Source organism: Dysidea avara, chromosome 8, assembly GCF_963678975.1.
Source record: "Dysidea avara chromosome 8, odDysAvar1.4, whole genome shotgun sequence".
In the NCBI taxonomy this organism is placed as follows: domain Eukaryota; kingdom Metazoa; phylum Porifera; class Demospongiae; order Dictyoceratida; family Dysideidae; genus Dysidea; species Dysidea avara.
Genome location: NC_089279.1, coordinates 24,434,025 through 24,564,616, shown reverse-complemented (window position 1 = coordinate 24,564,616; position 130,592 = coordinate 24,434,025). Strand labels below are relative to the sequence as shown.

At 37.5% G+C, this 130,592-nt stretch overlaps 4 protein-coding genes across 6 annotated transcripts; all 4 read left to right on the top strand.

Annotated features, from left to right (window-relative positions):
• Positions 1–11,164: 11,164 nt before the first annotated feature.
• On the top strand, positions 11,165–41,949 carry LOC136264384 (probable serine/threonine-protein kinase DDB_G0271682). Its single transcript, XM_066059115.1, has 4 exons — positions 11,165–11,232; positions 11,302–11,745; positions 39,085–39,673; positions 40,708–41,949. The coding sequence occupies exons 2-4, from the start codon at positions 11,386–11,388 to the stop codon at positions 41,814–41,816; spliced, it is 2,058 nt and encodes a 685-aa protein (XP_065915187.1). The 5' UTR covers positions 11,165–11,232; positions 11,302–11,385; the 3' UTR covers positions 41,817–41,949.
• Positions 41,950–46,081: 4,132 nt separating this feature from the next.
• On the top strand, positions 46,082–67,250 carry LOC136263834 (uncharacterized). 2 transcript variants are annotated; one of them, XM_066058459.1, is made up of 8 exons: positions 46,082–46,262; positions 46,317–46,386; positions 58,286–58,750; positions 59,639–59,818; positions 59,945–60,281; positions 60,335–60,498; positions 64,188–64,329; positions 65,954–67,250. In XM_066058459.1, exons 3-8 carry the CDS (start codon positions 58,292–58,294, stop codon positions 67,087–67,089), a joined length of 2,418 nt encoding a protein of 805 aa, XP_065914531.1. In that variant the 5' UTR covers positions 46,082–46,262; positions 46,317–46,386; positions 58,286–58,291; the 3' UTR covers positions 67,090–67,250. The 2 variants fall into 2 exon arrangements, with proteins under 2 accessions (XP_065914531.1, XP_065914532.1); XM_066058460.1 differs by lacking the exon at positions 46,317–46,386.
• Positions 49,308–51,276, top strand: LOC136263544 (ATP-dependent DNA helicase RecQ-like). Its single transcript, XM_066058143.1, has 2 exons — positions 49,308–49,669; positions 49,789–51,276. The coding sequence occupies exons 1-2, from the start codon at positions 49,428–49,430 to the stop codon at positions 50,600–50,602; spliced, it is 1,056 nt and encodes a 351-aa protein (XP_065914215.1). The 5' UTR covers positions 49,308–49,427; the 3' UTR covers positions 50,603–51,276.
• A 1,591-nt stretch (positions 67,251–68,841) lies between the features above and the next one.
• LOC136263246 (uncharacterized) lies at positions 68,842–128,367 on the top strand. Of its 2 annotated transcripts, none has more exons than XM_066057754.1 (7): positions 68,842–69,409; positions 89,834–90,290; positions 91,170–91,319; positions 99,725–100,022; positions 100,078–100,217; positions 112,206–112,341; positions 127,034–128,367. In XM_066057754.1, the coding sequence occupies exons 2-7, from the start codon at positions 89,841–89,843 to the stop codon at positions 128,236–128,238; spliced, it is 2,379 nt and encodes a 792-aa protein (XP_065913826.1). In that variant the 5' UTR covers positions 68,842–69,409; positions 89,834–89,840; the 3' UTR covers positions 128,239–128,367. The 2 variants fall into 2 exon arrangements, with proteins under 2 accessions (XP_065913826.1, XP_065913827.1); XM_066057755.1 differs by lacking the exon at positions 68,842–69,409 and adding an exon at positions 82,254–82,428.
• Positions 128,368–130,592: the final 2,225 nt, after the last annotated feature.

Below are 130,592 nucleotides of genomic sequence, written 5' to 3'. Positions count from 1 at the left end.
AAAGATGGAAAGAGCAAGGGGAATACTAATCGTATCCAAGAATTACTAAAAGGGGTTCAAAATTATATTTCTGGAGTAAGTCTTACCTTAGAAGTTGCTAAATCCGAAATACTCTAATAGAACAATCAACTACTCTAATAGAACATCCAACATTAAAACTATAATTTTCAAGAAGTTACAAGAGTGTAAACTGAAATTAAACCTATTCTTCTAGACCTGTGCACTGCTACCCTAACCATTGTACCAAACATCCTGCCATATACTGATCATTTCAGGTAAAAGATTTATACCTTTAATGTACTATAAATTGTATAAAACATCATTAATTGAAAATCAATTCTGAAAATAACCTTTTCTGTCAAATAGTTTAAGTTTTTTTAGGCTCTGCTACAAACTTGATTCTTGGGTTGAAATATTTCTCTTGCAAGTAAAACAGTAGTCTTATATAATAGTGAATTTCTTAGCTTTTATAAAGTTCACAAGTTTGCAACATCTGAGAACTGTTCGTTTTTGTTTCCCTTACTTCCCATGCTACATTTGTATAAATCTAGCAGCAGCTTTGGAGTTTGCATTATCAAATCCCTTGAAGCTCAACTTTAAGCTTAAATGATACTGCAGCATTTATGTTGTCATGATCATTGTGTGCTAAAAAGGGGTTAGTTGTGGCCAAAAACTAGTTGTATTTGTAGACTAGTTGTAAAACAATTAGAATGATGGATGGATCCATCATTTTATAAGTTAGATTGAAATATCAACCTGCACTTCAGAACAGTGGCTGCATATGAAGTAGATCCAATCCTGTGTTTTAAGTATTCTCCTTGACCTTACATTCAATTAACTATACACTCTTTATTCTCTTTGACAAGTCACTATTATACATTTTCTTAAAATCCAATAACAAGAAACAGTGTATAGTTCTGTTTTTTTTTAAAATTAAAATTACTTCCAACTGAACTCATTCAAATTAAAATTACTTCCACCTGAACTCATTTATCTTGTACCCAGATTTGGTTAAAAAATAGCCTCTAGATTCAATCTTGTGATAGCCATTTTCCAAAAATTTCCATGAGGTCCGGGAGTATATATGCCACCAGATCTATAGAGCTCCCCTAGCTGGAGAATTATATACAGCTGAGTGTACATGCACTCCATACACTGGTGAGTCAGTCTACTTGCCCTCTCCACTCCCACTTACCCTCTCTACTGTTTGGACAGCTAGTGTAGTTTAAGCCATGAGACTGTAAATTATGCTATACTTCAAAACACTAAATTTGATCATGTGCAGCTGATACCCATATGTTTCCACTACTAGTTCTTTAAGATGTTATAGTCTATTAAAGATTGAATTTTAGCTACATGGCTGCACCCTTTAGTTATATTGACAAGCTGTAGGGGAATAATGGTATCACATAAACAAAGTGACATCATTTTTCACTCAAAATTACTACCACCAAATTCAATCTCAATAGGCCAAATTTGCAAAATTTCCTGTGGGGGCATGCCCCCAGACCCCCCTAGATAGAGAATGTCCGCATGTCGATTGTCCTTCTTACACTAGTTGTATCAACTAACTTGCTACATATATAAATGTCCATGTTAGCACCCCCCCTTCTGAAATCCTATATCCGCCCCTGTAGAGTGCTACTACATCACTACGTATAATTAACTGTAGTGTTAAGGAGGCATTAATTGCTTCCAAATGCTTGTTGGACCTGAGTAATACAAACTAAACGTTACCAGATAATTGCATTAGGATTCATGATCCATCAGTGATAGATTATTTACTATTATAACATAACCTTAACCTTGTAAATGAAAGCTACCTATATAAGATGTACTGTAAGTAAGTGTCAATGACATTCCTTTTCATAATTATAAAGAAAACATCTTTATTAGTAGTAAGCTAGGTAGCTAGTAAAAGCAGCAAGCAGTAGCTAGTATAGTAGTAGTAGTAGTATACAGCAGCTATTACTACTGCTATGTAATTTTGTTTTACAATACCAATCAATTCAATTTCGTATCTAGCGATATAGTAGCTAATTTTAGTTTAAAATATTCTGAATGTGAGTTTATTTCTTTGAGATACAGTGTGATTTTAATTGCTAAAACAAGACAATCATAATTAATTATCCCAATGCAATTCCTTACAAGGAACTGTAATTCTGAAGACAATTTACATACTTTCAATGGCTTGCAATTGTGTAATTAGAACAGTGGATATTATATTCTATACTGAATGTTCTATTACAGTATAGACCCATATCCTTTATTTCTATATGTTCGTAATTGAACACATTATATTTCACAACATCATGAGTCACCTAAATGCCAATAACATCCTAATAGAAAACCAACACAGCTTCAGAGTAGGTGGTACTCAGCTCATTATAATTATACCCTATCAGAATACAGATCATCAGAAACAACTTGACATTATATTGCTTCATTTTGCAAAAGAATTCGACACAGTACTAGTCCTGCATCAAAGATTATTTACAAAATTACAGTGCTATGGTATTACAAATATTATATTTAACTGGATCAAAACATGGTTAACTGATCAGACTAGGCCTGAGTCAAATATGCTCAAAAGGTTTCCCAAAATGCTTTCAGGAATTCAAATTTCCTAAGATTTTCACCTAATAATCTCTTCAGTGTTCCTATTATGATTGCATTATGCTTCTAGGTTAGCAACATTTCTTACAATTATCTTGGAACAGTTTAATCAGTGAGTTCTCTATTAGAGTATTTCATTATGAAGTGACTGTTCTCTATTAGAGAGTATTGGTCTATCAGTGTACAATGCATTTGAGCACTCTATTGTGTAGTTTGCAGTTTCCACTGACTGCTCTATTAGGGAGTATCATTCTATTTTCATGGATTAAACTCCATAGTTTGAAGTTTCCACCTTATTATTATGCTTGATGATTAGCCGGTCATTGTAATTTAAAAAACAACTTACTGAGAAAAAATCATGACATGAAAAGGTATAAGAAACAAAGAAAAAAGTGACACAAATGGGGTGCTAGGTTTCAAACCCGGACATCAAGGTTTGGAGTTCCTATGCCCTATCACTGCACCACTGGTGCTTGCTGGCTGCTCCTCTTGTTTTTGTACTATATATTTAAAAGTCCCAAATATAAAATACTATACATTCTAACCCATACCCTAATTCTAATGTATCAGCTAAAAACTGTACCCTAAGTTGTGCGTCTTCCTAATCCTAAAAGCATTGTTCCTTTTCCCCATGTTATTTAAACAGGGAGACATATAGAAGCGCTGTTCCTAATCCTAGGAGCACTTCTAGGAGTGCTGTTCCTAATCCTAAGGGTGCTGTTCCTAATCCTGTTCCTAATCCTAGGGGTGCTGTTTCTAATCCTAGGGGCACTGTTCCTAATCCTACAAACGTGTTTCTTACTGAACTATAGGGTCGAATTCCTAATGTTTATACAGGCTAAATAAATATTTGCTCCATGACCAGTGACTGGCTAAATATCCACTTCGTATGCTTTTTAATATGCTGGCATATTTGATGCAGCCCTAGATTGGACACAGTGTGTACCAGACATGGGTCAAGCACTTAGGTCAAGGGCTTGAAGCACTTTTCAAGCACCTGTATAAGTGCTTAAGTACAAGCACAAGCACAAATGCTGCAATTGAGTAAATGCTTCAAGTACAAAGTGAAGCACTATTTAAGTGCTTGATATAATTACTTAATTACTTTATGGACAAACTTATATCAACATACTGTATAAAACGGTGTATGCAGTCATGCACCATTATATTAAGTACTATTGTTACATTGAACAAACTTCAATCGGTAAAAGTTTCATCTTTCAACCTGCACCTCTCAGGCCTGAAGACTTTCCCTGCTACACTGAATAATTGTTCTACAGGCACACCTGATAGAACAATTATTCACATTTGATAGCACCTTTTGGCTGTTAAATGAGAAGCTCATTGGATCAGAGACTTTTGATAAGAGCTGGCAGCTTTTGTGCTTTAATGTGCTTATAAGCACTTTGAAATATAAGTAGTTAAGTACCAGCACAAGCACAAATGCTGCACAGTAACAAAATTAATACTTTTAAGCACTTCAAAGCAAGTGCTTAAGGTGCTTATAAGTACAAGTGCTTAAGGTTTGACCCATGTCTGGTGTGTACTTCTCAATGGCGTGATGCTCCACTTCAGTAACTGTTTCATCAGGGGTACCTCAAGGTACTAGTACTTGGTCCTCTCATGGTTTATTGACATCACAAAAAATGTTAGATCACCACTATATATGGCTGTTTGCTGATGATTGTTCTATTCCTGCCAGAATGATGCTTCCATCCTTCAACAAGATCTTGACAGACTAGGATACAAATATGGCAACTGAGATTCAATGTATCAGACGCACCAGATCTCTTTCACCTGCAGCTCCACCTATCACCCACAATTACCAGCTGAACAATCATGTCTTAACAGTAACTGATAGACACACTTACCTCAGAGTGCTCTTGAACATTTGTCTTGAACACCACTGGCCACATGTATAAAAAATAACAGGAAAAGCATCCTACTATATAGTAATGTAAAAGCAGCATCATATTTAGCAATGGTCAGACCTCAATTAGAATATGCTCCAATAGTATGGGATCTTGTTTACAACGTGACATACGCAAACTTGAAGAGCAGAAAGATGGGTATTAAATGATTATTAATAGTAGATATAGCTCAGTCACTTCAATGCTCCAACATCTCAATCTCCTGGCCATGCAAAGCTTCAAACTCGACGTAAGATATTATTTTAGACTATACAAACGTTTTACAAAATATTCCACAACTAAATTCCTATGTCTATCCCTATCAATTATCTTCCAATGACCAGAGAAACCAGGATGACCAGAGAAACCAGGATGACCAGAGAAACCAGGATGACCAGAGAAACCAGGATGACCAGAGAAACCAGGATGACCAGAGAAACCAGGATGACCAGAGAAACCAGGCAATATCATCAGCTATTTCATACTTCCAACAACATCTACAGCATCATACCAGAAAAAGCAAAACAGCAGCTACAAGAATCAGGAGCTCATCGAGTCCGTAGGACGAGGGAGCATGTAACTCCGCATACTCACAACGTAAACAGCAAAATTCAAACATGGCGGACTTTTCTTAACATAGTATATTCCTTATATAGTAAAGGTTGTATCGTAGGGTAAAGAATTACGTAATAATCATGCCACAAATATGCAGCGCCTGGATTAATTCGTGAAAGAAAGGAATGGCAAGGAAGGAAACGTCGAGGAAAAGGCTTAACTAACGGAGTGAAATAGTGACAAGATGTTTTGGAGACTGCTAGGAAACATTCTTGCTTACCGCGTAATGTAAGTGGGCCGGGTCACAGTCCACGGCGGCAGCACAGAGTATCTGCAGTAAACACTGACGGAATCAAGTTTCATCGCTCACTGCTGGAGCAAGAAGACTACAGTATAACTATTGTGCCAGTAGTAATAGGTTTAGCGAGTATGCGCGGTATGTGTTTATCCTTATACGGTTATTGTTTAAATTACTATTAATAAATTGCGACGCCATGTTTGAATTTCGCCGTTTACGGAGTTACATGCTCCCTCGTCCTACGGACTCGATGAGCTCCTGCAAGAATGGAACTCATTACCACAATTTCTAGTCAGAGTCGATCTAGATGACCTGACTATTAGCTAACATTTTAAATTACTGTACCAACATTTTTTTCCCCTGAGCATACCATCATTGCTGACTGCTCAGTAGCTATAATTAATTAATTTTAATTAACTAGTTAATTAGCTAATTTTAATTAATTTTTTGTTAATCAATTGATTATTAATTACGTAATTAATTAATTAATAAACAAAAATAGCTAATCACAATGAGACTGACTGAGAGTGTTATTCCGATGACAGTATTCTCTCTCTTCTGTCTCAACTATTAATATTATTTTTTGCAAATTCAACATGCTGAAAAGTGGCCCTGACAGTATATAGCATAGTAGCACTGGTATATACCCGTATGCGTACGTGAGCAGCAGCAGGCAAGCAGTGGCCATGCCCATGGTACCAACTACAATAGTTGTAGCGGCAGCCGGCAGTAACTAATTAGCAGAGAGCAGCAACATCAAGCAGCCGCAGCAAGCAATAGATCTTGCAATAGATTAAACGCGAGCGTTGCCACGGTGTGTGGTAATAACCAAACAGACTGAAAAATCATGGCAAGGAAGCATAGCTCAGGCTAGCTATCAGTAGTGCAATTGTCGGGGAATATGTGACCCTATTTTGGAAAACCACTGCATACATCTGGGCACATGCAAAATTTGTTGGAATTCTCAATTGAAGATTTCAGTTAAAATTGATTTTTTTTGCGTATTCTGATAAAGCAACTATTAAGCCTTCTTGCTGTGAAATTTCACACCCATAGCTTCTTTTATCTAGGAGATATACTGAATTATATCAGGTCATGTAGTAGTTTCACAATGTGTGGGACAACAATTAACTTACAAATTGGGTGATTTGTTCATTCACAAACCAAACATTTTCTTGTCTTTAGACAATAATACAAGTGAAAAAGCATGAAGAACACATGATTAAACTCTCAAGGGTCTCTTTTCATTAATTTTAGATTGTAAGAATGGTGATCTTTGTCAACAAAGTGATTTGTCATCAATTTGTCACACCTAATCACTATGCAGTACTATAAACTGATAATGAAAAGTTAGTTTGTAATGGGGACATTGGAAACAGTGGAAATTGAAAACTGAAACTGAAAACTGAAACTGAAAAACTGAAATGGAAAAACTGAAACTGAAAAACTAAAATTGGTCAAAACTTCATATTAACAGGTACCTCTTAACAAAGACCGCCTCTATAATAAGACCACCTCTATAATAAGACCGCCTCTAAAATAAGACCACCTCATTATAGTAGTTATGTCAAGTAGGTCCAAAAATATAGCTAAGGTGTACTCATAATGTAATAAAGTATCAATCAATCAGACAGTACTTAAAAGTTGAAATGACAGCTGCAGGGTTGTACAAAAGGATATATCTTATCATGCCAAGACCTAAAGTCCATGGTCATGTCACAAATGAAAATGGAGCAATTGCATGCATAATTGAATTTGATAATGGATTTCTCATGAATATTATTGTGCATGATTTAGGAGTTGCATAGTTACAAAATCAACATTAATGATTCTTGACTTTGTGTCTTAATAATTGTTAGGCATACGTAATAAGCATCCTCGAAGACTTAAAAACCTGAAGTGACATCAGTAATTACCGAGGCGCAGGTAAATATTGACAGGTTTTTAAATCCTCGAAGACACCTATTACGAGTGTCCAACTATTACCAAGACACAAAGTCCAAGATCATTAATTTAACTATGCAACTCTTAAATAATGCACAATTCATGAGAAATCCAGTATCAGCAGAGTAATTGTGCATGCAATTACCCCATTTTCATTGTGACATGACCATGGACTTTAGGTCTTGGTATGGTAAGATAGTGTATCCTTATGTACAACCCTGCAGCTGTAGTTTTAACTTTTAAGTACTGTCTGATTGATTGATACTTTATTACATTATGAGTACACCTAATGGCCTTTTTGTTGGACCTACTTGACATGACTACTATAATGAGGTGGTCTTATTAGAGGCGGTCTTATTATACAGGTGGTCTTATTACAGAGGTGGTCTTTGTTAAGAGGTACCTGTTAATATGAAGTTTTGACCAATTTTAGTTTTTCAGTTTCAGTTTTTCCGTTTCAGTTTTTCAGTTTCAGTTTTCAGTTTCAGTTTTCAATTTCCACTGTTTCCAATGTCCCTTTGTAATGTATTAGACAGTAAATTGACCATATCTTTGGAATGCTTCAACATATCATCACAAAATTTTCACACAAGGTAGATAACCACCAGTGATGGGCAAGTTACTTTTTAAAAGTAACTAGTTACATATTACATATTACTTGCAGCTGAACTATTTAGTTACAGTTACATATTACCAATAAAATAAAGTAACTGTAATAATATTACATATTATATTACTTTGTGCCCACAGCCTTAAGTTGTCACGTTTGAAACTACCGCCTTATCACGTGACACGATTGCATTGTTGGACAATGTGCAAATCTTGATTATAAGTAAGAAGCTGGTGAATAAGCCTCATTCAGTAGTCTTCATTACTTCGTTGTGGCTAGGCGTTACTCAGTGGATTACTAACGAGATTAGTAACTTCGTTACTTGTAGTAATAATATTACGTAATATTAGATTCGTTACAGTAACTATATTACTTAGGTAACGCGTTAAATTTGTAAGTAAAGTAACTTGAGTTATATTACCTGTTTTTATAGCGTATTTCGTTATATTACTTAGTTACCACAAAAGTAATAATATTACGTAACGCGTTACTTATGTAACGCGTTACTCCCAACACTGATAACCACTCAGTGCTTCATTACAGCTATAAAAAGAAAATTGGCCAATGGGCCCAAATGTATGGTTTTCCAAAATAGGGTCACATATATATTCGGGAACCCGGCGGGGAGCATGGCAACCATGCACTATGCAGGGAACCATTAATTACATCACTAGTTTGGTCTGGGAAGGTCGATCCGTACACGTCATTAATTAAAAGTTTTAGATTGCTTGGGCGGAGTCGCAGGTATTGAGGCCTGCTTAGTTACTCGATCTGAACTTGAGAACTGATAACTTAGTTTGCTGGAACTGGTGAGTTTGAGTTCGTGACCTCTGTAGTTACTGATTTGTAAGTCCTATAGTGCATAACTATAATAGCTATATATACGTATATAAATTATATCTTAAGGAATCAATGCCCGCGGTAACTTTTGATTAGCTATACGTACCTCTCTTTATGTTTGTGCGTTGTTGCATGTTTAGTTATGCAGCTATTGTATTGTTTTCGTTGTTGCATGTAGCTATACATATAGTTAACATGCCTGCTCCTGAGTAGGGAACTTAACGGCTCTGCCGATTATTTGCACCCCGATATGCATACTTGTGAGGATAAATCAATATAGCCTATATGCTAGTCTATACAGTGTATTAATACCTATTATAATAACTGGTTTACCCGAGTAAAATTCTCCTTACTGTACCTTTGATATATGTATGTAGCTATACTACATTTAGTGATCATGTAGCTAGCTAGACAGAATGGATTTCGGCAGTAGGTGCCGCTCGTCATTTTACAGCTCAGCTGGTAGCTATCACCTATTTCACTTGAATCACTCCATTGTCCCAACCACTAGCCAATAGTTGTGATTAGTATATGAGCGATTTGACCCTGAGATAGGACAACTTGCCTTGATTGATAGCAACATTATTTTCATGATCAATGGGATAATGTGTGATGCTTGGGTATCATTAGTTTGGATAGTCACATGACATCTTGTTATGTGGCATCCTTTTACCTCTAAATTCCTTTGCTGAGAAACTATTTAAGCTTCAACATTTCATAGTTGTTTACTTTTACGGAATTTAGTGTATGTGAAACTGTATAGTTACCTATATAGGTTGCATGAAGCAGCTGCCTTTTCACAGCTCCCATAAAGACTTGACTCTATACCAGGAAATAACAGGGTAAGCACATGATTTCCTTGCATGAGGAAAGAGTGTGAGGTGATATCCTAAGTATTACTAATAATCGACTTCTATCTATTATAAATGTACTTACAAGAATTTGAAATCTAATTTTAAAATATCTGCACGACCACTGTTTCTCTAATAAATATTATCTCTAGCTATTCCTTGTACTATAAAGCAGTAGAAAGAGTGTTTGCATGGGTATCTGGATAGGGAGATATAATTTTTAAAGACACTATTTGGCTAATATAAGTTTCTGAGCTCCTTTTCAGATTCCAAATATATTGTGTAGGATTTTGATTGGTGTCAGACATCTGACTGAAGCATCTCATGCATGAAGGAGTCAATATGAATTCAATAACGTGTTTACTGAACACATGACTTCATATGGCTGCTTATACCAGGCTACAACAACAGATATAGAAAGAATGTTAGTAGCTATCCCAGCATTGAAATTAAAAATTATAAAGTGATCCCCACTGTAGTTATAGGAACAAGATTGAGAATATGACACACCATATATCTACAACATGATTACTTTTATTGCAGCTCACAGTCCCTTTTGACAGTTAACAGGTTTATACTGTTATACAGGAATCTAAAATAGGTATGTAATAGCTATTAGGTTGGATTCCATTTGTTATCCATACATGTTTCTACTTTACAACTTCATGTTGTAGCAATTCCATGGAGATTTGGTAGTTCATCATCAACATATAGGTAGCTACTAGACTTTAATTTATAACAGCATTTCGTGACAATTAGTAGCAATATCAGTAGAAAGTCCTTACACTGCAGGAGCAGTTTTAGAAAATTTGCTGACTGATTTCCAATCTAAACAGTAAAAGAGCAGAAGTGTTACCTACAAAAAGGTCAGTATATAGCACAAATATATTTGGTTACATACTAAACTGCCATCTATATACCAACCAATTATTGCAAGTTTATTTGGTTTTCATTTGTTGTAAGTTTACCGTGATACTGTATGTGTAGGTGTATGACACTGTATGGGTTCTATGCACTGAATTAAGTACAGTACAGATGTTTCACTTATTTCTTTAGTTATTTATTCAATTATTTTTACTGATAGACATTATACATAATTTTGTTTGAGAAACAAAACAAGGGAGTCATAAATGTACAATAAGTTTTATGAATGCTTTCATATCAATTTAGTAAAGCAGAATGGAGGATGCCCCTTATGGTTTACTGTTAGAGGATGTCATGGGATATAAAAAGGATACTTCTGGGCAATTTCATGCTGAGTTGTTAATTTCTAAAGGCTCTTTTCTGCAGCCATTTGTGGCTCATGATAAACCAGTGGCAGATACTACTTATTCTCACCATAACAACAAGATATTGACAGATTTTTCTGCTACACTATATTGTGATCCTGCTCAGGTACATCAGCTGACAAATGTTCAGATAGACTTGCTAAGTGGAATACAAAGTTTACCTGATCGACTTAAAGAGATCCACAAGCTCAGTTGGGTGGAGTCACTTAAAATTGGGTATTCAGTATGTGTCTCTCTTCCATCGGCTCAAAAGGCAACTGTTCAATACATTGGAGAAGTAAATGGTGAAATTGGTAGAAGATTTGGATTAAAGTTGAAGGTATAATTATGTGCATAAGTTACATGTTAGAAATTTGCATATTTAATGACCTTAATTTTATGCATATAGAAAAAAACAAAAGTGGGAGTGAGTGGTACTATTGACAGAGTTGAATATTTCAAGTGTGATCCTGGTTATGCTGTGTTTGTAACAATGGACAAACTAATTAAGCCACCTGAAAAAGCTGCTAAACTTCATAAATTCCCGAAACCTCGAAAAGGATCAGCTAGCGATTTCACAGGTATTAAGAAGGTTGCTACCAGAAGTCCTTCATTGCCTACTTCACTGTCTGATGAAACACCAAGTCCTATATGTGATCATGAGCAGAATATTGATTTACTAGCTGCTAAAATGCAAAATGCGAAGCTAATCATGAAACCGCTTTCAAAAAAGTCACACCTCATTGGTAGTAAAGTGTTCTTCACTGACAGATACCACAACAGTGTCAGTGGTACGGTGAGGTGGATAGGTAAAAATGAAGTTGATACTGCTGAATATATTGGAGTGGAGGCAGTAAGTAGTATAGTGTAGAATGTGTACTTATAATAACTTGACTTCTGTAATTATAGTTTATTACAAAATTGTTAGTGATTTATGCAGAATTTTGTAGATTTCTGTACATGTTTCTCAGGCTATTGTAGCAAGGCAAACCTGGTTGACTAGAGCAAGTACTTTAAAACTTTGTGTTGCTGATAATCATTACAGTATTGTTTAGTAAACAGGGCTGCCAAGAGAAGTAAGGGGGCCTGGGGCAATAAGTACAAGGTGGGGCCCTGGCCCCCTACAACCAGTAGTGTGCAAAGCAAACTCAGTATGTGTAGCATACTCATGCTGGGGGGGAAGGGGATAGGAGCATGGGCTTCCCCAGGAAAATTTTTGATTTTACTAAATAAATGTGGAGAAGATGTAATCTAGAGGCATTTAGGTTGATTTTGTAGTTGTCCATCACACTGGACACCAAGTCAAACTGACACAATAATTGAGATTTTAGTGGGAAGGGGAAGTCTTCCCCTAACAGCCCTAGAATAAACACTGCTAGCGGTAGTCTCACATAGCCAGACTGCCTGTATATAGTTCTTCTTTTGTTTGGATGGGAATAAAAAGTGTCTGGTGAATGCAGCATAGCGGTTTTGTTCTGGCACCACCTAGATTTTGGGAATTCTACTACACGGCTTCTGATTGCTGTAAAAGGCTTTTTGATGGGCAAGAATCATACACAATTACTTCACAATGGCTCATGTGGCTCGACTAATTTTAAAAACCATTGTGCACATGCGATTCTCACCCATCAACAAACACAATCAGAAGCTTTTCTTCCTGACCCAATACAAAAGAAGAAAAAACGACCACGTGAGACTAGTTTGTGATGGCAACATTTTGGCAAGTGCCATTTACTTAACAGGTCTTCCAAGGGTAAGAAATGGGGGGAGGGATGGAGGGCAACTGGAGCATTTTGCCCCAGGCCCCCAAAAGCTTGAATGATACTTTTAAAACTTTATTTAAACTTCAGTTCACTTGAAGCATCAAATCCCCCAAAAGCTTGAATGATACTTTTAAAACTTTATTTAAACTTCAGTTCACTTGAAGCATCAAATTTTAGACATTTAAATCTACAACTTCTAGGGATTGCATGCCCAGATCCTCTAAAAATTCTATATATTATTGAACTGTAGCTGAACTGTTGCTTGCTTCGCACTTAATTTCAATTTTATAGCTGATCATATGCATTAACATAGCATATACAGTAGCTAAAAATCTATTTTTACAACTTGAGACCAGGGAGGTATAAACATAAACAAAATTTGCTTTTGTGTTTGAAGTGCATATTATATGCTCTAAATTGTGTAGCAAGTGTCAGTGAAGGGAATGATTGAAGGGATTTTTTACCATGTAATTCAGGAGGTCTGGGAAAATACTTACCCAGAAAATTTTTTGAAACAACTGTGGAGAGACTGAATCTAGAAATAATTTGAGAGAAAAAATTGAGATCTGAAACTAGAAAATAGCAAACAGGCTATAATATGTAATTTATATGCAATAATGTACAAACCAATTCTTTAGATCAAACTAGATCATAACTATAAGTTTAATTGTAAGGCAATTTTAGTGGACCACAAATGGAAAACTTTGAAAATGGTTACGTATCTCAAGATAACATCAGATGCACAGTACATAAAACTAGATGAATAAAAATTGAACATTTTAAAAGGGGAATAGGGATCGCTGAAAAAAGCCATGAAACAAAAAAGGATCGCTGAAAAAAGCCATGAACAAGAAGGGATCGCTGGGATGATAATGTAAACCACAAATCCCTATTTTGACTCTGTGTCATAAATTTTAGCTACATGCTCTGTCATTTTGAAATGAGTCAAAATAGGGATTTGTGGTTTACATTACCATCCCAGCAATCTCTTCTTGTTTCATGGCTTTTTTCAGCAATCTTTCTTGTTTCATGGCTTTTTTCAGCGATCCCTATTCCCCTTTTAAATTTTTAAATTTTCATTCATCTAGTTTGTGTACTTTTTGTTAATCCAGTAATGGATTTGTTTTATTGATAATGATAATTATTGTAGATACGTAGAGCAATTTACAATTACTGGCTGTCAAGTTCAGTGCAAGCTTTGTTGTTATCGGACACAGTTGACTGTATTATTACAGCATTTACTTGGTTGTGGACAAGACTATATATGTGACAGGGCTTACAAAAATAGGGCATGTGGACACATGATTTTTGCATACTTTTTTAAACTTTCATCACCCATAACTTTTCGTATCATTATGCTATGACAATGCAATTTTGTGCTCTTCGTAAGTATTTAATTGGCTTTATGATGCAAGTTACAGAATACAAATTATTCTGTTCCAGTACTGAGATATGAACCGGTAGAGTGACATGGTGTAGTTTGTGCCCTCATGCCCTGTTTTTGCACATATGTACATCATACACACTTCTAATATTGAGCAGCTGTTGTCTTGCTACATGTGTCAGGACACTTGGTCATTGTAGCATCTTCATGCAGTGTTCATGAATACTCACCAGAAGGTATGATACTGAGCTACGTAGCTACTTTTCACAAGACATGGAACTCTGACAAGGATATAATAATAAATTATACATTCTTTCAGTGTTGTGCATTTGTCATGTCAGCCAAGACCGTACACGTAAAGAATCATATGCAGATTTTCCAGAGATGCATGGACTACAATTGTTATACTGAGAATACTTATGGTGCACAGTAGATCAGAGACAATTATATATTTTTTTAAGAACCCAGCCAGGCGAACTAAAGCTTTACCTGACATTGATACACTGCTGCTGCTGCTTTACACAATTTGGTATTCAGGGAATACATCAATAGATTTACTTAATCTTAGTATGTATAATGGTACTGTGTTCATTATTTACTTAATATACACTAAAAAAAACTATACAACCTTGGACTACTTCCTTGTATTTTGATCTGACATTTTGTCAGGCAGGTTCCATTGTGGTCGGCCATGCATGATATTTGCCTGACAAATGGCCTATGTCAGGCAGTAATAATTGACTCTGCAGTAGATATAATGTAAGAAGAGTAATATACAATAGAACTTCTCTTTTACGGACATTTTGGGACCCATAATTTTTTGGCCAATTTTTGCTTTATTGTAAAATGTATTAACCAGACTTGTTGAGACCAAATTTTTTGTCCTTATTATGGAGGTTTTTTTCTATTAATTTAGGGAGAGTGTAGTTTGTGCAGAGTATTGTATCCACTGGCTATACCAGTGAAATCTATGTTATGGACATGCAGAGCTCAAAATAACAGCCTGTCACCTGTCATTTTCCGACCCAAAACCCACAACGACCGACCAAATTAAAAATGGTCTGACATTGTGACCTATCAAAATAAGCATTTAAAAGCCAATGTGAAGGTAAAATACATACTGTTATGTACTAATGACTGACCATGTTGCATGTTGGCCTGTCATTTTGACAGATCATGTAAGAGACATTATATTGAGCACTGGGTCACATGTATGGCTTTCCTACACCATATACAGTTAGTCTGTGGACTATACAGTAGCTATTCTGCATGTACACACATCATTCACATCTGTAATGAACTCAGACTTTTATTATTTAATCATGTTGTAATTATCAGGTTATTATGTATGACGTCATTAATGGTTAACACTTGTATATATAGTGTCTATTGGACTATTTTAGTTTAGTTGTCATATGGTTGTGTTATCAGTTATATTGAACTATTAAGAGCTGTTAACGCATGTTATAAGTCAAGGGACTTGCTCACTTAAGCACTTAGGGGGTACATTACACTGGCGACGAGGATAAACTGTTACTACTTATACACAAGAAGCACAACCTGTGAAGATGGCAACTCATGGTGAACTCTCAGCATTTAATCCGGCTAAGGAGCACTGGACAGCATACATAGAAAGAGCTCGTTACTACTTTATAGCCAATGATGTAAAGAGTGATGAGAAGAAGTGTGCTATTCTGTTTTCTGGCTGTGGACCTGAGACCTACCAGACAATTCGCAGCATAGTGGACACAGAGACTTTGAACACCGCTAAATTTGATACTCTGGTGGAAATTATCACAGCTCATTATGATCCTAAGCCAAGTTTCATAGTCCAGCGCTTCAAGTTTTATAATAGAACCAGAGCAGCTGGTGAGCCTATTGCTGCATTTGTTGCTGCACTACGAAAGATAGCTGAACACTGTGAATATAAAGACACTTTGAAAGACATGCTGAGAGACCGGCTGGTGTGTGGAGTCAATCATGAAGGTATTCAGCGCAAACTGTTAGCTGAGAAAAACCTAACCTATGAAAAGGCTTTGGAAATTGCTTTAACCATGGAGACAGCTGAAAAGGGAACAAAAGACCTGAAGGCCAATGACACAACTATGGCACAAAAGGACATCCACTACACACCAATCCAGAAGTCACAACAGCGTTCCACAACAGGAAGATCCAAGACCCAATCTGCAGTCACATGTTACAGATGCTTGGGTGAACACTTAGCAAATGTGTGTAAATTTCGTACTACTGAATGCTACCTTTGCAAGAAGGTTGGGCACATAGCTAAGGCTTGTAAGTCAAAACAGAAAGGCAAGAAGAGCCAACAAGTTAACCAAAAGTCAAACCATTATGTTGAGGAAGATGATGTAACCACTGTTGCCACAGGGCACAACAGAGACTCTGATAGCTCATATGGCATGTTTACAGTTGAAGGCAACAGCCCAAACCCTATTATCGTTCAAGTAGACATCAACCAGGTTCCAGTAGAGATGGAGGTTGACACGGGTGCATCATTATCTCTCATCAACAAAGCTACCTATGATAGAATCTGCAGCAGAAGCCATACTCAAGCCTTGCAGAAAACAGATGTGCATCTCAAGACATACACAGGAGAGGCTCTGTGTATCCTGGGAACAGCCAAAATACAGGTCAAGTATGGTGAGATAACACAGCAATTACAAGTGTATGTTGTTGATGGGAGAGGTCCAAATCTCATGGGAAGAGACTGGTTAGGAAGCCTTAACCTAACTGTTGGTGTAATTAACAGTCTCTTAACACCTGCTGGTTTACAAGAGATATTAGACAAGCATGCTACAGTATTTTCTAACAAACTTGGTACCTTGAAAGGTGTAAAGGTCAAACTACAAACAAAACCAGATGTAGCACCACAGTTCTTTAAAGCCCGTACCATTCCTTTGGCTTTAAGAGAACAGGTAGAAGCAGAGTTAGAGAGACTTGAGGGGCTAGGAATAATAATTCCAGTACAACATTCAGAGTGGGCAGCACCAGTTGTACCAGTTTTAAAGAAAGATGGCACTATGAGGCTTTGTGGTGATTATAGGGTTACTATTAACAAGGCAGCCAAAGTAGATGCATATCCACTACCAAGGGTGGAAGACTTGTTTGCTGCTTTATCAGGTGGAAAATATTTTTCAAAACTTGACATGTCACAAGCATACTTGCAAGTGCCACTAGATGAGAATTCCAGAGAGTTAGTTACCATTAACACTCACAAGGGTTTATTCCAATATACAAGATTGCCATTTGGTGTTTCTGCTGCTCCAGCAGTTTTTCAGAGATGCATGGAAAACCTTTTTCAAGGGTGCAAAGGCGTGTCAGTTTATTTGGATGACCTACTAGTGGTGGGGTCAACAGTGAAAGAACACCTTGAAAACCTAGACAGAGTTCTTGGTATAATGGCAACAGCTGGGTTAACATTGAATCTGACAAAATGCAAGTTTATGCTACCTAGTGTTGAGTACCTTGGTCATGTAATTGATCAACATGGGTTACACCCTACCAAAGAAAAAGTAAAAGCCATCAGAGAAGCTCCAGAACCACAAAATGTTAGTGAATTGAGGTCATTTCTAGGCATCATCAACTATTATGCCAAATTTTTGCCAAACCTGTCAACCAAGTTAGCTCCACTGTATGCTTTACTTCAAAAAGAGTCCAAGTGGACCTGGGATCACAAGCAAGTCAAAGCTTTTCAGGCAGCAAAGAATGCATTACAAGGTGATGCACTCTTGGTACATTATGACAATTCAAAACAGTTAGTGTTGGCATGTGATGCCTCTCAATATGGGCTAGGAGGTGTTTTGTCCCATATCATGGATGATGGCCAAGAAAGACCAATAGCATATACCTCCAGAACTCTAACAGCAGCAGAGAAGAATTATAGCCAATTAGAAAAAGAAGCCCTAGCAGTTGTGTTTGCTGTTGGAAAGTTTCACAACTATCTTTATGGTAGACAATTCATGATTGAGTCTGCCACTGTCTTACATTTTCAGCAATTCTAAGGCAATTTCACCAACAGCATCCTCTAGAATCAAGAGATGGGCACTCACTCTAAGTGCTTATTCCTACACTATCAAGTACAAGCCTGGAAAGAAGCTTGGAAATGCAGATGCTCTTAGTCGCTTACCGCGAAAAGCTACCACTGATTCCGATTGCATTCCAGGTGATCTTTTACATCTGCTAAACCATCTGTCAACCACCACGACCAGTTCAGAACACATCAAACGATGGACAGACACTGACCCAATTCTTTCAAGAGTTCGACAATACATCCTACAAGGCTGGCCAACCACACAACTAGGTGAAGAATTCAAGCCATTCAAGTCACGCAGAGGTGAACTTACTGTTCTAAATGGCTGCATCTTATGGGGAGCTAGAGTGGTGATACCAACTCAAGGTCAGAAATTTGTGTTGGATGAGTTACATGAAACCCACTCAGGAGCAAGCAAGATGAAAGCTCTGGCCAGATCCTACATTTGGTGGCCAAAGATGGATTCTGAGATTGAAGAAATAGCCAGGAAGTGTTGTAACTGTCAACAGACCAGTACAGCTCCAGCCAAGGCTCCACTTCACCCATGGGAATGGCCTGCACAGCCTTGGAGCAGACTTCATTTGGATTTTGCAGGTCCTTATCTAGGGACGATGTTTTTAGTGTTAGTAGACGCACACTCTAAATGGTTAGATGTACAAGTTATGGATACAATAACCAGTGAAAAGACCATTGCAAGATTACGCTTAATCTTTTCAACTCATGGCCTCCCACAACAGATTGTCACAGACAATGGGCCAACTTTTGTGAGTGAGACATTCAAAGAATTCATGGAACAGAATGGAATCAAACACACTTTTTCAGCTCCATACCATCCCTCATCTAATGGACTGGCAGAGAGGGCAGTGCAAACCTTTAAACAAGCTTTACGCCAGATGAAAGAGGAAAAAGGAAGCATAACCGAGAAACTCGCAAAGTTTTTGTTTAAATACCGAATTATGCCACATTCCACCACTGGAATACCACCAGCAGAATTACTGATGGGAAGAAAGTTAAGATCTAAGCTAGACTTACTGCAGCCAAGCCTTACAAGCAAAGTGCAACAGTCACAAATGACTCAGAAGAAACATCATGATGTCAAGAAGCCATACCGCCAATTTGTAGAAGGAAATTTAGTGTATGCTGAGAACTTTGCCAATAACAGCAAACTGAAATGGCTTCCAGGAAAAATCTCTAAGGTAACTGGACCATTATCTTACATCATAGGTTTGTTAGATGGCAAAACAGTTCGTCGTCATGTTGATCACATAAAGGCTAGAGAAGAACAACCATCGAGAAATGACACTAACTGGGACTATGTAAATAGTGACTCAGCTGAGCAGTCAACAGACACTTCTCAACCTACAGCAAATATTGATGAGCAGTCCACACTGCATCGGTCAACACGTACTCGACAGCCACCAGAACGATTTGATACCTCTCAGTATACTTGATATGTTAAAGCTTAAGAAGGGGGAGATGTTATGAACTCAGACTTTTATTATTTAATCATGTTGTAATTATCAGGTTATTATGTATGACGTCATTAATGGTTAACACTTGTATATATAGTGTCTATTGGACTATTTTAGTTTAGTTGTCATATGGTTGTGTTATCAGTTATATTGAACTATTAAGAGTTGTTAACGCATGTTATAAGTCAAGGGACTTGCTCACTTAAGTACTTAGAGGGTACATTACAACATCAACAAAGTCAGATACTGTGTAGTATTGTAAACCATGGGTTATCAGCTGCATGAAGCCATGTTGTTTACACAATGTGGTTAGACAATTATGGCTCTCACAAATATAGTTCTAATTTTAACAGGACTAATACTGACTCCACACAATCTTTGGCTTTGCGTGGGAAGGAAATATGGTTTATAGAAACTATTCATACCAATGAATAATCTCTGGTATCAGGACTATCACTTCGGCTCTTCTCTGAGAGAACGCTTGTATGGTCGCTCGTAGCAAATCGCGATTGTGAGCTTACAGGAAGAAGTAGACTATTATACTCACCATGCAGAGACGCTATGAGCTATCTTCTAAGTGTAAGAAGTGCTGTTACAGTTTTCAGCCTTAACTAATGCTACAACAAAGCGCCAGGAACTCACACAACAGAATCCTGTAATTTTATTGTTGTACGGCTTCTTTAGTATACGGAGCTGCTTCCAATCAAGACACACGGTAGTGTGTCGTGCGGCCCAAGAAGCCGGCGCGTAACACCCGTGAGTATATTGACAGGAAGAAAGAAAACGCAATTTTCGCACCTCCGTAGCTCTGTGCTTCCTTGATGAAACAAGACGATTTTTGCTGTGGACATGCCCTCCAACTGCAGCACTCCACATTCCAAATTTGAGCGAAATCGCTTCGCGCGTTCCCGAGATATGCGACTTCAAAAATTGGCTCAGTTTCTTCGTTTTGTTTTTTTTCTTCTTATTTTTCTTTTTCTTGTCGCACACTTACAAAAACTGCTATAAAACTCGAACGCCATATCCGATTGCCTTGCAATTTGGCACACAGAAAGGGGATATAAAGGCGCATCTCGGTACCAACTTTGGCTGGAATACGATAAACAGGCAAAGAGTTATGAGCGTTTATTCACGAAAATTAACACCAATATGTTGTCACGCCTACAGGGTAAACCGCGTATGGGAAGAAGCTGAAAATCGGTGGGTGAATAGGTTAACTATTGAACCTCAAACCTTTTGTGGTTTGAAAGAAATCGAGCTAAAAAACAGGAAGATACAACGAAAAAACCAACAGTGTGTAACAATTACGCAATCGAGATTAGCTAATAAAAAAAACGACTGCTTGCCACGCCTACCAGATAAATCGCTTGGGGTAATGCTTTGAAAATGGTTGTACAGATGGAGTAATCATCTTAGAAAGGCTCATCAATGGTGTAGAAGAATCAGACTTAAAGCCACGGAGTTATAACACGAAATCCAACTTGGTGCAGCAAGTGCGAGATCGAGATACTCTAATAGAGCAGTCATCCTAATAGAGCAGTCACCCTGAAGAGAATTCAAGAGATCAGCTAGAAACAAGAAACCTGTATAGTGATCAGCTACACACAAGTCACCCTGTAGAGAGATCAGCTAGAAGAAGTTACCTTGTAGGGAGTTCATGCAACTATGGAAAGGGATAGTTCAGCTAGAAAAAATCACCTTGTAGAGTTCAGCTACAAAGAAACCACCATGTAGAGAGTTCAGCTACAAACAATTCGCCCTGTGGAGAGATCAATAGAAGAAGTTACCTTGCAGAGAGTTCAGCTACAAAGAAACCATCATGTAGAGAGTTCAGCTACAAACAAATCTCCCTGTAGAGAGATCAGCTAGAAGAAGTTACCTTGTAGAGAGTTCAGCTACAAAGAAACCATCATGTAGAGAGTTCAGCTACAAACAAATCTCCCTGTAGAGAGATTAGCTAGAAGAAGTTACCTTGTAGAGAGTTCAGCTACAAAGAAACCATCATGTAGAGAGTTCAGCTACAAACAAATCTCCCTGTAGAGAGATCAGCTATAGAAGAAGTTACCTTGTAGAGAGTTCAGCTACAAAGAAACCATCATGTAGAGAGTTCAGCTACAAACAAATCTCCCTTTAGAGAGATTGGCTAGAAGAAGTTACCTTGTAGAGAGTTCAGCTACAAAGAAACCATCATGTAGAGAGTTCAGCTACAAACAGATCTCCCTGTAGAGAGATCAGCTAGAAGAAGTTACCTTGTAGAGAGTTCAGCTTCAAACAAATCACCCTGTAGAAAGATCAGCTAGAAGAGGTCACCTTGTAGAGAGTTCAGTTACAAAGAAACCACCATGTAGAGAGCTCAGCTACAAACTAGTGACTTTGTAGAGACATCAGCTAGAAGAAGTTACCTTGTAGAGAGTTCAGCTACAAAGAAACCATTCTTTAAAGAGCTCAGCTGCAAACAAATCGCCTGTACAGAATTCAGCTACAAATAAATCACCCTGTAGAAAGATGAGCTAGAAAAAGTTACCTTGTAGAGAGTTCAGTTACAAAGAAACCACCATGTAGAGAATTCAACTACGAACTAGTGATCCTGTAAAGACATCAGCTAGAAGAAGTTACCTTGAGAGAGTTCAGCTACAAAGAAACCATTATTTAAAGAGCTCAGCTGCAAACAAATCACCTATACAGAATTCAGCTACAAACAAATCACCATGTAGAGAGATTAGCTAGAAGAAGTTTACTTGTAGAGAGTTCAGCTACAAAGAAACCATCATTTAGAGAGTTCAGCTTCAAATAAATCACCTGTAGATAGTTCAGCTACAAACAAATCTCCCTGTAGAGAGATCAGCTAGAAGAAGTTACCTTGTAGAGAGTTCAGCTACAAACAAATCACCCTGTAGAAAGATCAGCTAGAAGAAGTCACCTTGTAGAAAGTTCAGTTACAAAGAAACCACCATGTAGAGAGTTCAGCTACAAACTAGTCACCTTGTAGAGACATCAGCTAGAAAAGTTACCTTGTAGAGAGTTCAGCTACAAAGAAACCATTCTGTAAAGAGCTCAGCTGCAAACAAATCACCTGTACAAAATTCAGCTACAAACAAATCAGCCTGTAGAGAGATCAGCTAGAAGAAATTACCTTGTAGATAGTTCAGCTACAAACAAATCACCCTGTAGAAAGATCAGTTAGAAGAAGTTACTTTGTAGAGAGTTCAGCTACAAAGAATCCGTAAGGAGCTCAGCTGTAAACAAATCACCTGTACAGAATTCAGCTACAAACAAATCACCCTGTAGAGATATCAGCTAGAAGAAATTACCTTGTAGAGAGTTCAGCTACAAAGAAACCATTCTGTAAAGAGCTCAGCTGCAAACAAATCACCTGTACAGAATTCAGCTTCAAACAAATCAGCCTGTAGAGAGATCAGCTAGAAGAAATTACCTTGTAGATAGTTCAGCTACAAACAAATCACCCTGTAGAAAGATCAGTTAGAAGAAGTTACTTTGTAGAGAGTTCAGCTACAAAGAATCCGTAAGGAGCTCAGCTGCAAACAAATCACCTGTACAGAATTCAGCTACAAACAAATCACCCTGTAGAGAGATCAGCTAGAAGAAGTTACCTTGTAGATAGTTCAGCTACAAACAAATCTCCCTGTAGAGAGATCAGCTAGAAGAAATTACCTTGTAGAGAGTTCAGCTACAAAGAAACCATCATGTAGAGAGTTCAGCTGCACAGAAATCACCACTGCCCAAATTTCAAGGCAATAGCTCTTTCCAATCTGAAGTTATCAATTGTCAAAGTTGGCAAATTGATTGTGTGGAAGGCCCCTTTTCGCAAATCCGGTCACATATGTATTATATGTGACCGGATTTGCGAAAAAGGGTCTTCCACACACATCCAATTCTATGAACTTGAATGACCATACCTTTGTGCTCAAAGAAGATACTAACCTGAAATTGTGTTCATGTATTAACCTATGTTGTTACTCATCACTGTCCACATTTCAAGGCAATACTATTTTCCTATCTGACATTATGAACTGCCAAAGTTCGTAAATTGGATGTGTGTGGAAGACCCCTTTTCGCAAATCCGGTCACATATATATAATTTGTACATTTACTGATAAAATATTTAAAGTACATCTACTTCATCTTTTCTTCTTCCTGTAGTAAAGAAAAAAAACATAGGTTAAAAAGTCTCAAAGCTGGCCATAGGCCGGCTTTGGGGTATACAAATACAAAAAGAAATGAAATCTAATCCAAAACAGCCAAGCTGTAAAAAAAGTGTGCGGCCCTCAGAAAGGCTATGGTGAAAAAAGAAGTGAAATCCAAGGTGGCGGCCAAGAAATGGCTGTGATGGTAGGTTAATGGTAAAAATTTTAATAACGACAATTCAGGTGAATTTTTGTGCTGCTTCACAAAATTTACCTGAATTGTCATTATTAAAATTTTTACAATTAACCTACCATCACAGCCATTTCTTGGCCGCCACCTTGGATTTCACTTCTTTTTTCACCATAGCCTTTCTGAGGGCCGCACACTTTTTTTACAGCTTGGCTGTTTTGGATTAGATAGTATAATGTGAAGAGAACTTAGAAAAATTTTGGGGTATAGGGCGAGGTATAGGGTGGTTGGCGATCTGTGGAATACGGGCTTATTAATAGGTCATGGACACGCGGAAGGACTCAGTAAGAATGGCTATAGAGTAACTCTAATATCGGACGGGTTCCAAAATCGGACGCGATTACTTGAGCTACAACAGGAATTTTCAAACCACTTGTATGTCTTTAGATAGTTCAAGGCTATGGGACTTTGCACACCAAGTATCAGCTTCCTCGACTTCTTTGTCTAGTGGCAGCAGACCTGCAAATTCATTTCCAATTAATATGTATGATCCGGAAAAACTGAAGGTCGATTCACGGACACCCACAGTTTACAAATCACACTTACATTTAATTAAATGTTTTATATCTTTAACTTATAGAGTAACTCATCTACTTTCTAAATATCCCCAGTTTATTTAATCTAATCCTTTAAATCACAAATTACAAATCAAATGAAATGAGACGTTACTGGAGTAATAATCGCACCATAAATTTAAGTATACAGAAACTTGATTAAGTATATGTTGTTTGAGATAAGTTTACGGGAAATGTGCACCGTATATTTTTACAAACACCGTATACTTACATACACTTAAATTTATGGTGCGATTTTTACTCTAGTGATGTCTCTTTTTATTTGATCTGTAATTCGTGATTTAAAGGATTTGATTAAATAAACTGGGGATATTTAGAAAGTAGATGAGTTGCTGTTCAAGGCAAAGATATAAAACCGTTGATTAAATGTAAGTGTAATTTGTAAACTCTGGGTGTCCGTGAATCGACCTTTTTTCCGGATTATACATATATTATTAATCGGAAATGAATTTGCAGGTCTGCTGCCATCAGACAAAGAAGCCGAGGAAGGTGATACTTGGTGTGCAAAGTCCCACAGCCTTGAACTATCTAAAGACATACAAGTTGTTTGAAAATTCCTGTTGTAGTTTGAGTAATCGCGTCCAATTTTGGAGCCCGTCTGATATTAGGTGAGTTACTCTATAGTTTTCAGCGCGAAAAAGTGAATAACTTTTGCTGTACATGAGTCAGTGAAACAAAATAATATGAAAATAATAATATGAAGATGAACAAAACGGCGTATTTCAGTTTTGTCCCAAATACACATACTGTTTCCTTTTCACTTGATACTTACTAGTGGACCAATACTCATTGCAAATAACCACCAGAGGGTGGTTTGAGTTGGAGGATACTTTCCAAGGTGGTTTTTAGGCATGCGTTCTATTAGAGTTTTTGCAAAATAAACTTAGGCGATCCCTATTATGAATCCACTATTGTGGTTCATGATTATATTATCTAATCCAAAACAGCCAAGCTGTAAAAAAAGTGTGCGGCCCTCAGAAAGGCCATGGTGAAAAAAGATGTGAAATCCAAGGTGGCGGCCAAGAAATGGCTGTGATGGTAGGTTAATGGTAAAAATTTTAATAACGACAATTCAGGTGAATTTGGTCTTAGCACAAAATTTGCCTGAATTGTCGTTATTAAAATTTTTACCATTAACCTACCATCACAGCCATTTCTTGGCCGCCACCTTGGATTTCACATCTTTTTTCACCATGGCCTTTCTGAGGGCCGCACACTTTTTTTACAGCTTGGCTGTTTTGGATTAGATTTTATTTCTTTTTGTATTTGTATACCCCAAAGCTGGCCTATGGCCAGCTTTGGGACTTTTTTAACCTATGTTTTTTTTCTTTACTACAGGAAGAAGAAAAGATGAAGTAGATGTACTTTAAATATTTTATCAGTAAATGTACAAATTATATATGTAATACATAATATTGATTACAGAAATTTCCATGGTGGTTTCTTTGTAACTGAACACTCTACAAGGTGACTTCTTCTAATTGCTCTCTCTACAGGGTGAATTGTTTGTAGCTGAACGATCTACAAGGTAAATTCTTCTAGCTGATCTCTCTACAGGGTGATGTGTTTGTAGCTGAATTCTGTACAGGTGATTTGTTTACAACTGAGCTCTTTACAGAATGGTTTCTTTGTAGCTGAACTCTCTAAAAGGTAACTTCTTCTAGCTGATCTTTTTACACTGCATATTTGTTTGTAGCTGAGTTCTCTACAGGGTGATTTGTTTGTAGCTGAACTCTCTACATGGTGGTTTCGTTGTAGCTGAACTCTCTACAAGGTAACTTCTTCTAGCTGATCTTTTTACACTGCATATTTGTTTGTAGCTGAGTTCTCTACAGGGTGATTTGTTTGCAGCTGAACTCTCTACATGGGAGTTTCATTGTAGCTGAACTCTCTACAATGTGACTTCTTCTAGCTGAACTCTCTACAGGGTGACTTGTTTCTAGCTGAACTCTCTACAGGTGATTTGTTTGCAGCTGAACTCTCTACATGGTGGTTTCTTTGTAGCTGAACTCTCTAAAAGGTGACTTCTTCTAGCTGAACTCTCTACAGGGTGATCTTTTTGTAGCTGAACTCTCTAAAAGGTGATTTCTTCTAGCTGAACTCTCTACAGGATGATTTGTTTGCAGCTGAACTCTCTACATGATGATTTCTTTGTAGCTGAACTCTCTACAGGGTGATTTGTTTGTAGCTGAAATCCCTACAAGGTAACTTCTTCTAGCTGATCTTTCTACAGGGCGATTTATTTATAGCTGAGTTCTCTACAGGGTGATTTGTTTGCAGCTGAACTCTCTACGTGGTGGTTTCTTTGTAGCTGAACTCTCTACAATGTGACTTCCTCTAGCTAAACTCTCTACAGGGTGACTTGTTTTTAGCTGATCTCTCTACAGGGTGACTTTTGTTCTAGCTGAACTCTCTACAGGTGATTTCTTGGTAGCTGAACTCTCTACAAGGTAACTTATTCTAGCTGATCTTTCTACAGGGTGATTTGTTTGTAGCTGAATTCTCTACAGGGTGATTTATTTGCAGCTGAACTCTCTACAAAGTGAATTCTTCTAGCTGAATCCTCTACAGAGTGATTGATTTTTTTGCAGCTGAACTCTCTACATGGTGGTTTCTTTGTAACTGAACTCTCTACAGGGTGATTTGTTTGTAGCTGAACTCTCTACAGGGTGATCTGTTCGTAGCTGAACTTCCTATAAGGTAAATTTTCTAGCTAATCTTTCCACAGGGCGATTTGTTTGTAGCTGAGTTCTCTACAGGGTGATTTGTTTGCAGCTGAACTCTCTACATGGTAGTTTCTTTGTAGCCGAACTCTCTACAATGTGACTTCTTCTTGCTTAACTCTCTACAAGGTGACTTGTTTCTAGCTGAACTCTCTACAGGTGATTTGTTTGCAGCTGAACTCTCTACATGGTGGTTTCTTTGTAACTGAATCGAACTCCCTGCAAGGTGACATCTTCTAGCTGATCTCTCTACAGGGAGATTTGTTTGTAGCTTAACTCTCTACAGGTGATATGTGTGCAGCTGAATTCTCTACATGGTGGTTTCGTTGTAGCTGAACTCTCTACAAGGTAACTTCTTCTAACTGATCTTTCTACAGGGCAATTTGTTTGTAGCTGAGTTCTCTACAGGGTGATTTGTTTGCAGCTGAACTCTCTACATGGTAGTTTCTTTGTAGCCGAACTCTCTACAATGTGACTTCTTCTTGCTTAACTCTCTACAAGGTGACTTGTTTCTAGCTGAACTCTCTACAGGTGATTTGTTTGCAGCTGAACTCTCTACATGGTGGTTTCTTTGTAACTGAATCGAACTCCCTGCAAGGTGACATCTTCTAGCTGATCTCTCTACAGGGAGATTTGTTTGTAGCTTAACTCTCTACAGGTGATATGTGTGCAGCTGAATTCTCTACATGGTGGTTTCGTTGTAGCTGAACTCTCTACAAGGTAACTTCTTCTAACTGATCTTTCTACAGGGCAATTTGTTTGTAGCTGAGTTCTCTACAGGGTGATTTGTTTGCAGCTGAACTCTCTACGTGGTAGTTTCTTTGTAGCTGAACTCTCTACAATGTGACTTCTTCTAGCTGAACTCTCTACATGGTGACTTGTTTTTAACTGAACTCTCTACAGGTGATTTGTTTGCAGCTGAACTCTCTACATAGTGGTTTTTTTGTAACTGAACACCCTGCAAGGTGACTTCTTCTAGCTGATCTCTCTACAGGGAGATTTGTTTGTAGCTTAACTCTCTACACGTGCGGCTGAATTCTCTAGATGATGGTTTCTTTGTAGCTGAACTCTCTACATGGTAACTTCTTCTAGCTGATCTTTTTACACTGCATATTTGTTTGTAGCTGAGTTCTCTACAGGGTGATTTGTTTGCAGCTGAACTCTCTACGTGGTAGTTTCTTTGTAGCTGAACTCTCTACAATGGGACTTCTTCTAGCTGAACTCTCTACAGGGTGACTTGTTTCTAGCTGAACTCTCTACAGGTGATTTGTTTGCAGCTGAGATTTGTTTGTAGCTGAACTCTCTACACGTGCGGCTGAATTCTCTAGATGATGGTTTCTTTGTAGCTGAACTCTCTACATGGTAACTTCTTCTAGCTGATCTTTTTACACTGCATATTTGTTTGTAGCTGAGTTCTCTACAGGGTGATTTGTTTGCAGCTGAACTCTCTACGTGGTAGTTTCTTTGTAGCTGAACTCTCTACAATGGGACTTCTTCTAGCTGAACTCTCTACAGGGCGATTTGTTTGTAGCTGAACTCTCTACATGATGGTTTCTTTGTAGCTGAACTGTCTACAAGGTGATTTCTTCTATAGCTGATCTTTCTACAGGGTGATTTGTTTGTAGCTGAACTCTCACATGATTGTTTCTTTGAAGCTGAACTCTCTACAAGGTGATTTCTTCTAGCTGATCTTTCTACAGGGTGATTTGTTTGTAGCTGAACTCTCACATGATTGTTTCTTTGAAGCTGAACTCTCTACAAGGTGATTTCTTCTAGCTGATCTCTCTACAGGGAGATTTGTTTGTAGCTGAACTCTCTACACGTGCGGCTGAATTCTCTAGATGATGGTTTCTTTGTAGCTGAACTCTCTACATGGTAACTTCTTCTAGCTGATCTTTTTACACTGCATATTTGTTTGTAGCTGAGTTCTCTACAGGGTGATTTGTTTGCAGCTGAACTCTCTACGTGGTAGTTTCTTTGTAGCTGAACTCTCTACAATGGGACTTCTTCTAGCTGATCTCTCTACAGGGCGATTTGTTTGTAGCTGAACTCTCTACATGATGGTTTCTTTGTAGCTGAACTGTCTACAAGGTGATTTCTTCTATAGCTGATCTTTCTACAGGGTGATTTGTTTGTAGCTGAACTCTCACATGATTGTTTCTTTGAAGCTGAACTCTCTACAAGGTGATTTCTTCTAGCTGATCTTTCTACAGGGTGATTTGTTTGTAGCTGAACTCTCACATGATTGTTTCTTTGAAGCTGAACTCTCTACAAGGTGATTTCTTCTAGCTGATCTCTCTACAGGGAGATTTGTTTGTAGCTGAACTCTCTACACGTGCGGCTGAATTCTCTAGATGATGGTTTCTTTGTAGCTGAACTCTCTACATGGTAACTTCTTCTAGCTGATCTTTTTACACTGCATATTTGTTTGTAGCTGAGTTCTCTACAGGGTGATTTGTTTGCAGCTGAACTCTCTACGTGGTAGTTTCTTTGTAGCTGAACTCTCTACAATGGGACTTCTTCTAGCTGAACTCTCTACAGGGTGACTTGTTTCTAGCTGAACTCTCTACAGGTGATTTGTTTGCAGCTGAACTCTCTACATGGTGGTTTCTTTGTAGCTTAACTCTCTATAAGGTAACTTCTTCTAGCTGATCTTTCTACAGGGTGATTGATTTTTTTTGCATCTGAACTCTTTGCATGGTGGTAGCTTTGTAGCTGAACTCTCTAAAAGGTGATTTCTTCTAGCTGAACTCTCTACAGGATGATTTGTTTGCAGCTGAACTCTCTACATGATGATTTCTTTGTAGCTGAACTCTCTACAGGGTGATTTGTTTGTAGCTGAAATCCCTACAAGGTAACTTCTTCTAGCTGATCTTTCTACAAGGCGATTTATTTGTAGCTGAGTTCTCTACAGGGTGATTTGTTTGCAGCTGAACTCTCTACGTGGTAGTTTCTTTGTAGCTGAACTCTCTACAATGTGACTTCTTCTAGCTGAACTCTCTACAGGGTGACTTGTTTTTAGCTGATCTCTCTACAGGGTGACTTTTTTCTAGCTGAACTCTCTACAGGTGATTTGTTTGCAGCTGAACTCTCTACATGGTGGTTTCTTGGTAGCTGAACTCTCTACAAGGTAACTTCTTCTAGCTGATCTTTCTACAGGGTGATTTGTTTGTAGCTGAATTCTCTACAGGGTGATTTATTTGCAGCTGAACTCTCTACGTGGTAGTTTCTTTGTAGCTGAACTCTCTACAATGTGACTTCTTCTAGCTGAACTCTCTACAGGGTGACTTGTTTTTAGCTGATCTCTCTACAGGGTGACTTTTTTCTAGCTGAACTCTCTACAGGTGATTTGTTTGCAGCTGAACTCTCTACATGGTGGTTTCTTGGTAGCTGAACTCTCTACAAGGTAACTTCTTCTAGCTGATCTTTCTACAGGGTGATTTGTTTGTAGCTGAATTCTCTACAGGGTGATTTATTTGCAGCTGAACTCTCTACAAGGTGAATTCTTCTAGCTGAACTCTCTACAGAGTGATTGATTTTTTTGCAGCTGAACTCTCTAAATGGTGGTTTCTTTGTAGCTGAACGCTCTACAAGGTAATTTCTTCTAGTTGAACTCTCTACAGGGTGACTTATTTCTAGCTGATCTCTCTACAGGGTGATCTGTTCATAGCTGAACTTTCTACAGGGTGATTTATTTGCAGCTGAACTCTCTACAAGGTGAATTCATCTAGCTGAACTCTCTACAGAGTGATTGATTTTTTGCAGCTGAACTCTCTACATGGTGGTTTCTTTGTAACTGAACTCTCTACAGGGTGATTTGTTTGTAGCTGAACTCTCTACAGGGTGATCTGTTTGTAGCTGAACTCCCTATAAGGTAACTTCTTCTAGCTAATCTTTCTACAGGGTGATTTGTTTGTAGTTGAGTTCTCTACAGGGTGATTTGTTTGCAGCGGAACTCTCTACATGGCAGTTTCTTTGTAGCTGAACTCTTTACAATGTGACTTCTTCTAGCTGAACTCTCTACAAGGTGACTTGTTTCTAGCTGATCTCTCTACAGGGTGACTTGTTTCTAGCTGAACTCTCTACAGGTGATTTGTTTGCAGCTGAACTCTCTACATGGTGGTTTCTTTGTAACTGAACTCCCTGCAAGGTGACTTCTTCTAGCTGATCTCTCTACAGGGAGATTTGTTTGTAGCTTAACTCTCTACAGGTGATTTGTTTGCAGCTGAACTCTCTACATGATGGTTTCTTTGTAGCTGAACTCTCTACAAGGTGATTTCTTCTATAGCTGATCTTTCTACAGGGTGAATTGTTTGTAGCTGAACTCTCTACATGATGGTTTCTTTGTAGCTGAACTCTCTACAAGGTAACTTTTTCTAGCTGATCTCTTCACAGGGTGATTTGTTTGTAGCTGAACTCTCACATGATTGTTTCTTTGAAGCTGAACTCTCTACAAGGTGATTTCTTCTAGCTGATCTTTCTACAGGGTGATTTGTTTGTAGCAGAACTCTCTACAAGGTGACTTCTTCTAGCTGATCTCTCTACAGGGAGATTTGTTTGTAGCTTAACTCTCTACAGGTGACTTGTTTACAGCTGAACTCTCTACATGATGGTTTCTTTGTAGCTGAACTCTCTACAAGGTAATTTCTTCTAGCTGATCTCTCTACAGGGCGATTTGTTTGTAGCTGAACTCTCTACATGATGGTTTCTTTGTAGCTGAACTGTCTACAAGGTGATTTCTTCTATAGCTGATCTTTCTACAGGGTGATTTGTTTGTAGCTGAACTCTCACATGATTGTTTCTTTGAAGCTGAACTCTCTACAAGGTGATTTCTTCTAGCTGATCTTTCTACAGGGTGATTTGTTTGTAGCTGAACTCTCACATGATTGTTTCTTTGAAGCTGAACTCTCTACAAGGTGATTTCTTCTAGCTGATCTCTCTACAGGGAGATTTGTTTGTAGCTGAACTCTCTACACGTGCGGCTGAATTCTCTAGATGATGGTTTCTTTGTAGCTGAACTCTCTACATGGTAACTTCTTCTAGCTGATCTTTTTACACTGCATATTTGTTTGTAGCTGAGTTCTCTACAGGGTGATTTGTTTGCAGCTGAACTCTCTACGTGGTAGTTTCTTTGTAGCTGAACTCTCTACAATGGGACTTCTTCTAGCTGAACTCTCTACAGGGTGACTTGTTTCTAGCTGAACTCTCTACAGGTGATTTGTTTGCAGCTGAACTCTCTACATGGTGGTTTCTTTGTAGCTTAACTCTCTATAAGGTAACTTCTTCTAGCTGATCTTTCTACAGGGTGATTGATTTTTTTTGCATCTGAACTCTTTGCATGGTGGTAGCTTTGTAGCTGAACTCTCTAAAAGGTGATTTCTTCTAGCTGAACTCTCTACAGGATGATTTGTTTGCAGCTGAACTCTCTACATGATGATTTCTTTGTAGCTGAACTCTCTACAGGGTGATTTGTTTGTAGCTGAAATCCCTACAAGGTAACTTCTTCTAGCTGATCTTTCTACAAGGCGATTTATTTGTAGCTGAGTTCTCTACAGGGTGATTTGTTTGCAGCTGAACTCTCTACGTGGTAGTTTCTTTGTAGCTGAACTCTCTACAATGTGACTTCTTCTAGCTGAACTCTCTACAGGGTGACTTGTTTTTAGCTGATCTCTCTACAGGGTGACTTTTTTCTAGCTGAACTCTCTACAGGTGATTTGTTTGCAGCTGAACTCTCTACATGGTGGTTTCTTGGTAGCTGAACTCTCTACAAGGTAACTTCTTCTAGCTGATCTTTCTACAGGGTGATTTGTTTGTAGCTGAATTCTCTACAGGGTGATTTATTTGCAGCTGAACTCTCTACGTGGTAGTTTCTTTGTAGCTGAACTCTCTACAATGTGACTTCTTCTAGCTGAACTCTCTACAGGGTGACTTGTTTTTAGCTGATCTCTCTACAGGGTGACTTTTTTCTAGCTGAACTCTCTACAGGTGATTTGTTTGCAGCTGAACTCTCTACATGGTGGTTTCTTGGTAGCTGAACTCTCTACAAGGTAACTTCTTCTAGCTGATCTTTCTACAGGGTGATTTGTTTGTAGCTGAATTCTCTACAGGGTGATTTATTTGCAGCTGAACTCTCTACAAGGTGAATTCTTCTAGCTGAACTCTCTACAGAGTGATTGATTTTTTTGCAGCTGAACTCTCTAAATGGTGGTTTCTTTGTAGCTGAACGCTCTACAAGGTAATTTCTTCTAGTTGAACTCTCTACAGGGTGACTTATTTCTAGCTGATCTCTCTACAGGGTGATCTGTTCATAGCTGAACTTTCTACAGGGTGATTTATTTGCAGCTGAACTCTCTACAAGGTGAATTCATCTAGCTGAACTCTCTACAGAGTGATTGATTTTTTGCAGCTGAACTCTCTACATGGTGGTTTCTTTGTAACTGAACTCTCTACAGGGTGATTTGTTTGTAGCTGAACTCTCTACAGGGTGATCTGTTTGTAGCTGAACTCCCTATAAGGTAACTTCTTCTAGCTAATCTTTCTACAGGGTGATTTGTTTGTAGTTGAGTTCTCTACAGGGTGATTTGTTTGCAGCGGAACTCTCTACATGGCAGTTTCTTTGTAGCTGAACTCTTTACAATGTGACTTCTTCTAGCTGAACTCTCTACAAGGTGACTTGTTTCTAGCTGATCTCTCTACAGGGTGACTTGTTTCTAGCTGAACTCTCTACAGGTGATTTGTTTGCAGCTGAACTCTCTACATGGTGGTTTCTTTGTAACTGAACTCCCTGCAAGGTGACTTCTTCTAGCTGATCTCTCTACAGGGAGATTTGTTTGTAGCTTAACTCTCTACAGGTGATTTGTTTGCAGCTGAACTCTCTACATGATGGTTTCTTTGTAGCTGAACTCTCTACAAGGTGATTTCTTCTATAGCTGATCTTTCTACAGGGTGAATTGTTTGTAGCTGAACTCTCTACATGATGGTTTCTTTGTAGCTGAACTCTCTACAAGGTAACTTTTTCTAGCTGATCTCTTCACAGGGTGATTTGTTTGTAGCTGAACTCTCACATGATTGTTTCTTTGAAGCTGAACTCTCTACAAGGTGATTTCTTCTAGCTGATCTTTCTACAGGGTGATTTGTTTGTAGCAGAACTCTCTACAAGGTGACTTCTTCTAGCTGATCTCTCTACAGGGAGATTTGTTTGTAGCTTAACTCTCTACAGGTGACTTGTTTACAGCTGAACTCTCTACATGATGGTTTCTTTGTAGCTGAACTCTCTACAAGGTAATTTCTTCTAGCTGATCTCTCTACAGGGCGATTTGTTTGTAGCTGAACTCTCTACATGATGGTTTCTTTGTAGCTGAACTGTCTACAAGGTGATTTCTTCTATAGCTGATCTTTCTACAGGGTGATTTGTTTGTAGCTGAACTCTCACATGATTGTTTCTTTGAAGCTGAACTCTCTACAAGGTGATTTCTTCTAGCTGATCTTTCTACAGGGTGATTTGTTTGTAGCTGAACTCTCACATGATTGTTTCTTTGAAGCTGAACTCTCTACAAGGTGATTTCTTCTAGCTGATCTCTCTACAGGGAGATTTGTTTGTAGCTGAACTCTCTACACGTGCGGCTGAATTCTCTAGATGATGGTTTCTTTGTAGCTGAACTCTCTACAAGGTAACTTCTTCTAGCTGATCTCTTTACAGGGTGAATTGTTTGTAGCTGAATGATCTACAAGGTAACTTCTTCTAACTGATCTCTCTACAGGGTGATTTGTTTGTAGCTGAACTCTCTACAAAGAAACCTCTTTTAACTGAGCTCTCTACAGGGTGAATTGTTTGTAGCTGAACTATCTACAAGGTAACTTCTTCTAGCTGATCTCTCTACAGGATGATTTGTTTGTAGCTGAACTATCTACAAGGTAACTTCTTCTAGCTGATCTCTCTACAGGGTGATTTGTTTGTAGCTGAATTCTGTATACTTTAGGTGATTTGTTTGCAGCTGAGCTCTTTACAGAATGGTTTCTTTGTAGCTGAACTCTCTACAAGGTAACTTCTTCTAGCTGATACATCTACAGGGTCACTAGTTTATAGCTGAATTCTCTACATGGTGGTTTCTTTGTATCTGAACTATCTACAAGGTGACATCTTCTATCCGATCTTTCAACAGGGTGATTTGTTTGTAACTGAACTCTCTACAAGAAAACTTCTTCTAACTGATGTCTGAACAGGGTGAATTGTTTGTAGCTGAACTCTCTACAGGGTGATTTGTTTGTAGCTGATCTCTATACAGGTTACTTATTTCTAACTGATCTCTTGAATTCTGTTCAGGGTGACTGCTCTATTAGGATGACTGCTCTATTAGAGTATCTCGATCTCGCACTTGCTACACCAAGTTGGATTTCGTGTTATAACTCCGTGGCTTTAAGTCTGATTCTTCTACACCATTGAAGAGCCTTTCTAAGATGATTACTCTATCTGTACAGTGAATTTCAAAGCATTACCCCAAGCGGTTTATCTGGTAGGCGTGGCAAGTATTCTTTTTATATTAGCTAATCTCGGTTGCGTAATTGTTACACACTGTTGGTTTTGTTGTTGTATCTTCCTGGTTTTTAGCTCGATTTCTTTCAAACCACAAAAGGTTTGAGGTTCAATAGTTAACCTATTCACCCACCGATTTTCAGCTTCTTCCCATACGCGGTTTACCCTGTAGGCGTGACAACATATTGGTGTTATTTTTCGTGCATAATCGCTCATAACTCTTTGCCTGTTTATGGTATTCCAGCCAAAGTTGGTACCGAGATGCGCCTTTATACCCTCCTTCTGTGTGCCAAATTTCAAGGCAATCGGATAACGCGTTCGCGTTTTATAGCAGTTTTTGTAAGTGTGCGAAAAGAGGAAGAAAAATAAGAAGAAGAAAAAAAACGAAGAAACTAAGCCAATTTTTGAAGTCGCATATCTCAGGAATGCCTGAAGCGATTTCGCTCAAATTTGGAATGTGGAGTACTGAAGTTGGAGGGAATGTACACAGCAAAATTCGTCTTGTTTCATCAAGGCAGCACAGAGCTACGGAGGTGCGAAAATTACGTTTTCTTTCTTCCTGTCAATATACTCACGGGGTTGCGCGCCGACTTCTTGGGCCGCACGACACACTACCGTGTGTCTTGATGTAATTTTGACTTTATTCTTTTCTGTGGTGCAGCATGCTTGACTTTTACAACTAGCCAAATCACGCAAGTGAAAAGGCATTTACAACTAGCATTTTGGCCACAAATAGCCCTCCTTTTAGATCCTGCTGGCATAATACTGTGTGATATAAGACTAACTACTCTGGCAGATATTTCAACTGTCTTATCTAGTTGCTAACTGTAGCCAGCTAGCTAGCTATCATATAGGCTATCACCTGATCATACTCCAAATTCCTCCTCCTCTCCCAAAAAGAGAAAGCCTAGATTAATCACTGACCAGCGTCAAATATGCAAACATATTGCAATTATTATTATTTATTACAGGTTTTTGCAATTGAATTCGTCGCCTTTGCAATTGAATTCGTCGGTTTTGCAATAGAATTCGTTGCATTTGCATTACAATTCGTCACAAACAAAGCGTCTCCAAGAAACCAACTGTTCATTAAGAGACGAATTATTTACGCCATGGAGAGTTACACTTGAGACACTAGAAGGTAATTGAAGCTGGTAGTATGCGAAGCTGATAGCTATGTGACAAGTTAATTAGCTTGCTCGCGAGTGACCACACCCATCGCGAATGGCATAGTAGAGTTTGGAATGTTGCTGATAAGCTGTAGAGGAAGAATTATTGCCTTATAAAGAGTTGTTTACTACTGTTGTACTTGAACAAGTTCTTGTAGCAGCTGCTACATCCTGTTTTCGTGTTTTCTCCAGCTGCCATTCTTGTTATGGATGAATTTAACAGCAAAAGCGACGAATTTTATTGCAAAATCGATGAATTCAATTGCAAACGGGACAAATTCAGCTGCAAAACTGACGAATTCAATTGCAAACGGGATGAATTCAATTGCAAAAGCGACGAACTCAGTAGCAAACAGGACGAATTCAATTGCAAAGTTGCTGAATTCAATAGCAAAAACCTGTATTATTTTTGTGAAACTTCAGTCAGTGAAGATTATACAGAGATGTAACAATTTCATGCCTCAAATCAAAGGAATCCCAGAGGATACATTTGCCATGTATGCCTCTTTACAGGGAGATATCTAAATGTACACTGATGAGTTGCAGTCAATCACAGTGCTGGGTAATTTGTTCCATGTAGGAACAGCATTTGGGAAGAAGGAATATTTGAAAAGGTTTTTTCTACAGGACAGCTGAATCAGTTTGCAGCAGTGATGGCATCATGTTGATGTTATTGCGGGTGGTAAAGTTGTTGATGGTATGGAATTTCTGCAAGATTGTTAAACAATTTATAAACATATGTAACTGGACTTTCATCCGATGGACTTCTAGGGGCTCCCAGGAGAGATTTGCAGTAAGAATGTGACACTGTACATGGGATCATAAACATTACATACATATTGAGCAGTACTCCATTGGATTTTCACAATATTGTCTATAAGATATTGTTGCCAGGGTGACCAGACTGTATAAAGTATAATAGGCTAGAATGCTATGCCTAGTATATTAGATGGATATTTCAAACTATGGAGCTTAATCCTGTGAAAATAGATTGACATTCTCTAATAGAGCACTCAGTGGTAGCAATAGAACACTCAAATTCATTGTACATAGCTCCTTAGTCTCATAATGAAATACTCTAATAAGGAATTCACTGACTAAAATTAGGGTAAGAAATGTTGTTAACCTAGGAGCATAATGCAAGCATAATGGGAACACTGAAGAGCATAATTTTGGGAAATTCCTGAAAGCATGTTGGGCAAAATTTTGATCATATTTGACTCAGGCTTAACCACTAGTTACAAACCATCATAAAAGTATCATATGCAGCAAAAATCACCTTTACAGAATAGCCTTAATGCATCTAACATCAAATCCAGTATTAAAACAAAAAAATCATTTAGCTACAGAAGGGAAGTGAAGAGCAAATGTAGAATTTCACCAAAACACGATTTTTTAGTCTGCCTATATACCTGCTATAGCCTAGCCTAAGCCTACCTGACCATAGTCGCAGTGCTAGACCAAACGAAGCAGCCTACAACCAGTGTCAACAACCACCACCATTTTGCACCACAATAACAACCTCATGTGTGGCATGTGCCTTTTCTGGTTCTGACAAGTGTCTACCTTTGCTGTTTTTTTATCTTCAATTGCATGATTGTTTTCTTATTCATGCAAGTAACCATACTGAGGTGTTAATATCCTGTATCAACACTTTCCTTATCTTTAGAGGACCATATTAGATGCCAAAGAACTTTTAAGTGCTTAAGTTACTGTAATATGTGTAGCTAGCTGAATTTGACGTATCTCTAAACCTTTCTTACTGTAAAACAATCACGACCACATCAGTGCAACCATACCCTTAAGTGATCAATATACACCACCACACCTTTACTAATTACAGTTAGGTGACCATGCCCCTTAATAGTCCAGCTGCTATTCACTGCAGTTTTGCTGTAGAAAACAACCACACTCCTTGATCTATTGCATAAGCTCACTTGAGTTAAGCAGCGAGAAGGAGATACTCAAATGAAGCAGTCACAACCAGTCCACTAGTGTATACAATAGCTATGTTATAACAAAAAAAAGTTCTAAAGTTAGTGCAATTAAAATTTATTAATTTGAAAAGGAAGTGCGATAAAAGTATACAAAGTAAAACATAGTGTATTAAGCACTGTCATGTTTCTACAGGATGAGGATGTTGTTTGTAAGGATATTCCACACCATGTACCAGGCATGGAGCACATTTTTACAGTAAGTAATGCAAGTCATACCAAACTATTCTTACCAGCAAGCATTTTGTCCTTAACTTCCGACATGACTAAACCACTGAGTGCTACATCAAGCTACAGCAGCACCTCTGAAATCATTAATATTGCTCAGCAAAAGAAAATCCTTGAATGGTATGAGCAACTTGCAGATAGGAAGAAGAGAATCCAAAAATCTCAAGAGGAGTTAGCACTTGATGACTGGTCAGGTATAGATGAAGTGCAACAAAAACAACTAAATGAAGCAGATGAGTCAATGAAAGAAACCAAAGTTTCCACCAATGTTGCTTTAGGTCATAGTAACACGGATGTTGTTGTTAATGGTGACGATAATGAAGTTTTTGAATTACATAACCATGTCAGTAACACTGATGAAAGTCCTAAGAATTCAACCCTAGAATTTCACAGTGAACAGTCTTGTCAGAATGAACTACAACATAGTTCTTCCCAAACACCTTCATGTTGTGGTGATTCACTCAGTGAACCTCAATGGAATTGTCAAGGTTTTGATGGTAAGTATCTTTATCCACTCTAAAAAGTAGAAAAAAGGGGTGCAACCCACAAAAACCTGGATGAAAATTTGTGAAATCAAAGGTGGCAGTCAAGAAATGGTCGCAGTGATGTTAATGGTTAATAATGACTGTGCATTAATAATGTTTATTAGCAGAGACATCATTGCAGGACTGCCATCTTTGATTTCACAACCTATTTCACCCAGGCACTTGAAGGTTGCACTGTCTTTTACTGTTTGGCTGTTTAGTTTGGATTTAGTATTTTATAAGCCAAGTGGCTTTGGGGTTTGTTTTCATTTTTTCTTATCTATAGACAAAGTGAAAATACAGTAGTTAATTGTATTGTATTGCATATTTCATTTGACTATGATAATACTCTAATAGAATGCATTTTTTTGAGTTGTAATATGTTCTAGAACAATCTTGAGTTTCCATTATTAGATCTAGTAATTTTAATTTAACTGGATTTAATCCGAAACATTCTTTTAGCTATAAGGTAGAAGTAAAGTGAGCCCCTGGACAACTTTTTCAACATTTTTTTGTTACCCCTTAGTGACTGTTCTATTAGGGTTCCATGATCCTACTGATTTTTGTTTTGCAACTCTGTAGCTGGTACATACTTTGATTTCTTCTAAACCATAAAAGGCTTGCATCTCAATGGTTAATCTATATGTACACATTGATTTAAAGTTATTGCTTTAGTGGTTTGCCTTGTAGCTGTGACAGGAAAAAAATTATTACTTTTATATAATCATTGCCCTTAACATTATGAGATTAGTGTCGATCTTGGTGTCTGAACTCACTCTTATATGCTCTCTGGTTGCAAAAAAAATTGAATAAAGGGTTTGCATTTATAATGATATTTGTAAAGTATGCAAAAAGAAAGAGAATGATTTAATTCTAAGCACTGTGAACTTGCTATAAAAAGATGAAACTTTGGCCACTTATATCTTGGGAATGGATGTAGCACTTGTTGCACCTGTTGGCTGCACGCAATATAATGCCTTAGCTTATGTAGTATTTAATTTATAAAGGTGATGGAACCCATACACAACCTTGTCCAGATCTGCAAGATCAAGTTAAGCAATTACAAGTTTATCAAGATCACCAAATAAACAGTATCAAAGATGCTGTTAAACGATTGCAATGTGATGTCAGCACAATGGAGACAAGGATAATGGGCCAGGTCAGTAGTATGATTAAAACAACAGAAGACAGAGTCCAGCAAATGGCTTTTAATGTACTACAGAGGAGCTATGAAGGACTGTTGACTAGTAACGCTGACTTGAAAAAACAATTGGTGTTCACACAAAACAAACTATCCCTTACTGAACAACAGTTGTTAGGTATACAGTCAATGGTTACCTGTAGTAGGCTATGGGTTGTCTCACATGATCAGTTTACAATCGGGAAAGAAATTGGCAGAGGAGCTTGGGCTACTGTCCATGAGACTACATTTCGAGGAACCATTGTTGCTGCCAAGTGTCTTCATAATCTTATTACTACTTCTAAAACAAAAGAGTTGTTTCAACGAGAGATGGAAATTGCACTTCAGTGTCAACACCAAAACATTGTTACCTTCTTTGGAGCTACATTGGAAGGAGCTCCAGTCATCTTGATGGAGTTGATGGATATGAACTTGAGAGAAGCTTATGAGCAAGGGTCTGACATAACCCATCATGTACCCAGAATATTTTGTGATGTTGCTAAAGCACTTCATTTCTTACACACCAGACCAGATCCAGTAATCCATCGTGATGTGAGTAGTGCCAATGTGTTACTGAAGGTACTCTACAATAGTGAGTGGCTGGCTAAACTGGGAGACTTGGGTACTGCTAAGATACAACAACAAACTGCCACGGCAGGTCCTGGAGCAATGGCATATGGAGCCCCTGAAGTTGGTGATTTTAAAAAGCATTCCCCCAAGATGGATGTGTACAGTTTTGGAATTGTCATGATTGAAACTCTCACCAAAACTCATCCATTTCAAATGCTGGACATCCTTAAAACACAAGTTCGACAACGGCATCCACAGTATTACCAACTGGTTGGCAATTGTACCAAACAACAGTCAAGTGACAGACCTACAATGTATGATGTTCTTGTAAAGATTAATGGATTTGATAATACAAATGTAAAGTAGTACACATACTGTAGCTGTTTGTTATGACTTTATGCATAAGTAATAAGTATTTACTGTGTGATTGACAAAGCTGTTCACTTAGCTAACTGACTTGTAAACTTATTCTTGGAAACTTAATCTTTTATTCATTTATTCATCCGTTATAACTTAAACAAACTTGCTACTCTTACAAACTAAAAGTAGCTGTGATTGCTATAAGGTTTGGACAGAAGTGCTTAAACTGCATTTGCTAATGGGTTTGTTATAATTATAGCGGCTTTCAAGGATATTGTTTAGAAGCATGTGTGCTGTTTAAAGCGATACAATTATTGTAAGAATTTATTTCAATATGCCATTTGTTAGCTACCAGGTTTGTGAATGCTACATACCTTTCCACACAAAATTTGGCCCATTTTTTAACTTTATAAACTTCATTATTATTTATTATTTGTTTATGGATATACAAACACAGGATAAACTATGCAAAAATAAGTTTAGGTACTAGGCCTTTGTTCATATCCATATCCTAACTCGTGTTCCCAGTAAAAGTCTAGTTGTTTTTTGAATAAAGAAATGTTTGATGCTGATACCACATATTTAGGAAGTGAATTCCAACAATTAATGACTCTTTTAGTTAAAAAATTATGGCGAAGTGTTGTTCTTGACTGTTTTTTATAGAGCTTCATGGAGTGTCCTCTGGTGGGCTAAAATTGGTGTAACACAAATAACTGTGACCATTCAATGTTGTAATATCCTTTCAAAATCTTATATGTTTCTATAAGGTCCCCTTGTTGACGTCAACAATACAATGAATATAGTCCTAACTTTTCAATCTATAGTTGTGTATGGAAGTCTTCTGATTCCTTTGACAAGCTTTGTAGCTCTCATTTGCACCTTTTCAAGCAAATCTATGTCCTTAGTCAGGTAAGGGCACCACAGCTGTACGCAGTATTCTAAATGTGGCCCCACATACGTATGTTTTGTACAAAAACATGAATAGATCCTTAGACATGCTTGCAAAAGTTCTCCTTACCATACCGAGAATTCTATTAGCATTTGATACAGCTTTCTGACAGTGAAGGCTAGATTCCATCTTGTTAGTAGTCCATACACCAAGATCTTTCTCACAAGATACATCATGTAAATTGGTAAAAACCCCCAGGTGGAGTTGTATCAGATACATGATAGTTAGAGTGTGGCATTTTTCCATTGTGCATAACCTTGCATTTATCAAAATTCAAATTTAGGAGCAATGGTCTAGACCAGTCTTGCAAGTTATCCAAATCTTGTTGAAGCTTAGCAATATTGTGAATAGTCTCAATAATTGAGTATAACTTTGTATCATCGGCAAAATTGCTTTGAGTTGCTTGGAACTTTCCATGTGTGATCATGCAGTGTTTGCAATTGGCTACATTTCAATATAAAAGAATTTATCACTGTATATGGGAGAAATCAAATAAATTGTTAAATTTTGTTTGCTAAAATGTGTGAAAGACACCTTTTTTGCAAATGCTAAAATGCTTTGTTAGAATGATCACTGTATTTCTGGATGTTTCCCTATGCATAAACTTTTTTCCAGATGTACATAAATGCATGGAATATGATGACAGAGATGCTTTATAGTGATAACACATGCATATCTGAAACATGGTCGCAGTTCACGCATTTATTTTACATATACACAAAAGCTCATATTTGGATGGATTTGAATGCTTTTCAGTGCCATTTGGATCATCAAACTGCGATTAAGTCCATTGTCATATTGTATTACTTATAGCTACATGTATATATACAATAGTTATATAGCCTACGTAGGTCTAAAGAGTATACTCTTTCTGTATACTGAGTTATGGTATAGCATTGTCTGGAATCATCGTACCCAGAGAAACATTTCTGCACTTGAAGAAAATACAAAACTCATGCTCCCTTATGAGCAGCTAATCCTGTAAACTCATAGCTACAGGCTCTCTTTCATCAGTGTTTATATTTGTATTGTGTATAATATCCTGCCTCCAGGTCACCATGCATGCCTTTACAATTATTATTACGTACCTTTAGCTTCTGACTATTCTAGCTACTAGAGAATTTCAATCTTCATGTTCGCACGCATAGTGACTTGACAGACAATGAATTTTCAGACAAAAAAAAATTCTTACACAGACAATGGTATAGATATTTAGTGCCATTATGTATTATATTAATATGCTAGTTGCTTTAGACATTCAGTGGCATAGCTAGGAAAAAAAATTTGCCGAGGCAAAGTTTATACAATGACCTGAATGAGAGGGTCTGCTTCTGACTCAACTGATTTGCAAACACTTGGTGGTACAGCATTTACAGGTTGACTCTCTGGTTGGATGGAAGAAACCGTTTCAGTAGACTTTGAGCATTTTAATATATTTATTATTTATTTTTTTATTTGGCTAACAGGTACAGAAAAGCAATTGCCTATAGTGTTACCTGCATGATCATTACGCTTTCTGTCATAAGTAATGCTCCAGCTTAGTTAATGGTCCACCTTGTACAGGCTATAAGCCTTTTGTGTACCCTTTCTTAGATAATTGATAGTAATACTAATAATGGTACAGTATACCATGCTTCAATTATTAGACTAGTTTACTTGTACTCAACACACTTACTCCAAAGATATTTTGAGTGGTCAGGCCATTCATGGGCTACAACGGAGGTCATAGTCATGCACACTATACTCTTTATTCATCTGATGTGATATTTAAGTCAGATTATTGATACTCAACTGTGTGTGCTAAGTAAATCAAGCTAGCGAGTCTAGGGGCATGCATGCTCCCTATTTTGAAAATATAAAATGGCATGCCTATTTTGAAAATAATTTTTGATTGTAACTGCTACTTTATCAAGGGAGAGAAATTGTTTTGACCTACAGGGCTTTAGAGGTATGCGCACACACAAACATGCACGCATGCACACACACAGAATTAGCTCAATGCAATGCTATGCAGATGACTCACTGGAACTTTTGAAAAGTACTCTAAAGACAATTAACATAGATACAAATGATTTAGGCCAAGTGTAACTGTAACGAGATGATCTATACTGAATGCTCTATTAGAGTATATTACGTTGACTGTTCTATTATAGTACCTCGATCTTGTTCATACAAGTTAATTAGCTGAAAAGTGGTCCTGCATGCTTAGTACTACAGCCATAGATTCCAGTGGTGTAGCCAGGAAAAAATTTTACCGAGGCAAAGTTTATACATTGACCAAATTGAGGGTCTGCTTCTGACTCAAATGATTCACAAATACTTTTAAGTCAGATGAGTGGTACAGCATTTGCAGGTTGATTATCTGGTTGGATGGAGGAAACTGTTTCAGAAGACTCTGAGCGTTTTTCTACATGTCATAAGTAATGCTCCATGCAGCATAGTTAATGATACGGTATACCATACTTCAATTATTAGACTAGTTTAATTGCATACAACACAACTTACTCCGGAGATATGTTGAGTGGTCAGGCCATCCATGGACTGCAACAGAGGTCATAGTCATGTACACTATACTTTTTATTGATCTGATGTGATGTTTAAGTCAGAGCCCGGATAATTATCTCTTTCATGTGATGTTCAACTGCATGTGCTAAGCATGTCAAGCTAGGGAGTCTGGGGAATGCTCCCTCAAGGAAAATTTTGAAAATATATGCTTTGAAATGGCATGTGGAGTGGGCTATTTTTTGATTGTAACTGTTAATGCATTATATGCATGATTAATTAGCTCAATGTAATGCCACGCAGTTGACTCATTGGAACTTTTGAAAAGCAGTGTGAAGACAATTAACATGAATGTAAATGATCAAGCAGTGTAATGAGAACAGTGGCTATAATCTGTATTTAATACTCTATTAGTATTAGCAAGAGTTAATAATAGTGGAGGGCTCCACTATTATTAACTCTTGGTATTAGAGTATATTACGGTGACTGCTCTATTAGAGCATCTCGATCTGTTACAAATTCAAGCCACACAAAATAGAATCTATGGCTGTAGTACTAAGCAGGGCTGGAGCCTACATGGTGACATGGTGCCTTGCATGGTGCTGGACCACTTTTCAGCTATTGGGGTGCAGTAATGCTGTCTAGTAACGTTTGAGTAGAAAATCCGGGGTGCCAAAACTCAGGCCTGCTCAGCCTGTTCTGTTGAGCATTTTTACCGAGGCAGCTGCCTCGGTTGCCTCAATGGTAGCCGGCTACGCCACTGGATTCTATTAGCTATGTCAAGGGTAAAAGCTTCTAACCCACAATCGAAAAGTGCTGAAATATCGTGGCTAAGTCACCTGTCAAAGGTCGAAAAAGGCTCTTAGTCACAGGTCAAAGTGAAATTTCGGCCGGTCAAGACTTTGACCGCGGTCGCAGATCTACCTACAGCGCGTACCTACGTGACACCCCCCCCCCCCCTGATACTGAGCGATTTGTGTTCTCAAACTGAAGCAGAAGAGGTACAATGTATCTGTAAACATTTGCAGTTGTTATAATTTTGTACTCTATTTAAGTATCACCTTGCAACTTGAATCTGAGAGTGAACAGTGTTTTATTTGTATCGCTGAGTAGACAACACTGCTGGTATGTTTATAAAAGGCATATATAGAGTCAAAAAAATTGTCAGTAACAACAAAAATTGTCACATGAAACAAATGCGACACTTTGTAGTCTGACTATTATGTGACAGCTACAATCGCAGAGTTGGCCAAAATACAACACGTCCTTGCTGTAAAAACTACATTTGTGCTAATCTTTTGAGACCCATATAGCTGCCATGCAGTGTACTTTAACTGCTGGATGTCATTAAGGTGGTATGGTTCCCAAGCAACTGCAGGATATTCTCATCATTGGTGGACTAATCGTGTTAAGATAAACTGTGACTGGATTTTGGAAAAACGATCCAAATCACACATTAGAAGTTTCTAGATAAATGGTTTTAAAGAATCCAAGCCAGCATAATTCTCCAAGGATAGCAAGCACGCGTATGAAATTTACACTAAAGATGCATCAATCTGTTACCTTTCAGACCACTTCCAGTACTTGTAGCTGCTTGTAGAGTTTCCCGCCAAATAAGATAGAAAATCTGAGCTGTTGGACGAGCAAAGTAGTATCCCGAGTGCTCACGAAGGGGTGGGGGGTGGCAGGGTGGGCAAGGGTTAGACCTCAAAATGGAGGCAGACCACAATTGGAGTCCAGAGACGAGATTATAGGGCTGTGCTGGCTCCTTAGTGGCTGATATGTAGCAAAATGCACAGAAAAAATACCAGGCCAACATTGTCAGGCTGTCTACCAGTAAACCACTGATTCTTGCCAAGCCAGGTCCTTCACAAGGCCTAAAACCGCCATTCGAGCTCTACACCCCTCCCTCCCCCCAGAAAAGACGTCTGTTGAAACCAGCCTTGAGTAGTTTGAGTGGTACTGAGTGTCACAACTACTAGTACGATAGTGTAGCTATCCACTGGTGGTGTTAGTTTGACTTTGCCTGATGTGCGATTTGGATTGGTTTTGTAAAATCTGGTCACTGTATTTTGGCCAATGTACCCTGTGAATTTCATAACTGGATCTATATTGTTAGATTAAATGTATAAAACTTTCAGCCCACTCAAATGGGACTGTAGTAGATGTTTTCAATATTTCAGGAGACTTACATACTAGTTATCATTATTCATTATAATTATGTGACTGGTCTGTTTGAGTATCTTATGAGAATTTCAAAGACAAGAAACTAGCTTCTTTGTGAGCCCTAATAACTAACAGCTACCAGAACCATTTTAGGATTTTACTGTACTTTTCAGGAGGACTCCACATAGGAATTTTGGAGAAGTAATGACAGATAATAATAATAACTTTCAATGCGGGTGCCTGGGCATGGCAGGGGCATAGTACAGGAAGCTAATTCTCTATGGAGTGGCCTTAGTTGCTATTAATAGCTATTTTATTTGTTACTTAATCGTGTGGTTTTCAACTGAAAGCTATACCAGACATCGTATTACCTCCAATACTTAGGCTGCTATGTAAACACGTCGTACAGGTTCTACTTTCTCTGTTTTCCCTCCATTGCCTAACTAATGAAGTAAATTAATAAAAAATATTTCCTACTAGATATTCATCTTGATGATTTCTGTATACCAGGAAATGAGAATCAGTTTTAATTTGACAGGTTATATACTGAAACACTGTACCAGTCAGGTGATTATGTACAGTGAAACCTGTCAAGCAATTCACTGTGTAATAAGGTAACAACCCCCAAATGTAATCATTTGTGAACAAAATGTCCTGTTTCTTGCAACCACCTGCTTAGTCCACTTCAACTTGGTTACAGTGTACAGTTGTTTTATGGGTAAAAATCTCAAGAGTATATTGTGTTGGCAGGTTGGCCTATTAATATAAATATACCAGTTACAGTATTTGGGGGAATTATTTTGTGAATCACCACCATCCAAAATTTTGAGCTTACTTCTTTAGAATTTTTGTAGATAGCAGCCAATTCATGAAAATTGCAAAAAATTTCTTCCTTGGAAAAACCTGCCATATGGTGAACCACAAAAAGAATGCAAAAGTAACAAAATACAATAATAAGAGCATGTAGTCTTGACAAAATAATGTATACTTTGTCTGTACACCTACAAAATTTTTGTCACTGGTTAATTGCCTACCAATAATTGGCAATAACTGGTTAATTGGTTTGTTTGTATATTGGCAGACATAATGGGAGTCAACAAGCATGCTGGAAGGTTTAGGGTGGTACCAAAGTGATCATCAACATCCTGTCTAGCAATAACAGTTATTACAATCACATATTTACACATTCTTTGAGGTTATGTTATGATGTTAACACTTATCAGCAGGGGTAATTTATGGTTTACCAAGTGGGTGGGCAATAACTGGTTTAAAGGTTTCTTCACTGGTTATTGGCTGACCTAGATGACACCAGTTAATAACCGGTTAATATTGGACACCAGTGAACAGCACTAGTGACTGGTAGGTAAGTGCATTGGAAAATATTCAGGGCTCATGTTCAAGTGAGATTATATTGATCTTTTCCTTGAGAGAAATCACATATGTGACCTAATGAAAACTGTCGATATACGCACAATACTACTTTTGTAATACAGGTTTATGCAATTGAATTCGGTGACTTTGCAATTGAATTCATCCCGTTTGCAATTGATTTCGTCGCTTTTGCAATAGTCTCGCGGCGCCCAACCCTAAAAAGAGGGTCTGGTGAAACTGTGTACAAAAAGTTTGGCGCTGCCGGAATGTTGGAAGCTCCAATCAGATTGCTCCATTTGTAATTAGTGACGCAGCCTAGTAATTATGTGGATTCTTACGTGGATAGTTTTATGGCTTCGAGTTCCAACTGTAAATATCATTACATTGAAGATAGAAAGTTGCCTTCTGTTGTCACTACAGTGGCATGGTGACTTGGATTCACTGAATTGAAGCCGTGCCAGCAAAGTGCAGTTAATTCTTTCATGCTAGGACAGGATTTGTTTTTGTCTCTTCCTACTGGCTATGGTAAATCGTTCTGCTACTCGAGCTTACCATGGGTCTATGACTGTCTAAAAGAGAGAGAAAGTCCATACTCAATTATCATTGTATTAAGCCCTTTACAGGCACTAATGAAAGATCAGGCGCGGTCCCTAGTACAGAAGGGTGTACAATCCATTTATGTTCAAGAAAAGTTTGACCATGAAGATGAAACCATCAAAACTAAATTAAGTGCAGGTGACTATTCTGTAATATTTATAAGCCCTGAATTACTGCTTGGAGACAAAAGCTGGGTAGACATCTTCCGTTCAAAGACCTATCATGATCGCCTAGTTGGTATAGCTGTGGACGAAGCACACTGTATCAAGAAATGGTAAGCTTAGTGTTAGCTATCATGATGTTTTAACCAGTCAATAATTGTGTCACTGTAATACTAAACTAACTAGCATATAAGTATCATGTAGTGTATGCTTCCACTCATTTTTAATGTAGGGGTAAAGAATTCAGAAAAGAGTATTCGAATCTTGGTGAAATGAGAGGATTGTTGGACACATCTGTTAACGTAATGGCAATGACAGCCACAGCTACTAAACAAACAAGAAAAGATATCTGTAAATCTCTTGGTTTGGTAAAGCCAGTAATGATAATAAGATCTCCTGAGAAGCAAAACATTGTATATAAAGTAACAAGGAAGATTGCAGATATTGAAGAAACATTTGCTTCCCTAGTAGAAGAGCTCAGTAAGAATCGCAGAAACACCAACAAAACAATAATTTTCTGTAGGACATATGAGGACACAGATCATATATATCTATTCTTTAAAAGCATGCTAGGTAAAGAGATGATGGATCCTATTGGGTACCCTGATATTTCTCGATTTAGATTGATAGACATGTTTACAGCTTGTACCAGTGTTGATGTGAAAGAAGACATTGTAAAGTCTTTTACACAGCCTGAAGGAAGGTTTAGACTAATAGTAGCTACAGTGGCATTTGGTATGGGAATGGATTGTTCTAATGTTCAAAGAATTATACATTGGGGCCCACCCTTCGATGTAGAAAGTTATGTGCAGGAGACTGGACGAGCAGGACGAGATGGACAGGTATCTCATGCTGTACTGTATTTTTCCAACAAAGATCTTGGACTAGGGCACATTGAAGACAGCATGAAAGATTACTGTCGTAACAATCTCCAATGTAGGCGACACACTCTTTTCCAGGATTTTGACTCGTACGATGGAAGTAGACCAGCAGGCTGTCTGTGCTGTGATATTTGTGCCACAGCTTGCTGTTGTGGCTTGTGTTAACAATATCTTACCTATATATTTTACAATGATTATCTTACTGTTGCACCACAGATTTTGATTAATGAAAATAACTCTATTGATATTAACTGCCACACATATCAGAAACTAAAGACTGTCTTGAATACAGTAGCGTAAAATACTGCGAAGTTGAGATGTCATCCAGTCCCTAAGTTCATATGTATCCACTTTGTTAAGTAAACTGCCTGTCATAGAAAATTGCTGGTGTTGACGGTTTTCAACCATTCTGAACACTTCTGCTTTTTGCAATTGTTCTATTACCATGGATAGATCCTTATTGCTGTTTCTGGATAAATGATACGCAGATTCAGTTGTTACATATGTAACCTCATCATAGTGAGCTTGAATTTCTCTTAAAATCTTCAATGCTCTTCCAGTTCTTTGTAAGGATGGACCAAGGGTGTTGGGTCCTAAGTGACTAACTACAGTTTTAAAGTCTCTGTTCAGGTGTTCCATGTGTAAATCCATGGAAATATTTTTACCAGGCTTTCCATGAACATTAATAGTACGACTCCAGAGTAACTGTCTGCACAATCTTTCACTGTATATGTAATTATAGTGTGCAAGTAAATGAAATGCTTCAATTGAATATTTAGTTTTATGTGATACTTTAAAATATAACAGCATGTACTTCCGTCAATATTCTTTGCCCATCTCCTTCCTTAACAGCATCAATAAACTCCATCAACTAAAGCCCTAATGAAAAAACTTCATTAGCATATGCTAAAACAGAGTCGTTGCTTGTCTTATTACATGGTGCATGCTGTTCTTCATCTTCATTGCAAGCTGAAATGATATTGGGTGATGGCTGTTCATTGCTACTTTCTTCACTGGGTGGTAAAGTGATGGTTTCAATGTTTAAATGGGAGTCCAAGACATCTTGCATAGTTTTTTCAAAAATTTCCTTGCACTTTCCTTCAGATTTATTGGCAAAATCAGAATAACATTCATCTGATGGTGAATCTTCTGATGATGACATACCAATAGCAGACATCACTGCATATAACAGATGGCCAGTAGTGACTAGCAGAAAAAAATCTTCACAACTTGTGGGGTCAGTCTTAACCTTCTTAGTGACAGCTCTCCTTTGTAACTGATTACGCAAATGATAAAGCATACAGGAGTCCAAGCCTGAGGAGGTATTATACAATCTCTTCCATATTACCTATAAAATATGGAAATCAAACAGCTGTAAACGTACATAACACACATACGTAATTAGGTACAAGTTGTTTATTGCACTAATTTAAAGGGAATCATACCTACTTTGTACTTGCTTGCTTACTTTTAATAGCGTAACCTTTGAATGCCAATCTTCTACTACGGGTTCTAATCCTTGCAATCTTTCTTTATCTGTATTTGAGTTGCTTTTAGTTCTTTTGCAGCCACGGATGCATTCTGCAGTTAATTGATCTCCGCCACACATCACACGATGAAATTTGTGTGATTCCAAATTTACTGTTTCCTCAGTGTCGGGATCAACAACACTGTCTACAGTAGTAACAGATGGAACATACTCCATAAGCTTTTCCAGCACACAAATCATTTCATCTTGCTTGTTCTCATTCTTGAGCATCACACCTAATGGAACCTACATAGTAAAACTATTGAATAAGTGCATCTATGTTAATTTGGTACAGTATGCTATAATAACATATATAGGCATCATACACGCATACTGTATTCATCATCATCCTGACATACATGTATGATATGTACAGCTCAAATGCAACACGTCTTGCGCGAGAAAGCAACCTTACTAATTAAAGGGGTGGCACCAATTTTGCTTGCATCTCAAACAAAACAGAATGAATACTTGAGAGTGCCATTGATTAGCACGTTTTTTAATCACTCACTCTCACAAGGTGATGTGTTTGAGTGATACTGTACATGTATTAGCTATGCATATGTATACAAAGTAATGAACTTCTTACCACCTCAGACTTGCTGGACATCTCACTTGAAAACTGATGTTGTATGTGTTGAGGGACTGCTTTCACACTGATATGTTTGCAAAAGAATGGCATATGTGCTCTAACGGTTCTTGACAAAAGAATGGTCAGATTTTCTTTCAAACTTTTCAAGTCATTATGATTAGGTAACACTGTTTCAAAGTCTACTGATGCAATATCAACAGAACGAGGTGTATCACTCAGAACTGAACAGTCAACTCTATCTTTCACTGCCATTATATGTGTACAATGTAAAGAGTAAGCATGATGGTCCAATGTTTCCTGTCTGGGTCTAATGTAAAAATCAACATTATCAGCTACAAACTTAAAGGTTGACATGGGCAATTCAGAACAAAGGAAATCAAAAAACTCTTCTGTCCCAGAAGACTCTGCAGTGTCAGAAGCTGTAAGTACAGGAGAAAACCTTGGTGCAATGGGAGAAGATAATACATTACAAAAAGTATCAGCGCTACTACTGCCTTGAGATGATTGTACACTACTGTTCCATTCATCATTTGTTTCATCAGCCTGTGGATCACAAAACACATTGGATTCAATAGTTACTGCAGTAGTAGTACCAGTGCTATGGTTGGCAATGTCACTAGGATTCTGGCATGGTACATTCTATAATGATATAAACAGTAATCCGGCACAACAAAATGCTTTTGCAAACCTTTAGCAATTGTCTTTCCAATATTTCATCATGCCAAGTATTCACAGGCTTATCATGCTCCTTTCCAAAATCATCCACAAGCTGCACTGTGGTTTTATGTGACAAACACAGGCATGCTTTGTGTAAGCGCCTGAATATCTAGAAAAAGCACAATGGCAATACACACATGTCGTTAACTAAATTTGATGTACAGGCTATGCCTCAATCCAAAATTTACAATTACAACTATGTACCTGTTTTGGACAATGATTAGAATACAAAAGCAGTGAAATTACAGATTGCAGGAAATTGGCACACTGGCTACAGTTTCTCAACATCACACCAGCAATAACTGCCACTAAAACATTTTTGTCAGGCTTATAGACATTCTGTCTGTTAGTTTCTAAACTCTTCTGCAAGATGGTTGATAATAGTGGAGTTGTTCTTTGAAGGTCGGTGCAAAGACTTTTCCAATTGTATGTTGTAAGGGTATCCTTGATTTTGGTTCTAAACAGAGACTTGCTACTGGGACTTGCAGATGAAACCAATTCATGATGGATCTTTTTACCAATTCTTTCAGCAACAAGCGTGACTAACTTCTTATCTTGCATTATTCGAAATGAAATTGAATTCCGATTACGACTGCCAACAGCTTTTCCCAATTTCTTCAAGGAGTCAGTAAGACGATTTACTCTGGACCTTTTCTTGTTCTTTTGCACAACCTAGATAATAATTGTATACCATGCACTTTAAGTATATAGCAATAGAATAATGTGTCTTATAGCTACAATGCAATAATAACAGTGGAACTTTTCTTTCACAGAAATTTTGATTTCAACATATCTTATTAACTCCATGCATACACTATTATCTCCTTCATAAAATTGGCCAAAAGTTTGAGTCCGAAAGTGTCCAGAATAGAGGGATTCTACAAGCACATGCATGCATCCAAATCCATTGTTTAACAATGATAACTATATTAACACTTGTCTATTTAACAATATTAAACAAAACAAAGATATGTTGGCAACCCAAGCAGACAGCAATACATACAGCAGACATAACAACTTTAGACAATCAAAGTGTGATGTCATAACAGAACTATTACAAAGCTTTATAAACTTTCGATATTACATGAGTCAAAGGATTTATGGTCTGACCACACAAGAACAGTCCAATTACATCTATACAGCATTGTTCATTAGTATAGTGAAGAGTATCATTTTATTTATATACCAAAAACAGCTAATTTCAACCACATCAGTGGTCCTTACGCATCTTACATTATTAGTGCACATTTTGGGACGCATACAGTTCATGTATGACAGAACTTTACTTCCACCAATCCCACTTAATTTAATTGATTTATGCCACAACCATTTAAGCAGCAAACAGTCAAGTGGATTTATGCATAATGTATATCAAAACACCATTAATTTTGTGTGTGTATAAGTATATATAGCTATATAGCACAAAAGCATACACTTGCACATATAGCTATATACTTACAGCAACAGCTGATTTATCTTCAACAACAGTGTTAGTTACAAAGAGTCGCATGGGTGTATTCATTGACTCTTTCCTCAGTCTTTTGCGAGATGGTGTCCAATCTGCATATGAGCTAGGTGGTCGCTTTCTTTGCACACTAGGAGATTGTACAGTTGTATCAGCTGCTGATAAACCGGAATCAAGCATAAAAGCACTCAGGGACTTGCTAACTTCATTCTCCAACTTATTGTTCAGTTCTTGAAATGAATTTGCCTTTTCCAGAAGCCTTATCACAGAGTTATAACAATTGGTCTTACATAAAACTGTTGACCTTCTCAAATATGCTATGGCCAAATCATTAGCTTCTATCCCACTAGCTTGAGTTAATCTGTCACTGCACAGTTCTTTCCGCACATAATCTTCAACTACCCGCTTAACATTATTCCCTTCATTCGACAAAACACTCCTTCTGCATTTAGATTCTGGTAAAGCAGCTCCGCATAGCAAACAGCAAGGCACGGGTGTCGCCATGAACTACAGAACTACCTACTAGTATACCACCGGATTTATCAGTACTTAACGATATCGATTCATTTTTACAGTTATGCAATAATTCGCTAACGTCACACAATTTAAATTCCTAAGCGAAAACTTTTCGTACACAGTTTCACCAGACCCTCTTTTTAGAGTCGGGCGCCGCAAGACTACTTTTGCAATTGAATTCGTCCCGTTTGCAATTGAATTCGTCGCTTTTGCAATTGAATTTGTCCCGTTTGCAATTGAGTTCGTCGCTTTTGCAATTGAATTCGTCGCTTTTGCAGTTAAATTCGCTTTTGCAGTTAAATTCGTCCGTAACAAGAATGGCAGCTGGAGGAAACATGAAAACATGATGTAGCAGCTGCTACAAGAACTTGTTCAAGTACACCGGTAGTAAACAACTCTGTATAAGGCAATAATTCTTCCTCTACATCCTATCCAGCAACATTCCAAACTCTACTACGCCATGCAAGTTAATTAACTTGTCAGACAGCTATCAACTTCGCGTACTACCAGCTCCAATTACTTTCTAGTATCTCAAGTGTAACTCTCCAAGGAATAAATAGTTCATCTCTTAACCCTTTAAGGACCGCTGTCGTAATATTACGTCCAAAGTAGGTATTGCTCGAAAGACCAGCACCGAAATATTACGTCCAAGATTATTGGCAGTAAACAAAGAGGTATAACTCTGCAACAAATGAAGCTATTAGATCGAAACAGGGACCATTGTATTCGCCATTCATAGGCGATTCTTTTGATATATAAGGCCAACTTATCACGCAAAACTAAGCCTGTGTAAAATTCCTAACAAAGTACAAACATTTAATATTTACACAACAATAAAACTAACCTTGTAGAAATCGCTCCATAACTTTGGCTGTGTTCATCGTATTAACTTCAAATAAAGCTCAGAGTGCTCACTATTTAGAGGCGAATAATTTGATATACAAGATCACGTGATGCGGTTTTAAAAAACTAAAATGGCAGACTGTTTTTATTGATTGTGTCACAAAGAAATCGATTGCGTGTAGGTGTTTGAAACTCACCTTAGTGCTTTTAAGACATTGGTTCTACACTTTGGTAAGTTAGATAATGTTGTTCATTATTGTCAGGCGAGTCTTTTAGTATAATTTGTTATACAATCGAGCACTTGTAGGGGCTTTGTCAATGCTATAAACTTATTATATTTTTTAAAAACACTAAATGCGCAATAATCATAAAACGTGTGGGCTTTCAGGGTAGACTATGCACACAATTTTTGGTCCTTAAAGGGTTAATGAACGGGTTGGTTTCTTGGAGCCGTTTTGTGTATGACGAATTGTAATGCAAACGCGACAAATTCTATTGCAAAACCGACTAATTCAACTACAAAACCGACGAATTCAATTGCAAAACCGATGAATTCAATTGCAAACGGGACGAATTCAATTGCAAACGGGATGAATTCAATTGCAATACCGACGAATTCAATTGCAAACGGGACGAATTCAATTGCAATACCGACGAATTCAATTGCAAACGGGACGAATTCAATCGCAAAGGCGACGAATTCAATTGCAAAAACCTGTAAAACACATTCAAAAACAATGGGTAAAAAACGCAAGCTTCAGAAAAAAATTTACGCAAGTTTTTATCGCCTTGATGGTTTGTGAACTGACACTCCAGTGGATAAATCCTGGGAATCATCTTGTTCCCCTATTCATAGAGAGTTCAAATATCCTTGTTTCATCTTCATACACAGGTAGGTTTCTGAGATACAGACGTTTGTTTATGTTGCAGTGACGAAAGAATTTACGACGATTTTTCTTCAATGAATTCGCCTTCCTTCTGCATCACAGACAGTGTTGGGCAAGTTACTTTTTAAAAGTAACTAGTTACATATTACATATTACTTGCAGCTGAACTATTTAGTTACAGTTACATATTACCCATAAAATAAAGTAACTGTAATAATATTACATATTATATTACTTTGTGTCCACAGCCTTAAGCTGTCACGTGTGAAACTACCACCTTATCACGTGACACGATTGCGTTGTTGGATAATGTGCAAGTCTTGATATAAGTAAGTAGCTGGTGAATAAGCCTCATTTAGTAGGCTTCATTACTTCGTTGTGGCTAGGCGTTACTCAGTGGGTTACTAACAAGATTAGTAACTTCGCTACTTGTAGTTATAATATTACGTAATATTAGACTCGTTACTATATTACTTAGGTAACGCGTTAAATTTGCAAGTGAAGTAACTTGAGTTATATTACCTGTTCTTATAGCGTATTTCGTTATATTACTTTGTTACCACCAAAGTAATAATATTACATAACGCGTTACATAAGTAGCACGTTACTCCCAACACTGATCACAGAAGAATATCTTTGGCAAAAACTATACCTTGGTGGATGCACAAACTCATGGTGAATACAATGAGAAAAAGATTCAACTATGTATGCCATTGTATCAGTAAGTTATGATTTTTGTAAGCACCTGTAGAATATTTTCTCGCTGTTTTCTGTACATATTGATTTATTCGCTTGTCCAGGTGTGCTGTATTTCCCATACTGCTCATCTTATGAAGCTGAAACTTAGCCAATCCATTCCTCTGTCCCTGTAGACAACAAAGAACCAATAAAATGAATTTTGATAAATGTGTGTATATTGACGGTTTTCTAAAATCAGGTCACATATTTTCATTATTCGATTCACAAAAAGGTGGATAGGTCAGGCCTGTGAAACAACTAATTAAGTTGAAGTGGCCTTATTAAGGTCAGGAAATGTTTGCCCTGAGATGACTGGAATAGACAAGTTTCACGATACATTAGATTTTTATGAGTCAGCAAGTTGTTAGTACTGTTTTGAGTACCACTCACATTCCTATTAGCAGGAAGCCATAAAGTGTCACACTTTCTAGGGAGTTTGGTTAAATAAAATTCCCTACATCTTCAGTAATTACCCATAAAGTCATACAAGTATTTTAACATGTTTAGAGGTCAACATTAAATTATCTCCAGCTAGTTTCATATGCAGAAATGTATTGTTTAGGTTAACATGGAAGATCTACCATATGGTATACTATTGGAAGCAGTACAGGAGCACAAGACAGAGCATGCACGACGACAAAGACGTACTATTTCAACAGCCTGGCCTTTTAAGAAATCAGATTCTAAGGAGCTACGTGTAGCTCCCAAGGGTTCTTTAGTGACCGCTATATCAAAGCACGAGTCGGGAGCAAACTATAAGACATTATCAGAACCCTGTTTACTTCTATGTTGCAAACTTGAGGAAGTGTGCAAATTCAATTCACAAGAGAAAGACCTACTAGAAGGAGTGGAACATTTGCAGGACCGAATTGAAATTCTTCACAAACTGGACTGGGTGCAGAAATTGAGAATTGGATCTCTTGTATATGTAACTATCCCAACCATACCCATTCCAATGAAAGGAGCTATTCAGTACATAGGGGTACTACATGGGGAAATAGGAACCAAATTTTTTGTTGAGCTAATGGTATGTATATGTTTACATGTTAGGTACAGTATGTTAGAGTTAAAGCACCGCCGTGCGTGTGTACGGAAAATACAGTACGAGGGGGGTGTGTTGAGAGGCTAATACAGCACGAGGCGAAGCTGAGTGCTGTATTTGCCTCGAGACACCCCCTGATTATTGTATTTTTCGTACACACAAGCAAGGCGGTGTTTAAGTGTTATATTGTACTTCCTGGTTGTGTCTGGCTCGGAGCGATTTTCTCTAGTACTCAAACCGCTGCGATTTTCGGTGATAAGGATATCAGTAAGTGTTCATATAATCTATTTCTAGTCGTAGAACAAACTAATAGGATTAGCTTGGCTAGTTTTAGCGATTTACAATGCCACGCACGTGATCAATCGTGCTGTCTTAGTGGAGTCGTGTTTAAAAGTTTCGTGATCAGACGTTCATTAAGTGTTTATACAATCTATTCCTAGCCGTAGAACGAACTCGTAGGATTAGTTTGGCTGGTTTTAGCGATTTACAGTGTGTTGTTTATGTAACATTCCTTAAATACATTCTCCACATATAATGTACTCTATTTGCCGAAGTGTGCTGTATTTGCCCAATTAAGCGCATAACTGTACTGTATGACTCATACAGTACAGTTATGCATTTGATTATAGTACTGTATGGAGAATACGATATGTGGCATCGCTTTGATCCTCCCATGCAAAGTACAATATATGTATTTCCGTGCTTACTGAGTGTACATAATTATGTACATACGGCTTAGATAGTTTGGCTGTGGCAGTTTTGGCAAATAACCAGAAGTTAGATGCACTCTGTTCAAGTTCTCACATCTATTATTGTTGTGAGTGACTGATAACTGTGTATATATATATATATACATTGTGTATTTTGTTGTAGGAGGAAAAATTAGAAGGAACAAGTGATGATAAAGATAAAGACTTGCCAAGCTCTGAGTCTAGTCACAATCGTGTAGTTTTTGTTTCAATGGATCAATTAACACAACAAGCATCAGTCGATGCTGCTCGAGTTGAAGAGATAGTGTCTCCTAATTCACCAGCCAATCAACCAAGCGATCAAGTAAGTAGTAGTTAAGGTTGCAATATTAGCAGATAAAAACCAATAATACACACAGCATGCATACTTTATCTCAAGGAGAAATATGGTTCTTGTACTAATGTAGATTTTGTGGATCATATATTACAGGACACTTCTAAGCAACCTCATTCCCAAGCATTCATTTCTTCCTCATGGGATAGCAAAAATGCAGAGATTCATAGAGGACTAACCACTGTAGACTTTGCAGCTATTAAAACAGTTGGTATAACTGATAGGAAGACTATAGGCAGACAACAAACTGCACTACATAAATTTGAAAAGAAACAAAAGAAAATAACACAACAATCAGAACAGCACAAAAGGATAAAACAAGCTCAGGAGGAGTTGGGATTAGATGACTCATCATCATTGGATTTCTCATTGTTAGATATTGAGAAACAGAGAAAACTATTAGAGGATGCTGTTCTCCACGAAACAAAGGAAGGTAGGTAGAATTTGCTCTTGTTACCATAAGGAAATCTATTCATTTGTATCTAGGGCAGAACAGCTGCCTCCAGTCACCATCTACTCCTAATGATGATAATTCTAATACCTTAGAGGTTGGTTCTAGGATACAGTTTGGCAATCCTCCCTGCTATGGGATCATCAAGTGGATAGGAGATCTTCCTAGCATTGCTTGTACTATGGCAGGAGTGGAAGTGGTAGGTTGTTAATCAAATTGCAATATGATCAGCATAGTGTAATTATACAAGTACACGAAAAAATTTGGAATTTTCAACTAGAGTAGGGACCATAGCACATCGATAAAAAGTACTGAAACAAGTTGGAGCAGTCCATGATATTAAATCACCGTAAAACAATAAGAAGTGTTATATCCCTACTGTGCTCAAGATACCATAACGGAAATGCACAGTAGGGATATAACACTTCTTATTCTTTTACGATGATTTAATATCATGGACCACTCCAACTTGTTTCAGTACTTTTTATCGATGTGCTATGGTCCCTACTCTAGTTGAAAATTCCAAAATTTTTCGTGTAACTTTTTTTTGTAAATAATTTTATTATGACTGGTGAACCCACGCATACCGTCTCTGAAATGGCACCGCACGCCCCAGCTATCGTGTGAAAAGTGAAGTATCCATTAACGCTTCGTTGTCAGCTATGTTCAACCCGTTGTACAGTCAAGAACTGTTCGTAAAGCACCTCTACAATCCACACCGGCATACAAAAAGAAAGAATAGTTCCGCGTGCCCCAATCATATTAATTATCGTCTGAAAAGTGAAGTATCCATTACGCTTTGTTGTTGGCTATGTTCAACCTGTTACACAGCAGTACGAATCAAGAACTGTTTGAAAAGGACCTCTGCAATCAAAATAGCCACTGAAAAATACGGACGATTTCTGTTATGAAGGGAAGCCATCATGTGCTACCGCCAAATCGATACCTTTCGCTGTCAGCAAAGATGAATGGGACACAAAGGAGGACACTGGTAAGTCCATGAAGAATGCATTGTACGTACTGCGGTATGCCAGAAGGCACCTGCCGGGCCGAAGCGACATCAAACAGTGAAAAAATGAGCCCGTAGCCTTAGCCATTATCGAGTTACGCTTGTCTGAAGCCATCAGTCAGTCAGTTACTCAGTCAGTAGAAAATTCCGTCAAATAATTAAAAAAAAAATTTTCTGTAGCAACTTGTTGAAAGCGTTTCGGGTCGATCTGAAAGCTTGTTTGGGCTTAGTTTTACCTAACCAATACTGCCTCATTGTTGTCAGGGAAAATTGAGGCTGGTTTTTGGGTAATATGATTTTGTGGGCCACGCCTACTCCTTTGTGGTCCCTACTATACAGTTACTATCATACTGTATGATAATAGCATGTTGATTTTTATGCTCATACAATAGATTTGGTTTAGTTATTGCAAAATGAAAAGAAGGAAAATTTACGTTTTTGTAATATGTAAATATGATTTACCAGAAAAATTTGGTGAGTATGCATGGAATCGCCAAATTTTTACTCGCCATGCAGGGACACTTGAGACATTCTACTATATTCCAAGTGTCTCAGAGCAAGACATGCAGTACATTCCAGGTGTCCTTTAGGTCATTTAGGACACTAAAACATCAAACTGATTCTCTAATACATAAAAAGGATAAAAGAAAACAAGAAATTCTGTGGCAATCCTAGACTTTTATGCCATGCAGTTTTTAGAATAAAAAACCAGTCATTGTTCTTTATCACTTCATAACTGATGAGTGAATATTGTTACAGCAGTTGTTCAGCCTCCCCAAGGAATAGCTCTTTGATTATTATGGTTTTAATTAGGGTTAGGTGGACTGGTCATGCACATACCCACACACATTCCAGTCTTGATTGCTACAATCTACTATTACTGATGGCACTGCTTCAATACTTTAAAGTGAAAAAGAAAGTAGAACAGCTTTTGCCAAATCCAAATAGTACCATCTTCTGGGATTTAATCTAGAAGTGCTAGAAAGCAACACTGCCTCATAAACACAATACTAGCCCCTGCAGAGAGGTTTGTGATTGGCAAGAAAGCTGCAGAATTTGGTACAACTGCTGCAGTGCATTACTATGCCATTTCATACCATGCAGGGTCTCCCCCTGAAGGAAACCACAGTTCAACTGAATGGAAAGACTTAGAAAGTAACGAATGCTGACATCTAAATTGTGTGGGCAATGTAATATGGGGTATTTGCCAAGCATTTTCTGGTGATGATATGAAATAGATAGAAATCCACACTTATACGTGTCACCACTAAAGCACTTATGCACCTAGTAAAATATTTCACAGAATTTCTTGTAATTCGGGGTACTGACTACTGATCTAATCACTGTAAATTAAAGTAGAAGTTTATAATGCCTTATTTTAAGGTGGCGCTGAAGTAATTATGTGAAGCCGTACAATGCCCATTTGTCACTATTAAAATTAGCCCACGTGCTTAATTAGTTATTTTAGGGTGGTGGAGAACTCGGCTTGTGAACCATGTAGTCTACATTTATAGGGTTCTTATGATAGTCTTTAATGTTGTAGCGTAGCATGCCAAGTTCCGTGAAATCACCCGCTTTAATTTCGTGGCTATTAAACTCTGAACTTACGAGCCGATTTTAAAAATAACTCACCCCAGAAACAACCTAGCGCTAAGCCGCCTTGGCTCTTATGGTTTCTCACCTTGTAGAACAACTCTATGGAATCCTTTTTAACGATAACAACGTGGAAACTGGTTAAAATGCAAACCCGCATTTTTCAACCAGTGATATCACGCCCGTCAACAGCGAATCGCGAAAAATCTTTCCATAGCCCTGTAAAGAAATGCTTCACCAGTACCTATGCCAAATTTTGAGAGTCTATGGTAAGTAAATATGGAGTTATTTCACGAATTGTGAGACAGTGTAACTGGCCAGGGCGCGCTCCGTAAAGCAGTAATCACGCGATGACAACTGGTGTTGTTCACTGTGAAGTTACCAGAGTTTTGACAAGGTGATGAAGTCAGTACGTGAATATCGTTACTTGTAATAGCAATAGTAGCCTGACAGTCTGATAGAGCTGGTTCTTTCAATATTTCGAAGCACTTCGCTTTGTTCTATTAGTTTTCCGTGTTTTTTCGTGCATGACCACAAACGTGATGTCCCATTGGCCTTGTAAGGCTTCATTTGATTACTTCAGCGCCACCTTAATCTTCCAGTTGTAAAATGTGATATTAAGGCTGATTTTCTGAAATCTGGTCACAATTATTAATTTACAAAATAAAGTAGGGTTCCAGCGATAAAGAGTAATGAAACAAGAAATATAAATGATGGTAGTTAGTCTATGTGGAAAGACCCCTACATTGGCATGTTACCACCATCTGTTCAATGCCAAGTAGGGATTTTTCCCACATACATAGACTAGACACCATCATTCATATTTCTTGTTTCATGACCTTTTACCACTGGAATCCTTCTGTGGTCTGTAATTCAATATTAATTTTATAGCTATCCATTTAGGAATTGCAGGAACATGTATAACCAAAGTGTAGAAAAAATCCTAGGGTGGGGTATGGGGGGGGTACGTGCCCTCCTCTCTTGAGGTTAAAGATCATAATTGTTCTATCATCAGTTTAAACCCAAAGTCTGGGATTGTTTATGGCTATTATTTGGTTGTAGAAGTACAAATATAGCTACATATTAACTTGTGACAGCCACATGCTGCAGTGCTTTCAGTCAAGTTCGCTGTAACATATTTTTCCTCGTTAATTAAAGGCTTATATCAAACATACATTGAACTGATGTACATATATAGAGCAAATATTAACAGAAATGCACACACATGTATTAGATACGTATACTTGTTCCCATTGGTGACTATCTTGCTATGGTTCATGCTCTAGGAAAATCCAGTTGATGATTTTACTGCAACTTACTTGTACAGTGATGGCTGGCATCAAGGAGTCCAATTGTTCCATTCAGAATCTAACAAGGGGCTGTTCTTACCACTGAGTGGACTACATTCTGATCAAAGACCTTACAGTAGTAAGTGGGACGCACATAGTTCACTTTACTTACGTGAAAATTCATGATAAATTTTTTTGTTTATTGGGCCTACCAGTGTCCTCCTTTGTGTTCCATTCATCTTTGCTGACAGCAAAAAGTGTTGATATGTTGGTAGCATGTGATGGCTTCCCTTCGTAACGAAAATTGTCCATATTTTTCATAGTGGCTACTTCGATTGCAGAGGTGTTTTAAAACATTCGTACTACTGTGTAACGGGTTGAACATAGCCAACAACGAAGTGTAATGGATACTTCACTTTTCAGACGATATTTTATATAACTGGGGCGTGTGGCACCAACCCTTTCTTTCGGTATGCATGGGTTGCAGAGATGCTTTTCAAACAGCTCTTGATTTGTACTGCTGTGTAACGGGTTGAACATAGCTGACAACGAAGCGTAATGGATACTTTACTTTTCAGACGATATAGCTGGGGCACGCAGCACCATTTCAAATGCAGTATGTGTCACCAATCATAATAATTATTTACAAAAAAAAGTTTACAAACAAGTATTTCAAAAAATTTGGAATTTATAACTAGAGTAGGGACCATAGCACATCAATAAAAAGTACTGAAACAAGCTGGAGTAGTGCACGATATTAAATCACAGTAAAACAATAAGAAGTGTTATATCCCTACTGTGTATTTCCATTAGTATAGTATGATATAGAACGTATTACTGTATGTATATATCACCTACCATGATTTTTATTATGATACAATAAATTATTAAATCAGCATGAAGAATGCATTGTACGTACTGCGGTATGCCAAAAGGCACCTGTTGGGCCAAAGTGACGTCGAACAGTGAAAACATCAAGCTCGTAGCCTTAGCCGTTATCGAGTTACGCTTGTCTGAAGGCATCAGTCAGTCAATCAGGCAGTCAGTAGAAAATTCTGCTGAATAAAAAAAATTTTAAATTCCGTAGCAACTTGTTGAAAGCATTTCGGGTCTGAAAGCTTGTTTGGACTTAGTTTTACCTAACCAATACTGCCTCATCGTCGTCTGGGAAAATTGAGGCTGTTTTTTGGGTGATGCTATTTCGTGGGCCACACCTACTCCTTTGTGGTCCCTACTATACACTACTATCGTAGTGTATGATACTGTACTGCACATCACTGTTGTGCATATAAAATATTTCATATGATTTACGCTGAACATGCAAAATTTATTTTGACCATAATTATGGTGTGACTGCATGTTCTATAAAGTATCTCAATCTTTAGCAGCACGTAGTGTTAGAAAAAAGCCACATCTCATTCTTTGATCCTTGATATATAAGCCACACAGTTGTGAACCTTAAAACCTTAAATCTTACACATGGCTACATATAATATTAATTGTGTAAATGATAAAAATTTTGTATACAAAATTTATTTTACAATGAAAAAAGTGAATTAATTGTGTAAAAAAAATCCATGATAAAATTTTTGTATACAATTATTTTACAATGAAAAAAGTGAATTGTGGTAGCAATAGCATGTAGGAACACTGTATCTTTTATGCTTTTGATTTGTTATGGGCCAGTTATCATGAAACAATCAAGCATATGCATGTTTTTCACTTACTGAAGTATGAATTAATATTATACTATTAACCAATAGATGCAACCAATAAAATAGTGGATCCTTGTCACGGTCTTCAAGTTGTGGAGACTAGCACACAGACCATTGAGTTACCAAGTGACAGTGTGACTGATGACAAATTGCAACTAGACCCAGAAATACAATCTGATGAACAACTGAGGAGATTTATGGTAGAAACAAAGGAAAGCATCTGGTTGATTCAAGAAGACAATGTCAAACTGAAAACAAGTAATGCTGATTTGCAGAGCCAATTGTCAATCACTCAACAGCAGTTACATGATTTACAGAATAAAAATGAACAGTTGCAGAAACAAATATTCCATACCCAGCAACAGCTGGAAGGTATACAGTCTATGATTGCTTGTAGTAGTAGGTTGCAGCTTGTTGCACGTAATGAAATTATACTTGGGGAAGAAATTGGTAGAGGAGCTTGGGCTATGGTCTACAAAGCTACATTCCGTGGAAACAGTGTTGCTGCTAAGCAACTTCACAGTTGTATTGTTTCCAGTGAAACTAAAGCCCTTTTTCAGCGTGAGATGGAAATAGCTCTCAGTTGTCGTCACCAGAATATTGTTACCTTTTTAGGAGCTACTCTGGATGATGACTCTCCGATGATCTTAATGGAATTGATGGACTTCAATCTAAGAAGTGCTTACCAGCAAGGAGGAGTCACATATGGTAAAACACTCAAGGTTGCTCATGAAATTGCCACAGCACTTCAATTTTTGCACACCAGACCAAATCCAGTAATTCATCGTGATGTGAGTAGTGCCAATGTGTTACTGAAGGTACTCCACAATGGTGAGTGGCTGGCCAAACTTGGAGACTTGGGTACTGCTAAGATGCAACAGCAAACAACCACACCAAGTCCTGGAGCTTGGGCATATGCTGCACCTGAGGCCCCAACCCCTGAAAAGCATTCGCCCAAGATGGATGTGTACAGTTTTGGTGTCCTTGTTATAGAAACTCTCACCCAAACACATCCATTTCGAAAATTAGACACCCTTAAAGCACAAGTCCAGCAACAATATCCACTGTATAATCAACTGGTCACCAGTTGTACCAAACAACATTCAAGTGACAGACTGACAATGTATGATGTTCTTGTACAGTTGGATGAGATTGCTGCTGCTGCTGCTAACAGTGAGCTATAATGTAGCCATGGCTCACTGATTATTTCAATGATGGTGTGGTCCATTGAGCATGTGTTCAAATTTTTTTGTATGAGTAGTGTCTCTTGTTCTGTAGTTGATTTTATCACTGTATTTTAATGCACGTGTATGTTAGCAGAATCCAAAGTGATATTATATATTAATGGCTGTAACAGGGGCTAAAAGGGGTTGGTTGTGGCCAAAAAGCTAGTGATTAGGCTATAGTTGTAAAACTTAAAAATAGCCAGCTAGAAAACTAGTTATATACGTATACTTATTTTGACTAAAAGTACCTCAAGATACAAGCTTGTTCCTTCAGCTTGCTATTTTCTTAAACTACATCCCGATCTCAATCATTTCTCTAAAATTGCTTCTTAACACACTTATGCTTCAAAATTTTCCCTGGGGGAGTCTGCCACTAGTTAGTCAGAAATTCCTACATATTTCCTCTTTACTGGCACTTTGTCACACGAGCCCTCTCTTTACTTTGACTGGCTGGACAATCATGGCAATATACAGTACAAAAAGTACTTCCTCCATCACTATGTTGTGTAACCCTCTCCCCCTCCCTATGGTCTCAGGTCAGGGCTAGTTATAAAATATAGTTTTTTAGCCATTTTGCTGTACACTGTTATCGCATGTACATATATCCAAGAGAATGTAAACCATAACTATGCAATGGCTGAAGCATTGTGCTTGTTGCTAACAGCTTTACTTGTTTCATACACTCTTTGTGTAGTATCATCTTAGCATAAGCAACCAGTTTGTGTGTGCACGCACTCATGTGTGTGGGGTCTACTGAATACAGAACACACCAGTTGCACTGTGTTAGATGTCTATGTATGTACATATGAATGTATAAACCTATATGCTGTATCTCTGCCAGTTTGAATAGCCGCTGCAAATCTATATGCACCTGGAAGTGTATAATGGTTTTATATATTTACTGAATGTCCTACTATTGATATCAAACCTATAAACACAAATACAGTAGAACCTCAATTTTCCACAATAAGCAAACCCTTTATTATCCAAACATTTGAAGTGTCTGTTGACTGAATGTAAAGTATGTGGAGGAGCTAATTAACACAGTCCAGTTCATGGAGTTCATTTATCCAAACAAGCACCATTATCTAAATAATTTTGTCCCATATTGTATGTATACGTACATTGCTCTGGTACAAATAGTTTGCCTTGGTTGCTCTCACAGATCACCAGCTGAAATACACATGCTTTGTGTATATAGTTAGGTTTATTGCAACAAATTATAATGGTTGTGAAAGATAAGTGCAATCTTATTAATTCTGGAATCAGTTTTCACGTATGCTTTGCACACAAATGACACCAAAGCGTGCCCCATCATACCATTTTTGTGCATAAAGCACACTTCATTTTTACAGTGTTATCTGAGAATTGCTATAGTTATGCCCCTATTAAAGTTTTTCCCTACCTACCCCAATGCAGGTAAGGAGGGGGAATAAGAGGGGATTTGACCCAACTCTAAATATAATTCCCCTATACACTGGGGCGAAATTGTAGATCTAATTCTTTGCATGGGGAAGGTGGGGCAAAACTTTGATAAGTACATTATATCTGTGTATTTACAGAGATGCCAACCTCTGAACAATTTTAGGAGTGAGACCTCAAACACTACCAGCAATGTGGACCAGATTCAAGTGCAGCTCCAGGATTTTTGGTAGTGAAGACCAAAAAAAAAAAAAAGGTCGTTGCATGTTCCAAGTACAAAAATAAGCACAGGTTTGCCCAAATTTAAGCACAGGGCTAATTACGAAGCAGATCAGGCGTGAGAAATGCGTGAGAACTAAGCTGAAAGAGTGAGAAACAGAGGGTTAGGCGTGAGAGCGTGAGATTACTAGCCAAAGAGTGAGACTCAATCCTAATGCGTGAGAGTTGGCATGTCTGTATAATTATCAGGTCTGCCAACCTGGAAAGTAAAAAAATCTTGAGATTTCTGTACTTTTATTGTAGTATTGCAGTGTGTAGTAAAAAAAAAACTGGTAGATGCTATGCTGAGACCAAAAAAAAAAGTCTCGACTTTTTAAACTTGAAATCCGTGACATTCGCGCTACAAACCGTGAGATTCTATTCAACGAAGGTTAGTGAAACCGTGAGAGTTAGCAGGCCTCAAAAACCGTGAGATTCGATCTGCTGCCCTTGAGCAGGCGTGAGAGTTGGTATTTATCTAATAGTATTCGGTTATAAATGTACAATGAAAGTCGCGTATACGGTGCGTGTACGGTTTCAGTAAAACAGGGTGGTACTGGACCTTTCGAACCTCGTTCAAAATTGAAGGAGAACTAAGGTACCGTAAGATAAATCGTTATGATTCGTGTGTCTGCATGATTATTAAGTGCCGTATATACATGTGCTTATAATTTAGCTATAGCTATAATTAGCCGGCTTGACTTTCAACTGCCGTGACTAGTAACTGAATCGCTCAAGGGCGGATTTCATTTGATACAGTTGAGAGCGAGGTTGAGAGAGACCAATGATGGCATCTATGCTGCTCTTCGGTTGTACCCTGATTATGTGATAGACAATGCATTCCATGTTTAACAGCTGGGCAAGCTGGACTCAAGTCTTAGTAACCGTAGCGCTCAGCTGGCACTATAGTATATAGGCGCCTAAAGAAACAACAGTAGCAGTGAATCCCCGTCCCATCTCTCGGGCTTCGAACCTGGATCCTTTAGATTACCAATCCGAAGCCCTACCGGCCATTTGTTTCAAAATGATTATTTGATATGTGCAATGAATTATTTGGTACGTGCAATGAATTATTTGGTATGTGAATTATTTGGTATGTGCAATGAATTATTTGGTATGTATATTCAATGAATTATTTGGTATATTCAATGAATTATTTGGATATTCAATGAATTATTTGGTATGTGCAATGAATTATTTGGTATATTCAATAAATCATTTGGTATATTCAATGATTTTAGTGTTTTATTTTGTGGATTATATATTTTGCATTGGTAAATAATTTGTGTTAGGTATCGTTATCATAATCGGGTTGTTGTTAGAACTTATCAGAGGGCGTGGTAATTATTTCTAAGTGCCTAGCTCTCACAAATTTAAGCCAACACGTGTTAGGGCTACTCCGCCATTTGCCATAGGGGATGAAAGATGCCAAACTATGCTGGACAGGAGTGTTGTGCTGTGAATTGTTCTAATCTATGTGCGAAAGGAAGTGGATTGAGTTTTTATACTTTCCAAAAGATCCGGATCGAAGAAATATTATAAAATGGATTGCAGTGCTGCATGTCAACAGAAAGGATTGGTAGCTTGCTCACCCAGTCAAGCATACGGTCATATGTAGCCGGTAAACATGCAGTCATTAATGGAGAAAAAGAGTAGCTAACAACCAGTTTGCATTGAACTACGTCCCTTCTATCTTCAAACGTGTTGACAGTCCGATGAGACAAAAATGGAAGCTCAGCTAGTCGTGGATTTTCAAAGAAGAACATGAAAACGAAGGATACTGGAACATGCAGACCGAGAACTCTCTGATAACTGAATAGCAAAAGGAAAAAGCAAAGGAGTGCAGAGTCTAGCAGAAGGAGCAAGAAAACTGGAAAAAGAACAGCCGGCAAAGATTAGAGGAGGAGAGGAAGAGACGTGAAGATGAGAGGGAGAGATTGTTAAGAGAAGAAGAAACAGGGGAAGGTGAACGAGCTAGAGTATGAAAAATGTTGAGGTTGGATGAACTGAACAGATTACAATGAGCTGAAGAAATATTTTACTTCGACTATGATGAACTACACAAGAAATAATGAAGAACTACTCCAGAAGTATAGGCCGTGGAAGAGCTTGAACTCCTGAGAACAAGAGAAGCCAAACTGAACATGAAAGTCAATTGGTTACAATCAGCCGACAGACAGAGTTTAGAAGACAATAAGCAGGTGAAGTTTTATACTGGGCTGCCGTCTTTTGCAGTTTTTCTAGCTACTGTATATACCTGAATGCTATTTTTCTGGCTGTGCCGTGTTTGATCAGCTCTTAATTATTTTGATGAAGTTATGCTTATATATTCCACATCAAGATTTGGCATGAAAAGGACTCAAACTTTGTTGAACTATAAGAAGCATAACACATGAAAAGTTTAATAGGTATCACTCAAAAGGCTGGGGTGGAAGGGTATCCGATGTACATTTGACTAAAATCTGTGCTCTGCTTTCAACAGTTGCCTGGAGATGTCATCTTAGCGGATTGTGGCTTCACAATTGATCAAGCTGCACTGTGCAGACGTCAAGATACATCCTTTTACTAGGGGAAAAAACAGTTAAGTAAGAAATTGACACTGCTTGCCAGCTGTCTCAAGTTAGGATACATGTTAAAAGAGTTATTGGGCTGGTGAGGCAAAAGTTTTCGATATTGCAATCAACTCTTTCTATTAATATGCTCAAAGGCGATCAGAAGGAGAGCATATCTCCTATTGATAAAATAGATGCACTATGTAATTGTTGTGACTCGGTAGTACCATTTTAACTATCTTTTTTATATAATGTACACTGTTATTATTTATGTTTAGTATGTGAAATAATGTGCATTGTTGATATTTATGTTATTGAAATGTAATGTAAAGTAAGTAGTGATTTTTTGTCTTCTTTGATTTCCTTGAGCTCCTTAGCTTGTGGCAGTCTGGACAATAATATTTTCCTTTTGGCCACTGATCTTTTCCAGTTATTTGTAAGCATGAAATGAAACCATTGTATCACACAGTCCCTGCTATCACAGCAAATCATGTCATCATAATCTTCTCCTTTACCGCAATAGCAGTACCCTTGCTGGTCATTAGAAGAACTTGAAGAAGCATGGACATCATTGTTCCAAAAGCTAGCAGTGGCATCCACCTCACCAACCTGAGAGTCAGTAGAATCTACTTTGCTTACATCAACAATTGAGCTTGTACCATCTACATCACTAAAGCTGTACTGACTGACGACTGTAGTGGCATCATTGGTTCCTTCTAAACCACTTTCCCACTAATTCAGGCAATATGGCTAATTTAATAAATGGCTCGACATTACGTATAGCAGAGTCAATAAAATCAGAATCCAGCTCTACCTTCTGGTAAAATTGTTTCATCTTCCCTCCAAGCTACACAATCGCAGTATTGTATATGGCATAGTTTCATTTGCAGATAATAGTACACGCATGTTAAGTGCTACTGTCATGTTCTAAGGAAAAGGGGGGATTATCAAGAATGGCCTCAGAGAATGCCTTATTTTTTCAAAAGAAAGGACACTTGATTTCTAAAACATAACAATTAAAATAGACTAGACCATGTGGTGAGGCACATGAATGGAAATTCTGGATCCAAAATTAATGCTACATTGTATCACCATAAATTGTTCATGACAAGCTTGCATTTATTCTGTGTTTGCTACCCTGGCAATATCTTCATGCTTGCACTCATACTGGCATGCAGAGGATGTAAACTAAGGATAGCATATAACTTTGATCAGAGAAACAGATAGTTGCTAGTGTGCAAGGCTTCATGCAACTTGAATACTGTTATCCTTCCCACACATTGGTAAAACCAAGCGTGACATTTACTCTGATCTCTTGTATGCTCCTCCACCATGACTGCTTGGTTAATGTGAAAAATACAGACCCATAAATATGCTCATATTTGGTCAAAAGGTAATTGTATGCCAGTTCCATTGCTCTTGGATCATGCAGGTCTGTTAAAGGTTTAGATAAAACCCCAGATTCTGTTTGTGGGACATACAAGTCATTATAATCTGCCATCAATCACAGCACAACTGCTTTCCCAGCCCTTGAGACATTTCGCTATGAAAAGTGGCTAAATCAGAATTGGTAGACTTAGGAATAGAAAGCTTCTTACTTTTTGCAGTATGCTCTCCACAACCTTCAGTGACAGCTTGCTTGCTCTTATGCTTTGGTGTGGTGAAATCTATTTCGCTGATTTCAGAAAAGGGGACACTTCGAAAAGTGCCACTATGTTTAGGCCATCATTATCATGTTGCTTGTTTCCCTGTCACCCAATGGAACAAAAACTGATGTGGGTGGGAGGTGATTAATTGATTATTACACTTGATTCTTGTTGTTTCAGTCTCTGACTGCTCTATTAGGGTATCTCGATCTTGAAGGCAGCTGCATGCAGGACTGTACACCCATGCACCTGGCTGAACAAGAGTGGAGGGTCTTCTACCCTTCTCTATGTTTATATGCACAGCTAATGCATTTACCTTAAAGCTTAGTCACTCTGTGCCTCCTTCTATCATGAAATAATGCATTCACGTGATCTATAATCAAATAATTAAAATTCGGTGCGGCTACCTAAAAATTGATGTGGGTGGTGACGGGAAACAAGGAATTTAATAATGATGGCCTTATCTGAAACGCCATACCTTCAGGGTAAGGAAAGGCTTTAAGAATGAGGCTTTTACAAGAGTTGTAAACAAGAACCATGGATCTACTGACAGTGCAAACACTATCAATGCACTCACCCATCCGTTTACAACTTGATTGAAATCCTCTTGACTTTTTATAAGATTTTAGATGCTCGTATGTATAAAGACTGGGTGTCAGTTTGAGGTAGTTATATAGATCTGCATCTCCATACAGTACATCTGGACATTCATGCCCACTCAATAGCTAGCATTTCATTAAGGATCTTCCTCACAACAAACCAGCTTCAATTTATCCAGGTATCGAGTAGCTAAACTTCTTGATCCCAGTTGCAAGCGCATCAGTTGGTGGTATGAGAGTGACTACCCCTTGTTGTTGTTAAACTGATATAGTACCCCTGCAAATGGCAATGCGCGTCTTACATTTGTGAGAGCTAGGCACTTAGAAATAATTACAACGCCCCCTGCTCAAGCTCTATAGCGATACTAACAACAACCCGATTATGATAACAATACCTAACACAAATTATTTACCAACGCAAAATATATAATTCACAAAAATATAGTTCACAAAATAAAGCACTAAAATTATTGAATATACCAAATGATTTTATTGAATATACCAAATAATTCATTGAACATACCAAATAATTCATTGCACATACCAAATAATTCATTGCACATATCAAATAATCATTTTGAAACAAATGGCCTACCATACATTTTGTCTAATGCCTACTGCCTGCTTTTGGGTTTAATTAAGTTCCGTCAGTGTTTTTTTCGCAAGCCGGCAGTGTTCTGGGTGCATGGTTCAATCTGTGATCATATGATGCTCCGGGTGGGAGCGTAGCCAGCCTTTTGTAGAACCCGAAAAATGCTGCAGATTGATATAATATGAGCCATGGAAATAGAAGGGACCTTAGGCCAATTCAACTAAATTTCTTGTTTCTCGGACCCGACTGACCCATAAAATTTATAAATGAAATGTTTTTGTTCATTTTTAAAGATCACGTGTTCAATCATCAGAGTTGTGGCGTCGATGTATTGTTAGCCATCCATATCTCATGCATGGGGCGAGCTTGGTTATTGCAAGAAGAGTTGTAAAAGCAGACTATGGATGGACGTTTGATCATTTAGATGTACTAACCATAACTAATAGTTTGTTATTGAACGTCGTAGTTTATACACATGTTGCCATAACTTCAGTTTTAAAAATTATTACCACCTATTATTATTTTATTTATACCTACCTACCAACCCACCCACTTTTCAACTAGTTTTAGTCCAGGAAACAAAAGATTTAGTTGAAGTGGCCTTAGGGTGAAAAGTGGAAATTTACAATTATCTGAATAAGTGGAAAATTTTTATTATTAGCCATCTAAAACATCAGTGTATTGTATATAAACAGGAATGTATAATTACATATTTTATTCTAATTATTGCACACTGTTTAAATTTATATCCAACTGTTCATAGCCTTTACACATGACATTGCTAAATGTCACTATAACGGCTAGATAGAACACCCATCATAGTGTTTAGTTACTGAATAATTGGATTTTTTTTTAAAAATCACCCTAAGGATCCTTTGTATTTTCCATGGCTCATATGGGTTTGCCACATTGTTGTTAAATAAACAAATAGGTGGTTCTCCAGGCTTCTCTATTGAGCACCATTGGTAGCTGGCCATGGCAGAAAACAAAAACAAGTAACATTATGACTGGGTCCGCAGTCCAAAAAATCAACTTTTGCAGATCAACCCCCCACCACTGTGGGATGTTCATTGCAATATTCCATTGCTAGATCCACCATGAAACTGGAGACACGATAGTTGTCTTCACAGAAATATAGATTTTTAGTAAAGTTATCGGTACCATTTCATCACGCAATTGTAACTCCTTGGTTCAATGGCGTATGAACTTCTGGTTTGAACCATTTAATAGAGCAGTCCTTTGTCTCTTAGTGCACCAAATTATATCTCACATGAGTGAACATCTTGTTATAAGGAAAATTGCAATGCCTATCGTGCGCCAATTATTGGCATGGGGTACCTATTATCGGCAACTGTACTTCCGTGATTGACCAATTATTGGTACAATGTGCGATTTTGTATGTAACTCCATGATGCCTCTTTTGTTCTTTGTATGGGGGGTGCAGTACTTGGATAACTCCATTTCACTGAAGTTTTATGAAGATGAGGCCAGCCATTCAAGAGATATTCAGGTTAGACGTAAAAGCATACTGGTTTGAAATATACAATTATATTTTTACGCAATTCCATGCTTAACCAAAATAGCTTGTATAGCACTTAAACAACAATAATCACCAAATGAAAACGATTCTAAGAAATGTTTTTGAGGATATAACAGCCTGTTGTGGAACTTGGTGGCTGCCTCCATATACCCTGTAGCCCCTATGGTTTACAAGTGCAAATAATTGGTACTTGCTGATAATTGGCGACTTATGCTATCTCGCAAGATGCAAAGTTTAATAGTACTCCACACAAAAGACTGGAGAAAACTTGTTATTTACAGTGTAGCTAAATCATAGGTGGTGGAGATGGAGGGGCCAGGGGGGCCATGCCCCCCCCCCCCCCCCCCCCCCCACTTTTATGGCACACTGTTTGCAAAAAATCGAGATACTCTAATAGAACAGTCAGGATCTGGATACTCTAATAGAGCACCTGAGCTAAATATTATCTGGAGTTATTGTATAGTAAAAAATATGCACAGTAATAAGCAAATTAAACGATTCACTGGGTTGGTTTGCTTTCTTAATGTTAAAAATCAGGCAATGAAACATGTTTTTTTTTTTCAAAATTAAGCTGCCTTACCAGCCAAGACAAGAAACCCAACTCTTCCTCATAGTGATGTGATAAGGTTGGATGCATATAGTCTATCTATGCTGTTAGCCTGGAAAGGATCTGAAACTTATCACCATTTGGGTGAAGAACGTCAAATTTTTTGTGCATCATTCCAGGGGATTCTCTCAATGGTGCCTTTCCAGTGCTTCTGCTTTCCAGTGCTTCTGATGCCACACTGGTCATCCAATTTTCTTTAGAATGATGGTCCAAAGCGTTTGGTAGTAGTAGCAGCAGCATTTGGTATTTCTGTGCTTTCATATGATGCAGTATACCTGCAGCTCACTAGGAGCTCCACCTAGTTTGAATTAATAATGAAAGATTTTGTGCTTTTTTCAGTTTGTTTTGGGATATTTTACAACATGATAGTGATGTAGGGTGATCTAGTAAAGATTTGAAGCTGTTGTGGAGCATGAGAGGTGAAGTCAAATTTGGACAATTTAGCAGCTCTGAATGACATGTGGAAGCTGTTGATTAAATAATAATTGATAGCCAAATGTCCAGGGACATCTTTTACCATAGTTCTAGTCAATAATCGACCACTGTTGTGGCTGCATAAGCTCTGGAAAACATGATATAATTCTTTAATGCTGCAGAAAATTTTGACACTCGTCACCCAGATGGTGAGAAGTCTCAGATCTTTTCCAGATTAACAGCATAGACAGACTATGCATCCAACCGTATCAAAACACTTATGGTGAGGAAGAATTGGCTTCTCTTGTCCTGGGTGGTAATGTTCATACTTTTTAACTACATTATCACCTGGAATGATTGCAATTTTAGAGATTACCAGGGTTCCAGTTAGTCTGGCGTCACCCGCTCCTTTGCAAAAAGTAAGGGTCTGGTGAAATACAGATGTTGGATCATTTCTAATGCTGAAATTCAACGGTAGCCAATTAATGCATTCCAGTGATGTTCACACACAATTCTGCTTGACAGTGCGATGCTTTTATTCACATTGAAGGGCAACCATTTGACGTAAACCACCAGTTACGTATGCTGTGAATTCTTTGAAATGATATGGGATCTGTATTTCACCAAGACCTTTACTTATGCAAAGGAGCGGGCGGCACCAGACTAGGCTCCAGTCCTGGTTATCCAGGTGGATGACTCCATGAAATTCTGTAATTCACTTCTGAATGCTATTAATTTTCTGAAAGATGAAACAAGGGTAGTCACTACCATTAGTCACGATCAAGAAATCTTAGAAAGTGGCATTTAAGTTAGCTCAAAAGCAAAATGAAAATTTACAAAAAAAATTGTCCTAAACTGTCAAACAATGAAGGCTCTTTTTTAGTTGATTTTTGTCAAAACATTGATGGTTTTACAGAGCTATTGGTGGTGACTACCCCTTGAGATCAGTATGAAAGTTTTTGAAAATTGAAGATTTTAGTATGGAATTACTTCATGGGTTTTTACTGGTTTCTGGAGGTTTAAAAGATGGACAATTTGCCGCATTACCTGCCACTTTGGGTTAGCCCTGGTTCATGGCCTGGTTTGGCTATGCCATTGGCAATGCTATACCATTTAGTCACTGTAGGGGGACCACAGAAAGCAGAGTCTGTAACTCTATTATATACACAGCTATGTAGGTGCATGTACAAATGTATGTACACTGATCTAGACATCTCATACACTATGTAAGAAATCCGATTAGAAACTATTTTAAAATCCTGAATATCTGTGGTCAGATGCAAAATTAGTTGTCTGTTTCTGTATGTGCTATCCCACATGTGGGAAGGTGATAACCTGTAAAATCTGTTAGCTTTGATTTCATCTTCCCACAAGGAAACAATCTCAGAGTCTACTGTGATCAAGAGTTGCAGAGTTTAATTGTCTATTAATTATAATAACTTGTTATGGCAGTAAGTGCATATGGAAACCAGGTACAATGACAATCCATTGGACTATGCATTTGACTGTGAAAAGTATGTGTGCTCCTGTAGTCATCCTTCCTGTATAAGTGAACATAAAACACATTGATTTTATTTACAATATTTATATTTTATTGAATTATAATGTTGAAATATTTAAGTAGTGACCACCTAAAAAAGCTTAGGTTGTTGACTACCACTTGTAGTGCTGCAAAGTACACGTTGAACTGAACACATAAATGTTCCATGTTAAAGATGTTGATACTTGCACCTAGGAGCTAGCTAGCCTAGGATATATAAATAAGTTGCTCAAGTATATGTGACCTAAGAAGCTTGACAGGCCACCTGGATCTCATGTGGTCTTCTAGGGCCACTTATGTGAGTGGAACGGTCACTATAATTACATTTGTTAGCTCTTACCCTGTCTTCTAAAGTATTGCTATGATTAACATTAATGCTGTCTAGTTTGCAAGATAAGTTTTAAATTTAGAATGCATAAAGGTACTAATGTACTGTACTTACTTACACAACATGGGCTCCATTTACTACTAGAAGCATTTTAAGAAAAAAAAGTATAAAGTGTCAAGCCTTCTGTGGTGGATTTGTTTTGTTTTTCGTGCATACCCCACCTACAGTTCTATTGACACCTTTTGGAAACTCATTTATAGGTGTTTGTAGATAAAGTTGTTTATTGTGGGATGCAAAGTAGCACAACTCAACTTCATAACTTATACTGAGTCTGTGAGTCACCAGATCATTGTTATTGAGGAGTAATCCATGCCATGAATTTGCAGTTCAAAAGCCCAGGAGAGTTAATTAAACTCATGATGTGAGGTTTTCTTATTAGGTGGATGCACTTAATACATTTTAATAATAAAAATTGGGAAGTTTTAGTATCGCTATTTTGTGTAAGTAATAAATCTCATACACTCCACCATGTTATCTAATATACTCCATGCCTTCAGGCACAGTATATTAATTATAACATATGTTCAGTATATCCAATGAGTGAGCATTCCAAACATGCGGTGATGTATTGAGGATGCTTAGTTGTGTCATGTGAGTATACATGGTTGCCATAGCACTAGAACTATAGTAAAAATCCAACCACTTTTGTCAATGCTACTGCAGAAACAGCCATGGAGAAGGTAACTAATTTGAGTGTAATATAATAAAGTCTAAAGCAGTTATACAGGCATGATGTAGAGTCTATGGAATTTATAAACCCTGAGGCCCATAGCAGTGCCCTTGCTGCACTTGTGCCCTACAGCCAAGGGCCTTTGGGTTTATAAATTCCATCCATAAATTTCACATTGTGCCCATATACCATAGAATTGGGTTGTTAAGCGCATGTGTCTATTAAGCGCATATCATTTGTTCAGTATGTCCATGGCTGATAAGTGCACATGGTCAAATGCAAGGCTCAAGCCTCAAGACGTGACAAAGCTATACACAGGAAGGAACACTGGAATTACTGGAAAATGAAGGTCTCCTCAAGTGCTTACATCTCCCTTGAGGTCTCCCTTCACTGTGTATACAGCAAATCAGCCGAGCCCGAAATCAGCCTTCTGGATTGTAAATTATAAAGGATTCACCCAGAAATAGAGTCAAATATCCTTACACACTGGCGTAGTGACTGGCACGAACTACTATCTCCTTTATTACAATGTAGCGATTCCGTGTTAACATACCATAATTATTAAATTTTATTAGGTGGATGCGCCTAACAGATAGTATGATTTTTTACAAAGGTTTTCTCCAAAAATTATAAGCGCATGTGCTTAACAACCTGATTCTATGGTAGAGTAACTCACCTAATATCGAACAGGCTCCAAATACAAATGCAATTACTCGGGCTATACTGAACAGGAATTTTTTAACAACTTACATGTTTTTAGATAGTTCAAGGCTGTGGGACTTTGCACACCAAGTATCAGTTTTCTTGACTTCTTAGTCTGGTGGCAGCAGCCCTGCAAAGTCATTTCCGGTTAATACATATAATCAAAAAAATCTATTCATGGACACCCACCGTCTACAAATCATTTTTACATCCAATCTACAGATCTATATCTTTACATTGTAAAGCAACTCATTTACTTTCTAAGTATCCAATATCTCTAGTTTATTTAATCAAATCCTTTTACACATGAATTAAAAATCAAATAAAATGTAGTAGTAATCGCACAATGAATTTAAGTGTACAGTGTTTGTAAAAGTATACGGTCCATAAACTTATTTTTTAAAAAGGTGTATTTAATCAAGTTTCCATATACTTAAATTTATGGCTCGATTATGACATCTCAATTTGTAATTCTTGATTAAAAAGATTTGATTAACTAAACAGGATATTTAGAAAGTAGATGAGTTGCTCTACAAAGTTAAGATATAGAGCTGTTGGTTGGATGTAAGTGTGATTTGCAGGTGGTTGGTGTCCATGAATCAACCCAATTATACGCATTAATCAGAAATGACTTTGCAGGGCTGCTGCCACCAGACGAAAAGCCAAGAAAGCTAATACTTGGTGTGCAAAGCGCCACATCCTTGAACTATCTATAAGTTGTTCAAAGATTCCTGTCGTAGTCCAAGTGATCGCGTCTAATTTTGGAGCTTGTCTGATATTAGGTGAGTTACTCTATCTACTATTAAAACAATCAAGGTGTGAAAAAAGGGTGCAGCCATCTAAAAAGGCCAGAGTGAAAAAGTTATGAAATCAAAGGTGGCAACCAAGAAATGGCTGCAATGATGTTAATACCAATCATTTATGATTAGTATTAGTGCAGCTACAGCCTTTAATTTCCTAACCTTCTTACCCTGGCCTTTTTGGAGGGGCTGTTCACAGCATGGCTGTTTTGGTAAGGATGTCATTTCATTTTGTAATTGCAAGCCAGCCTGTGGTTGGCTTTGAGGCTTTCTTTTTACTTGTTGTTTTCTTTCTTTACTACAGGAATTATCGAAGATTGTTATTTGTGTGAATCTATGTAAATTATGAAACTGAAAAAATGATTATCATGTAGTTATTAGGGTGACTTGTTACACAACTGAACCCTGTACAGGGTGTTATAGATAGCTAAACTATCTACAGTGAGATCTACAGGGTAATTTTACAAGGCTGAACGCTCTACAGAGACTTGTTTGTAGATGAAAGAAGAATTATAAAGGTTTAGATGAAAAATATAACAAACTTTGAAGGAGTATCTCAGTGATTGCTGGGCGAATTCGGAATGGGCACCCTGAGGATGTTTCCACAGCCAAAATGGTTGATTATTGTTCAGCCTCTATTGAGCTAATGGCATTGTCTTGGTATAGCCCATCTTAATTATTTTGTAGCACTGTAATAGAGCACACTTTTTCTGAGCATTTCTAATGTAACGCACATAGAATGCTGATAGATCTACAAGATTACAAAACCTTACCATTCTAGTAGAGGTGTACCAATAATCGGATCGGTTATAATATCGGCCACCAATATGGTAATTTTTACCAATATCGGTATCAGTACAGAACAGCAAGAGGACTGATATTGCTACTGATATTTATACAGTAGCAATAGTTTATACATAAATGGATTGTGCATTGCTTTTCTATGTTATTTATGTGGTTCTTTAGTGCCAGTGGCTTATTGTTCACTCTGAAACAAGCGCTATGCTATGAGAAATCTGCTGCAAAACTTATTACAGTCTTTACAAATGAAGCAGTTATAGAATACCTTGTAATAAAAAGTAGGGTCACAGGATAATCAAGGAAACTTGCTGTACCAGCTTTCTCACAAGCCATTAGAATGCAGAGTAATGCAGAAATAGCTTCATGGGAGTATACATAAAAATGTTTGTTGGTGCCTAATTGTCTGGATTGCACAATAGAAACCCAAGCTGTATACCACCACAGGCAAAGTATAGCAGCACACATTGTTGTAGGGTAGGTAAATGTACACTTTTAACTAAAATGCAAATACTGGATCGACTATCGGTTATCAGCTTCTTTTGGTGGCATCAATATCGAGTATTGGTACATGCCAAAAACCCATATCAGTATTAGAGTTGCACCGATAATCGGTTGAATTATCGGTAACAACCGATATTAGCTAATTTTACAAGTATCGGTATCGGCTACGAAGCGGAAATAACTTGCCGGTTAACCGAAACCCACAATCAATCGTTAAGTTGACGACAATGAACAGGTGAAAGTAAAGAAGGTGGTGAATGTAGCAGTAAGTGGTTTGTTGTAACTGTTTTGTAACTATTTGAGTTTGTTTGTTTGCACAAATGTGGTTGCAAGGCTATAGTAGGCTGTGTATATTTATCGGCCGCCCACGCAATTAGTTGATCACTCTTCACAAAGGGTCTGTAGTCCCACTAAAACACTGTTTGATTAGCTGTTTTATAACTACTTGGCTTCCTTTTCCATGAAAGGAGATACTAGCAAAACTGTGTAAAACATTGTAAAAGTCGGCCGCCCACGTAATTAATTACATTGATTACATTATCATTACAAATGCAGTTTATACGCATAAACTTTAGGTGATTTTCTGCTCCTCCTCCTCTGTTCTGAAGAAATGAAGAATATCGGTAAATATCGGCATATCGGTTACAGGAATAGGCAAATAATCGGTATCGGCAAATGTGAAAAAATGCATATCGGTGCAACTCTAATCAGTATATATAGTTCATATACCTCTACATTCTAGTGTACTAAACTGCAACTTTCATTTATAAAGTAGAAATTAAGTGAGGTGAACAACTGATGGCAGTGGTGGAATGGTAAAGGGTTTGGGCATATAGATATGAAGGAACCCTGGAAAAATTTTCTAGTATTTTTGTGCACGTTTTAAGTGACTGTTCTATTAGAGTATCTCGATTGTGCTTGTTTCACATGTTTGGTTTATGACTTATATCCTTAGCTTATACTCTCAGTACTTTTTAACCACATAAAATTTGCACTATGACAGTTGCTTTATGTACATACCAATTTTCAAGTTATTTCGCCGATAATCTTGTAGGCATGACAAAAAAATCGCTTTTGCGATTTTCAAAATTGTGCATAACTCTATTTTTCTTATTCATTCTGTACAAAAATTTTGCTATAAATGTGCTGCATTATGCTCTTGCTATCCTTCATTGTGATAATTCTATATACTGTACGGGAAAAAAATTTAAGAATACATAAGAAAATTAAGAAGAAAATACAAAGAGAATAAGACAAACTTAGAAGGCACATATCTCAGTGATGGCTGGGCAGATTCAACTCGAATTTTGAAATAGAAGGTGCCCTACCTCGAGGGAGTTTCCACAGCGAAACTAGATAATTTCTGTTCAGACACTATTGCTAAGAATGCATGAAAACTAAAATACAACACACTTGTCTGTTGCATGTCCACACTGGTCATGCACATGACATACAATTTTGTGTCCTGATATATCAGGCGATTTATAGTACAGCGGTTAAGCCTCAAAAATAAAGAGGAACGTTCACTTTGTGATAAAAGCATGGAATTTGGTGGAGGTGTAGAGTAAGGCATTCTGAATCATTGCAGGATGGGTACCACCCAAATATAATTTAATTTAGTGGATTATTACACAATACTGAAAAATAAACCATTAAATACCATTGATAGGGCAGTATCATTTCAAAATGATAGATCAGTACACACGTACATTAATTTACAGTACATAAATTGTTTGCTACAATGGATGCAGTTTATGAAGTGATATATCATACCTCTATATGGGGACCTGGGGACAAGCATTGAATTTACTTATCAAGAAGTTACGTTTCTTCCTGAATAGAATGGGGATGGAAACTGTCTGAAAGTGGATTGCTTCCTATGTTTTGTTGCAACTTCAAAAGGTCTTGCCATGCAAGGACTATGCAAATGCTTCTGAGCCAACCCGTGCTGTTCAACCCTGTGTTATAATATGAGGTAATGCTTCTTTTGTGGGTGAAACATTTATAACTACAGTTGACAAAAAGGTTTGGCATGCTCCATTACATTGTTTGGCTTCAGATGTTTTAAACAACATATTACATCTTTGCAAGCATCTCATCATTCAGAGCACAATCACTATTAGGAGCACTATAAAGGTAAGCCAAATGTTAAATTTAACGTTTCGAATATCCCATGCAGATTTTCTCCCACTAGCAAATGCTGATGTAGTGTCAAATGGGTGGAAGAAAAGCAAAGCATTTGCCTTTTCATAACCTAGTTTTGATAGTTATTTATGTAGAAATGTATAAAGGTAAATCTTTAAACTCCCATTCCTCTGTCAAACCCAAATCATTTGCTGGGGCAATTACTAAACTAGAACATCGGTGTGGACCGTGTCTTGTAGCATGAGCAGCAGGAAATAACAGTGTAGTATCAGTGCATGGTTCCAAGGTTCAATTTCTGCTATTAATTCAGTGCTAACTTTGTTCATTGAAAGATCTCTGTTAAGATGAGCTATTTAATTAATTACTTTGTGGTTAATGTCTACATTTTGTGTTTGGAGAAATATACGTAGCAAAGATATCTCTCTTCTTTAGTATTATTGTTACTCAAAAGGTAGACCAGTATATAATAGGTAATTGTGTTATTTAACACACATCTTCTGGAACCTCCCCCAACCTTATGAACGTATTGTTTGAAGAATAAAGATCCAATACAATGTCTAGCCTCTCAACATCTGCAAACAAATTGGGAACCAAAAATGGCATCAGATTGTTGTCCGCATATTTCAAATGTCTTGATATTACCAACAGCAGATCAGACTTGACTCATTACCTAATGCAAGGATTTGGTAAGCTTAAGCCAGATGATTGATGGAGAAAGTACAGGACAACTTTAGTGAGGCTTTAAAGCATTTCTAATTTAAAAGTTGATTCTCTTGACTGCCATACAGTAAACAACCTAGCAGAGAGTTGACAATCTTTTTTGAGTGCTGCTGTTTTAAACCGGGGTTTGGCTCCAATTATTTGCATTGCCCAGCTTAATAGAAGTAGTATTAACCTATTTTTCAAAAGGTGGTTGGTAGTGCAGAGCTTGTTCATGGTGCAGATTTTCCATCATCCACAAATTGATTTTATTCAAGCAATCCATCTCCATAAGTTGCACTATATATACTGTAACTCTGTGCAATTCCATTATGTGTTGATTGCTGAACACTAATACTCCCATATCTTGAATGTGTGCTGGTAGCAGCATCCATAATTAACACAAGTGAATGGAAAAATTAGCAATTTTAAATTTGAGTAGGGACCACAGTAGAAAGAAAAGGTAATGAAATAAGGGAGGTTGCCTACACATGTAACCACACTAGTGCAAATTTATCCCTACTTTAGTCATGGTTATAGCTAAAGCTACCCTGAAACAACTAAAGTAGGGATAAATTTACACCAGTTTGGTTACATGTATAAGCAACCCCCCTTGTCTCATTTCCTTTTCTTTCTACTGTGGTCCCTACTCAAATTTAAAATTCCAATATTGCATATCGCGTCAAAAGAAGGAATGCATGGTCCAGCTATAAATTGTTGTCTGAAAAGTGAAGTATCTATTATGCTTCATTGTCAGCTATGTCCAGCCTGTTACACAGCATTATGAATCAAGATCTGTTTGAAAAGTGCCTCTGCAATTAAAATAGCTACTATGGAAAATATGGATGATTTCCGTTATGAAGGGAAACTATCTCGCACAACCTTGAATAGCGAAAAAATCAAGCCAGTAGCCTTAGCCATTATTGAGTTACGCTTGTCTGAAGGAATCAGTTAGTCAGTCAGTCACTATAAAATTCTGTTTAATATATTTATTTTAAAATTCCATAGCAACTTGTTGAAAGCGTTTCGGGTTGATCTGAAGGCTATTTTAGGTTTATATAGTACTAACATTGGTACCTGCCCTACGTGCAGGACCAAACATTTTAATGCCACAAACAGACACCAAGCATTAAACACCATGTAGCTAAGTAGCATGCATTTTTTTTTAACTTTTAAAATATAAAGTTTATTTTGTCTGTGGTTTCGACAGGAATGTAGCTCAATTATTTAATGAGATGTCCCTGCAGTGCCTTTAACATGTTGTAAAAGACAAACAAAAGCATTGGTACCTGCTTTACATGCAGGACAATTAAAAATGCATTGGGAATTGGGCCTAGCATAAATGTTATAGTGTGTGTATAGCATGCCTGTTAGTGCATGATCCTTATGCCTTCTTTTAACTATGTATAGTGAAATAACAAACATGCAGTGTTAGTTAAACTACATGAAAGCTAAGGCAATACCTACATGACAGGAGGTGTACACATAGCACATTTTCAGTATGCTATGCAGTAATGTTATAGTGACACATGTTGCCATACAAACCCCACACAGGTGTTTAAACATTATCATAATTGTCCTATCATCAGAGTCAATTATTACTGTCTGACATAGGCCATTTGTCAGGCAAATATCATGTATGGCCGACCATAATGGAACCTGCCTGACAAAATGTCAGATCAAAATAGAAGAAAGTTGTAGAGTTTTTATAGTGAAGTATTGTCAATTATAGCAAACACAATTTGACAACAATGATTGTATTATTATTTTAGATTGAGTCCCTCTATTCTGTCAATGTATTGTAAGAATTTCCCTATTATGACGAATTGTGTAAAACAGCAGCATATCAATGCTTTAAGTTGCCTGACATTTTCACTGGGATTTGAAAAAAATTACAATTGTCTCTGCCTATCATTAAGGTAATGTATGATCCTTTAAGCAGATCTAGATCTAAAGTGACAGGATGTAAACAGGATTAGTGAAGTAGTTGTGCAAGGTCAAGCAATTGCACACAGAGTTCTTCAGTGTAAACTATGGTATCTGCATGATGCCAGTAGTAATATCACTTTTCAGATGCACAGTAGTACCTGCCCATGCAATCATGCAATTACGTTGTTTCTTTTCTACAGCAGCATAATGTCATACAGCTGCAGATTAAGTACGTATGAAAGAAGCTTTTACCTAGACAGGACAAACACATGCACTATGTTGGCAATTCGCCTGCACTACTACAAAAGTGCTATAAGAGTCCCTATGATGAGTATGTGTGCCAGTGCTGAAAAACTGTGAGCATAAGAATATATGGATAAAAAATTGTATGGAACAGACTGGTAGAACAAAAAGCTGCATCAAAAATTCCCAAAAGTGAAAAAAGGTCTATAAAAGCGTGTATTGATTTGCTACAACAAAACACACTTTGCCAGATGACCTGTGGATCACACCATAATAACAACCAAGCATTAAACATCAGTGCCATTTATGCCCTGCAACATGATACGAATGGTGATATCGGCATTTTTAATACCACTATCTTGCAAAGTATACCAAAATTACTCCAGAACTGCAGTAGCTAAACTACTATAGTAATACAACACACAGGTGTGAACAATGTGGATGGTTCTAGTAGTACCTGTCGAATTATGTAGGCTATACGTGGAGCATCATTTGATATAATGTCTTGGCCACAAAAAAAACATTAATTTATTGGTACCTTCCCTACAATGCAGAAGTTGCCATATTGTAACAATACTACACTCTCTAATGTTCCCTTTACTACACTACCACCTGTACCTATTGTCATCACCTCTATAACCTCTCTACATTTACAGCACTACTATACTGTATGATATTTTGAGCAAGCTAGCTACTACTGACTGTTATTACCTATTGTCATCACCTGTACAGCTACTACTAACTGTTATCAACCAATGCAGCAGTGGAGGACACCTGCATAATCTGGACACTTAAATTGGTAATGGTCCTAAAGTATCCCTTAATATGTAAACTGACCTGGAAAATCAGGATACCTTGATAATCAGGACACATTTGGTCAGTCCCAACTACACAGGTTTCCTATAGAGTGAGAGAAAAATAGCATGAACAGAAAATCTGTTACCAAAAAGGCTGCCAAAACGAAAAAAAAACCGTAGTAGCAAAAAAGGTTGAAGAAAAAAAAGTTGCAACCAAAAGGTTTGGAAAAGGGAAAAAAAATGAGCAACTGGAACTTGAACTTACGACTTCCTGTTTTCAAGCTTTACGCTCTACCACTTGCACAAAATCTCACTTGTGGTTACAGTGTTGTTAAATGTTGTTTATAAAGGCATGCTTAAGTTGAATGGCAGTAGGTGTTTACTTGCGGTTTGCATGCGGTTTACAGAAAGAATTCAGGCGAATTTTTGCTCTACACTCTTACACTAAATGCGCTGTAAACCACGAACGACGGTAGCTAGAGCCTTCATTTAAACGCTAGGTTATTCCTGGATGATGAGCGCTTTGTTTGGTGCCAAAACCGCTTCGACACGTGCAGCAACTGGCGAGAAGAATGCGTGAACTCAAATGGAATGCAGACAGACAGATGGATTTTCAGCTTTATATATATAGATTACCTAACCAATACTGCCTCCTCCTCATCAGTAGGGACCCGCTGATTATGCTGGCATAATTTTGAGCATAATAGGTACCTAAACGCATTGAGCATAATGCCAGCATAATAGGTTAAATGTTTGTACGATAGTGTACATTCTTGCTGGAAAAATGACAATTGCAAAATAAGATCGATATACTCTAATAGAGCAGTCAGTAACTCTAATAGAACAATCATCAAACTGACTGTTCTATTAGAGTATATCGATCTTTTCTCTTACATGCAGGCATGCAGCAAGAATTTATTATTTGTGTTCCAGCCACTCATTTTTTTCTTTCTATACAGTGTTAAACTAGTAGCAAAGCATATGAACTAAGGCATGAACATTGAACATAATCGAGCATAATAGGTAAATATTGAGCATTAATTTAAGCATAATAGGTGAATTTTTGAGCAGTGCAGCATAGCATAATAGGTAAAATTATGAGCATAATCGGCAGGTCGGGAAAAGTGAGAGTGATTTTTGAGTGATGTATTTCATGCATGGGCCATACCCAAACCTTTGTGAACCCTACTATACAGTGATCCACAACAACAGAAAACATGTTGTTAATCGATTCAGAGTATCAATGTAATTGTTAAAATGTGATTATGTGACCGAATTTGACAAAACAAGGCTTCCACACATCCAGTTTTATGACTTTGAAGGACAATAACTCGAGGTAGGACCATGTGATCTGTTAAAAAATTTGACCTGTTATTTACTAGGAAAGAATTGTGTAAAATTTTAGGTAAATAGCGTACTGAGTAGTCAAGTTACAGTTTGTTAAAGTCAGAAAATTGGATGTGTGGAAGCCTTGTTTTGTCAAATTCGGTCACAAATTTTGGCTGCAATGCATTTCAGGTAAAATGCAGCTCTAGTGTGTGGTCATGATTATACTGAAAAATACAAGCAATTTACTATAAACATGTTCTTGCTACACACAAACATGTTTTCATGTTCATTTATATGTTGAATGCATGTAGAGCTAAGAAGTGTACGCTTGTAAGGTTTCCTTGGTTCAAAGCTTTTCAAAAATGTTAATAATGGTTGTTTAAATTACCATTGTAATTTTTAATGGTACCCATCCTAAAATGAAAATGCATGAAGTAAAGTATCACCACACCAAATTTGGTGCTTTTATCACAAAGTGAACGATCATATGACTTAACCGCCTCACTATTATATTGTAATTTCTTTTAGTTTTGAAATGGAGGATCTACCATATGGCCTGCTATTAGAAAGAGTATATGAGTATCGTCAAAAACACACAGCACCTTCAAAGCAATTCATTCAGAAGTCAGGTCATCAGGAAATAAGGAAGTTTGCTCTAAAGGGCTCTTTAGTGGTTGCCATATCACACATGCCATCTGTGTCTGGAGCAAATTATAGGACATTGTCAAAACCCAGCATTTCTTTACACTGTAGAATACAGCAGGTCCATAAACTTACTGAACAGCAGAAGGATCTACTAGAAGGAGTGGAGCATTTGCAAGACCGAACTGAAGTTCTACACAAATTGGACTGGGTGCAGAATCTGAGAGTTAACTATCTTGTTCATGTGGCTATCCCAACAATTCCCAAACCAGTTAAAGCAGTTATTCAGTACATTGGAAAACTACCTGAAGAGAAAGGAACAAAATTTGGTCTGGAGCTAAATGTATGTACCTGCAGTATGTGTATTTCACAGTGTTTCTAGCAACTGTTTATTGACCAATAAACAATTCTGTGAATAGAAAAGAAATTTTAGCAGGAGGTGTAGTGTAATCTGATTTATGGTATCCAGAAGCCTCCTGTTGATTTAGCTTTCTTCTTTGTAAAAAAAATTATTGATATAGAAAATGTAACTGTTTACTCAGGCCAGGATTAAAGTGTAAAAAAAACTACGTTCAAAGCACGTTACAATATTTAAGCAATTATGCAAAATTGGCCCTTAGCATGTGCCTTGCTGGAGAGATTGTTTAGAATTAATTTTCCCACTGACTCACTGTAGCAAAATAAATTGGAATTGAGTTTCATCAACTTCAATGAAAAGTGGCAAGACTAGGCTTAGCCAAAAGGGGTTTATAGACTTCTTCTATGATCATTCACTGTTAGTACATCCTAAATAGAGACTACTGTAGCTATATAGCCACTGTAGCTAATTACTTTCTCTGATTCTTAATGATATCATGTTTGCAACCAGAAACTCCTTTAAAAAGTTCCATTTCTGTTATTATAAATATGGTACTAAAGAAATCATAAATTTTGTTGTTCATAGGATAAGTTTAGTATTACATGTTACCCTGGCTTCTTTACACGTGCAAAATAATTTATGTAGCAATAGCCAGCAAATCATTGGTGATATATGTAGATGTTACTGCACTAAATTTATCATTGGTAACATTTTGATTTAGGATATTTTAATATTAAATGTTGTGCACACCTTTATGTATATACTGATATTTATATATTTCATTCCAACATATTCCCTACATATGTACACAAGACAGAACAGTACTAGAAATTTGTATTGTTGTATGTTGTCTTCTTATAACAGGAGAGGAGAGGTGAAGGTACAAGTGATGGCAAGTATAGAGGTGAACGATTCTTTCACTGTGATCCTTACTGTGCTGTTTTCGTATCAATGGATCCATTGACCCGAAATACAGTTGAAACAAGTGCTGCACATGATCGACCATTCTATGTAGTAGGTTTCATAAGTGTATGGTGTTTACATGAACGGAAAATACTACCTGTTGCAAGCTATCATACATTACGATAGTACTGTATAGTAGAGCCCACAAAGGAGTAGGCATGGCCCATGAAATAACATCACCCAAAAATCAGCCTCAATTTTCCCTGACAATGATGAGGCAGTATTGGTTAGGGAAAAGTAAGCCCAAACAAGCTTGAAGGTTGACCCGAAACGCTTTCAACAAGTTGCTACGGAATTTTAAAAAGAATTTATTAAATGGAATTTTCTGCTGACTGAATAACTGACTGATGCCTTCAGACAAGCGTAACTCAATAATGGCTAAAGCTACAGGTTTGATTTTTTTAAATGTTCGATGTCACTTCGGCCCGAGAGGTACCTTTTGGCATACTGCAGTATGTATAATGCATTCTTCATGGACTTACCAGTGTCCTCCTTTGTGTCCCATTCGTCTTTGCTGACAGCGAAAAGTGTTGATTTGGCAGTAGCACATAATGGCTTCTCTTCATAACAGAAATTTTTCATAGTGACTATTTTGATTGCAAAGGTGCTTTTTGAACAGTTCTTGATTCGTACTGCTGTGTATAATGGGTTGAACATAGCTGACAACAAAGTGTAATGGATACTTCACTTTTCAGATGATAATTGATATAACTGGGGTGTGCGGTACCTTTTCTTTCTTTTGGTATGCATGGATTGCAGAGGTGCTTTTTGAACAGTTCTTGATTCGAAATGCTGTTAGGCCCCGGCTGATTATGCTGGCATAATTTAAAGCATAATAGACGACCAGAAGCATCAGGCATAGTGCTAGCATAATGGGGATGGTATTTGAAAATTTAATTAAAATGCGCAATACGTGTGCCTCAAAGAAAGTAAATATTCACTGCCAATAGTATTATTAGTGCATTTCATATTTTAAAAACATGTAATATAGCTTAACTAACCATTTCTTTGTTGGTTATTCACACTTTGCAGAAATAAGACCGAGATACTCTAATAGAGTAGTCACTTACTCTAATACAGCAGTCAGAGAAAACTAATGTACTCTAATAAAACTGTCAGTTCTAGAGCATAATCTTAATTTTGAAAGCATGATTTTGAGCATAATAGGCTTAATTTTTGAGCAATGCTCAAAAGCATAATAGGTAAAATTTTGGGCATAATAGGCCGGGGCCTAAATGCTGTGTAATGGGTTGAACATAGCTGACAACAAAGCGTAATGGATACTTCACATGCGGTATGTGTGAGTTCACCAGTCATAGCAATATTTCCAAAAAAAGAATTAACAAACAAGTATACTAAAAAAATTGGAATTTTCAACTAGAGTAGGGACCATAGCACATTGATAAAAAGTACTGAAACAAGCTGGAGTAGTGCACAATATTAAATCACTGTAAAACTAAAACAATAAGAAGTGTTATATCTCTACTGTGCTCAAGATACCATTAATGGAAATGTACAGTAGGGATATAACACTTTTTATTGTTTGCTGTGATTTAATATCATGCACTACTCCAGCTTGTTTCAGTACTTTTTATTGATGTACTATGGTCCCTACTCTAGTTGAAAATTCCATTTTTTTTGTGTACTTGTCTTATAAAGCATAGTACATTTAATCAACATAAATGTAATAATTTTTCCAGATGCTTAGCTAGACAGTTTGTGTACACACGTACATGTTTATGTATTTGCATTACACGTACAACACAATGTCAACAGCCATAATGTTGGAGTGACATACTGAACAAAATATACATGACATTTTACAACATGACCCAAACTGAGATAGTGATACAATAAAGTACAGCCTATATATTAGAGAATGTAAAAATGTCAGATTTATACCCAGCAAGTTGCGATTAAATATTTGTTGCTCTTCAGTTTGTACATTCCTGGTCCTGTTTAATCACTGGGCTATAGATGTTACAGGTGATTGCTGCTCTTGTATATAAACACCAATCTTAAGCTTGTATAGTTGCAAGGGTAAAAAGTTGCTTGAAAAAATTACATTAATGCCTAGGTCATATGTAAGAACACATTTCATATCACAATATTTTGTGTTGGCAAAATGGTAGTTAGCTGTGACTGCTATACAGATAAATGATATGTATGAAAATCATTAAAGGGTTAAAAATTGATGACTTTTATTCATCAGCATTTAAGACACTGTTAAATGTATGCAGTATGAAAACATTTGGTCATAAGTACATGGTGGAGAATTTAATTAATCATAAGGCAAAGAATATTATTTTGTGCTTGGCAGTGATTGTGCACTTAACATGAGGCTGCTAGATTCTTATTTATTTTTGTTATGGGGATGTGTTATGGGCAATGCGAACAGCAATTTCCAAATACATATCATAGGGGAAGGGGTAGGGAGTAAAAAGTATCATATATATGTACATATAACATATGTGACCTGCTGAGTAAAAATCCGACTTGTTCGCACTGACTGACTAACTTATGCTTCCAGCCAAGCATAACTCACTATGGCTTAGGCTATGGGCTTGATTTTTTCACTGTTTGACAGAAAGTCAATAACATGCAGATAGGCTAACCATTGTAGCATAAACCTTTTGTGATGTGAAAGTTGGGTACTGAGAATATTAGCTAAGGAGATACAAAGCAAAAACCACCAAACTTGTGAAACAAGTACATCGAGATACTCTAACAGAACAGTCACTGAGAAGTTTAAAAGGCATGCACAAGAAACATTTACAAATTGTTCAGGGTTTGGTTTGAACCAGGGACTTCCACTCCACACTTATATGCCCAGACTATTGCAACTGTGCCACTGCTGTCACTTGCGATCTTGCTATAAATGAAAGTTTTATAGTTAACTATTCCAGAATGGTAAAGTTTATAATTTCGTAGATCTATCAATGGAAAATGTAGATTGTTCTAGAACATTCTATGTACATTGTATTGGAATTGCACTCTGTTGGAATACCACAAAAATATTAATAAACAGTTGAATAACATAGGCTACGTACCAAACATGCATAAGAGTCATGCGATTGAGATACTTTAACAGAACAATTGTCAATAATGCAATTTATTGCCATGTGTAATAATCAGTAAATTATCAAGGTAAAAGTGTTCAGTAATGTAATAGAAATACATAAGTATAGTAGTTAGACGTCAAGAACCAGGGTTTTATGGGATTTAGAAAGCTTAAAAGCCCTGAGCTGTTGTAGCTGTAGCACTCGAGTGCAATAAGGACACTGGTTCTTGGCATCTCACTTATTTAGATTACAGAGTTGACAGCTGCTTGTGAACAAGAAGTGTAGCATCAATTAGTAGAAATAAGCCCTGTATATACACCTCCCTCTAATTCAGTGTTGCTGTTGCTATCCATTTTTACACCCATGTGTTGCCAATGTTACAGGCATGTGTTTGCCATGTTGTGTTTTGAAGTACAACTAATACAACTCATTGTTGTGCCTTGACAGCTGCTTGTAAACAAGAAATGTAGCGTTGATTGGCCCATTACATCTCCGTCTGACTAATACTGTCCATTTTACAGGAGCATGATTGCTGTGTTTTCATATTGCCTCAGAGCGTGGTCTCTATAGGACATGAGTGTGCCACTACAGGGTTTAGAGACCATATTTTCAGCCAATCAAATTTCAGTATCAAACTTGTTGTAGTCTATGTAATTAAAGTTATCATACGAAAATCAACTGTACATGTATGTACATTTTAACAAGCACATTTCAAGATCCCTTAAGGTTACGGTATAGTCACCGGCAATCATTCAAAATTTTGAATGCCTATCGATTCTTTTTGAGAAGCCCATAAAACCAGTCTAGCAGCGTGAAAAGTTTTAAATGAAGGTGAAGCCCTTCATATTTAATGTTTTTAACTAGCTACAGTGTAGTTTGAGGCAGGTGGAATACTACAATTTGTTGTAGTAACACAATAAACCAGCCCATACATCGCTCAGCTCATGCTCAGCTCCAGCTGTCATTACCATGTTTTTCCGCCGCCAAATACAGCAAAAGCTGTAGGCTCTATTGGAATTTCTGGGGCATAGTGATACTGTATATTAAATTTATTAGGTCCTGTGGAAGCGTTTTTGGCGTGTTTCTTCCCAGTGACTCAGATACAAGCCTTCAAAGAGCTTGTTTCACTCGAAAAAAACTACTAAAAGTCCAATAAAACATCTATACAACCAGTAACTTAAAAAATCGCTTCCACAGGACCTAGATATTTTAGTTGTTTAGTCACTTGTGTTGAAATTATAAGGATTCAGTAATCTGTTAGTCTGGTTTTTGGCGGCGCGTTTTTATAAAACATCGCTCTATTGTGGACCACACACCCAAGAACAGTCATTGTTCTGTAGTAAAAACAAACAAGCACAATTAGTTGTATTGCTAACACAACACAGTTGTTGAAATTATTTATCCCTGCTTGGTTTACACATATGGTTTACAGCAAGTGTTGTAATTTGTTTCGCCCACGCATTTTTAAAACTATTCTGTAACCTTAATGCATGCGACATTCAAGTTCAAAACAATACAAAAATAGTACATATGTCACTTAAAATCTAGTTCTACTTATAATTATGTAGGAAAATAAAAAAAGATAGACAAAAGCCAGCGTATATGAGTCCAAAATAAATCCAAAACAGCCAACCTGTGAAAAAGGGTGCGGCCTTCCAAAAACAGGCCAGTATGAAAAAGAGAAATTAGACTAGACTAGACCAGTAGATTAGATAAAGACACATGGTAGTGTGTCGTGTGGCCAAAAATCCGGCATTCAACACCGTGAGTATATTGACAGGAAGAAAATGTGATTTTTGCACCTCTGTGGCTCTGTGCTGCCTTTATGAAACAAAAAGATTTTTGCTGTGGACATTCCCGCCAACTCAGTACCTACTCCACATACTGTACCAAATTTGAACGAAATTGCTTTAAGTGTTCTCAAGATATATAACTTCAAAAATTGGCTTACACACCCCTGTAGTTTCTTCATTGTTTTCTTAATATTCTTACTTTTCTTCCTCTTTTTGCAAATTTACAAAACCTGTCATAAAATGCGAACACCATATCCAATTGCCTTGCAATTTGGCACATATAAGGGGGTTATAAAAGTACATCTTGTACCAAGTTTGGCTAAAATATGATAAACGGTGAAGAAGTTATTAGCGATTATTCATGAAAAATAACAACAGGGTAAACCTTTTATGGTAAGAAGCTGAAAATTGGTGGGTGAATAAGTTAACTATTGAACCTCAAACATTTTGTGGTTTGAAAGAAATCAAGCTAAAAACCACAAAGGTACAACGAAAAAACCAACAGTGTGTAACAATTATGCAATCAAGATTAGCTAATAAAAAACGACTACTTGCCATGCCTACCAGAAAAACCGCTTGGAGTACTGCTTTGAAAATCGCTGTAAAGATGGAGTAATCATTTTAGAAAGGCTCTTCAATGTTGTAGAAGAATCAAACTTAAAGCCACAGAGAAATCCAACTTGGTGTAGCAAGTGCGAGATTGAGATACCCTAATAGAGCAGTCATCCTAATAGAGCAGCTACAAACAAATCACCCTGTAGTAGAAACAAGTCACCCTGAAAAGAGTTCAGCTACAAACAATGAGAGTTTCAGCTACAGTTCAGTAATATGTAAGAAGTCACCTTATTACCTACAGTATGTGATAATCATTCAGTGTTAGATATACAAATATTTAATCAGCAGACGAAAAGCTATACACACACTTGCTTCTTTTGTTCTGCAATTCCTGCAGTAAAGAAAAAAAAAGGAAACACCAAAGCCAGTTTATGGCTGACTTTGTGGCTTGCAATAAAAAAAGAAGTGATATCTAAATCAAAACAGCCAAGCTGTAAAAAAAAAGAGTGTGGCTCCCAAAAAGGCCAGGGTGAAAAAGATGTGAAATCAAGGTGGGTGGCCAAGAAATGGCTGTGATGGTAGGTTAATGGCAAAAATTTTAATTATGACAATTCAGGTGAATTTGGTGCCGAATCCTTGGAGAAGGCAACGCAAATTCACCTGAATTGTTGTAATTAAAATTTTTGCCATTAACCTACCATAACAGCCATTTCTTGGCTGCCACCTTGGATTTCACATCTTTTTTCATCCTGGCCTTTTAGGGGGCTGCTCTCTTTTTTTACAGCTTGGCTGTTTTGGTTTAGATTAGTTATAACTGGACAGAATCTACCACCAATTATGTTGGTACACTGTTAAAAGTTCTGAATTTATTTGCATTGTTCAAAGGTAGCCAGAACTGCTTGTTGAAACCATTTATTATTGACCCCTACTTGGATCATATAGAAAATTTAATAACTTTTGCTATTTCATACAAAAAAAATGGAGCATGGTTGCACAGCTATAATTTGCTGTTTTGCTGGACTATGCAACATACCATCACTAACAATGAAAGTAAATGGTTTGTAACAACCTGCTATCTAACTACATACTTAAATGTGTTGTAATCAGTTAGCAAGAACATGTATTAAAATATTTGTTGGTACCTTACCGTCCGGTTATCTTACACGTAGATGCTATGCCACCACAGGCAACCAAGCATAGCTAGAAATCTGTCTTAAAAACATGAATATTTTTGTACCAAAGTACAACACAAAAATTACTTATATTAGTTGCTATATGTATATCGGAACAGTATCACATTGGTTAACTTTTCTTGTATCAGTATATGCACCTTTACTTATTTGATAATTGTAAAGACAGCAATAATATAGCTTTCAACTAAAACCACAGAAACACACATTACTGATGATACACAAACATTTTTAGTTAAAGGTGACTATCAAAATCATGTTTCTACATTTGTGACTGGATCTGTGAAAAGGGGCTTTCCAATTGCATGTACTTGGCAATCCATAACTTGACTTGTGCCAGCCTGCAATTTGGTCACTTTACGCTCCTAAATATGACTCGTCAAACTTGGAAAATTGGAAAGGCTATAAGACCCTTTTTGCAGATCCAGTCACATTTACATTACCGCGAAACTTGTTAATCAAATGATGACACATGCATAATCTCGACACTTACATAGTTAAGGACCCAAAGTATCATACAGTACAGTAGTACTGTATACTAGGGATCATGGAGATTAGGGTCTTCCTAGCCAAAAAATTCCCTCAAAAATCAGCTTCTCAACTCCATCCTGGCACCTTGGCAGTATTGGTTAGGTATAACCAAGCCCAAAAGTGCCTTCAATACAATCTTAAAGGCTTCCAATAAATTGTTATGAAAAGTTTCTAAAAAATTATTCAATGGAATTTTCTGCTGACTAACTGCTTGCCTGCCTGCCTGCCCGCCTGCCCACCCACCCGCCTGCCTGCCTGATGCCTTCAGGCAAGCGTAACTCGATAACGGCTAAGGCTATGGGCCTGTTTTTTTCACTGTTCAACTTCGCTTCATCCCAAGACATGCCTTTTGGCATACCACAGTACGTACAATGCACGCATCATGGACCTACCTTTGTCCTCCTTTGTGTCCCATTTCTTTTTGCTGACAGCTCAAGGTGTCAATTCACGGTAGCACGTTGCATGGCTTTCCTATAGTACGTTTGTAAGTGGGAATCATCTGTATTTTCCATGGTGACTGGACTGATTACAGAGAGGATTCTAACATTGTTCTTCATTTGTAATGCTGTGTAACGGGCTGAACATAGCTGAAAGCAAATTGTAATGGCTGCAACACTTTTGAGGCAATAATAGTTGGGGGCATGCAAATCGTCATATTTTCATAGTGACTGGATTGTTGCAGAGGCACTTCTTCAGCTGTTTTTTGTCTGTAACGCTGTGTAACAGGCTGAACATAGCTGAAAGCGAAGCGTAATGGCCACTGAACTTTCGAAGCATGTTTTGATAGCTGGGGCACACGTTTAGATGAAAATATTAATTCTGGTGCCATCCTTTCGTTTGATGCGGTATGCATGGGGTTCACCAGTCATAATAATGTTACAAAAAAAAGTAAACAAACAAGTTTAAGGAAAAATTTGAAATTTTAAGTTCGATTAGGGATCATAGAACAAAAGTAGGAAAGCAAGGGAGGTCCCCTACACCTGCAGATTTACTAGTGAACATTTAATCCTTAATTCAGTCTTGGTCTTGGGTATAGACTGGATTAATTAGGGATTAAATGTTCACTAGTTAATCTGCAGGTGTAGGCGACTTTCCTTGTTTTCCTACCTTTTTTCTACAATCTCAAATCAAATTTAAAATTTCTAATTTTTCCTTAATATACCAATTTGCATGTCAGCTGACCTGGAAAATTAGGACACCTTGATAATCAGAACACTTTTGGTTGGTCACAAGCAGGTGTTCTTAATACACATTGTCACTGTATTACCAGAATCTTTTTACCAAGTGTTAGTTCCATGCTTAGTTAACTTTTTCTATTACTTTAGGGAAAGGATCCTGTGAGCACAAGTAATTACTTAAGCTTAAAGAAAGGATCAACGGATTTTGATACCAAAGCATTTGGTATTTTTGATAATAAAACATTGGTTAAACAAAAAACAGAATTGCAGAAAATTGAAAGAAGACAAATTATAACCATGAAACAATCAGAACAACACCAACGAATACAAGAAGCAAAAAAGAAGTTGAACCTTGTGGACTCATTATCTTTAGATTCATCCATGTTGGATAGTGAAAAACAGAGGAGAATACTTGAAGATGCTGTTCAAGAGAGCAAAAAGCAAGGTACTTGAGAATCAATTTTATATGGATTACCTATAACTATTATGATTACTTTTAGAATCATCTTCATCTAATGAAAATCCTAACAACTTAATGATGGGATCCATGGTACAATTTGGTAATCCACCATGTTATGGGATTATGAAGTGGATAGGATATCTTCCTCCAGCAGAATGTGTGATGGCAGGTGTGGAGCTGGTGAGCTGCCTAATAACAAACAATTTTGTCTGTAGTTACATGTAGAATCTAATGTATGCATCTTTGCATACCTGTGTATTGTTTTCTGCAATTTGATTCCCTGTAAAACCATGCACACATACATATTCGAATTACACAACGCGAACAATGTATGGTGGCATCAAAGCACTTTGCTGGCATATGTACATTGTGTTACTTACCTTTATACATACAATGCTCCCTCCACTATCAGAACTCATTGGGCCCGGGGTGAGTCCTGATATAATCGAATATTTTGGATAAGCCTATTCATTTATATACAGAACTCTGTTCAAATACTCTAACAGAACGTACACCTTCATCAAATACTCTTACAAAAACAGTCATTTCCACAGTTGGGATAATGGAATGTTCGGATAATTGATGGCTTGGTAATAGAGGGACTACTGTAGCAGGGGCGGAGGAAGCATCTACAAGTTGGGTAGATAACTGTGAGACCATACTTCTATGACCACCAACAGCATCATAGTTGTGCAGGCACAATCAGCATTTGCAGCATGCTTAGGATAGCCCAGAATTTGAAAAATTTTGCGAGATTGAATCTGTAGACAATTTCACATTTATGAAAATAATATTATAGCTAATATAGTCTAATGCATGGAATGAATAGTCACTGACTGCTCTATTAGGGTATAGATGACTGTTCTATCAAGACACACGGTAGTGTGTCGTGCGGCCCAAGAAGTCGGCGCGCCACACCGTGAGTATATTAAGGCCCCTATTTGGTGATTATTAGTTTCTCATCCACCGCCCGCATCCTTCTTAAGCTAACACATGGTAAGCCATTATTTACTCTGTGCATGCTCAGAAGAACACGTGATACCAAACTGTTATAATTTTTGTTGATGAACGCTACAATGCGCTATATATCGCCAGGAGATCTAGAACTGTTGTTTTCCTTAGCAAATTGTTGCAGTGCCTGTTGCACTCGTGCTCTATTGACTTCATCAAAGCAGGCTTTCACTGAGTTGACTGTCTAAAAACAGTTGGCGATCACGAAAAGTAGAATCAGCTGGTGAAGCAAATGTTTGTAGTAAGAAAGAAAGACAATTTGGACAAGGTCCGTACATCAGTGTGTTAATATTATAAAATAATGGCATAATGGTAATACCCTCCCGCCCGCATCATAATAATTAGAAAGGCTGGATGAGAAACTAATAATCACCGAATAGGGGCCTAACAGGAAGAAAGAAAACGCAATTGTCACACCTATGTAACTCTGTGATCCCTTATCCCATTGGAACCAAATTTGCTAGAGACGTGCCGTCCAGTTAGGGGAGTCTACATACCAAATTTGAAGAAAATTGCTCCAGCCATTTCCCAGATACGAGCGAACAAAATTTCGTTTTAATTTCTTCGTTTTTTCTTCTTCATCTTCTTCATTTCACACACTTCGCAAAATTCGCCATAAAACACTAATTCGTGCTCGGATTGGGCTGAAATTTGGCACACTTAAAGGGCTCATTAAGGCGGATCTCCGTACCAACTTTGGTAGGAATCCGATGAACATTCACGGAGTTATGACTGATTATTTGCGTACAATAAGGTCGAAGGTCTGTTACGCTTACAGGGTAAACCCCTTGGAGGAATCAGTTGAAAATTGATATGTAGATGGAGCAACCATCGTAGGAGTGCCTTTTTGTGGTTTGAAAGGAATCGGGATAAAGACCAACCTGGAGATATGACACAAAACCCAACCTGTGTCAAAATTACGCGATCGATTTTTATGAATAAAAAAACTATTAGTTTTCGTATCTACCAGGCAAACCGCTTAGAGCAACGAGCTGAAAATCAGTATGTAGCTGGAATAATCATCATAGAAAGTTCTTGCAGTAGTACAGAAGAATCGAATTACAAATCACTGAGTTATGATTCGAAAGGCAACTACGTGCAACAAATGCGATATCGAGATACTCTAATAGAACAGTCACCCTAATAAAGCATTCAGCTGCATTTATAATTTACTTAGTTATATTACATTGCAAGTTATTCTGTAGGGAATTCAGCTACAAACAAGTCACCCTGTAGTCAGATCAGCTAGAAGAAGTCACCTTGTAGAGAGTTCAGTTACAAAGAAACAATCATGCAAAAAGTTTAGCTGCAAACAAATCACCCAGTAGAAAGTTCCGCTATGAACAGATCACACTGTAGAGAGTTCAGTTAGAAACAAGTCATCCTGTAGAGAGTTCAGCTAGAAGAAGTTACATTGTAGAGAGTTCAGCTATACAAAGAAACTACCATGTAGAGAGTTCAGCTGCAAACAAATCGCCCTGTAGAGAATTCAGCTACAAACAAATCACCCTGTAGAAAGATCAGCTAGAAGAAGTTACCTTGTAGAGAGTTCAGCTACAAACAAATCATCCTGTAGAGAGTTCAGCTAGAAACAAGTCACCCTGTAGAGAAATCAGCTAGAAACAAGCCACCCGTAGAGAGTTCAGCTAGAAGAAGTTACATTGTAGAGAGTTCAGCTACAAAGAAACTACCATGTAGAGAGTTTAGCTGCAAACAAATCGCCCTGTAGAGAATTCAGCTACAAACAAATCACCCTGTAGAAAGATCAGCTAGAAGAAGTTACCTTGTAGAGAGTTCAGCTACAAACAAATCACCCTGTAGAGAGTTCAGCTAGAAACAAGTCACCCTGTAGAGAGATCAGCTAGAAACAAGCCACCCTGTAGAGAGTTCAGCTAGAAGAAGTTACATTGTAGAGAGTTTAGCAGTTCAGCTGCAAACAAATCACCCTGTAGACAATTCAGCTACAAACAAATCACTCTGTAGAAAGATCAGCTAGAAGAAGTTACCTTGTAGAGAGTTCAGCTACAAACAAATCACCCTGTAGAGAGTTCAGCTACAAACAAGTCATCTGGTAGAGAGATCAGCTAGAAGGATCACCTTGCAGAGAGGTCAGCTACAAAGAAATCACCCTGCTTCATCTTTTCTTCTTCCTGTAGTAAAGAAAAAAATGATAGGTTAAAAGCCCTAAAGCTGGCCATAGGCCGGCTTTGGGGTATACAAATACAAAAAGAAGTGAAATCTAATCCAAAACAGCCAAGCTGTAAAAAAAGAGTGCGGCCCTGAGAAAGGCTATGGTGAAAAAAGATGTGAAATCCAAGGTGGTGGCCAAGAAATGGCTGTGATGGTAGGTTAATGGTAAAAGCTTTAATAACGACAATTCAGGTGAATTTTGTGCCAATTGACCAAGCGGCACCAAATTCACCTGAATTGTCGTTATTAAAATTTTTACCATTAACCTACCATCACAGCCATTTCTTGGCCACCACCTTGGATTTCACATCTTTTTTCACCATAGCCTTTCTCAGGGCTGCACTCTTTTTTAACAGCTTGGCTGTTTTGGATTAGATTAGGGTATCTTGAGTGACAATAACCAAAAGCGATCCTGAAAAACCAGAGCAACCAGATTGCTTTCTATGGATTTGGAACATGGCTCAATACCTACCACTAAAAGTTGGGTAGGCATTTGCCTACCCTGCCTACCTGGTTCCGCCGCCCCTGTGTAGTACTGTACTTTAGCTGCATAATAATATTATGTATTATACAAACTTTATATTATGTAGATGTCTGGGAATTCCCATACAGTGCCTCACCATATACAAGTAATAATTGGCCAAGTTTCCTGTAAATTTAGTTAGTTTTTTTGTAAGGTTGAAAGAATCATATGAAGTCTAATCAGGGTAGTGAGTGGGAAGTGGTGGGGACTGCAAATAGTTGTTTTCAAAATGGTAGAAAAAGTGCAGATTGGTGTTGCCACGATATATCGATACATCGATAGTATCGATATAACAAGGTGGTGATATAGCCAATCAGTCATATCGATGGTTGTGCGTAGTGGTGCTGCTTAGTATAATGATGTGGGGGAGGCCAGACATATGGTAGTTGGAATTTAATTAAGTTATGTGTTGATGGTGTAGTGTGGTAAACAAGCCAACCCCAAAGTAAACTGGGAGGTTTTGAGGTTTCTATCTAGTGCCAGCCACTTGTCTCAACTGTAAAGCAATAACAAAATGTTTAAAACCTGATAAACAAGGGTAACTTTTGCTTGTGGTATACATCCAACTTAAATTTAAACTTACAATGAAGAGGATGTATATGTGTTTGTCTTGCAAATGTTACAGTTAGTTCTATCTAATCCAAAACAGCCAAGCTGTAAAAAAAGAGTGCGGCCCTGAGAAAGGCTATGGTGAAAAAAGATGTGAAATCCAAGGTGGCGACCAAGAAATGGCTGTGATGGTAGGTTAATGGTAAAAATTTTAATAACGACAATTCAGGTGAATTTTGTGCCAAGACCAAGCAGCACCAAATCCACCTGAATTGTTGTTATTAAAATTTTTACCATTAACCTACCATCACAGCCATTTCTTGACCGCCACCTTGGATTTCACATCTTTTTTCACCATAGCCTTTCTCAGGGCCGCACTCTTTTTTTACAGCTTGGCTGTTTTGGATTAGATTTCACTTCTTTTTGTATTTGTATACCCCAAAGCCGGCCTATGGCCGGCTTTAGGGCTTTTTAACCTGTCATTTTTTTCTTTACTACAGGAAGAAGAAAAGATGAAGCAGGGTGATTTCTTTGTAGCTGACCTCTCTGCAACGTGATCCTTCTAGCTGATCTCTCTACTGGATGACTTGTTTGTAGCTGAACTCTCTACAGGGTGATTTGTTTGTAGCTGAACTCTCTACAAGGTAACTTCTTCTAGCTGATCTTTCTACAGAGTGATTTGTTTGTAGCTGAATTCTCTACAGGGCGATTTGTTTGCAGCTAAACTGCTGAACTCTCTACAATGTAACTTCTTCTAGCTGAACTCTCTACGGGTGGCTTGTTTCTAGCTGATCTCTCTACCGGATGACTTGTTTGTAGCTGAACTCTCTACAGGGTGATTTGTTTGTAGCTGAACCTCTCTACAAGGTAACTTCTTCTAGCTGATCTTTCTACAGAGTGATTTGTTTGTAGCTGAATTCTCTACAGGGCGATTTGTTTGCAGCTAAACTGCTGAACTCTCTACAATGTAACTTCTTCTAGCTGAACTCTCTACGGGTGGCTTGTTTCTAGCTGATCTCTCTACAGGGTGACTTGTTTCTAGCTGAACTCTCTGCAAGGTAACTTCTTCTAGCTGATCTTTCTACAGGGTGATTCTTTTGTAGCTGAATTCTCTACAGGGCAATTTGTTTGCAGCTGAACTCTCTACATGGTAGTTTCTTTGTAACTGAACTCTCTACAATGTGACTTCTTCTAGCTGAACTCTCTACGGGGTGACTTGTTTCTAGCTGAACTCTCTACAGGGTGATTTGTTTGTAGCTGAACTCTCTACAAGGTAACTTCTTCTAGCTGATCTTTCTACAGGGTGATTTGTTTGTAGCTGAATTCTCTACAGGGAAATATGTTTGCAGCTGAACTCTGTACATGGTAGTTTCTTTGTAGCTTAACTCTCTACAATGTAACTTCTTCTAGCTGAACTCTCTACAGGGTAACTTGTTTCTAGCTGAACTCTTTGTTTGTAGCTGAATTCTCTACAAGGTAACTTCTTCTAGCTGATCTTTCTACAGGGTGATTTGTTTGTAGCTGAATTCTCTACAGGGTAATTTGTTTGCAGCTGAACTCTCTACATGGTAGTTTCTTTGTATAGCTAAACTCTCTACAATGTACCTTCTTCTAGCTGAACTCTCTACAGGGTGACTTGTTTGTAGTTGAACCCTCTACAGGGTGATTTGCTTGTAGCTGAACTCTCTACAAGGTAACTTCTTCTAGCTGATCTTTCTACAGGGTGATTTGTTTGTAGCTGAATTCTCTACAGGGCAATTTGTTTGCAGCTGAACTCTCTACATGGTAGTTTCTTTGTAGCTAAACTCTCTACAATGTACCTTCTTCTAGCTGAACTCTCTACAGGGTGACTTGTTTGTAGTTGAACCCTCTACAGGGTGATTTGCTTGTAGCTGAACTCTCTACAAGGTAACTTCTTCTAGCTGATCTTTCTACAGGGTGATTTGTTTGCTTCTACAGGGAAATTTGTTTGCAACTGAACTCTCTACATGGAAGTTTCTTTGTAGCTGAACCCTCTACAATGTAACTTCTTCTAGCTGAACTCTCTACAGGGTGACTTCTTTCTAGCTGAACTCTCTTCAGGGTGATTTGTTTGTAGCTGAACTCTCTACAAGGTAACTTCTTCTAGCTGATCTTTCTACAGGGTGATTTGTTTGTCTCTACAGGGCAATTTGTTTGCAGCTGAACTCTCTACATGGTAGTTTCTTTGTAGCTGAACTCTCTACAATGTGACTTCTTCTAGCTGAACTCTCTACAGGGTAACTTGTTTCTAGATGAACTCTCTACAGGGTGATTTGTTTCTAGCTGAACTCTCTACAAGGTAACTTCTTCTAGCTGATCTTTCTACAGGGTGATTTGTTTTTAGCTGAATTCTCTACAGGGCAATTTGTTTGCAGCTGAACTCTTTACATGGTAGTTTCTTTGTAGCTGAACTCTCTACAATGTAACTTCTTCTAGCTGAACTCTCTACAGGGTGATTTGTTTGTAGCTGAACTCTCTACAAGGTAACTTCTTCTAGCTGATCTTTCTACAGGGTGATTTGTTTGTAGCTGAATTCTCTACAGGGCGATTTGTTTGCAGCTGAACTCTCTACATGGTAGTTTCTTTGTATAGCTGAACTCTCTACAATGTAACTTCTTCTAACTGAACTCTCTACAGGATGACTTGTTTCTAGCTGATCTCTGTACAGGGTGACTTGTTCCTAGCTGAACTCTCTACAGGTGATTTGCTTGCAGCTGAACTCTCTTACATGGTAGTTTCTTTGTAGCTGAACTCTCTACAAAGTGACTTCCTCTAGCTGATCTATCTACAGGATGACTTGTTTCTAACTGAACTCTCTACAGTGTGATCTGTTCATAGCGGAACTTTCTACTGGGTGATTTGTTTGCAGCTAAACTCTTTGCATGATTGTTTCTTTGTAACTGAACTCTCTACAAGGTAACTTCTTCTAGCTGATCTCTCTACAGGGCAATTTGTTTGTAGCTGAATTCTCTACAGGGTGATTTATTTGAGCTGAACTCTCTACATGATGGCTTCTTTGTAGCTGAACTCTCTATTAGGTAGCTGATCTGACTACAGGGTGACTTGTTTGTAGCTGAGTTCCCTACAGAATAACTTGCAATGTAATATAATTGAGTAAATTATAAACGCAGCTGAATGCTTTATTAGGGTGACTGTTCTATTAGAGTATCTCGATCTCGCATTTGTTGCACGTAGTTGCCTTTCGAATCATAACTCAGTGATTTGTAATTCGATTCTTCTGTACTACTGCAAGAACTTTCTATGATGATTATTCCAGCTACATACTGATTTTCAGCTCGTTGCTCTAAGCGGTTTGCCTGGTAGATACGAAATCTAATAGTTTTTTTATTCATAAAAATCGATCGCGTAATTTTGACACAGGTTGGGTTTTGTGTCATATCTCCATGGTCTTTATCCCGATTCCTTTCAAACCACAAAAAGGCACTCCTACGATGATTGCTCCATCTACATATCAATTTTCAACTGATTCCTCCAAGGGGTTTACCCTGTAAGCGTGACAGACCTTCGACCTTATTGTACGCAAATAATCAGTCATAACTCCGTGAATGTTCATCGGATTCCTACCAAAGTTGGTACGGAGATCCGCCTTAATGAGCCCTTTAAGTGTGCCAAATTTCAGCCCAATCCGAGCACGAATTCGTGTTTTATGGCGAATTTTGCGAAGTGTGTGAAATGAAGAAGATGAAGAAGAAAAAAACGAAGAAATTAAAACGAAATTTTTTTCGCTCGTATCTTGGAAATGGCTGGAGCGATTTTCTTCAAATTTGGTATGTAGACTCCCCTAACTGGGAGGAACGTCTCTAGCAAATTTGGTTCCAATCGGATAAGGGATCACAGAGCTACATAGGTGTGAAAATTGCGTTTTCTTTCTTCCTGTTAATATACTCACGGTGTGGCGCGCCGGCTTCTTGGGCCGCACGACACACTATCGTGTGTTTTGATATCGCGATATATGTTCATATCATGACATAAACCTTGGTAATATGATATAGAGTTCTTCTACATTGTGGCAGCACTAGTGCAGATGTGCATTTAGAAGCTAGGGCTCAAACCAGCTAAAATTACAGTAAAAACTTCTCACCACTGTACAGCTTGCCACAAGACTTGGACAGCAAAATCAGTTGGTAGATTTTGACAGTAAAATTTGAAATATTGTATTCATGTACCTTACGTGCATGGTGAAAAATCAAATCTCCCACTGCAATACTGCTTTTCCTAGACCTTTTCACATGATATCTGTGATGTGGATGAGACACACTTTATCTCAACAAACATAACATAAGTGATGTGGATAAACTTTAGTCATCCATTCTGGTTTAAAGGCCTTTGTTTATATTTTCATGCATTGAAATTTCCACGTACCTTCTGCTGGTAGCCTTATTTAAGCGAAATTAGACGTAAGTCATGTTACTTGTGCTCCTTGTTGGGCAATAATTGTAATATAGTGCATAGGTGGATCAAAGACTGCCATCAGCATTTCAACTCAGCTGTAAACTAGGTCTGAGCCTATTATGCTCAATAACCTATTATTCCTTCCAGAATTTCCCAAAAAATTCTCCCATTATTCTTTTTTTATTCTTGTATCTAGCCTATTATTCCATAATAATGCTCATTTAGTTTCTATAGCCGGTTGCTTTGTTTTCAAGATGCTGATATTGCCAGAAATAATTAATAGCCATAAATGAAGCATTCATGTATCTTTTTTCTAGTCATAAGTAGTTACAACAGACTTAGAATAGCTATCTGCAGTAATAATTCAAGAGTTTTCATGATCAATTATTAGTGTATCATAGCTACATGCTAAGTTTGGTACATAATGATAACAATATGTAGAATGGTCTAAAATGCACAAGCTTCAAGATTACAGATAATCTGCAGTTAAATCCCTGATGCTGGCTGCAGATTTATATTAATATGAAACGATATGACTACTTTATTAGAGTATTTGAGCATTCTATTAGAGTATATCAATCTTTTAGAGGCTTTTTATAGTCCTTTTCCAGCCAGCACTCGTATAATAATGTCAGCTATATATCATTCTTAGTAGCTTAACACGATCTTCTAACTGTTCAAGAAGAGATATGTCCCTTAATTCCAGTAATTATTCCCATTGACGTCCGATAATTCTAAAATTATTCCTATAATTATCCTATAATTCTGGAAGTATTCTTATGAATAAAAAAGAAGTTGTCTGACTTAGGGAATCAAACCTGCACCTTTCAATGAAGTACAGTCTGCACCATTCTACCACATGCTCACACACTATTTTAATGGCTTCTAAAGGGGTTTTGCTTCTAAAGGGGTTTTAAATGTCCTGCAGTTAAAACATCACATTGGATAATTTCATATCAAATCATTGTAATGTTATTATTACAGATTTATTATGTATGTGGTTTAACAACGTAACAGTGCATGGCTGCTGAAGGAGTTTTGGATGTCAAAATACTCACATCCAAGCTTTGAAAATCCAAAACTTTTTGAGGGGTATGCCCCAACTTGGCATGCTTACACATACTGCTAAGCATTGCCATACAATTTCAGATCATGTCAGATCAACTTTGACTTTGATGTGACATAATGTCAGATCTACGAAGACTAGTTATAATTCTCTCTGGTACCACCACACAGTCTGATGACTAATTCATTCAGGGGGGTGGGGGGATTATATTAATCATACATTGTGTCACCACTGGAAGTCAAACTAATAGTAAGGTGGCTCCAGGAATTTTGGTGAAAGATTTCTAAATTATTTTTCTGTTACATTCTACTTAAATCTACAGGAGTCTGGGGGCATGTTCCCCCAAGAAATTTTTGTATTCTGAGATTGAAACTGGTAATAATTAAAATTATAAGTGAAATTTTAAACATACGTAGGTTAAGAATTTAATGATATACATAGGCTGCTTTGTGTTTGTTTCTACTAGCACATATAATCAGGAACAGGTCAAAGAGTAAAGATGTTGAGCAATGTGAAGTTTGAAAGACATGGGCATCATTCTGGAGATCTGGGGGTATGCCCCCAGGATAAAGTAAAGCTTTGTTTTAGACTATTTTTACTGTTTCATAAAGGCAAACAACTAAAAAAAAACAAAAATGTGAGGGTGGTTGACTGCAGCTCTATTAGACTCTTTCTTTGCTACCTTTTTCAAATCAATGCAAATGTATTCTTAATTGCCTGTACTTGACCAGTTTCTGAAAACCTCATAACCCCTTTAAATCCACCTCTGAATGGGATTTGCCAATTCAATCTGCAGTGGATGGCTACACTATCACTATTTGTGACACAGTCTGGGCTTATTGCCTATTTTAAAGTATTGAGAAATGCTAGTTTTAAGTATTTAGTGTGTTGTAGCTCACCAATGGCTGAAGCTATGTGTACCACATTTTCACACATTTTATACCAGTTCTTTACCTTCTAGATCATCCACTGTACAAGCAGCTAGCAGCTAAGTTTCCTACCATTTTAGACCCTAGGAAGGAGGGCCAGAGGATGTTCAAAATTATGAAGAGAAACACGTAGGGATGTGTTAGGCAAAGTTATGGGTCATTCAGGTCTCACAACCGGCTTAAATGAAAGGAAATTCACAGCACAGGTCTCTAGTCAAGACCACGGAGCTGTACAGCCACATACATACAGCCATCCCCAGGCTGACCATAGCTCTATTAAGGCCCCACACCACACATACGGATTGCCACTGGGCTTGGGAAAAGCAGCCAGCAAAAGCAGACCACTCAAGTCTAGCTGATTCTGATTGTAAAATGTGATAGTTTATTTATGTAGCTTTGTGTTCTTGGTGAAAAAGCAAATCTGTTGACATGGGCGATAAGACTGGTTTTCCCAGATCCAGTCACATTTTTGGTTTTGACCCCTCAGGATTACCTACACTACTCAAGACTGGTTTTGAGAGTTGTCTTTTCTGGGTAGTGTGACAAGCTCAAATGGCAATTCCCAGCCTTGTTTAAGGACCTGGTTTGATGAGAAGTAGTGGTGCACAGTTGGATGGCTTGATTAAATAGTTTGCTAACATTTTCTGTGTTGATTTGCTGCTTATCAGCCAACTAAGGAGCCTGCACTACCTTATAATAGGTTCTGGGCTCCATTCATATTGTGCCTCCATTTAAAGCGTATCTATTACTCACCCCTCCAATGCTTACCCTCCACCCCTTTGTCTCCATTGTCTATGTAACCAGGGCACAGTGCACTGCTGAGGTTTCAGCTTCATATGCCACAAATTATTGGAGTTAAAGTAGTTGTACAGTAGCTACTGTATTGGAAAAATAATTTATATGTACATGCTTATGTTAGCATGGTTATATCTTATGAACACAATTTTACACTGAATTGAAACTTTTACCATCGTTTCTGCCATGAACAGATGAATTCATCGCTGAGTAAATTCTTCCAGTATCTCTTTTCTTTGCCATTGGCAAAGTTGAAGAAAGGTCAATGATACGCTATCTTTCTGATGTGATGTAAGGAAATCCCCACATCTCATGTTTCTTTTAGTGTACTGCAAAAGATTTTCTTGGGTAGGAGGTATGGTATTTAGGTGGATGAGTTAAGAACAAAATTTACACTATTTAAAGATAGAATACACATGCATTGTACCCATTAAAATGAACACTTTGTACTGTAAAATTTGTCCTATTATGTTGGGTTCCTGTAGATCTGGTTACATTTTGTCCTGGTAGAAACAACCCAACAGAATGATGTAATAATCACCTCCAATTTGGTAATCATTGCATTCTTGTTGGGTTGTAGAATCCTAGCCCTTGCTTATGCCTACAGCTACACTATAGTATTTATGTACACCTGTATACTGTGTATTATAGTCTTGCTATTGCACATGTAGGAAAAAACAGAAGATGATGTTGCCAATAAATATACTGATGGCCGGCATAATAGTATTCAGTTGTTTCAATCAAAGCCTAACAGAGGGTTATTCTTGCCATTATCTGGACTACATTCTGATAAAAGGCACTGCAACTGTAAGTGTCAGTATATTTATGGAAGCAACCATATGAATGAATGACATGAAGTACTGTAAACAGTAAAACCTCAGAGTTGCCTAGTGCATGGATGAGCAAAAAGGTGATATAAAGTCACCATAAAACAACACATATATGCTAATAAACTTTTGACTACTCAATTTTTTAATAGAAAAATCAATTAGATGTTTGCATAAGCATAAACTGGATGTCTGGTGTTTGAATAACTGAGGGTCTACTGTAATTGCATATATTGCATGACCACTGGACTGTACGTTATCTTAAAGCAATCGCAAGACATGTCATATAATCCAAAGCTGAATGCATTATTAACATTGAGGCCAAGCACTGAATTTTTTATTGTACATTTATATTGCACAAGCAAGGCATTTTAAATTATTTGTTAGTGTATCAAAACCCAGTTGTCAGTAGCACACTTCACACTTGGTACTTCACACAAAGTATAATACAGAATTACGATGTTAGGTCATATAAACTAGTTTCTCATCCTCGCCCGCATTGCCATTTCCTTACCTCACCAAGGATTTTTGCACCACTGGTAGCTAAGGGAGACCAATTAACACCTTTTATAGTTGTGACCTCAGTAGAGCAGTCTACAAAATTTGCTTTTTGAGTCATTTTAGCTAGCTAATTCAGCTATCTAGTTAATAAAAAATAAATAAAAATCTGCCCTCCCACATTGCTATTTTGAGTACAGGAGGATGAGAAACTAATAATCAAGTTTATGTGGACTTATAGTATAAGACGTTTAATGGTTTCTAAAAAGACTTCAGCAAGTAGTAGATCAAGACACACACAGTAATGTGCAAGGACATCAGAGTAAAAGTGAAAGTGGTAAGGCTTAGCCTAACGCTGCTGAAGGCTAGAAGGCCTGGAAGCATATTCCCCCAGAAAAAAAATTAAATTTCACATTATTTTTAAGATGCTACTGTATTTGGTGGCAATTTTTGGCTATAGCTAATACTGTGTGCAAAGTGCTAGCTAGCAGCTACCAGCTGACAAGTGCTCAATGATAAAATTGGACACTAAACGATCCCATGATACTTTTTAACTCTTATTCTTTGAGTTTATTAATTAAGAGATAAATTGTAAGGAATAGTTATGAATCAAGTGCGGCCAAGAAAGCTGGCGCACCACACCATGACTATACTTACAGGAAGAAACAAAATGCGATTTCACGCATACATAGCTCTGTGCTCCCTTCTCGAATTGGAATCATTTTTATATTGCAAACGCCCTCCACCTTCAGGACCCCACAATCAAATTTGAGCAAGATTGCTTAATGCAGTTGTGAATTATAAGCCTTCAAAATTTGGCTTAATTTCTTCATTTTTTTCTCCGTTTAGGGGCTCGAGGGACTTAAATTCTTCTTTTCGCACACTTTACAAAAACCATTATAAATGCAAAGGTTTAGCTCAATTGTCTTGAACTTTGGTGCAATTTAAGAACGTATTGCGGCACAATCACGTACCAAGTTTGGTGCAAATCTGATTAATATTCATAGAGCTATGGACGATTGTTTCCATTAAAAAAGGCCAACTTGTTGCCACACCTACAGGTAAACCACTTATGGGAATAACTTAAAAATCGGTATGCATATAGGTTAACCATCGTAGCTCAAACCTTTTGTAGTTTAATAGAAATCGCACTGACTGCTACAGAGTTATAAGGCAAAAACCAAACAACTGTAAATCGTGCGGTCAAAATACTACTCTAATAGAACAGTCACTGCAGTGTAAAAAAGGTGCATTAAAAATGTCCAAAAAAATTTGCTGGGCAGCATTTGAACCAGGGACCTCCATACTGAACACCAAATCCTTAACCATTGAGTCGCTGCTATCACGGCTGATCACCTCGCTTTATTTCTACTTTATAAATGAAAATTCTAGCTAAAATCTACTCAATAGTCAAGTTCATAATTTCATAGATCTTTCACAGATCTACCAATGGAAAATCTAGATTGTTCCAGAACGTTCTACAAAAAGTATGAAAGTAGCCATGTTGTGCAGCCAAGTACAGCCAGTGTGGGCAAGCGACATACCCGTTTTAAGGAACCAGAAAATGCTGTTTTCATGCATCCGCAGTTGGAGCCTCTTTACAGGTGAGACCTGGCCTTCGATATGCAACACCTAATAATGAGGATGGAGCTGGTGTAGATGTTTATGCTTCAGGATTCTGGGGAGGTAAGCAAACATCTGAAGGAGTTTTTTTTATGTCAAAGTTAAGGCTATTGCACCTTCATATCGTGGTACCCAAGTATCCTCACCGTAGTTTATCGACGTTTTGAATGTGAGAAGCAACAGAAGTGTGAACAATAAAATTGAGATGGGTTCTTTTACCACACTTGTATTTTCAACGTTAAGGGGTGGTATGGGTCATGCTGCTCAGTGCTGTATTTTACATAAGACTTGCTCTCCTTGTCTCTCTTCAGAAAGAATAGCTAGTGTCATATAGTCCTGTGATGTCAGGGTGGTGGCAAGGGGTGCTGGTAACCCTGGGAATAATAATAAAAATCTAAATTAAAAAAGTTGTCATGTATCCGTAGCTCCATAGTGCTTGAACGGTATAATTAACCATTTCTGCAGCAGAAGCTTCCTCAGGGTAGGGCATCTCCCATTCTTAGTTTGAGTCGAATCTTCCCTGCTATCATTGGGGTATACGCACTTTAAAATTCATCTTATTTCAACCATGCAGTCTTCGATGATTCCTATAGCAAAGGGGAAAAGGTTAAAATAAATTATTAAAGGTCGGCTTTGGAACGTGTAATTACAAAAAGAAGTGATATCCACACAAAAGCAGCCAAGCTGTGAAAAAAGGTGCGGCCTGAATAAGCCTGGGTGAAAAGAGTTGTGAAATCAAGGTGGTGGCCAACAAATGGCTACAATGATATTAATGCTAATAAAATTTAATAATGGCTGTGTGCATTGTTAAAATTTATTAGTATTAACATCATTGCCACCATTTGTTGGCCACCACCTTTGATTTCACAACTTTTTTCACCCAGGCTTTTAAAGCCGTACCTGTTTTTACAGCTTGGCTGTTTTGTGTGGTACTTTTTAACTCTTAAACCTTATTCTTTGAGTTTATTAATTAAGAGATAAATTGTAAGGAATAATTAAGAAATAGCTACAAAGAGAAACAAAGCTATAATTATGTTTAAAGGCATTTAATATGGATGAAGTCAACCATAGATAAGCGTTGTTATCTTTGCACCCCATATTATCCATGAGTCAACATATGAAGCTGTTTTGAGTAAAAGACGGGTTAGATATTATTTACGTAGATAAATATTGTTTCTGTCAATTATTGCATTACATTAAATAAATGCTAAGTATTTCTTGTTTCATTACTTTTAGTTTTGACATCAGTGAGTTTGAAAGTTTTTATTTACTTCAATCAAAATGTGGTGAGGCCTTAGCTTCACTGCTATAATGCCCTTGCTAATGTGTCATGTGGCCCAAAGAATCCAGCGTGCTACATTGTGAGCATATATGTGACCGGGCCTGCAAAAATAGGGCATGTGGGCACATAAAAATTGCCTACTTTTTCAAACTTTGATGTGTTATAACTTTGTACTCCATGCCTCTGTGACCATGAATGTTTCAGCACATATTAAACATTTAGATGGCTTTACAATACAAGCGAAAATATTCCATCCCAGTACTGAGATATGACATGTTAGGTGATGGGGTGTAGTTTGTGCCCACATGCCCTATTTTCGCAGGCTCAGTCACATATATATATGAAGAAAGAAACATGATTTTACTTTACCCCCAAACATTAACATTATGTTACTGATTGGAACAAATTTTTGCTGTACAGAGGCCCACAGTCCACATACCACATTTGAAGGAAATCAATCCAGCCATTTCTGAGATATAAGCGGCTAAAGTTTCAGGTTTTCTTTCTTGGTTTTTTTCTTCTGTATTTTTTGCACACTTTTTGCAAAATCTTCCATAAGACATAAATGTGCACTCCAATTTGGCACACTGAAAGGAGTTATTAAATCAAATCTCATTACCAATTTTTAGTGGAAACCCGATCAAGATTCACAGAGTTATGACCATTTATTTGCGTAAAATGAGATCGAACTTCTGTTATGCCTACAGTGTAAACCACTCCAAGAAACCAGTTGAAAATTGGTTAGTAGTTAGATTAGTCATCATAGGCCTTTTCATGGTTTGAAAGAAATCGAGACTATGACCATGAAAATACAACACAAAACCCAACAGTGTGTAGCAATTACATGATTAAGGTTAATAAATAAACATTTAGTTGCACGCTTACTAGACCAACTGTTTATAGGAATGAGCTGAAAGTCAGTGTATAGGATTAATCATCATAGAATAATGTTTAGAAGAGTTTACAATAAAATATATACTGGGAAAACCAACTATATGTGACAAATGCTTTATCGAGATACTCTAATAGTACAGTCACCCTATTAGAACATTCAGTAAGTAGCAAGTTACCCTTCAGTTACAGTCAAGTCAGTGACCATGTAGGGAGTTCAGTTACAAACAAGTCTTCCAGTAGAGAGTTGAACTACATTACAAGTCACAGAGAATTCAACTACATTACAAGTCACTATGTAGAGGGTTCAGTTGCAACACATTCAAGAGAGTTCAGCTACAAACAAGTTACCCAATAGAGAGTTCAGTTACAAATAATTCACCCTGTACAGAGTGCAACTACAAATATGTCACCATGTAGACAATTCAGCTGCAAAACAAATCACCCTGTGGGGAGTTCAGCGACAAACAGGTCACCTGATAGACAATTCAGCTACAAACAAGTCTCCTGTAGAGTTCAGCTACAAAAGTCACCCAGTAGTGAATTCAGCCACATACAAGTCTCCCTGTAGAAAACTCAGCCTCAAACAAGTTACCTTGTAGAGATTTCTGCTACAAAACCACCCAACCTGTAAGAGAGAGTTCATGTGGTAAGTATTGATTTTAAAAAATGTATCATTATAAGCAAAATGCACAAAAGAATTCAACTTTTAATCTCTTCCTCCTTTCTGCAAAAAAGACAGGTAATACAAGCACGGGCTGGCTTTGGGATATGCAAATACAAAAAGAAGTAATATCTATACCAAAACAGCCAAGCCATGAAAACCGTGCAGCCCCCAAAAATGCCAGAGTGGAAAAATGTGAAATCCAAGGTGGCAGCCAAGAAATGGCCGTGATGGTTAAAATTTTTATTAACGACAATTCAGGTGAATTGGGTATTGGCCTTGTGATTGAGAGGTCCTAGGTTTGATGCTTGATTGAGAAGTCCCAGGTTTGATGCTTGATTGAGAAGTCCCAGGTTTGATGCTTGGTTTGGTCCCATGTTTACTACTACTGTTGTTTCATTGAGCAAGAAACTTTACCCCCCATTGCTCCAGCCACCTAGCTGTTAAACCAGGAACATATTGTATAATTATGTGCAATTCAGGGCATAGCTGAAGAACAGCCTTGTCATCCGTATAAAAATAAATTGGAAAAAACCCCTAGTAAAATTTGGAGAATGCAACACAAATTCACCTGAATTGTCACTAATAAAGTAATCTACCATCACAGCCATTTCTTGACTGCCACCTTTGGATTTCACATCTGGCTTTTTTGGGGGTTACACCCTTTTTCACAGCTTGGTATAGATCAATAATACGCCCCCTCTTAAGAGGGATATATGTTATCAAGACATAAGATAGTGTGTCGTGCAGCCAAGTACAGCCAGTACAGATGTACAACAGACAAGTGTGTATTTTACAGTAACCAAGAAAATGTCATTTCACACATCTGTAGCTTTATAGTACATAATCAGATTTTTGCTATGGTAATTTCCACTGGGTGGGCACTTCCCATTTCAAATTTCAGCTGAATCTGCCAAGCCATCACTGAGATATGCATATTCAAAGTTCGACTTAGTTTCTTCATTTATTTCTTCTTATTATTCTTCTTTTCACAACACTAAGAAAAATCGCTATAATTTGCATATACTTTAGTCAATTTTTGTTAAAATTTTGAGGGCATTAAGAATGTAATGCAGTATGTTCACAGTCCAACTTTCATTCACATCGGATAAAGAACAATGGAAATTTTCGAAAAAATGCAATAGCAATTTTTTGTCAAGGCCACAGGGTAAACAGCTTGAAGGAATGACTTGAAATTGGTCTATACATGGAGTAACTATTATAGTACAAACATTTTGTGAAATTGCACTAACAGTTATGGAGTTATAACAAAAACGCCAACTATGTGTAAAAAGCGCAGGATCGAGTTTTGTTAATAGAAAGTATTCCTTGTCATGCCTACCAGGCAAACTAGTCTATGGAATCAGATGAAAATAGGTAGAGAGGTAGATTATCTTTCAGTGGTTTATAAGGAATCAGATAAAGAACCACTGAGTTAAACTACGAAAGTCAACTAGTCAAGTGCACGATCGAGATACTCTAATAGTGCAGTCACTCTAATAGAACGTTCAGCTTTATAATAAGTCTCTCTATTAGAATGTTCAGGTCACCATGTAGAGAGTTCAGCTAACATCAAGTCACCTAAAAGAGAGTTCAACTACAATCAAGTCAACCTGTAGAGAGTTCAACTACAAACAAACCACCCTGTGGAGAGTTCAGCCACAAACAAGTCACCTGTAGAATTCAGCTAGAAGCATCATCCTAGAGAGAGTTCAGCTGAAACAAGTCACCCTGTAGAGATTTCAGCAAGCGACAAACAATCACTCTGTGGAATCTCAGCCATGCACAAACAACTCACCCTGTAGAGAGTTCAGCTACAAACAAATCACCCTGTGGAGAGTTCAGCTACAAAATAAATCACCTTTGGAGAATTCAGCCACAATCAAGTAACCCTGTAGAGAGTTTAGTAAACAAGTCAACCCCTAGGGTATTTAGCTACAAACAAATCACCCGGTAGCTACCTATCTATCTACCTATGTTTGTCTGTACGCACCCACGTGAGCAAAATAGTTTATAGTAATACCAGCTTTTACATAAGAAATAAAAGCGAAATGAAGTCCGTATTAATTTACAACTTTGCTTTGAGGTAGTTTCTTTTCGGCGGTCTGAAATATGGGTGTGGCGAACAGAACTTAGCTACAAACAAATAACCTTGTGGAAAGTTCAACCAAGAAATAAATCACCCTGTAAGAAAGTTCAGCTAGCCCTGTAGAAAGTACAGCTACAAACAAGTCACCTAGTAGAGAGTTTAGCGACAAACAAGCCACCCTGTAGATATGTTCAACTGCAAACAAATTCCTATCAGCCACAAAAAAGTCACCCCTACAAGTAAATCACCCCTACAAACAAATCACCCAGTGGAGAGTTCAGCTACAAACTAATCACCCTATGGAGAATTCAGTATCAACCAAGTCACCCTGAAGAGATTTCAGCTACAAAATAGTCACTCTATAGAGAGTTCAGCTACAAACAAATCATCCGGAGAAAGTTCAGCTACAATAAAGCAATCCTGTAGAGAACTCAGCTACAAACAAGTCACCTTGTATATAATTCAGCTACAACAAGTCATTCTGAAGAGAGTCCAGCTACATAGAGAGATCAGCCAGAAACAAATCGCACTCTAGAGAAATCAGCTAGAAATGAATCCTCATGTAGAGAGATCAGCTAGAAACAGAGAGATCAGCTAGAAACAAATCACCCTGTAAAGAGATCAGCTAGGAACAAGTCACCCTGCAGAGAGTTCAGCTATGTTTCAAGTCACCCTCTAGAGAGTTCAATAGAAACAAGTAGCTGTGTAGAGAAATCAGCTAGAAACAAGTCACTGTGTAGAGAGAGTTCATGCAGCTATAAGCAAGTCACCACATAAAGAGATCAGCTAGAATCAAATCACCCTGGGGAGAGTTCAGCTACAAACAAATCTCAGTAGAGAGATCATCTAGAAACAAATCAACCTGCAGAGAGATCAGCCAGAAACAAATTATCCTGTAGAGAGATCAGCTTGATCAAGTCATCCAGTAGGGAGTTCAACTACATTTCAAGACACCCTATAGAGAGTTTAGCTAGAAACAAGTCACCCTGTATATAGAAAGATCAGCTAGAAACAATTCACCTTGTAGAGAACAGCCAGAAACAAGTCACCCTGTATATAGAGAGTTCAGCTGGAAACAAGTCACCCTCAGCTATAAGCACGTCACCATATAGGGAATTCAGCTACATTTTCATAGTGTTTCAGCTAGAAATATATACGTACGTCACCCTGTGGAGAGTTCAGCTACAAACAAATCTCTCAGTAGAGATATCAGCTAGAAGCAAATTATCCTGCAAAGAGTTCATGAAGTCACCCTGTAGAGAGATCAGCTAGAAATAAGTAACCCTGTAAAGAGATCGGCTACATTTCAAATCACCTTGTAGAGAGATCAGCTCGAAACAAATCACCCAGTAGAGAGATGTGGTAGAAAAAAGTCACCCTGTAGAGAGTTCAGCCAGAAAGAAGTCATCCTGTAGAGAAATCAGCTAGAAACAATCACCCTGTAGAAAGATTAGCTAGAAACATGTCACTCTGTAGTGAGATCAGCTACATTTCAATCAGCCTGTAAAAAGATCAGCTTAAAACAAATCACCCTGTAGAAGGATCAGTTAGAAACAAGTCACCCTGTAGAGAGATCACATAGAATGAAGTCACCCTGTAGAGAGTTCAGCTAGAAATAAGTCACCCTGTAAAGAGATCAGCAAGAAACAAGCCACCCTGTAGAAAGATCAGCTAGAAACAAATCACGCTGTAGAGATCAACTAGAAAAAATCACTCTGTAGAGAGATCAACTAAAATAGAGAGTATACTTTTCAAGTCACCCTATGGAAAGTCCAGCTACAAACAAATCTCTCAGTAGAGAGATAAGCTAGAAACAAGTTACCCTGCAAAGAGTTCAACTATTTTTCAAGTCACCCTGTAGAGAAATCAGCTAGAATCAAGAAGCCCTGTAGAGAGATCAGCTTGAAACAAATCACTCTGTATAGAGAGTTCAGCTAGGAAAAAGCCACCCATAGAGAAATCAGCTAGAAACAAGTCATCCTGTACAGAGATCAGCTAGAAACAAGTCATCCTGTAGAGAGTTCAGCTAGAAACAAATCACCCTGTAGAAAGATCAGCTAGAAGAAGTTACCTTGTAGAGAGATCAGCTACATTTCAAATCACCCTGTATAAAGATCAGCTTGAAACAAATCACTCCATAGAGAGATCAGTTATAGAAACAGGTCAACCTGTAGAGAGATCAGCTTGAAACTAATTACCCTGTAGAGAGATCAGCTAGAAACAAGACACTGTGTAGAGAGGTCAGCTAGAAACATGTCACCCTGTAGAGAGAACAGCTGGAAACAAGTCACCCAGTAGAGAGAACAGCTAGAAACAAGTCACCTTGTAGAAATTTCAGCTAGAAAACATGTCACCCCGTAGAGAGATCAGTTGCATAACAAGTCACCTTGTGGTAGGCTGGCGCATAATTTTGAGCATAATAGGCTAGCAAAAGCATCAAGCATTATGCCAGCATAATAGGACGATTTCATGAATTTTAATTAAAACATGCAATGCGCGTGCCAAAAATACTGCACAACATGAACACACTGCACATTATTACTGCATTTTATATCAAAAACCTTGCAATGTTACTATTTTCTTGACTGATTATTCACACTTTATAGAAATAAGATCAAGATACTCTAATAGAGCAGTCACTTACTCTAATACAACAGTCAGGAAATGCTGATATACTCTAATAAAACAGTCAGCTCTCAAGCGTAATCTTGATTTGAGAGCATAATAGGCTGGATTTTTGAGTACTGCTCAAAAGCATAATAGGCAATTTTTAAAGCATAATTGGCTCAAGCCTACCTTGTGGAGAGTTCTCCTACAATAAAACTATCCTGTAGAAAGTTCAGCTATCTTGCAATTCTTTCTGTAGAGAGTTTAGTTAGGTTACGAGTTATGAGGTTGACTACAAACCATTCACCGTGTAGTCAAAGAGTACAGCTACATTATGAGTCTCCTTGTATTTATTTATCAAGACTTTACAGCACAAGTGCTGAAGGTCTGTAGGACTCCTGGTCCTACAGCCTGTTTAAAGTTGTTACAGAAAGTATGTTTGAAAAGGTGGAGAAATTTCAGCTACATGTAAATACACATTTACCTGTAGAATATTCAGCTGCAAACAGTTCAACCTGTTGACTTAATTTTTATCATCAGTTGTAAATTACCAAATAATATTGCCTAAGTGTACATGTAGCTAAACAAATCATTAAAATCTTCTCCCTCATAATAATCTTCTCCCTGTAGCAAAGAAAAAAGACAAGTTAAAAAGAAATACCTCAAGCTGACCATAGGATGGCTTTAGGTATGAAATTACAAAAAGAAGTGATATCTAATCAAAAAAAACAGCCAAGCTGTAAAAAAGGGTGTGGCCTCCAGGGTGAAACGGAGGAGGCAATGCAAATTCACCTGAATTGTTGGTATTAAAATTTTGCCATTAGCCTACCATCACAGCCATTTCTTGGCTGCCACCTTTGATTTCACCTCTTTTCGCTCTAGTTTTTGGAGGCCACGCCCTATTTTTACAGTTTGGCTGTGATGGTAGGTTAATGGCAAAAAATTTAATAACGACAATTCAGATAAATTTGGTGCCTAATCCTAGTGAAACTTGGAGGAGGCAACACAAATTCACCTGAATTGTCATTATTAAAGTTTTTGCCATTACCCTACCATCACAGCCATTTCTTGGCCGCCACCTTTGATTTCACCTCCTTTTTCACACTGGTTGTTTGGAGGCTGCACCTTTTTTTACAGCTTGGCTGTTTTTTGATTAGATAGTTATTGACACAAGTTTGAGGTAAAGCCAAGAATGAGTGTTAATCCAAGTAAAAGACTGCATGTTGGTACTTAGATGTGTATGGCTTCATATACAGCCAAGGACAACTAATATCTACAACTGCTGTGATAAAACTGGTAAAAGACTGTGGGCATTTTCATTAGGGACCCACCGATTATGCTCATTAATTCACCTATTGTGCTATGCTGTACTGCCCAAAAATTTACCTATTATGCTTAAATTAATGCTCAATATTTACCTATTGTGCTCAAATTATGCTCAATATTTTTACCTCAGTTCCCATGTTTTCTAATAACTTTGCACTTTATGGGAAAGCAGTAAGTGGTTGAAGCACAGACTGTAAATCCTTGCTTGTCAAAATGTATGTCACAGAAAAGATCCATATACTCTAATAGAACTGTCAGCTACCTGACTATTTTATTTTATTTTTTATTATTTTATTTATTATTTTATTTAAATAGTACATAATAAGTAAATACAAGTGAACTTAAATATGGGCCTCAGCGACCTGCACAGCAATTGGTGCCTCAGCAACAGGACAGCGCAAACTGGACCTGGCACTGCGAATGCACACAATTGCAGATCTCAACAAAGAGAAGCTTAATTTACATATCAGCCATCCCATCACTATTCCATAAGAAAGACTGTGCTTTGCACTCAAAAGGTTGGCCAATCGCTTATAAAACTGAGTAGCAGCATCACCCATTCCACCAGTAGTGGTGAAATTTTAAAGGAGCAAATGAGGCATTCTCTACTTCATGAATCCATTGTTGGTATTCACATCTCTTCTCCTTATCATGATGTTGGTATGCAGAGTGTAGGGTTGATTTGAGGGTGTTAAAATTTCTGACATAAAAGTATGACCTCTCAAATCGTCCTCCCCAAAAACCATCAGCTGCAATGTCAAGCCTTGTGTTATCATCACGGTTAGCTGTTTTGTATTGAAGGGTCTCACCAGAAAGAGGCTGAAGGTGGGGTTCAATGACAACATTGTTACAAACCTCGGAAAGTAAGTTGGCAGTTAGATCACGCACTTAATTATGTCTCAAAGAAGGAAACCCTCCCTTTGGACAAGACAGAGCATGTTCTATGGTAAAAGAGTGACCACAGGCACAGGAAGTAGGGCAGGCAGATGGTAGCCAATGATAGCGAAGCACAATTGCATCACGAAAAGCAGTTTTATGAACCACAAAATTATGCGACTTCAATGGAAGACAAGAGAGCCAATTGGATGCACCCTTCTTCTGAGCCAACTTGACTGAGGAATGCATGCTAGGAGGAAGTTCATCAAACAAATGATTGGCAAATTGAAGTTGCTCTTGATGGCTCCTAGAGTTAAACTTGGATAGCAACTGAAATAATTTTATTAGAGTTACTGACTGTTCTATTAGAGTACATTGATCTTTTTGTGGAATATGTATTTTGATAAGCAAAAATTTATAGTATTGCGCAACTTTTCTGCCTATTGTACTAGCAGTATGCTCAATGCTTTCACGCACCTATTATGCTCATTATTATGCCAGCATAATCAAAGGGTCCCTAATTTTCATGTACAGTATATGGCTTCATACTCAGCTTGCATAAACATGTTATACTAACACCACAATTTGGTGTTTTTAAACACCTTACTGGTAGCAAGAGTCCTCTCTATTATGGATTCTTGATGGTAGTTATTGCCCAGGCAATGATTACTAGATAGTTCCTGTAAATTCTTTGAATTGTGGTTTCACTGGGATATATTATGTAGTCTAATACACTGCATAACACTACTTCCATTTTTCATTAATGCATCCTGAGTATTGATATGTGACCCAGTCTGGGAAATCAGTCTTATTGCCTATTTAAAAGTGTCGAGAAATGCCGGTTTTGGGTATTTAGTGTGTTGCAGCTTGCCAATGGTTGAAGCTATGTGTACCAAATTTTCACACACTTTACACCAATTCCTCACCTTCCAGAGCATCCACTGTGCAAGTAACCAACAGCTAAGTTTCCTACCATTTTAGATAGTATTTAAACCAAGGTTGACTGTATCAGGCAAGCTCCAAAAGGAATGGGAGGCGGGGGCCTGGAAGGAGAGCAAGAGACTGTCTAAAAATTGAAAAGGAAGGCGTAGGGATGAATCAGGCCAAGTTATGGGCCATTAATTCAGGTTTAAAATCTGGCTTAAATGAAAGAAAATTTACAGCACGAGTCTTTATTCAACACCACGGAGCTGTACAACCACATGCAGCCATCTCCAGGCTGACCATAGCTCCATAAGGCTCCACATCGCACATATGGATTGCCACTGGGCTTGGGAAAAGCAGCCAGCAAAACAGACCACTCAAGACTAGCTGATTTTGATTATGAGATTAGTTTATTCATCTAGCGTTGTGTTCTTGGTTAAAAATCGAATCTGCTGACATGGGTGATAAGACCAGTTTTCCCAGATCCAGTCACATATATATACACTTTGGAAGTGAGATGTGAAAGTGGTGTGTATTATCTTAACTCTCACCGCCACAACTGCCATATGGCGGTTTCGATTATAAACGTTCATAGCATCACATTCTAAATGTTCTGTAACTTCAGTCGAGCGTTTTAGTAGCCCTTGCACTTATCCTGCAGTGGGAACGCCCTTAAGTGAACAGGAACAGGGATAATTGGTCTCTCACACACTATCGCACAGTTAGATGATGCAATCGCATACTTTTGGAACGTCGATAACAAGCATTGTAGACGATTCTTCGATGTGATAATGTCACTACTAATAAAGAGAAACAGTAAGGAGAGGGATTAAATAGGCGTATTGCTACTTTTGTACACTCGAAACAGTGACCTCGTGCTTGTATGTGCATGCACACTTGCTCAAATGCTGGAAAACCTAATTTAGAGATAATCGCTTCAACTGTAAACAGGTTAGTGATGTTTATTGTATTATTATAAACAGTGCTAGCTAAGAAAAAAGTAGTGAAATTTTACATTTGGTTTCACTAAGATCAATTTTTGTACTTTAAAGTTATATAATGGATTTGTATAGTTGTTCTTGTGAAAACAACAACTTCATAATCGAATCCCTTGTTCTATAGCGAGTAATTTGATACTGTATACAGTTTTATAGGAGTATATGGTATGGTGTGTAAGTTACACGGTTTAGAAACAGTAGATTGGAACCTGTACAAATTTGGCGGCGAGGGAGTTAATTAAACTGGAAATTCTGACAGACAAGAACTTTAAACTGGATATCAGAATTTATACTTCTAAGACTTATTATACCGGCTGTTGAAATCTTGTAGCTGCGCACTTGTAATCATTGCTCCCAGGAGTTTTAACACTTTATAATTCTACCATGTATTTTCATGCTCCCATGGGGCTAAGGACTCACAAACCCAGATAACATAGTCTATGTATGTTTGGAAAAGCCAATGACACTTTCAACAACTCCAATTATAAGCATGTTAAGCTGTTAATCAGCTTTAAAGTGATTACAATTATTAGTAGTCAATGCACTTTGGATTGCAAAAATGTGATAATCAGCAATTGCAAAACTGCATGTCATAATGGTAAATTGGTTAATTGTAATACTATTGTTTCATGACATTAAGGTTGATTTTTCAAAATCTAGTCACATATTGCTGAACATGTGTTATTCAACTTGATATACATCATGTTGTTTTATTAGCATTTAAAAACTTATTATATGCATAATCGAAAAGCTTACAAAACTTTAAAAATTCTTTTTCAAAAATATTTTGATCCCATTCCTGCAGTGTCTTGCACAAGTTTTGCATGGTTGCTATTGATTATAAAAGTGTGAATTACTGTTATTCATATATATGTGCAACTGTTCAACTCTTAGCCTTGTCATCAGATTATGGAAGTATGACATTAACAAGCCCAGTTGATTCAACCGAGGCAAGCTTAGACAGCCTCCAAGTTGCAGATGTTGAAGTACAAACTGGTGCTGTCAAAGTTGTGGATGCTAACATACAGACCAACCAGCTACAAACCAATGATGCTACTGTACAGACTAAGCAGTATAGTACTGTGGATGCCAGTGTAAAGATTCACCCATTACAAAATGACAGTGCCATTGTTGAAAAGTTGCACCTTGATTTAGAAAACATGAAAACACATTTTGAAGAACAATTGAAGAATGCCATAATAGAAGTACAGCAAAGTAATGAAGAATTGAAAGCAAACCTACAAGAGCAGCTCTCCCTCACTCAAAACCAACTATCTCTTGCCCAACAACAGTTGGTAGGGTTACAAGCTATGATAACCTCTAGTAGATTATGGGTTGTCTCACGCAAAGAAATCAAACTTGGGAAGGAAATTGGTAGAGGAGCTTGGGCTATTGTATATCGAGCTACTTTCCGTGGGACCACTGTTGCTGTTAAGAGTCTTCACGATGCTATCAATGCTCCAAAAACGAAGGAGTTATTTCAAAGAGAGATGAACATGGCACTTCAGTGTCAGCATGAGAATATCGTCACTTTTCTTGGAGCTACAATGGATCACTCTCCAGTAATCTTGATGGAAATGATGGATATTAACTTGAGAAAAGCATATGAACAAGAGTCTGTCAAAGATCATCAAATACCCAGCATTTTTCATGATGTTGCTAAAGCTCTTCATTTCTTACACACCAGACCAGATCCAGTAATCCATCGTGATGTGAGTAGTGTTAACGTGTTACTAAAGGAATTCTACAATGGTGAGTGGCTGGCTAAACTGGGAGACTTGGGTACTGCTAAGATACAGCAACAAATAGCCACTGCAGGTCCTGGAGCAATTGCATATGGAGCCCCTGAAGCTGGTGACTATACAAAACATTCCCCCAAGATGGATGTGTACAGTTTTGGAGTTGTTGTCATTGAAACTATCTCCAAAACTCATCCTTTTCAAATGATTAATTCCCTTAAAACACTAATCCGAGATCAATATCCACAGTATGATCAACTGGTCACCAACTGTACCAAACAACAGTCATGTGACAGACCAACAATGTATGATGTTCTTGTACAATTGGATGAGATTGCTGCTACTGCTGCTAAAAATTGACAAATTATAATTAATGCACACATCATATGTTCACTACTAGATTATATGTATCCATGCATGTGCGTGACTACATTGTATAGCTGCTTTGTATAAATGTTTTTCAAAACAAATTATATGGATGTGGCATTCAGCAATAGTATAGACATACACTGTAGTTACTAATTGTAAAAGTAATTTAAAGAGATTAAGATATGGCCATGGGTAATAATAGTCTAGAAATTGCTGGAAAAAGTCAGCATATTAAACAAACACAGAGAGATCTCTTTATTTGGACTCAATGGATATGGTACATACCTACAGTGACTATAATAACTAAGATGCAACAGTGTGTAACAATGTCTATAGTCGATGGCAAAATGAACCTTCAACAACCAAAACAACTTCAAAATGGATGATATGATTGCAATAAATAAGTCATAGACATGGAGATTGAGAATGGTGTAGCTATCTCCAAAAAGTAAACAGATTTTGTGGATCTGCTGCGTAAACAATATTAGAAGCACTTATACAAATGGAATTGACATAAATGCTGCTTTGGTTGAAAGACAAATATCTGTTGGAGTAAGCATTCATGTTCACGATTTTATCAAAAAGTAATTTTATTTTAGTCAAAAAAGTGTGGTTTTTGCCTCACTTAAAGCATGCCATTGCTGATTACTAATTAATCCACTATGCAGTGGTATGTACATTAGTCCTGATTCATAATATAGAAATTTCTTTCTGAAATTTCCCAAAATTTTCACCTATTATGATCTTCAGTGTTCCCATAATGCTAGGTTAACAACATTTCTTACAACAATTAATGCTCTATTAGCATAATTCACTACAAAGTGACTGTTCTATTAGAGAAAATAATCTACTATTGCAGTTTCCACTGACTGCTCTATTAGGGAGTATCAATCTATTTTCATGGAATTAAGCTCCTTGGATAGTTTGAAATATCCACCTATAGTAGCATAGTACTACAGCCTATTATGCTTTATGATGCAAGCCTAATGTATATACATATAAATACTATACCAGAATAGTTTTAATGACACAGTTTAATTATAATGCACACAAGACCTTTTACTACAGAGCCAGCACTAACTACTAGTTATGCAAAATAAACAGCTGAATTTAGAATGTGACAATCATATATACGACAGATTATAATAATTATTATAGATTTTAATTGGAAGAGTCTGGATTGAGATTTTACCGATCTGGAAATGTAGTAAATTCAATAGACAGTTACAGTTACTATAGTAAAAAGGAACATCACTTTATAAAATAATGTATTGTCAGAGTCCTAGGTTGTAACCAGTACGTCTTGAGTTATGATCAAACCTGTAGTGCCTATAACTGTTGTACTTGGCTCCTTACCTATAACATATATTCTCTTCAATTCTGTCATGTCATTATCTGGATTGAATACCATGTTAAGCTGTGGCCAGTTACACTGACTGTCAAATAAAAAGGCTGGTCCTTCCCACCAGGCTTTCAACCCTGATGATATCTTTTCCAACATAGTACCTCTTGTTAAATAGTCAGCAGGATTTTCTTCCATGGGTACATATATTCACTTATATCTGGACTAACGGATGCTTGATTTTCCCAATCCTGTTTGCTACAAATGGCTTAAATTGTTGGCTGTGCCCTTTAATCCACCACAACACATTGGTACTGTCTGTCCAGAATGTTATAAACTGTTTGTCAATATTCAATGTTGTTTCCACAGATAAAGCCAATCTCTTCCCTGTCATTGCCCCCATTAATTCTAAACAGGGAATGCTTGTTGACTGTAAAGGAGCTACCTTGGTTTTAGATGTTACAAATCACTGCTTGAAGTTTCTTAGTTTACTACAGTGGTATATCCCCAGTATATGGAACAGTTAATTGTTCGTTATTTTAGTAGTTTTTCAGTAAACCTGCATTCACTGATGTTTACTGAGAGTTTAAAACTTAGTAAAACAATTATGTTCCATATGCTTAAAGTTACTGACATTTTACTATCAGTATAACTACAGTACAGCAGCTTAACAAATTAGTAAACTAAGAACCTTCAAGCAGTGAATGAGACTGGTACTTTTCCATCATTGTTTTCTGATTTCATGTAAACAACTGCTCTATAAGCATCCTGAGATGCATCAACAAATACATAGGAATACTTGCCAACACTTTCGAAGAATTTGACAACCATTTGTGAGTGTGCATACTTGCACAATTCCTTATGCTCAATCCCTTCTATTTCACTACTTACTGAGTCCATACTGTCATCCATGTATGTTGAATTTAAGATAACTTCTGCCGCTCTAGGATACTGTTTTTCATAAACCCTTTCAAGGTGCTGAGAGACAAGTTGGGCTAAAAAT

Coding starts and splice junctions, on each gene's coding strand:
- LOC136263246 (XM_066057754.1), top strand. CDS start 89,841: ATGGAGGATCTACCATATGGCCTGCTATTAGAAAGAGTATATGAGTAT. Junction 91,320..99,724: donor ATGATCGACCATTCTATGTA/GTAGGTTTCATA, acceptor CTATTACTTTAG/GGAAAGGATCCTGTGAGCAC. Junction 100,218..112,205: donor TGATGGCAGGTGTGGAGCTG/GTGAGCTGCCTA, acceptor TTGCACATGTAG/GAAAAAACAGAAGATGATGT.
- LOC136264384 (XM_066059115.1), top strand. CDS start 11,386: ATGGACAAACTAATTAAGCCACCTGAAAAAGCTGCTAAACTTCATAAA. Junction 11,746..39,084: donor AATATATTGGAGTGGAGGCA/GTAAGTAGTATA, acceptor ATGTTTCTACAG/GATGAGGATGTTGTTTGTAA. Junction 39,674..40,707: donor GAATTGTCAAGGTTTTGATG/GTAAGTATCTTT, acceptor TAATTTATAAAG/GTGATGGAACCCATACACAA.
- LOC136263834 (XM_066058460.1), top strand. CDS start 58,292: ATGGAAGATCTACCATATGGTATACTATTGGAAGCAGTACAGGAGCAC. Junction 58,751..59,638: donor AATTTTTTGTTGAGCTAATG/GTATGTATATGT, acceptor ATTTTGTTGTAG/GAGGAAAAATTAGAAGGAAC. Junction 60,282..60,334: donor TCTCCACGAAACAAAGGAAG/GTAGGTAGAATT, acceptor ATTTGTATCTAG/GGCAGAACAGCTGCCTCCAG.
- LOC136263544 (XM_066058143.1), top strand. CDS start 49,428: ATGAAAGATCAGGCGCGGTCCCTAGTACAGAAGGGTGTACAATCCATT. Junction 49,670..49,788: donor GCACACTGTATCAAGAAATG/GTAAGCTTAGTG, acceptor TTTTTAATGTAG/GGGTAAAGAATTCAGAAAAG.